Source organism: Triturus cristatus, unplaced genomic scaffold, assembly GCF_964204655.1.
Source record: "Triturus cristatus unplaced genomic scaffold, aTriCri1.1 SCAFFOLD_168, whole genome shotgun sequence".
In the NCBI taxonomy this organism is placed as follows: Eukaryota; Metazoa; Chordata; class Amphibia; order Caudata; family Salamandridae; genus Triturus; species Triturus cristatus.
In genome coordinates, this window is record NW_028187305.1 from 581 (window position 1) to 144,759 (window position 144,179).

At 47.3% G+C, this 144,179-nt stretch overlaps 1 protein-coding gene across 1 annotated transcript; it reads right to left on the reverse strand.

Moving 5' to 3' along the window:
* Positions 1 to 18,385: 18,385 nt before the first annotated feature.
* On the reverse strand, positions 18,386 to 97,221 carry LOC146771975 (E3 ubiquitin-protein ligase TRIM39-like). The gene is made up of 7 exons (XM_085640243.1): positions 96,600 to 97,221; positions 85,876 to 85,971; positions 77,521 to 77,751; positions 60,090 to 60,112; positions 55,789 to 55,979; positions 48,468 to 48,494; positions 18,386 to 19,982 (listed from the first exon to the last, which is right to left on the reverse strand). Exons 1-7 carry the CDS (start codon positions 97,011 to 97,013, stop codon positions 19,468 to 19,470), a joined length of 1,497 nt encoding a protein of 498 aa, XP_085496369.1. The 5' UTR covers positions 97,014 to 97,221; the 3' UTR covers positions 18,386 to 19,467.
* Positions 97,222 to 144,179: the final 46,958 nt, after the last annotated feature.

Sequence of the window (144,179 nt, forward strand, 5' to 3'; positions counted from 1 at the left end):
CCTTCAAGCCTGGGCTCTAGTAGTTGTCAGGCAGATCTCTGTTCCCACCCGCCTTCTTGTAATGGGTTTGGCGTTATTCCACATTTAGTGGTGGCTGCATCCAGGTAATGCAAACTATTAGGCCGCACTCAACAGTTTTCCCTTTGACACTTGAGGAATTATTCAAAAGCGTCCATGGTGCCGTAGCACCGTTAGCAGCAAGTCCTCCGGGGCCACAAAGGCCCAGTTCCAGTCTTACCCGCTCTGGCAGTGTGGCAATGTTCATTGGTGAAGCGAGTGCCCTCTCCTCTGGCTCTCATGAGTCCGGATGGTGTAGGGTAAGAACGTGCTGCTCCCGATGTACGCAGCAGCACCCAGCGGCCCAGTCTCTCACTGTCAAGCAGCGCTGCCACTTCTTTCAAGTGATCAGAGCTTCTCCGACTCTGCAGACACAAAGCTAAGCTGCTCTTCCCCCTAGCGGAGGGGGCCGGGGGGGCTGGTGTGGTCCTCTGGCTCCCAACCGTAGCTCCAAAGAGGGTATTATGTCCTCGGCAGTGTCTTGATGATCCTCGGGGAATCTGTCAGGTTAGATCTAATCATGTGGGCCAGACCCACTGATCACAGCAGTATTGCTTAGGCCTGAACCCTTGGCCGAAGTGATACCGGCAGCCCCATGTTGATCATGATCCAGGCGCAGACTCTCCTTATGCAATCGCCCTCACTACATTGGCCCCTCCTGGCATAAGGAGTTGCTGATTTCGGCAGTCACAAGTCCGGCACTCCTGGCCCAAAATCAGTTCACCTGTGACAACTACTGGAATACGATGTCTCCGCAGCGGAGTGACCGGGTGCACCGTGCTTCCGATACAGCTCAGAACAAGGCACCCCTTTCTTGGCATTCTGGCGTTGCACAGGCGATATTGCATACGGCCACTGCCTGATCGGTGCACAGCCTCACACCTCACCCAGGGAATGCACGTGCAGGGCTCCCCCCTGGACCTCGCTCCCTCCAACGCTCTCCTCACCCTCACAGGGCACACTAGTCTTGGCAAGCAGGCAGGCTCTGGTGCTGCAGGGGAGGTAATCTCAGTGTCTTGGGTGATGACCCCTCACCTAGCATGGACCCAGCAGGCCTTTGCACCGAGGCAGAAGTCTTGTAGAGCTTCCCCTCCTCACACAGCCTGTCTGGCTGCTTGGCAGAAGACCAGTATTTGAGGACTCAAACCTCCCCTTCTTATAGTCCTTTTCCAGACACCAAATGTGATTTAGAGTCTGAGTCTTTGAAGGTCTATGTTGGGGTTCTGCTTCTTTTAAAGTGGACACCTCTCTTTTTCTTTCCTCATGACATATGTCTGTCACAGCAGGCGAGACTTTGAAGCGGATTGTCCCATAAAACCACTCATGGTAGTGACCAGACTTCACACCTGGATGTCACCCACAGTGAGGTTAATCCCAGACCCCAGCCCTCCTCTTTATGACTCCCTTTTCAGCCCTAACTCTCTTCCTGTGATGTGTCCAGGCCCCTTCCTTCTGATCTCTCACAGAATCAAAGAGCATCTTTTGAAGTGTGAAGGGAGTCGCTTCCTTTTCCTTCCAGTGTGTGTCCCACCCATCTCACAGGAATGCAGCAATACACAATCAGTCTGGGGGATCACTCTCCCAAACACACACACACACGCTGACAGCACACCCACTCGCCATCTGCGCGCTGCACAGCACTTCATGTATTGTACTTCACTCAAGCACACATGCAACCAGGGCAAGCTTTCATAGCGCACACACTCCGCAGCATTACATCTTTCATGTCATGTCATGTATTCCCCATGGTATTAAAAGTCACAGGAGAAACCCGTAACCCCAGTTGAGACCTAGAGGGGTACAGTATCACACACAAGCATTTTCAATGCAATAAGTCTCGCATTTGTAAAAGTTAGAGCTGTTGGCGTTTAAAATGACAATGTTTTTTACTTTTTTTTTTGCAGTGGAGTAATTTGCAAAGCAGCATTGCCATTGGTATTTTTAACGTCAACATCTCTACCTTTAACAAATGAGAAAGTGTTATAAGCTGAATACATATTATGAACTAAGACAACAGCCAGACTGATTGGAATGCAGAGCTGCAAAGTAATACTAGCATTCCCTAGGGCATATGTTTATTCTAGAGATCAGTAGTGCAGGTAAACTTTAGCACATGTTCCAAAAATGTATAGGGTGGTGAATATTTGTCCTGTTCCATTTCCTGCCATAATAATTAATTGAGACTATTTTCTTCAACATTTTGTTTTATCTGATACCATACTTTTATGTATGTGCGGAGAGTCTGCCCATCGTTTCGTTCAGTAGCCCGAACTCTAAGCGCATTTGTGCTGGTGAGGCAGTCTTCGGGAGCTGAAGAACCTTTTTGTAGATACTCGTCATTAGTTTGTCTAGGGTTTCCGAATCCTTCCCATGCATAGCAGCCCTGGCGTATGATAGTGTTGGCAGTGCCTTAGCAGAAATACTCATCAATAACGGTCTTAATGATGCTCCCGCCAGTGTATTTGCAAGTGCTTTAAGGGCAAATGTTAGAGCCCCTGCTCGCTGCGTCATATATTTTTTTCTGATTTTGAAATGATAATTTATCGTCTACATAAAATCCAAAATATTTGTAGCATGATACATTCTCTAACAGATTACCTTTAAGTCTAATGTTGTGATTCAAGGCTGTTTGGCTTGTAAAAAGCATTGATTTAGTTTTGTAAATATTGAGTTCCAGTTTCTTTACTGACAGAAATTCAGAGAGTTCATTTAGTAGTCTTGTCAAGCCTACCTTTGTCAAGCTCAAAAGAACTATATCATCTGCGTAGGCAAGATGCAACAATTGTAGTTTGCCCAACTTCGGTGAATGCAAATTAATTCCATCAAGCTTTCTCGATAGGTCTGAGATAAATAAATGAAATAGGTGCAGGGCCAGCACGCACCCCTGTTTCAGTCCTGTGTTGGTATGCACTTTTTTGGATATTCTAGCTCCATTTCCAAGCTTCACCCCTCAATATTCTCTCAGGTAAATTCCAAGATTTTAATTTAGACCATATAAGTTTCCGGTCTATGCTGTCAAAGGCAGCATTTAAGTCTATGTAACACAGGTGAAGATCCTGTTTTCTGCTTTTGCATTTTTCAGCAATCAGTGTAATTGACAGGATATTCGAGGTAGTTCCGATGCCCTTTCTAAATCCTGTTTGATGTTTTGGTATTAAGTTACATTCTCTTGACCAGTCAGCTAGATCTTTAAGGATTAGTGAGGCAAAATATATATATTTTTTTTTTAAGTCTTTCCTTTTTTTATTTACCAATCTAAGTACTGTCCACCATCTTCCATCTGTCAATAAAAAACACAAAAAAGAAAATGTTGCCTGTATAGGCGCTCCTACAGAATGATGTGACCAGCAATAGTGGCTGCGCCATGCCATCGCACCTCTTTTTTTTTTTTTTTTTGCCATTGTTACACAGCATTGGCAAGCAGCCCAAAAGGCGATACATATTAGCTTTCTTCCATCTGTCAATAAAAAACACAAAAAAGAAAATGTTGCCTGTATAGGCGCTTCTACAGAATGATGTGACCAGCAATAGTGGCTGCGCCATGCCATCACGCCTTTTTTTAAAAAATTTTTTTATTTTTTGCCATTGTTGCACAGCATTGGCAAGCAGCCCAAAAGGCGATACATATTAGCTTTGCCAAGGTTTGTTCTTCATGCTAATTTAATTGTGTAGATGGCTTGGTAGTCCATTAGATTACCTCATTATTATTTTTTTATATATCTTTTTATTGACTTTCACAACAATCATCCTTGTAAGTAAAAGGGGAGACATTAACATTTCTCGTATGCAGCATCTGTCATATACAATTACAACAATTCTGCAGCGTGTCACAACCGTATCCCTGAGCATCTGAGAAAGTTCGTAAATTGCACTGCAAGAGTTCTTGAAAATTGTGGAATAGGTCCATTTCTGTAAAGCAATATGTAAATTTGCAACTCACTCGCCTTCACCAGAAAACAGTCATTATATATATTATTCGGTTTACAAAATCAGTCCTCTCAATTTATAACTATTCTACCATATCAAACTTACCCACCCTCTTTCTCCCCGTAAACCCGGCTAAAACTTCCCAATAGCAATATATTCACTTGCCCAGGACATGGTCCTGCATGTACGTATCCTCCACAGGTATTCCTGCGTGCACCCTGCACCCCTGTATAATTAAGAAGCCCACTACTGTTATGGACCTGTGCGATCTCTAGCCATGGACTGGGGCTCGGGCAGATGTTAGCATGGTCCCTCAATAAGATAATATGTCAATCGCGGCGTATTCCTCCAACATTGCATTCCAATCCGTAGATAACGGTGTTTTACGTAAGCCCCTGTATTCTACTCTTTGTAGTTCAGCCCCCTCCGCTCTACCCCACCTGACCATTTCCGCAGTGAGGCAAAATACTTGGCTTCAACGTCCTGTAAGGCAATTAGCCTATAATTTTTAGGATTGTATCTGTCACCTCCTTTGTAAATAGGGGTAATGATTGATCCCTGCCACCTTTCTGGAACTTGATTAATTTCTACGTCAGTATAAAGTTTCTCTAAGCCCGAGCTCCAGTACTCCGAATCATGTCTAAAAGTGGCTTGCGGAATGCCATTCGGGCCAGGAGCTCCATCACTTTTGCCTTTCTTTATTATATTTGTTATTTCTTCTGTTGTGTAAGTCGATTGCTTTGTCTGTCACATCTGATCATTCTCAATGGTCCGCGTTGCTATCACCAATTGACAAGCGTCCACGTCTTGGAGCTGTTTTTCTTTAAATTTATCCCTGAGGAAATTAACCCATTCCTGCTCTTGTATGTACAATGTTAAGGCGTTTCGAAGTCTCGACAGGTTGTTTATTGTCTGCCAGAATTTATTCGAATTTGAATGTCTCACATTGTAAATTAGTTTGGACCAGAAACTCTCTGCTTTCACTTTTTTAAATTCCCATATTCTCTTTTTGAATAGTTTTTTCAGTTGTTGAAATGTTTTCCAGCATGTCCCCTTGGATTTGTCTAAACGCAAATTCTTTTGTGCTTTTCTTAGTTCTCTCTTTAGCATTTGTAAATCATTTGGTAGATTTTTTTATATGATCATATCTTTTAACCCTTATTTCTGGGGCTTTCATTATTTTTGCTAATTTATTTAGAAATTGCAACCAAGCTTGTATTCTGTTCTTGGGTGCTGTTGTTTGATCTGCCATGAGACCCTTTATAGTTAAAAACAAATCTGTTTTGGTTGTGTTTGTGCATTTCAGACGTTTTAAATTAATTGAGGTAATTTCGCCCTCTAGGGAAATAGTAAATTGAAATCTTGGTATGTTTAGATTAAAGATGACGTACTGCATTGTGTGATCACTCAAGGTGGTGTACTCTATGTAGAAGCAAGCTAATGTTGGCAACAATGGAAAATCTAGTGATATGTTTTTTCCGGTGGGCGATCTTCGTCCGTTCTTCCATTAAGCACCCACATACCTTGAACTCAAGATCTGTTACTAATTGCTGACCAATACAGTCCACATGACAAATCCCAGCATGATGTTGCTGTGGAACACACAAAAACGAGTTATCTGCTGTTAAAATATCATCTTCATCCCGCATACATATCAGATTGGAATTTAAATCTCCTGTCACTATTAGGTTCCAAGTAGGCTCACTACACCGCAGTCTTGATATTGTTTTAATTAGAAGGGAGTTTTTCTCCTTTTTTATTTGAGCCGTCAGTTGTGTGTAGTAATTAATTAGTAGCATCGTTTTACCTCTACTTGTGTATTGATCGGAGAATTTTACAAGTTGTATACTGGGATACGGTGATTTCAGCTGTTCCGTTGTTATTTTTATGGCTGTGGATACAAATACTATCAATCCTCCTTCTGCCCGACCATAATGCTTAAATTCTTCTGCAGCTACTGTGTGGTTGGTATAACCGGCTATTGAAATCTCTTCCTGCGACCAAGTTTCTTACAGGGCTATTATATCGCAATCTCCCCACTCCTTAAGTGGAAGGCCTTCATCGAGTAATCGCCTGCCTCCAGCTATGTTCCAAGATAGCATGTGTATTGCATTTGTTTCAGAGGTGGTAACCATAGCTCTCTTATGTCCGACACCCCTTTTGTTGTTTAGTATACTGGGTAGCCAGTTCCATTGATCTTGGTTTTGTTCAGTCTCCCCATGTGCTCCTTTTACTGATCCATCTGGGGTCTGGGCTGTATCACCCCTACCCTTTGCATTATGTAAAATTGAGTAAACCTGTGCGGGAACTTCCTTTTGATTTGTTATCCTTTATGTGTCCTTCTTTTCAGTTTCTTTCAGCGGGAATGGATAACGAGGTCTTACCGGTGCTATTAATTGAATACCCCAGGCGTAAAATTGATCAGAGCTACTTAGTATTAGCTTTGCTAACTCCGGCGTCTGCCATGTAGTTAATGTTTGTTCTTTTGTTGTATTATCTCCTGGGAGAAATTGGACTGCTACCAGATCTGACGGTTATATGTGTTTGAGTTCCCGAATTTCTGCCATGAGTTTCATGATAGTGCCACTATTTAAGATGTCACAATTTCCCTGCGTTTCATATTCTGGGGTCCATATTAGCTGGTGAGTTACCTGGGCACTAGTTGTCATTCCCCTTCTTATGTCTTTGTCCTCCATACTCTTAGTCTGAGATTTGACTTGGTTGGGAATACAGATGCTCAGTTGACCGTAAGAGGGACATTGCTGCTTGGTTTCTATAGGATTTTGAGGTGATGCTGTGGTACCTTGAACTGCCATTTCTTTTACTGGAAGACGAGGTAAAGAAGTTGTGTTTACTTTCTCAGCATATGGAATTGCCTCAGTAGCAGATTTCCAGTCATTAGTATGAGTAGGTTCCCTGGTTACCACTAACTCCGTTCTTAGTTCTTGAGTGCTTGACAAGGTATCTATCTTCATTGCGACTCGTCGTTTTGGAGTGTTTAAAATATCCTCTGAGTTGTCCCTTTCTTCTCCTGCTTCCTCCTTATTTTCATTTTTATGTTGCTGTGTAGATGAGAACAGGTCATGTTTTCCAGGCTTATTGCTATTTACTACAGTGTTTAATTCTTCATATGCTCTATCCCTTTCTTCTTGCTTTACTATGGCGACTACATGTTTACCCTTTGACTCCGTTTTCTTGGGGTACTTGGGTGATGCTAGCGAGCACTCCTCGATTTCCTTTATAATTGTATTGTTAATGTAATTTCTGAGGACTTCCTCTTTTTCCTTTTTTATACCTTTGAGTTCTTCACTGGGAGTGTTTTCATTGCTTAAGGCACTGTCCTGTGTTGATTCAGGACAATATTCTCCTTAGGGCTCACCTGCTGCTGCTTTAGCAAAGATGGAATATACTCTTGCCTTGCTGCTGTTTAGGTTCATTCGTTCTCTTTCTTGCTTTCCTTTCCTTCTTCTTTTGCCTTCTAGATTGAGGCCTCATCTTTTCAGGTTGCTCAGTTATGACGCCTTGATTAGTTCTCAACACAGTATCCGTCTCAGCAGGTGAAATTTGAAATTCTTTCTTTTGCTCTTGATTTACCTTTAAAGGGGCCTGTGCATGATTCTGATTTATAATTTCCTCTGATTTCAGTGTATTTGCGGTCTCCAAGTTAACAGCCGGCAAAACCAAGCGCTTATTCAAGCAAAGTATCTGTTCCATTATTGTTGGTAAAAAACCTAGTTTGTCTATTATTGGTCCACATGTGCAAGTTGATTCCCGTGGTGAGTAAATTGGTTGTACTCTGTTTATTAAATGTGCTATATCTTCAAGCTTTGTATTTATTCCAGCTATATATGATGCGATGATATTTATGAGGTCTATCTGTATATCCAATTTATCCGACTGCATTATCAGCGTTGCTGTCGACATTTGCAGTGCTTGCAGTACTGATGGAATTACTTCTGTTTGCCCATTTTTATTGCTTTCGATGTTATTTGTCCCTTTTTCTGCAATTCTCCAGATTTATTTGTTGGGTTTGAATGAACTTTGGCTCCGAGATCAGATGTTTTGCCATTTCCTCACGCTTGGTTTGGACTGAGCGTCTGTTTTTTCTCTTCATCCCTTCCTTGGGCCTCCGCATGTGCCACATGTGTGTCTTCCACAGGTTTGCTCACCCGTGAGGCGACCAACTCCTCATTCTCGTTTCCATCCTCGTTTCCTTCCACCTTCATCTCCTGTCTAACTTCCACCTGTTTACTCGCCCTTGAGTCGTCCAATCAGTTAGCGATAGGCCATGACTTGACCAAAGGTGTGCTAGGTCATCTATGTTTGATTGCGAGTCATATCGGGTAACTTCTTGTCCTTGCTCAGCAGTGTGTAAGAAATAGTTGCTCGATCTAATCGGGTCGTCTGGCTTATGCGTTGTAGCCGAACTATGTGGCGTGCTTCCCCGTGGATATTACTTGAGGCAGGTAGTAAATTGCGATGTTGATGTTCCAGACTGATACTGATGTCGCTTCCTTTAACATGTACTGTTGCTGTTTTTAAAATAGCACTATATGATGGAAATACCCAGACTAGACTTTTCTTATCTTGGGTCTCTAGGTTCTCTGTTTGCTCGGGTCCCGTGTTTCAATGGAGTTTAGATTTGAGTTTGATGTTAATCTCTTTATTTAAAAAAAATAATAAATTGTTGCATATTTATATAGCGCGAACTCGACCCAAAGGTATTGGAGCACTTTACACGAGCACCGTATTTACATTACACATTCAGGCACGGGGAGATTAAGTGATTTGCCCAGAATCACAGGATGTGGACGCGACCTCGAGGCTCGAACCCTGGTTTCCAGCACCAAGGTCGGCAGTCTAGCCGACGGACCACATCCTCTCCCCTTTAGAGTAGGTTCTTCAGGTAGGTCCCCCCCCTTGATGTATCCATTGTGCTATTTTTTGGGGTGCCAACGGGGTCATCAGACCTGACGTTTCTCCAAGTGTAGCACAGAGAGATGAACCAGGGTCCTTTAAGAAGTGAAATCTTGAATTTTGCTTTGTTGTTCTGTTTAATATTGATTTTTCAAACATAGACGCAATAGGTGAGATTAACAAGCTCTTCAATGTGGAACTCCCACTATTTACTGTTGCTGGTTTGTCGCCTTTTTTCCCTTTGGCGAGTCTTTTTTGCGTGACCGCTTTCTCTCCCAATGCCTTCCTCAACCTGCCTGATCGCATTGCTGTAATTTAGATAGTGTGTATTGAGCTGGGCACTCCGGAGAGCCTGCAAGCCGCTTCTTAGGTCACTTCTGCACACGTACAGTGCACTCGATCCACTACCAACGGTGGCTGAGGGCCCGATTCACAGAACTAACTTAAGACAAAATCCCAAACTTAGTACCATTTTGGTATTCACAGAAGGCACTTACTCATTTCGGTATTCACAGAAGTTAGGGCTCCTAAATTTAGGACTCTTAAATGCCTTCTGTGAATACCGAAAGTCTTAACGTTAGGATTTTTCTCAGTTTAGGAGTTGTAAAGTCAGGACTCCTAACTTCTGTGAATACTGAAATGAGTAAGTGCCTTCTGTGGATACCAAAATGGTAGTAAGTTTGGGATTTTGTCTTAAGTTAGCTCTGTGAATCGGGCCTTGAGTTCTTTGTCCACTGTTTTTGCTGTTACTGTTGGATGTCACCCTCCAGGAGACACTCCAGACATATGCCACTTCCTTCCTGGTGGAAGTGTACTTCAGGCGGAACCAGGCTGCTCTCTGCTTTTGTTCTTGCTTACTCTACTCCATCTGCTCGGTCACAATCACTATTGCGGTAGAGGCGCAATACAACAACAACAGCAACGTACTGTCAGAAGGCTGTCATGGGGCTACCCTGGGGCCGAGCTACTTTCTGCTCCCCAGCCTCTGCTCCTACCCCCTGCGTCACTGCCAATCACTCAGTCACTCCACAGCGCACTTCACAGCGCCGGGAGGCTCTCCTGGGGATTTCACACCCTGCAGAACCCGGGGCTATAGTCCGCGCTCCCAGGCCCCCACCACACACCTCCACCTCCGTTAGACCTTTTTTTACAGACCTGGGAAATGCTGGGTAATGCTGCTGGGTACTGCGGGAGCCGCGGTACTGAGCCGAGTTTCAGGTAGTACCAGGTAGTGCTCTCGCACAGGCGGGGCCGGCAGTCTTTCCGGCGAGCGAGCAGCGGCGGCAACGCAACACTGTCCCGCCTAGTCCAGCTCCAGCTCGGCACCGCTCCGTGGCGGCTCTCACTCAGGCCTCACTCGGCCCCACAGCTGTGCCCGCTCTCCTCTCGTCGAGCCCGCAATTGCAGGTGGGTGGGTACGAGCTAGGGTGACCACCTGTCCGTAAATTTCACAGACAGTCCGTAATTTCGGCCGTCTGTCCGTTGTCTGTGAAGGATTCTTTAACGGACGCTATTTGTCCATAATTTTAACTGGGCACCGGTCGCACCACCCTAAAGCCGGCACAGCTTCCACCCATCTCCCTGCTTGACTCCGATGCAGTACCAAAGCTCAGATCCCCAGCAGCATTGGAAAGGCACAGCGGGATGGCCACCCTCACACCTTCCGCCCTTCATGAGCTGTTAAGAGGTGTTTGAAGGTGACTGAGAGGGAGGGGCTGCAGCTTCAAGAGCAGGGGCATCTATTCAGATGCAAAGAGCCCTGAATGCGCCATGTATCTGCAATTAAGCGGGACTTCACACATTCCCTTTCTGCTCCGGGGCCCCAAACACCCTAGAACCGGCCCTGATTACACCAGGCAGCACGTGGTTCTCTTCACAGAGCTTAATTACTGTCACTAAATTGTAAGCAAACCTCGGTTCTTCAAACATGCAGTCTATAATGTAATAAAATAAAGAAACGGCACAATCGCACCCACTCTGATTAACAAAGTATGGAGGACAATCAGTTAAATCAGTTTTCTTGGAGTATCTCCTTTAAGTACTGTACATCACAGTGGGGGATGACAAAACTAACATTTTGGAAAGAGAGCCTGTTGTCTCGTGGTCTTGTCCAGGAGGGGGTGAGGAGCCCTACCCCACCCTGGAAGAGACCAAGATGACCTAGAATACTGCATGCCCACCCCTGTGCCCACCCTGGTGGATCCTGTTCTCCCTCCTGTGAAGACTCCTGCCCAACCCCCCCAGTGATGGCTCCTGTCCCCCCCATGCGGTGGCTCCTGCTCCCCCTGTGATGGCTCCTGTCCCCCCCCCTGTGGTGGATCCTGTCTCCGCCCTGGGTGGCTTCTGTCCCAGTCCTGGAATGGCTCCCGCAGTGAGGGTGAAGTTCTTGATGGGCCTCTTCTCAAAAAGGCTCAGCTCAAAATGAATATGAAAAGGTGGGCGAGTGAGTAAGTGAAGGGATGGCTGGATGAATTAGTGAAAGGGTGAATGGATGAATGAACGATTGAATAGATGGATAATGAGAGAGGATGGATGGATTGATGAGTGAGTGGAAAGATGGATGAAAGAAAACATAAATAGCTGGATGTATGGATGGAAGGGTAGCTGGATGGGTAAAAGGGTGGATGGATGAGTGAAAGGATGGATGAGTGAAAAGGTGGATGATGAGTGAGTGGGTGGGTGGATGGATGAGTGAAATGATGGATGGATTGAAGAATTGATAAGTGCAAGGGTGAATGGATGGACGGATGAGTAAAAGGGTGGATGTAAGGATGGATGAGTGAGTGAAAGGGAGGGTAGATCGACAAAAGGATGAATAGATGAGTGAAGGAGTGAAAGGATAGATGGATGAGAGAAAGGATGGATGAGTGATAGGGTCAATGGATGGATTCATGAGTGGATGAGTAGATGGATGCGTGGGTGGATGGAACGAAGGATGGCTAAGTGAAAGGATGGCTGGATGGGTGAAAGGGTAAATGGCTGGATGGATGAGTGAATGGATGGATGGGTGGAAGAGTGGATGGATGAGTGTACAGATGGATAGGGTGAAAGGATGGATGGATGAGTGAAAGGAGGGATGAAGGGATGGATGAGTGAAATGATAGATGGAAGGATACATGATGGATAGGTTTGCAAATGGTTGAATATGTTTGGATATGGCTGGGCCTACTTATAGTACTTATATACTATTGCGCGGCCTCCTCTGATGTGTCTGTAAAACTTACCTATTGTCCTGAAGTTTTGTCCTGAATTTTGACCTCCTGTCCTGAATTTGTGTTCTCAATTTTGACCCTTAGTCCTGAATTTTTGCACTCACCGTCCTGAATTTGCACCTTAGTACGAGCATGGCTGGTGTGTGCACGCCGAACCGACCCCCGCTCGCTTGGGTGCCTGCGGGTCTCGGTTCTCGGTTTCCCGGTTCTTGATTCAGGGTTCAAGAGCTTAGTGGCTTTCTGGCTGGATAGTGGCTCAAACTCGCTGCGTTCCGCTCTCCACTTCGTCTCTCCGCTCTCCACTTCTCGTTGTAAAATTTGTATTCTTTAGTTAGGTTTGTTGTGTCTGAAATGGAAGCATGAACAGTCTACGAACCCAAGCAAATGTCCGAATTCCGTCGTCCGTTCTAAGATTCACGGTTATAGGACTAGTTTAGCTGGTTACTTGCTCTCCGAAAGGTCGCATTCTGGAGCTGTCGCTCGTCCCCTAATGCCTCTCTGTGTCCATCAGTTGCCTTTTACGTTGGGCCTACCATATGGTGGTCTTTTTTCATAATAATATTATGGCAGCGCCGTTACTAAAGCAGATGTTGGCTCCTGTCTGAGCTACAGTGAAAGCGTCTCATTTGACTGCAGCTTTGAACAAGAAAAAAACTGCATTCGTGGTCGAGAGTAAGTGATGCTGCGAATTTTAATAATTATATAGTAGAGTCACTTTATGAGATCGCTCTATTTTTCGTTTTCATTTAGATAATTTTTTATTGATTTTGAGTATATCAAAGAGTTGGAACCTATTAAAATAATCAAACAGAAGCGTTTATCTGGTTTAATGAGTACATCTTGAAGTTAACAAAAAAAAAACGAAAATAGTTTTAACTATTGTATTTTAAAAGAAAAATATTTGGTGTTTTTAATGAGCTGTTAAAGTTTTACTAACTTATTTTTGCGTCAACAAAATTCTCTTTGCCTGCTAGGCTACCAGGGAATCCTTCAATGTCGTTCGGCATCTTTACTCCCTGGAATTCAATCAGAATGTCTTTTCTGTGAATGTGGCGTTTCTCGTTAACATTTACACAATTGAGAAGATGGTGTCATCCAGAGACTATTCATAGCAATTTATCTGCACTTCTAGTATAGCTTCTGTTTACATCCCTTACTAAGTATTCCTCAAATTGGTCAGTTTCTTGTTTGTCTGGTTCTCCTCTAGACCCCCATGCGGCGGACATTTTAAAACGGTCGGTAAATGTCGTAACTCCCACTGTGAGTACAAACATCACTACATTCAGGAGTTGCTTCAATAATGTGGAAAAGGGCCACAGTGAAGACTCTGTTTTACTTTTTTTATTGCCATTTTGCAAGGTACAACATCAGCAGTGGATTTTTCATCTTGTCATACAACAACAAAAACATCACGTGACAACAAGCTACATTGGGAGATACAATTCGTAGACAGAGCAGACGAATATTGTATTACGACAGCATGCACATGGTGACCATATGTCGTACAGTTACACATCGGGATTAGATGACGTATCGCCTTCTTTAGATCTTAAATATAACAGTAGCGGTTCCCAGATATCCTTGGACTTGGAAGTGACGGGCATCTCTTCTGCATACAGTGTTAAAGTGTCACGGCAGTACGTCATATCTGTTAGCCGTTGTGCAGGGGTGGGGCTAGCCTTGCTCTCCCAGTTCATGGTGACTTGACGTTTAGCCAGTAGTTGTGCTATTCTCACTAATTTATGACCCTCTGTTTTATAAAGAATTTTAATACAGATTCTCAGTAGCATAACAACTATCTGCTAGGCCTGGGTGGTGAACTCCGCTCCGTTCGCGGAGTTTGTGGCGTTTTCTGTACTTCGTGCTCCGCGGAGCTCATGAAGTGCAGAAAACTCCGCTCCGCGTAGTGCAGCGAGGATTTTCCCCACTCTCACTTGCGAATGGTAAGTTGGCGAGCGTGAGCTACCGCTCGGGTAGAATTTGCTCCAGAACAGCAGGAAGATCAGCGCGATCCAGGGGAGGCCCCCAAGCACCAGGGGGCCCCCTCTGCACAGCACTTCGAAGAGCTGCTGATAGAGCAGTTAATAATAATAATAATAATATTGATATTTGTAGATCGCGAACAGCTACCTCACGAGGAGGTGTCCCGGCGCTATAGACCGCTGGGGAACCCGTCCTGGCTATCCCTGTGAGATGGTCCCTTTCTGGGTATCTCCAAGGTGAAACCAGGCATCCCCGGCGTCCGTGGGGGGCCGTTGTAGAGATGAGGCAAGCTTAATGCCCAGAGTTGCCGAGTGTGTTCCTGGTTAGAGTAGGTACCGAGGCGCGAATTATTGAATCCGTTTTGACCCTGGTCCACGACCCTGCCGCGTCGGGAATTGAACCCTGGTCCCTGGCCGATTCTCTGCTTACGGGTCTGCCGCCTCTAACCAGTGAGCCACACCTCTCTACTAGTTAATGTGGAGATGGGTCACGTGACTCGCCAGCTGTGACTCACAGCTGTCAATGCTCCGGATTTTGCCGCAAGCCTGGTGGGACTGAAAAGAAATACATTATCAGCAAAAAGAATAGTATTTACTGCTTTAAAAATCTTAAAATGCCGTAGGAGCTTAGACCAGCAGGCGCAACGTCACCTGTCAAGGAAAATTTGTGCCTTTTATTTCGGGCTCAGATAATGAGTCTGTACGTGAGGTCGGTTCTGCTCTGCCTACAGTAGGCATCTGTAGCCCCGACGGCGAGAGTCGGAGAGGTGAGTGGAGCTGGCACGGGGGTGTGGAGTGAGTGAACCAGGTGTACCTGGAATTAGGAAGGAGAAGCTAAGAGCACAGGGGGGGCAGAGGTAGAGATGCAAATCAATGGCGAGAACTGGGGAGTTCGGAGCGACACGCTGTGGCCAGGTAAAGAGGGGGGAGCGTCGGGGGTTTGGTGGACAGTGCCAGCCTATATTTTTCTGTGCTCCCTCCCACCCGCCACTAATTGGCACAGGCTTTGTTCTTGCTTTTCGTTTGTTTGCCACATTACGGTATTTAATTGGGGTCGGTTCCTGGACTGTTCTCTGTGTATTGATTAAGGGGCCAGGCTGGAAGGGGACTGGTCACCGAGAGTGGAGGAGGGTCAGTGCAATCACTCATGAGTCCCTTTGGGCCCAGTAAGCAATAGAAGCTGACAGGAGAGTCAGAGGAGGGGCTGCGAGGTATGTCCATCCTGACCCTTGCTTGGCTGTCAGCCTACAATGAAGTCATCATCCTGGAGGTGCGCGTGCCACGCAAGTCATCATCCTGGAGGTGCGCGTGCCACGCAAGTCATCATCCTGGAGGTGCGCGTGCCACGCAAGTCATCATCCTGGAGGAGCGTGTGCCACGCAAGTCATCATCCTGGAGGTGCGCGTGCCACGCAAGTCATCATCCTGGAGGTGCGCGTGCCACGCAAGTCATCATCCTGGAGGAGCGTGTGCCACGCAAGTCATCATCCTGGAGGTGCGCGTGCCACGCAAGTCATCATCCTGGAGGTGCGCGTGCCACGCAAGTCATCATCCTGGAGGTGCGCGTGCCACGCAAGTCATCATCCTGGAGGTGCGCGTGCCACGCAAGTCATCATCCTGGAGGTGCGCGTGCCACGCAAGTCTTCATCCTGGAGGTGCGCGTGCCACGCAGTCACCATCCTGGAGGTGCACGTGCCACGCAAGTCTTCATCCTGGAGGTGCGCGTGCCACGCAAGTCATCATCCTGGAGGTGCGCGTGCCACGCAGTCAGGGAACAGCTTTTGTTAGTTTCCCTGGAGGATGTCAAGTGGGTGCGGCTCTTAATGCACCTGCCGCCTGGCCCAGGTTTGCCCCACACCACCTGCCCCAGCCTGCCAGTCCCAGAGCCGCCTCTCTATATAGCATGTGCCATCATGCTTGCTTCCGGCTGGCACAATGCTGTCCATTTTGGGGCCTGAGCCCACTAGAGTAACATTTTTTGGGGGGGTATTCTTCCAGCAATGGGCAGAGTGAAGATGCAGGGGCTCTAGGAAGGGGTGCAAGAACAACAAAGCTTCGTTAACAAGTAAATGGTCTTTTAAAGACCTGTGAGGTACTCGGGTGCGGCTGTGTGTGTGCCCGGGAAGCTCTCGGCCCGGGCTGACACACACGATGGGGGGGTCTGAAGCCCTTTGAGCCCAGTGGGCGTTGCGCGCCTGACTGCTGCCAAAGAATCAGAGGACAGGCCTTCATTACTGTGCGACTGGTAAGCAAATGTCCTCTGCGGCTCTTCAAGTAAGTCATGAACACATACAAAGGAGAAGGGGCCAATCAATTAACAGGGAGCAGCCTAACAAACCCCGGCACAGACTGAGAGCCACCATGAGAATATTTGCAGCAATGTAAAAATATGATACAACCTCTTCAAGAGTAAATAAAGGGCATTTCTTAAACTTGCTGAGAGCGCAACGGGTTCCCCTTAAAATGATCACATGATATCACTGCATTGAGAGGAATGTATTAAAACTAATGATTTCAAACTTACGCCTGGAAACGTACCTGCCCGATCCTAGACAGCAATGCCATTAGTGAACACTAAGCAGCGAGCAAAATGTCTTGTGTGCCCTGGATCATAATATGTAGAGGAACATCATAGCATATTAAATCCCACACAGAAGGTTTTTGTACAGAACACATCTTAAATTCTCTTGTTTGAAGGTGTTCTCACATGCGACAATGTAGGAAAGACGGCATGAGGATAAAAAAATCTTTGCCTAGGATCAAACAATTTGTCAAGCGGGGAAGCTGGGATTGGTCCCATTTTTTATAGTTTCACATTGTACATTTTAAATTAGTTACTAGATGGGAATATCTGTTGCTCCTATTTTACATTAAAGGTTTTTGCTTTGACTTTGATACTTATTTCCTGAAAGCAGAACAGTTTTACCTTAAAATGTCAGATTATATCACTGCATTATGAGGCATTTATTAAAACGGATTACACTTCAATTTAAAAGCATTCCCGTCCCCCTCCAACACAACAATGCCATTTGTGAAGTCTAAGAGGCAAGTCAGTTGTCCTTTGTGCCCCATATTATTACAGGGGGGCTACATTAGGGCTTCTTAAATCAAACACATGAGGTTTGTGTACTGTGCATATCTGAAATTCACGTATTTGAAGGTGTTCTCATATGTGGGTATTAGGACAAAATATTGGAAACAAATATCATGGCAAAAATTCCATGTCAAAAATATCGAGGACAAGAATATTGTGTTGGTTATTTTTTATGGGTAAGTAAAGTTTTACTATATATAACTCCACATATATGTACCTTGACAATATCTTCAAGGTATGTAGATCTGGAGTTAAAAATAGTAAATTATACTTACCTGTTGGCACTTACCTACTAAATATTCTTGTCACGGATATGTTTGACACAATATTCTTTCCACACAATATTTGTGCTTTCAATATTCTGTCACTAATCCCATATGCAATAATGAAGAAAAGGCACCATGGGGAAATAAAACATTTGCCTTGGATAACACAGTTCGGTCAAGCAGGGAGCTGGGATTCATCCCAGGTTTCATAGTTTCACATTTGGAGTTTAGAAGCCAGATGGAAATCTATTTCTGTCATCTGTCTGTTTTACATTAGTGGTTAATGCTTTAATTTTAATTCTTAAATCCGGAAATCAGAAGAGTTTCCCCTTAAAATATCAGATTATATCACTGATTTGAGAGAAATGTATTGAAACTGATAGTTTTTAAGCTTCAGCATAAAAACATTCCTAAACCTTCTGCCACTCTCCGCTATGCCACTCTACGCTACGCCACTCCATTCCACTCTATGCCATTCCACTCTATGCCATTCCGCTCTATGCCACTCCACTCCATGCCACTCCACTCTACGCCACTCCACTCTATGCCACTCCACTCCATGCCACTCCACGCCACTCCACTCCACGCCACTCCACTCCACTCTACGCCACTCCAGCATCCACTGGATTACCTTCAGGTAGACTGATGAAAGAAGCTTGGAAGTACATCTCATTGTGCATGCTCTGAGTGACTGCGAGACATCAGTGTGCAGCATTGCACATGCTCATATTTTTAGCGTGGCCCTGGCTTCCTGCTGCCAACAAACAAGCCTTGGCCCTGATGTGTGGCTTCTGCTGTCTGTCAGAAGACAGTGACGACTGAGTACTGCCTCAGGAGCAAACAGGCAGAGGGCAGACATTGATGGTCAGTAAACAAACGGGAAGTTACTCAGCACGGAGTGCTAGAAATAAAGAAAAAATGAATTCGATTTGGAGGGGTGTTGGAACATTTTATGATAAAAATGTGGTATTACAGGTGACATGCACACGTGTGCTAGCAAATATCGTTCTTTATTGGTTATTGCAGCAGAATTCTTCTGAATCTCCAGGAAACGGGTCCGGATTGGAGGACAAGAGGGCGCTCTGCAGATGAAGATGCAGATAGAGACGAACACTGACCACCTGTGCTATAAACCCAACAACTTTACGAGTCATCAAGAGCGGGTTTTGGAGGCTGATTCCGTTGAAATAAATGGAGGATGGGGAATGACTTCATGGTGGGGGGTCATAGTCAAGCATTTTTGAGAATGAAGACAGATTTAAAGAGGATGATATCTTCTAAATCAGAGTGAATTCAGAAGTGTGTTAGAGGAAAAGAATTGTAGCTCAATGGGCAAAGGAATGGTGAATATAATTAAAGAGTGCTGACAGGAGTCCCTATGGAGAAAATGAGATGCTGGTATGGCTTAGTGGCGTAAAAATGGCCCGCGGAGTGCGGGCCCCCCTTCATCACTGTGCACGGGCCCCTAGCCAGAGAGCTCCTGACTGGGTCTGGAGAATAGGGGGCCCCCCTCCATGTACTTTGCAGGGGGGGGCCTCAAGTTTCGTTACGCCACTGGGACGCCTGGTCCCCCTACTGTAGGGGGTGAAGTTCACATTGAGGGGGGCGGGTCAGGCAGGTCCTGTTACACTTTACTGCAATATGTGTCAGGCCGAGGTCCAGGGGCGCCGTCTTCACACATCTGGAGAGGAGGCCACACTCGCGGCACAGCAGCTTCAACAACAAATTACTAAAATACCCCCTGCGGCGTGACCACTCCTCACCTCCCGAAATAAAGGAAGAGCGGTGGAAGAAACTGCCAGGGGCCGCTGGATAACGAGGAATGTGCTTTATTAACAAGACTTTTACCTGGTGACAGTAAAGAATCATTTACTTCACATAATGTCTTTCACATCTGATATGAAATGGCATCATACACGGCTGCTGTAACCAGCGTCAGTGACGTCACATGTCATCCCCGCACCGCTCTCACCGGCGCTGCTGACACTCTCTTCACTCCCCCCCCCCCCCCCCTCACAGCAGGATCCGCAACCCTCCCTGGTTGAGACCTGGACTGAAGAAGGGCCGCAGGGTGGGGGGGAAGGAGGCCCCGGAGAAGGTGAAGAGCAGAGACCGGTCATCCACATTATACACCGAGAGCCGGCCCGCCTCATAGTCCAGGAAGAGACCCACAGCCCTGGGGGGCACACGGGGGGTCAGGAGGGTGGGAGGGGAGGGGAAAGCTTTGTATTCACCATCTCTGAGCCACACTGTCCAGAATCCATCCTCAGGCGTTAGTGTGATCCCCCCCTTCCTGCTCGCAGCCTCGTCACACACCCCCAGGTCCCAGGCCGTCTTGCCCCCCACCTCCACCTCCCAGTAATGCCTCCCGGAGCTCAGCCTCTCCCTCCCCAGGACAATGATGCATTCATCGAATCTCTGTTCCGTGTGGGGCCGACCCTGGTCTCTGTCTCCCGTCCTCACGCTTCTTCCGTCCTCGGACAGGACGAGCCAGGGATGAGCGGAGTCCGGATCCAGGGTCACCGCAGCTGCAAGAGACAAACAGAGGTCAGAGGTCATCAACCACTCATAGTAGTAACAATAACTCACCCAACCACGGAGGACCCACAGGCAGGTACTCACAACCAGTGCTAAGTGCCAGGATTGTCATCAGGGGCCACTGCAGCTGGCGCCACACACTGCCCCTGGCCGTCACTGATAGGAACAACACAACTACAGCCATCACACGCCTACAAACACCACTACAACCATCACACGCCTACAAGCACCATTACAACCATCACACGCCTACAAACACCACTACAACCATCACACCCCTACAAACACAACTACAGCCATCACACGCCTACAAACACCACTACAACCATCACACGCCTACAAGCACCATTACAACCATCACACGCCTACAAACACCACTACAACCATCACACGCCTACAAACACCACTACAACCATCCCACCCTACAAGTGTGACAAACCGGATTATACCAGGACTAAGAGTGGCTAGGTCGGCGGGTGATAGTCATTTTTAATGTATATTGAATGAATAATTGATTGCTGTTGTAGTCATCTCGAAATTAGCCAGACCGCATGTGCAAACTGTCACAAGCGCCGGTGCCGAGCACCAGAAACCACACGCTCAAATTAAGCACTCTACCAATAAATCAGGCCTTGCACTATCCGACTGGCCTCTACCAGAAATAAACAGCTCTAATACTGAAGAAAGAAAAGACACAAGCCAGCTCTGGAGAGGAGTCCGAATGGCAGGGTCTGTGGCTCTGCATTGCCGGGCTCTGAAGCACCCAGTGCCTGGTTCTAGACTGCCGGGCTCTGAAGCAGCCAGTGCCCCATTCTAGACTGCCAGGCTCTGAAGCAGCCAGTGCCCCGTTCTAGACTGCCGGGCTCTGAAGCAGCCAGTGCCCCGTTCTAGACTGCCAGGCTCTGAAGCATCCAATGCCTGGTTCTAGACTGCCGGGCTCTGAAGCACCCAGTGCCTGGTTCTAGACTGCCGGGCTCTGAAGCACCCAGTGCCTGGTTCTAGACTGCCGGGCTCTGAAGCACCCAGTGCCTGGTTCTAGACTGCCGGGCCCTGAAGCAGCCAGTGCCTGGTTCTAGACTGCCAGGCTCTGAAGCATCCAATGCCTGGTTCTAAACTGCCGGGCTCTGAAGCAGCCAGTGCCCCGTTCTAGACTGCCAGGCTCTGAAGCATCCAATGCCTGGTTCTAGACTGCCGGGCTCTGAAGCACCAAGTGCCTGGTTCTAGACTGCCGGGCTCTGAAGCACCCAGTGCCTGGTTCTAGACTGCCGGGCTGGTTCTAGACTGCCGGGCTCTAAAGCACCCAGTGCCTGGTTCTAGACTGCCGGGCTCTGAAGCACCCAGTGCCTGGTTCTAGACTGCCGGGCTCTGAAGCACCTAGTGCCTGGTTCTAGACTGCCGGGCTGGTTCTAGACTGCCGGGCTCTGAAGCACCCAGTGCCTGGTTCTAGACTGCCGGGCTCTGAAGCACCCAGTGCCTGGTTCTAGACTGCCGGGCTCTGAAGCACCCAGTGCCTGGTTCTAGACTGCCGGGCTCTGAAGCACCCAGTGCCTGGTTCTAGACTGCCGGGCCCTGAAGCAGCCAGTGCCTGGTTCTAGACTGCCAGGCTCTGAAGCATCCAATGCCTGGTTCTAAACTGCCGGGCTCTGAAGCAGCCAGTGCCCCGTTCTAGACTGCCAGGCTCTGAAGCATCCAATGCCTGGTTCTAGACTGCCGGGCTCTGAAGCACCCAGTGCCTGGTTCTAGACTGCCGGGCTCTGAAGCACCCAGTGCCTGGTTCTAGACTGCCGGGCTGGTTCTAGACTGCCGGGCTCTAAAGCACCCAGTGCCTGGTTCTAGACTGCCGGTTCTAGGCTCTAGCGTGGAGGGCAGTGCAGAGTGTGGAGGGCAGTGCAGAGTGTGGAGGGCAGTGCAGAGGCTGGTAGCAGGGGCAGAGCTGATGCCGAGCCCGGCCTATGCTGACCAGCACCACTGCTTCATGCCTGTCAATGCACAAGAGCCGGGGCTGGTAGCAGGGGCAGAGCTGATGCCGAGCCCGGACTGTGCTGAACAGCACCACTGCTCAATGACCGTCAATGCACAGGAGCCAGGGCTGGTAGCAGGGGCAGAGCTAATGCCGAGCCCGGCCTATGCTGACCAGCACCACTGCTCAATGACCGTCAATGCACAGGAGCCAGGGCTGGTAGCAGGGGCAGAGCTGATGCCGAGCCTGGCCTATGCTGACCAGCACCACTGCTCAATGACCGTCAATGCACAGGAGCCAGGGCTGGTAGCAGGGGCAGAGCTAATGCCGAGCCCGGCCTATGCTGACCAGCACCACTGCTCAATGACCGTCAATGCACAGGAGCCTGGGCTGGGAGCAGGGGCAGAGCTGACGCCGAGCCCGGCCTATGCTGACCAGCACCACTGCTTCATGACCGTCAATGCACAGGAGCCAGGGCTGGTGGCAGGAGTAGAGCTGATGCCGAGCCCGGCCTATGCTGACCAGCACCACTGCTCAATGACCGTCAATGCACAGGAGCCTGGGCTGGTAGCAGGTGCAGAGCTGATGCAGAGCCCGGCCTGTGCTGACCAGCACTACCGCTTATTGACCGTCAATGCACAGGAGCCAGGGCTGGTAGCAGGAGCAGAGCTGATGCCGAGCCCGGCCTATGCTGACCAGCACCACTGCTCAATGACCGTCAATGCACAGGAGCCAGGGCTGGTAGCAGGGGCAGAGCGGATGCCGAGCCTGGCCTGTTCTGACCAGCACCACTGCTCAATGACTGTCAATGCACAGGAGCCGGGGCTGGTAGCAGGGACAGAGCTGATGCAGAGCCCGGCCTATGCTGACCAGCACCACTGCTCAATGACCGTCAATGCACAGGAGCCAGGGCTGGTAGCAGGGGCAGAGCTGATGCAGAGCCTGGCCTATGCTGAACAGCACCACTGCTCAATGACCATCAATGCACAGGAGCCAGGGCTGGTAGCAGGGGCAGAGCTGATGCAGAGCCCGGCCTATGCTGACCAGCACCACTGCTCAATGACCGTCAATGCACAGGAGCCAGGGCTGGTGGCGGTGGCAGAGCTGATGCAGAGCCCGGCCTATGCTGAACAGCACCACTGCTTCATGACCTTCAATGCACAGGAGCCAGGACTGGTAGCAGGGGCAGACCTGATGCCGAGCCCGGCCTATGCTGAACAGCATCACTGCTCAATGACTGTCAATGCACAGGAGCCAGGGCTGGTGGCAGGAGTAGAGCTGATGCCGAGCCCGGCCTATGCTGAACAGCACCACTGCTCAATGACTGTCAATGCACAGGAGCCAGGGCTGGTGGCGGTGGCAGAGCTGATGCCGAGCCCGGCCTATGCTGAACAGCACCACTAGTCAATGACCGTCAATGCACAGGAGCCAGGGCTGGTGGCAGGGGCAGAGCTGACGCCGAGCCTGGCCTATGCTGAACAGAACCACCGCTTCATGACAGTCAATGCACAGGAGCCAGGGCTGGGAGCAGGGGCAGACCTGATGCCGAGCCCGGCCTATGCTGAACAGCACCACTGCTTAATGACTGTCAATGCACAGGAGCCAGGGCTGGTAGCAGGGGCAGAGCGGATGCCGAGCCTGGCCTGTTCTGACCAGCACCACTGCTCAATGACTGTCAATGCACAGGAGCCAGGGCTGGGAGCAGGGGCAGAGCTGATGCCGAGCCCGGCCTCTGCTGAACAGCACCACTGCTCAATGACCGTCAATGCACAGGAGCCGGGGCTGGTAGCAGGGGCAGAGCTGATGCCGAGCCCGGCCTCTGCTGAACAGCACCACTGCTCAATGACCGTCAATGCACAGGAGCCGGGGCTGGTAGCAGGGGCAGAGCTGATGCAGAGCCTGGCCAATGCTGAACAGCACCACTGCTCAATGCCCGTCAATGCACAGGAGCCAGGGCTGGTAGCAGGGACAGAGCTGATGCAGAGCCCGGCCTATGCTGAACAGCACCACTGCTTCATGACCTTCAATGCACAGGAGCCAGGGCTGGTAGCAGGGGCAGACCTGATGCCGAGCCCGGCCTATGCTGAACAGCATCACTGCTCCTATGCTGAACAGCATCACTGCTCAATGACTGTCAATGCACAGGAGCCAGGGCTGGTGGCAGGAGTAGAGCTGATGCCGAGCCCGGCCTATGCTGAACAGCACCACTGCTCAATGACTGTCAATGCACAGGAGCCAGGGCTGGTGGCGGTGGCAGAGCTGATGCCGAGCCCGGCCTATGCTGAACAGCACCACTGGTCAATGACCGTCAATGCACAGGAGCCAGGGCTGGTAGCAGGGCCAGAGCTGATGCCGAGCCCGGCCTATGCTGAACAGCATCACTGCTCAATGACTGTCAATGCACAGGAGCCAGGGCTGGGAGCAGGGGCAGAGCGGATGCAGAGCCCGGCCTATGCTGACCAGCACCACTGCTCAATGACCGTCAATGCACAGGAGCCAGGGCTGGTAGCAGGGGCAGAGCCGATGCCGAGCACGGCCTATGCTGACCAGCACCACTGCTCAATGACCGTCAATGCACAGGAGCCAGGGCTGGTAGCAGGGGCAGAGCTGATGCCGAGCCCGGCCTTGCTGACCAGCACCACTGCTTAATGACCGTCAATGCACAGGAGCCCGGGCTGGTGGCAGGAGTAGAGCTGATGCCGAGCCCGGCCTATGCTGACCAGCACCACTGCTTCATGACAGTCAATGCACAGGAGCCAGGGCTGGGAGCAGGGGCAGAGCTGATGCCGAGCCCGGCCTATGCTGGACAGCACCACTGCTTCATGACAGTCAATGCACAGGAGCCAGGGCTGGGAGCAGGGGCAGAGCTGATGTCGAGCCCGGCCTATTCTGACCAGCACCACTGCTCAATGTCTGTCAATGCACAGGAGCCAGGGCTGGTAGCAGGGGCAGAGCTAATGCCGAGCCCGGCCTATGCTGACCAGCACCACTGCTCAATGACCGTCAATGCACAGGAGCCAGGGCTGGTAGCAGGGGCAGAGCTAATGCAGAGCCCGGCCTATGCTGACCAGCACCACTGCTCAATGACCGTCAATGCACAGGAGCCAGGGCTGGTAGCAGGGGCAGAGCTGATGCCGAGCCCGGCCTATGCTGACCAGCACCACTGCTCAATGACCGTCAATGCACAGGAGCCAGGGCTGGTAGCAGGGGCAGAGCTAATGCAGAGCCCGGCCTATGCTGACCAGCACCACTGCTCAATGACCGTCAATGCACAGGAGCCAGGGCTGGTAGCAGGGGCAGAGCTGATGCAGAGCCTGGCCTATGCTGAACAGCACCACTGCTCAATGACTGTCAATGCACAGGAGCCAGGGCTGGCAGCAGAGACTCCTGTGTGCTGACATCAGCAGACACATACCAACTCATTCAGCCTTCCCACGCGCTGTGATAAATGTACAGTATAAGGTTACTGTGCTTTTATGTAGATTGCAATTCATACTGAGGTTTTGTTTTTATTTTTAGTATAATAAAAGTGTAAACCCCACTCCCTGATTCTTGCTAAAGACTATGGCATGAAATGTGTTTTCATTTTTGTAGCACCTACCAGTGTGAGCTTGGTAAAGACTAGACCTAGTTCAGTGGGTTAATGCACCTGCTCTGCAATGTCTCAAATGGAAGGAAACACCAATAAATAGAAAAAACATAACGTAGGTTCAATAGAAACGGTAAGAATCTCAAAGGCTCGATATTACCGCCCAGTGCTAAATCAGCAGGTAAAAGCCACTAATAGACATCAACAAAACGAGGCTTGACGTACACTCGCACAGTACACAATTTCACACATTGTTTGTGTGCTGTGTTGCAGCTTTACCTTGTAATCTGTGTGGGACAAATGTGTCATACAAGCGCTTTTATCTCTAAACTCACTGAGTACAAACTGTAATGCTGCAGAAATAGGGTCCCTGCACACATTTCACTGAGGTCTAATAAGAGGCAATGTGTATGATAAAAGATAAAAGGCATCACAAGTATTTTGAATTTGACTGAGCTGTTATAGACATAGTTTTAGCAGAAACAAAATGTCTTGGCTAGCACTACAGCTACAAAAATGGTCAGAAGTTGGCTGTCAAACTCTTGACTTTGCTTGTGCTTTTTTGCAATGTTTTTGTAACTCGAGAAAGAATCGAGAGGCTTGCAAAGGTAGAGAGAGTTGTTAGATAGACTGGCAGGCAGAGAAAGATAGAGACAAGACAGACAAATAGACCGTTGCATAGAAAGAGAGCTCAAGAGAGAGGGAAGCAGACATATGGAGAGTTGCCAGAATAGATTGGTCAGTAGACAGACAGACATAGTTGCAAAGATAGATGGACGGATAGCTAGATGTATACGTAGATAGACTGAAAGATACATAGACAGACAGGTAGGTACACAGACAAGTAGATAGGTAGGTAGACAGACAGGTAGTGCTCCAAACCCCACAAGCGCTGTAGGCCCCGAGCAGTGTAAAAGACCCCAGCATCAGTACAGATCCCAGCAGCACTACAGATCCCAGCAGCACCTCAGATGCCAGCAATGCTACAGAACCCAGAAGTGCTACAGACCCTAGCAGCACTACAGATCCAAGCAGCACTACAGATCCCAGCAGCACTACAGATTCCAGCAGCACCTCAGATGCCAGCAGCACTACAGATGCCAGCAGCACTACAGATGCCAGCAGCACTACAGATCCCAGCAGCACTACAGATCCCAGCAGCACTACAGATGCCAGCAGCACTACAGATCCCAGCAGCACTACAGATTCCAGCAGCACCTCAGATCCCAGCAGCACTACAGATGCCAGCAGCACTACAGATCCCAGCAGCACTACAGATCCCAGCAGCACTACAGATCCCAGCAGCACCTCAGATGCCAGCAATGCTACAGACCCCAGCAGCACTACAGATGCCAGCAGCACTGGTGCTGACCCCAGCCGTGGTGCAGAGTTCAGCAGCGCTGTAGACCCCAGCAGGCAGTGTCGGGTCCAGGGCAGTGGAACAGGTGCCGCAGCACCACACACCAAGCTCAAGTGGGCGCTCTTTGCATGACAGGCAGCAGCGAGATAAGAGTAGCTGCAGAGATCTTTCTGTGCATAGCATTTTTTCAGAGGATAATTACGTCATGCTGGTTAATGCACTTGATGGAGACCATTTGTCTAGTCATACTTTTGACTCGTGATAAGGTAGCATGTAGGGCGAATGTTCCTGCTGCAAAGCTCAACGTGTAACATGCAGACCACAGATTACTGTTTTATATAGATAACTCTTTGAGTTATTGCTCTTGTCACAGAGATCCTTTTGTTAGTTGGAGTTCATCAGTTAGAATCCTTCTGCTATAGCACAGTGAGCTGCTTACAAATTGAAAGGCACAGGTTTAGATCCTTATTGTTATTTCCCTCAATGTCTAAAAGGGTTTCTTTGAGTAATAATACAATTTAATAAATATGACACCCCCACTTATTGTGTTACATATTAAATAATTAGTTTACGGGCAGATTTACTATCACTTTCCCACCCGGTTTGCATTAAAACAGGGATGCACACCTGGTGCAAAGTGCTGTTTTGGGTCTTACCTTCCAGTGCAAATCCTGAATAGTGTTGGACAGTAGCCCAAAAGCAACACAAATTAGCACTATGTGCTATTTTACGTTAAGGATGTGTCCCATGGGGGGGTTGATGGACGCTAATCCACATCTACTAACTTTCGTAGAAAGGGATTTGCAGGAGTGCAGACTCCAGCAAGAAGGGCACGGACTGCAGCAGCAGCACAGATACCAGCAGTACTGCAGACCCCATCAACGGTACAGACCACAGCAGCAGCACAGATACCCGCAGTGGTGCAGACCCCAACAGTGGTGCAGATCCCAGTACAAAAAGAACTATTGATGGACCGAAAGCAGAACAAATAAAAACATTCCAGGAGGGAGGACCTGGCTTGGCAGTTCGGGCTGGCCTGTTCCCATGAGGCACAGCGTCAAGACTGATTTGCATATGGCTGGGTTCAAACTGGAATGGCATGCTGAGCAAAAAAACGATGGATTTAGGCCCAGATTTCTGTACTGGGGTGAATGTATGACATTGTTCTGCATTCTGTCCATCAACTGCTGTTTCTGCATTTGTCACCCCGAGTGGGACGGGGAGTGGGACGGGTATGCTCAGAAGGGAGTCCCGTGCTCTCCATGCCACTGGAATCAAGCTATCCTGGCTGAAGAGGGGTGAAAGCCTGAAACCGGTCCTAGGATGCTCGATTCCGGTCCAGGGAAGACCTGGCTTGGCAGTTCGGGCTGGACTGTTCCCATGAGGCACAGGGTCAAGACGTATTTGCATATGGCTGGGTTCAAACTGGAATGGCATGGTGAGCAAAAAAACGATGGATTTAGGCCCAGATCTCTGTACTGGGGTGAATGTATGACATTGTTCTGCATTCCGTCCATCAACTTTTGTTTTTGCAGATCCCAGCAGTACGGCAGACTCCAGGGAGAAGCGCACAGACTGCAGCAGCAGCACAGATACCCGCAGTGGTGCAGACCCCAGCAGTGGTGCAGATCCTAGAAGCAGTGAAGCCCCCAGAAGCGGTGCTGGAGTGGGGTTTTCTTTTAAAAATGTTGTATACCCCCTCCATTCTATAGATTTATACTAAAATGAATAATTGATTAATAATAATTATATTAACGGTTTGCTGTGGAAGATTGACCAACATTATTAATAAGAAATACACGTGGGATTTGCTTTGGCATGGCCTAATTAATACGTAAACTAATTTTCGTACGCATATTAATGATAGACAATTAGAATATTGCATGTTATATGTTGCTTTCGTGATGCAATTGTGAATTGTGCTTTAAATTGTGAGTATAATCCGCAATGAGTGTTGCTTACTGCTAGATAAATACACACACATAAGGGGTTGAGTGAGGGAAAACCATTTTAATAGTCATTTCCATGTATTAATTACATTTTGTGTTTCTTTTGCTTAAGTTGGCCATTTGGGCCTGCCACAAGAAAAGCTGCTTTCCGTAATGGACGAGACATGAGCGGCTTCGCATGGTCCTGGGTGAAGAGCGCATGCGCCACCGGCAAGCTACTGTGGCCTTTATGTGACCTCATGCAGACTGTACCCACCAAGGCTGCACCTGGAAGGGTGCCAACCTTGAGACAAAGGACTTCCTTAAACTAAGAACTGTCAAATTTGATGACACTATGGACACAAAAACCTTATGGGAACCAGGAAGGATGATCCTGGTTCAACCAATCAGAGATGTTTTAAAATTGTATTAGCAACATTGTGTTATCAATTTTATTATAAAAGAAGTAGAATAGAGAGGGTAAAAAACTACATCTTGACGATCGTTCCCAATTTCCTGACGTTATGCTGACGGAGAGGACGGTGACACTGCAGGACAGCTGTTAGCCAAAGACTCTGTCGGACTGATCAGATGCCCAAATCCTTTCCGAACTGATAGATCGCTTTATGGGCATAGAGACCAAAGATCTGAATTTGACTTAGAGGACGACAATTAGCCAGAATAGGTAAATATGCTAACCGAGATATTGAATGCTTTATGACTTTTCATGCTTTATTTTAGATAAAATACTATTATTCATTATAAGAATTGTGTCGGGTTATTATTTAAGGAATGTAATGATGGATAATGTTTTAGAGAATTAGGTGTCACTTCACCCAGCAACTCAGCTGATCCATGGCCTATCCATGGGAGGAACATATAGAGTGATGTTTAGATCCTGGTGAGGTAGGGAAAGATAAGTGAATTTATTGCTCATTAGGATTTACGTGCATTTCCTCTCCTTACAGCGTATGAAATAGAATCACCTCTTTAGAGACATAGATTAATAGCGAATGAATGTTGGTGTTATGGGCCCCACCATTGAATGAAGTGAATGAATGTGTTTGTGAAAATCTATGGTCTAGGATGTAGAGAGGGATTTAGCATTCCACGCTACAACAGTTTTTCTGGTAGCAGAATGATGGTTAGCTATTGTTTTGGGTTTAGTGACGATTGCTTGTAAATAGCTTATTGATTATTGATTGGTATTGATTTATGTATTAACACTCTATGTTGAAGTACGTCGAGTTTTATGTTGTTTGCACGGCTTCTGGGATGTAGGAAGTCGGGAATTGGTAACAGTTCCGTAGCAGAGCAGAGGTAAGCGCTGCTCTCGGGAAAGACGGAATTGTGGTTGCCCGTAGGTACACGGGAAAAACGTGTGACAATTGAAGTTGCAGAGCGCATTGTCTGGGTTCGATTCGGCAGCATCGTCGTGTGTTGCCATTAGTGAAATTCTCTGTGTGAGAAAAGTGTGAATGATAGCAAAGGGTTACCTGTGAAATTTTGGTCTTAAGTACCAGGAAACCAAATGCCATACCGATAACGCTTACTACTGAAAAGGTAGCAGGTATATTCTGAGCTTGCTAGAAGGACAAAGTAGAGGGAAGCGCTGCTTTGTTAACGAATGGTATATTCTGTAGTAGGGCAGAGGTAAGCGCTGCTCTCGAGAAAGACAGAAGTCTGTATGAATGATCTACATTTTCCTGTATGACAGTGTATGTCTGGAAAAGGCATTTTAATTAATGGTGAAACTCTAGTGTTATTAAATTCTAGAGAAGCGGTTAGTTGATGCTTGTTAGAAGGGTAAGGTAGAGGGATGTGCTACTTTATCAACGGAAGTAATAATTCCGTAGTAGGGCAGAGGTAAGCGCTGCTCTCAGGAAAGACGGAATTCTCGTGAGAAAGGCCTATTGCTATTCTTTGGTTAGCGAAGTGGACAATGGAGATGTTTTTGTGTTGTTATTAACAGAATTGTAAAATTGATACAACAACTTACTGCGCGGATTTTCTAAAGGAGGGGTCAGCAGGAACAGGAGCAGAGCTGCCGCAGCGGCTGCGGACGTCAGAACGACCACGCTGGGATTGGACAGTAGATCGGAGGCATAGACACTCCCTATTGGTGCGTTAGTGTAAAGCCGCGCTAGGATTGGAGAAATATAGGGTGACGTAAACGCTCCTATTGGTGCGTTAGTGTGAGTCGCGCTGAGATTGAAGGATTGTGACAGTGACGTAGATGCCCCCGATTGGTGCGTTAGTGTGGTGACGCACTGTGAGTGGATAGGATAGCGGTACCATTGTAAGAGGACTAAACGGTACACGGAAAGCGAGAAAATGTATTACCAACCACCAGAAAAGAAAAAGACGTGGTTTGGAAAAGTTAAGAAGTGGTTCAAGAAAGATAAACAAGTTAAGACTAGGGAAGGACAGTTACTTCCACCGCCGAAAACCCCCGCATCTCTAATGATTGCGAAATATGGGTATCATACCTGTATTTTGTTAGATAATTGGGTAAAATATACCAAGGACGATGGAGTCTTGGCATTTCCAGAACATGGTTCCTTTAATTTGGCAGTTTTAAGAAATCTCCGTGACAAAATGATGGACTTTGAACCAAGACCGAGACCGACACAGTTTGAGGCATTGACGGAATGGGAAGACGAAATGCATGAACGAGAGAGACAGAGAAATGGTAAGGGTTATAGGTACCTATTCGGTAGACCATACGGACATGGGATGCATGATGATCGAATGAAAAGATGGCGAAATGCAAGCAAGACAGAAGGTGTGTTTCCTGTAAGAATGGCAGGAGAGAATGAAGGAAGAAAAAGTACAGAGAAAAGGCATAATGTGGAATAGAGTGGGTATGAGGCGAATGAATCGGAAGATGATGTTCTAAATGATGTGTTCTATAAAAATCCACCACCGTACCGACCAGAACCAGAAGCACTGACACCAAGTGCCCCAATGAGAGAAACACTGAGAACAATTAAAACAGAAACTATGTCACCAGAATTAGGGAAAAATAACTCTGCAAGAGAGGTAGAAAGACAGACAGAAAGTAGAATAAATAGTGAAAATTCAACAGAATTGGCCAAAACTACACTAGAATTAACTGAGAAAATAAGAGAATTGACCAAAAATCTAGAAGCAGTAACGGTCCCAGTAACAATAGGTCCGGTAATGCCCATATTCGAGAAACAAAAAGATAGCGAACATTGTTCGACAGTACCGTACAGCAACCATAATGTGATCGGGAACCCAGAACGGACTCAAAATGAGAATCCGCGGGGACCGACAATAAATATGTTTGAACCAAGTGTTACAAATAATCCATTTGTGAATCAAATTTATGCCGAAAAGAGTAGAATGACAATGGAAACTTTGTTAGAACCACAAAAGGCTCCAGAACAAAATAATGTAGAAAGCCCAGTAGGACCCTCTGTAGAAGAATTAAGCGAATGGCTCAGAGGGTTACAGAAAAAAGATCAAGAATCCCAGTCAATAGATGTGGCCAAATTACGAATGATATTAGAAGAATTGATAGTCGGAACTATCCCTACTGAAAAATTGAAAAACTCAGGATGAGGAAATATTATTTCTATGCAAAAGTGCGACATGGAGAGCCAAAAACTTGCATGAAAAACTAGGGGAAATTGCCAATGAAATGGGAATAGATTTGGACAAGGTAAAAGCCCTACAAAAACCTTATCGAGTTGATTTCACTGAGAAAGATATAGAAAACCTGAATACCACAGGACGGATAGGTCAGATCAAGGATATAATCGGTTTGTTAAGAAAATGGGGAGATGTGGATAAATGGAGAAGTAAGTGGTATAAAAGACGTGATGATGCCTCAGAAAAGACAGCTTCAGCATTTCCTGTGAGGGAGAAAGGAAGGGTAGTGACAGAATACCCCATGAGGGAGATTCCAGGAGGAGGATATGTACATGTTCCATGGACAAGACAGGACATTTTGTATTTCACAAATGATTTCCCTCGACTACGCGAAAAGCCCGTCGAGTGGTACCGGCAGGTAGACAGATTTGTAAAATTGTCAAAGGTATTATGGATAGATCTGAATAGTCTATTTGACATAATTGTACCAGCCGATTTATGGACAGAGTGTAAACTCATGATAAATTGGCCAACTCAGGAATATCCTAGGGACCCAAAGACAGGAGCTCCCGATCCAGAAGTAATGAAAAAATATGAACAGGTTAGGGCATTTCTGAAAAATAAGGTACCCCCTAAAGAGACCGATAGGGTAAAAATTGACAGAACCCATCAGGAAAGCAAGGAGTTAGTACATGCATACTATGAGAGGCTAATTCAGGCTTTTAAGCAGTTTAGTGAGGATGAGAACCTGAGTGATAAAGATTTGAGTCATTTCGTATACCGATTTGTATATAGTTTACGCCCAGAAATTGGTGATATGATAAAGCAACATACGGTTGATTGGCAAAACAAGAAAATAGATGAAGTATTGAGACATGCTAAGTACTTCAGTGATGAAATTGAGGCAAACCAGCGAAAACTGAAAGAAAAGGCTATGTGGGCACAGGTAAAAGTAGCTGAACGACAGGAAGCTCAGTTGATAGAACAAGCAAACAATCCAGGAGCAAAACCAAGATTTGGTCCAGGAAAAGGGAAAGGTAATATAGAAGAAGCTAATATGAAGTTCCCATGCCATAATTGCGGTAGGTTAGGGCATTGGAAATCCGAGTGTAAAAACCCTCCAAGTATTAATAATGAAAATCAATCATTGAATCCACAGGTGCAGAAAGAGGTGAGTGGTCAACTGCAGCAACAGCAGCAGGTGGTTACCTCACAGAATCAGGTGCCAAAACCACCTTTTCCGCAGAAAAGAAACACACAGAAGTATAGTAATGAATCGGGATTCTACAATGAAGAACAGGTAAATTATCCATCACGCGCTCGCGCTGTTTCGCAGTATTGGCTGCAGCACGATGAGAGTGATTCAGAAGCAGGATATTGACGGTGCCGAAGGGAGTACTTGGCGCAACTCTAGAAGTAGACCAGACAGGACCTTTTGTAGATGGGAAGGTTAATGATGAGAATATTACTTTCTTAGTGGATACTGGTGCTACTCGATCAACTGTTAGATCAGTTGATGTTAAGAATCTTCCTCTTTCGGATGAAACAATCCAAGTAGTTGGTGTATCTAATCAGCAGATAAAAACATACCTTACAGAACTAGTAAAGGTTAGTATAGGGAAATTTTCAGAAATGCACCGCTTTGTCGTGTGCGACACTAGTCCAGTAAATCTATTGGGAAGAGATTTGTTGTGCAAAATGAACTGCACTATATTTTGTACTCCCGATGGAATAGCCTTTGAAACGCCAGATGAAGATGTATTATACAAAATGACCCTAGCTAACAGAGAATGTGAGGTTAGTGGAACATATGCAGTATTCAATCCAGATGAACTGCCTAAAGAATTAAAGCAGTCAGTAAAAGCCGAAGTTTGGGATTTCACTGGAGAAGATGTAGGGTTGATGAGAAATGTAGACCCTGTAAAAATAACTGTAAAAGAAGGAGTAAGTTATCCAAATATTCCTCAGTATAGATTGACACCTGAAATAATTGAAGGAGTAACTCCAATAATTGAGAAAATGATCAAGCAAGGAATTCTGAGAGAAATAATAAGTAGCCCATGTAATTCACCTATAATGGGACTGAAAAAGCCTACTGAGAAATTCAGAATTGTGCAGGATTTGAGAAAAGTGAACAAAATTGTTGTGCCGTGTTGTCCCATTGTGCCAAATCCATCAGTGATTTTGTATCAGATTCCCCATGATACGGAATGGTATACAGTGATTGATCTATGCCATGCATTCTTTTCTATACCCTTACATCATGACAGTCAGCAAATTTTTGCATTTCGGTTGGGAGATCGTATTTTGGCATGGTGCCGAATCCCACAGGGGTATACAGAAAGCCCCTCAATTGTTGAAAAAGTCATTGGAAAGTTTGCAAATGCCCGAAAGTTCAGTACTAGTGCAGTATATCTATGACCTCCTTGTGGCGTCGAAAACACGTGAAGCTTGTGAGGTAGACACCATAGCATTACTGAATCATTTGGCAGATGGAGGATTGAAAGTATCCCCAGCCAAACTACAGTTTTGTAAGAAAGAAGTGCAGTATTTGGGACACAACATTGAGAAAGGATTAAGGGAAATCACAATAGACAGAATTAGAATCATAAAAGGAATGAGAGCCCCCATGACCCAAAGAGAGGTGAGAATGTTTCTGGGAATGGTAGGGTACTGCCGCCAGTGGATCAGCAACTTTTCGCTGATTGCAAAACCTCTGGTAAGGCTAACAAGAAGTGATGTAAAAGATCCTCTTGAATTGAACAAGGAAGAATTGGCAGCATTCAAACGATTGAAAGATGGATTGTGTGAAGCCCCAGCATTGGGTATGGCTGATTATGAAAAAGAGTTTGAGTTATATTGCAGTGAAAGAAATGGATGTGCACTTTCTGTGTTGATTCAGAAACATGGAAGATTGGGGAGACCGATTGCATATTATTCATCAATGCTTGATCCAGCAGCTGTAGGCTTTACCTGGCTGTCTGAAAGCAGTGGCTGCAACATGTCGAAGTTTGGAGCAGAGTGAACGAATTGTGATGGGATGTCCTTTGAAAGTGTTTGTACCTCATGATGTGGCGATCCTTTTAACAAGGAGTCGTACTCAGTATATGACACATAGTCGGCTGACTAAGTATGAAAAGGTTATTCTAAGTGCAACCAATGTGAGCCTTGCAAGATGTGTGAATGTAAATCCTGCAACGCTTTTGCCTGATGTAGAACATGTGGAAGTTCGAGATGAAGTGGATCATGACTGTTTGGATGTACTTGACTACAGCACGAAACCACGACCAGACATAAAAGATGTACCTTTGCCAGAGAGTGATTTTGTGATGTTTGTTGATGGGTCCTGTTTGAGAACAGAAGAAGGGGTTCTAAGTGCAGCATATGCAGTATGCACGGTTGAAGAAGTGTTAGAAGCATCTTACTTGAAAGGGGTAAGATCTGCCCAAGTAGCAGAATTAGTGGCCCTGACTCGAGCATGTAAGATTGGGAAAGGTGTGAGAGTGACTGTGATTACAGACAGCCAATATGGCTTCGGAGTGGTCCATGATTTTTGCCAACTGTGGCTACAAAGAGGTTTCCTGACCTCAAGTGGAACTCCTATAAAGAATGCTGAAGTGGTTGGAAAGTTACTTGAGGCGATACAGCTGCCTAGGCAATTGGCTGTGGTGAAATGTGCGGCCCATGGTCAAGGTGGTGATTATGTTACAACTGGAAATAATTTTGCAAATGACATGGCACAGTATTGTGCACGCAATCAGAATTCGGTCAATCGGGCAAAGGAAAGGGAAATGACTACTTGTTCCTTAATGTTTACTAACGCTGTAAGAACATGGGAAGAGGTGAGGCAATTGCAGGAAGAAGCAGGAGATGAGGAAACGAGGCAGTAGGTAAAAGCAGGATGTGCACCAAGAGAAAAAGACCATGTGTGGGTCTGTCGAGATGGAAGACCAGTCATGCCAGATAGCATGATGTCTACCATGGCACGGATGTATCATGGCCAGGGACATATTGGGAGAGATGCCATGATCAGGTCGTTTAAACAGACCTGGTACAATCCAAAATTTAGACTTATAGCAGAAAGTCTATGTCAGAGATGTCTAATATGTCAGCAATACAATCCTGGAAGAAAGACAGTGGTGAGTCTAGGGACCATAGGCCGAGAAGGAGGGCCTTTTACCAGTATGCAGGTTGATTTCATGGAGATGCCTCCTTGTAACAGATTGAGGTATGTTATGGTCATAGTCTGCCTATTCTCCAGGTGGGTGGAAGCATACCCAACAAGAAGAAATGATGGGATGACAGTGGCAAAGCTTCTTTTGAGAGAGTTCATTCTCAGGTTCAGGTTTCCAGTAACCCTTGAATCAGATAGAGGAGGACATTTCCATAATGAGATCGTAAAATTGATTAGTGAAGCATTAAATGTACAACAGAAACTACATTGTGCCTATCGACCAGAGACTTCTGGTGTGGTTGAACAGATGAATGGTACGATCAAAAACAGAATTGGGAAAATGTGTTTAGCCACAGGAATGAAATGGCCTGATGTCTTGCCTCTAGTATTAATGACCATCCGAGCGACACCAGACAGAACTACAGGGTTGAGTCCTCATGAAATAATCATGGGGCGTGCAATGCGGCATGTGTTTATCCCAGTCAACAACCTGATGACAATTACTGATGACATGGTGTTGGAATACAGTAAAGGCCTGGCTGACGCAGTTCATTCTGTGTTTCATCAGGTTGGAGCGGATGCCACCACTCTTGAAAGGAAGCCAGCCCATGATCTGAGCCCAGAGGACTGGGTACGGATAAAGGTTCACAGAAGAAGAAACTGTTTGGTTCCAAGCTGGGGAAAACCAAGACAAGTAATTCTGACCACGACAACAGCTGTAAAGTGCGCTGGACTGAAAAATTGGATCCATGCCAGTCATACTCTGAGGATTCCTAATCCAGTAGACAGCACTGAAAAAGAATACTATGATGAATCAGAGTCAAGTACTGAATCAGATAACGAAGAACTGAAAACACAAGAAAACTCTGAAAGGGGGGAAACAGAGCCAAGTCAAACTTTGGTCCCCAGAAGTAGCCCTCTGAGAAGAAGGTTGCAAATTTCTGAAACCAGTTCAGAATCTGAAAACGAAGAAGGGACAAGAATCCCTAGAAAGGAGCATAAAAAGAAGAAAGGAAAGGATAAAGAGGAAGAAGTAAAAGAGATTCGAGAAAAGGAAGTTCCAGATGAAAGACTGATAGAAATTCCACCTGAAACAAAAGATCTAGACGAAGAAGGGACAGGTACAGAGAGAGAGGGACAGATTGTGGAAGACCCCCGAGGAGGTGTAGGGAACTGCAACATCCAGCTAGGTGAAGGGACAAGTAGTCAGCAGGAAGATTGTGTGTCGGAGACCCGAGGAGGGACAGAAGTAGGGAAAACAAAACAAGTGGTGGAAAAAGAGACTGTTGAAAAGAAAAAGCAAGTTGAGACAGTCTGAAGAAAGCGAGAACGAGATACCTGAAGGTCGAGTTCTGAGAAAGAGAGCTTGGAGAAATGAAAAGAATGAAAAGAATGACAAAGGAAGTAAACTAAAAAGAACTGCTAAAGACGAAGTCTGGCCAAATAAAATAAAGAGACTTAGATATCGGCTGACTCGAGTAAAGTCACCAAGAGCTGAACAGGTGAATGAAGTCACGAGTCAAGAGAAATCCAAAGGAAAAGAAACAGTCATAATTAAAGAGACTGGAAGAACAAGAAAACCTAACCAGAAGTACAAGTCACCGGAATGGACGTACGTGACCCTGCCTGAAGAAAAAAAAGAGGCAGATAGTCAAGGAAATCCAGAGGAGGCTATACTGAAAGTGGTTGAAGAAGAAGAGTCAGAAATCCTGAGAGTTCTCTTGTCCGATATTGGAGAAGAAGAAGCGGAAATTCAGGAAATTCTGTATCCAGATTACGAAGGGGAAGCAAAGGATGATGAAATGCCAAACTGAATAAATCCAGGAAGCTGTTGATGAAGATATAATTAAGTTACAAGAAATCAAGTAGTATAGAATAGAGGCTCAGAGCCTTGAACTAGAAAATTAGTCGTGAAGTAGAAGAGGCTAAGTCAAAAGACACGGTCCATTTTAGTAAAGATGGCTAACATAGAAAGTAGTAAAGGTAGATGTACTTTCATGAAAAGTGGTGTAAAACATGTTGCTGTTGTACAGGATTACTAATGCTTCTGTGGAGCATACTTGCTCTTGTGATCTCATTTAAAGTTACTATAGATACATTAGAAGGACATGGTGAAAATAAAACTAACATAGGTAAAATTGCAAAGGTAGTACCAACTGTAGAAGCTAACGTTCATTTACATAAAGATAGGTCCATAAATGATTTCGCTAATAATGTGTTTTCAAAATTATTGTATGAATATGTAAAAACAATGGATGTAAGGGACTGCTACGTCTGCATGCAGTTACCTGCCTCGGTTGCAGAGGGAGTGACTTATCATCACCTACCGGCAACTTACGAAATAACATGTAGTGTAATAGCTAGTTTGTTCTATCAAACAGGGAAATTAGAATATTATTTTTCAGATGTAGATAACATTTTTGCGCTAGTACCTGCTAATAGTAAATTAAACAAGGTGAAACCTGCTAAAGTATTAGGTGAATTTTTCTTAGAGACTAGTGAACTAACATTAGAAGAAGTATTTAAAAATAATTTGACTTGCAGTTTGCCGAAAGAAGAGAAGACATTTCTAGATATGGTTGAAGAAAGAAGACATAAAATGCATAGAAAGGCATCGGAAGGAAGGGTTGAGAAAACAGCTTGGGATATGGAAATGGAAAAACATCTGATGAAAGGAGAGTCTACTCCAACTATAGCTTTGGATAGGCCCCAGAAAGGAAAATTTTGTATAAGAAGGAATCAAACTGTATATGATAATTATTTCTTAGGTAATAGTGAGTGCCATGATACATACCAAATCATGGGTGGATGGGGATTCAAAGGTGGAAGAGATCCAGTTTTCCCTGGACTATATTTTATCTGTGGGAACAAGGCATATTATCGTTTGCCAGACCATTGGTATGGCACATGTTATGTTGGCTTGGTATTTCCAAATTTCCAAAAATCTTTCACATGGACAGAGGAGAAGATGGTGTACATAGAAAAAGAGAATCTGGGACGGAAATTGTAGGTGACATTTTTGGAGCATTGATACCAGCAGTGAGAATATCTCTGAATGCAAATAAAATTTGAAAATTGTCTACAGTAGTGGATCGCTTGTCAACAAGCACCGCTGGAGGATTTTTATTGGTTAATACTGAAATGGTTGCCATGCGTGCTATGGTGATGCAAAATCGACTTGCCCTATATATACTATTGGCAAAAGAGGGTGGAGTCTGTGGAATGCAGTGATTTTGTATCAGATTCCCCACGATGCGGAATGGTATACAGTGATTGATCTATGCCATGCATTCTTTTCTATTCCCTTGCATCATGACAGTCAGCAAATGTTTGCATTTCGTTTTGGAGACCATATCTTGGCATGGTGCCGAATTCCACAAGGGTACACAGAAAGCCCCTCAATATTCAATCAGTTATTGAAGAAATCACTGGAAAGTGTAGAGATGCCCGAGAACTCAGTGTTAGTCCAGTACATCGATGACCTCCTTGTGGCATCGAAAACACGTGAAGCTTGTGAGGTAGACACTATAGTCTTACTGAATCATTTGGCAGATGGAGGATTGAAGGTATCCCCAGCCAAACTGCAGTTTTGCAAGAAAGAAGTGCAGTATTTGGTACACAACATTGAGAAAGGACTAAGGAGAATAACAATAGACAGAATCAGAATAATAAAAGGAATGAGAGCCCCCATGACCCAGAGAGAGGTGAGAATGTTTCTGGGAATGGTAGGGTACTGCCGTCAGTGGATCAGTAATTTTTCCCTGATTGCAAAACCCTTGGTACGACTGACCCGAAGTGATGTAAAAGATCCCCTTGAATTAAACAAGGAAGAATTGGCAGCATTTAAACAACTGAGCGATGGCCTATGTGAAGCACCTGCCTTAGGTATGCCAGACTATGAAAAAGAATTTGAATTGTACCGTAGTGAGAGGAATGGATGTGCTCTCTCAGTGTTAACACAGAAACATGGAAAATTGAGAAGACCAATTGCATACTTTTCATCAATGCTTGACCCAGTGGCTGTAGCTTTACCTGGGTGTCTGAAAGCAGTGGCTGCAACATGTCGAAGTTTGGAGCAGAGTGAAGGAATTGTGATGGGATATCCTTTGAAAGTGTTTGTACCTCATGATGTGGCGATACTCTTGACAAGAAGTCGTACACAGTATATGACAAATAGTCGGCTGACTAAGTATGAAAAGGTCATATTAGGTGCAACTAATGTGAGTCTTGCAAGATATGTGAATGTAAATCCTGCAACATTATTACCTGATGCTGAAAATGTGGAAGTCAGAGATGAAGTAGATCATGATTGTTTGGATGTACTTGATTTCTGCACAAAGCCGCGACCAGACATAAAAGATGTACCTTTGCCAGAAAGTGATTTTGTGATGTTCGTCAATGGGTCATGTTTGAGAACAGGAGAAGGAGTACTGAGTGCAGCATATGCAGTATGTACAGTTGCAGCAGTTCTGGAAGCATCATACTTGAAAGGTGTCAGATCAGCTCAAGTGGCAGAATTGGTGGCCCTGACTCGAGCATGTAAGATTGGGAAAAGTGTAAGAGTGACTGTGATAACTGACAGCCAGTATGGCTTAGGAGTTGTCCATGATTTTGGCCAACTATGGCTACAAAGAGGTTTCCTGACCTCAAGTGGAACTCCTATTAAGAATTCTGAAGTGGTTGGGAAATTGCTTGAGGCGATACAGCTGCCTAGATAATTGGCTGTTATGAAATGTGCTGCCCATAGTCAGGGTGATGATTACATCACTACCGGAAACCACTATGCCAACGACATGGCGTAGTATTGTGCGCGTAATCAGAATTCTGTCAATCGGGGTAGGGAAAGAGAATTGTTTTCTTGCTCCTTGATGTTTACTAACGTTGTAGGAACATGGGAAGAGGTGAGGCAATTGCAAGAAGAAGCAGATGAGGAAATGAGGCAGTGGGTAAAAGCAGGATGTGCACCAAGAGAAAAGGACCATGTGTGGGTTTATCGAGATGGAAGACCAGTCATGCCAGATAGCATGATGTCTACCATGGCACGGATGTATCATGGCCAGGGACATCTAGGGAGAGACGCCATGATAAGGTCTTTTAAACAGACCTGGTACAACCCAAAATTTAGACTTGTAGCAGAAAGTCTATGTCAAAGATGCCTAATATGTCAGCAATACAATCCTGGGAGAAAGACAGTGGTGAGTCTAGGAACAATAGGCCGAGAAGGAGGGCCTTTCACGAGAATGCAGGTGGATTTTATTGAGATGCCTCCTTGTAACAGATTGAGGTATGTGTTGGTCATAGTCTGTCTATTCTCCAGGTGGGTGAAAGCATTTCCAAGAAGGAGAAATGATGGAATGACAGTGGCAAAATTGCTTCTGAGAGAATTCATCCCCATGTTCGGGTTTCTAGTGACCCTTGAATCAGACAGAGGGGGGCATTTCCATAATGAAATTGTAAAATTGATTAGTGAAGCATTGAATGTACAACAGAAACTGCATTGTGCCTACCGACCAGAGGCTTCTGGTGTGGTCGAACAAATGAATGGTACAATCAAAAACAGAATTGGGAAAATGTGTTTAGCCACAGGAATGAAATGGCCTGATGTCTTGCCTCTAGTATTGATGACCATATGTGCAACCCCAGATAGAACTACAGGGTTAAGTCCTCATGAAATAATCATGGGACGTGCAATGAGGCATGTGTTCATTCCAGTCAACAAGCTGATGACTATAACTGATGACATGGTGTTGGAGTACTGTAAAGGCCTGGCTGACGCAATTCATTCTGTGTTTCATCAGGTTGGAGCGGATGCCACCACCCTTGAAAGGAAGCCAGCCCATGATCTGAGCCCAGGAGATTGGGTAAGGATTAAAGTTCACAGAAGAAGAAACTGTTTGGTTCCCAGGTGGGGAAAACCAAGACAAGTCATTCTGACCACGACAACAGCTGTGAAGTGTGCCGGACTGAAAAACTGGATCCATGCCAGCCATACTTTGAGAATACCAAATTCAGTTGACAGCAAGGAAAAAGAGTATTATGACGAATCAGAGTCAAATACTGAATCAGACAACGAAGAGCCAAGAACACAAGAAAATCCTGTAAGGGGGAGAAGGAACCATAACAAATATTGGTCCCCAGAAGTATCTCTCTGAGAAGAAGATTGCAGATTTCGGATGATAGCTCGGATTCTGAAAACGAACAAGGAAAACTAGGTCCCAGGAAATAAAACAGGGGAAGGAAAGAAAAGGAGCTTGAGGAAGCAGTAAAAGAAATTCGAGAACAAGAAGTCTCAGATGAAAAATCGAGAGAAATTCCACCTGAAGTAATAGATCAAAGTGAACAAGGGACAGGTACAGAGAGAGAGGGACAGGTTGCGGAAGACCCCCAAGGAGGTGTAGGGAACTGCAACATCCAGCTAGGTGAAGGGACAAATAGTCAGCAGGAGGATTGCGTGTTGGAGACCCGAGGAGGGACAGAAGTAGGGAAACCAAAACAAGTGGTGGAAAAAGAGACTGTTGAAGAGAAAAAGCAGGTTGAGGCAGAATCCGAAGAAAGTGAGAACGAGATACCAGAAGGCCGAGTTCTGAGAAAGAGAGCTTGGAGAAATGAAAAGAATGATAAAGGAAGCAAACTAAAAAGAACTGCTAAAGACGAAGTCTGGCCAAATAAGATAAAGAGACTGAGATATCGGCTGACTCGAGTAAAATCACCAAGAGCTGAGCAGGTGAACGAAGTCACGAGTCAAGAAAAATCCAAAAAAGAAGAAACAGCTGTAACTAAAGAGACTGGAAGAACAAGAAAACCTAACCAGAAATATAAGTCACCAGAATGGACGTACGTGGCCCTGCCTGAAGAAGAGCAAGAGGCAGACAGTCAAGGAAATCCAGAGGAGGCTATACTGAAAGTGGTTGAAGAAGAAGAGTCAGAAATCCTGAGAGTTATCTTGTCCGATATTGGAGAAGAAGAAACGGAAGTTCAGGAAATTCTGTATCCGGATTACGAAGGAGAAGCATAGGATGATGAGATGCCAAACTGAAAAATTTAAAGAAGATGTTGATGGAGATATAATAAAGCTACAAGAAAATCAAATAGAATAGAGACTTAGAGCCTTGTGTTAGAAAATTAGTCGTGAAGTAGAAGAGGCTAAGTCAAAAGACACGGTCCATTTTAGTAAAGATGGCTAACATAGAAAGTAGTAAAGGTAGATGCACTTTCAAGAAAAGATGGTGTAAAATATGTTGCTGTTGTACAGGATTATTAATGCTTTTATGCAGTATATTAGCGCTAGTGATCTCATTTAAAGTTACAACTGATGCAATAGGAGGACATGGTGAAAACAAAACTAACATAGGTAAAATTTTAAAGGTAGTACCAACTGTAGAAACAAACATTCATTTGAATAAAGATAAGTCTATTAACAATTTTTCTAATAATGTGTTTTCAAAATTATTGTATGAATATGTAAAAACAATGGATGTAAGGGACTGCTACGTCTGCATGCAGTTACCTGCTTCAGTTGCAGAGGGAGTGACTTATCATCACCTTCCGGCAACTTATGGAATAACATGTAGTGTAATAGCTAGCTTGTTTTATCAGACAGGAAAATTAGAATAATATTTTTCAGATATAGATAACATTTTTGCATTAGTACCTGCTAATAATAAGTTGAATAAGGTAAAACCTGCCAAGGTGTTAGGTGAATCTTTCTTAGAGACTAGTGAACTAACATTAGAAGCTGTATTTAAAAATAATTTGACCTGTAGTTTGCAGAAAGTAGAGAAGACAGTTTTAGATATGGTTGAAGAAAGAAGACATAAAATGCATAGAAAGGCTTCTGAAGGAAGAGTTGAGAAAACAGCTTGGGATATAGAAATGGAAAAATATCTGATGAAGGGAGAGTCAGCTCCGACAATAGCTGTAGATAGGCCTCAGAAAGGAAAATTTTGCATAAGAAGGAATCAGACTGCATATGACAATTATTTTCTAGGTAATAGTGAGTGCCATGATACATACTGAATCATGGGTGGATGGGGATTTAAAGGTGGAAAAGATCCAGTATTCCCTGGATTATATTTTAATTGTGGGAACAAGGCATATTATCGTTTGCCAGACCATTGGTATGGCACATGTTATGTAGGTCTGGTATTTCCAAAAATCTTTCACATGGATAGAGGAAGATGGTGTACATACTTTAAGCAATCACATAATACGTAGAAAGAGAGAATCTTGGGCAGAAATTGTATGTGACAGCAACTCAGCTGATCCATGGCCTATCCATGGGAGGAACATATAGCATACCGCCCACAACAGGCCCCTCGCAGAAGCTGGAACAAGACCACCAACGACCAGCTCTCCGCCTCCCTCAGCCAGAACGCCCCCGCCAGTTCAACGGACCCCAACATAGCCGCCAATAACCTCACACAGTGGATCACCAACTGCGCAGACGCCCTCGCACCACTGAAGAACCCTCCCAGCAGACACGGCAGCAAGAAAGCATCTTGGTTTACCGACAAACTCAACACCTCCAAGAAGAACTGCCGCTCCCTGGAAGCTACCTGGCGCACCAACCAGACCACAGACAACATGACTGCCCTCAAGCACGCTACCCGCAAACACCACCAACTGATCCGTGCCACGAAGAAGACAGCCTACAAGGATCGTCTGGACAACAACACCCACAACAGCAAGGAACTCTTCAGCATCGTCAAAGAGCTCTCCAACCCCGACGCCGGAAACAACGATATCACTCCATCACAAGACCTCTGCGACTCACTCGCCGCCTTCTTCCACGACAAGATCGCCAACATGCACAGCAGCTTCGGCCCACCAACCACAAACCCCACCACCGAATCGACGCCCCCCACCACCACCCTCCGCACCTGGACCCCGGTCAGCACCGAAGACACCACCCGCACAATGAACACTATCCACTCCGGATCCCCCACCGACCCCTGCCCACACCACATTTTCAACAAGGCCGACTACATCATCGCACCCCACCTCCGCGACATCATCAACGCCTCCTTCGACACCGCCACCTTCCCGGAGTGCTGGAAACACGCCGAGATCAGCGCCCTGCTGAAGAAACCAACAGCAGACCCCACCGACCTCAAGAACTTCCGCCCCATCTCGCTCCTCCCGTTTCCTGCCAAAGTCATCGAGAAGACCGTCAACAAACAGCTAGCCGACTTCCTCGAGACAAACGGATCCCTCGACCACTCGCAGTCCGGCTTACGAGCCAACCATAGTACGGAGACGGCCCGCATCGCCGCCACAGACGACATCAGATCCCTTCTGGACAACGGGGAAACAGCGGCCCTCATCCTCCTGGACCTCTCCGCAGCGTTCGACACTGTCTGCCACCGCACCCTAGTGCAACGCCTGGACAGCACCGGAATCCAGGACAAGGCCCTGAAGTGGATCATCTCGTTTCTCGCCGGAAGAACCCAAAGAGCCCGCCTCCCCCCGTTCCGGTCAGCGGCCACCAAAGTCATCTGCGGCGTTCCACAGGGATCATCGCTCAGCCCCACCCTCTTCAACGTCTACATGCGCCCCCTCGCAGCCACCGCACGCCAACACAACCTCAAGATCATCACATACGCCGACGACACCCAGCTGATCCTCTCCCTCACCAACGACCCGGACACCACCATAGCCAGCCTACACGAAGGGATGAAAGACGTCGCCGAATGGATGAAGAACAGCCGCCTGAAACTGAACTCAGACAAAACGGAGGTCCTCATCCTGGGATCATCACCCTCCGCCTGGGACGACTCCTGGTGGCCCCCTGCCCTGGGCACCACCCCCAAGCCAACGGACCACACACGCAACCTAGGCTTCATCCTGGACTCCTGCCTCTCGATGACCAGACAAGTCAACGCCGTCTCGTCTTCATGTTTCATGCTCCGAAAGATCTTTCGATGGATCCCCACAGAGACCAGGAAGACGGTCACTCAGGCACTCGTCACCAGCCGGCTGGACTACGGGAACACCCTCTACGCCGGTATCACCGCCAAACTCCAGAGGAAACTCCAACGAATCCAGAACGCTTCAGCACGACTCTTCCTGGACATCCCCCGCCACAACCACACCTGAGAGACCTGCACTGGCTCCCCGTCAGCAAGAGGATCACGTTCAGACTCCTCACCCACGCACACAAGGCCCTCCACGACCTGGGACCCGAGCTCCTCAACACCCGCCTGACCTTCCACACACCCACCCGCCAACTCCGCTCCGCCAGACTCGCTCTCGCCGCCGTTCCACGCATCCGCAGAGCCACCGCCGGAGGAAGATCCTTCTCCCACCTGGCAGCCAAGACATGGAACTCCCTCCCCATCCACCTCCGGACTACCCAGGACCACCTCGCCTTCAGGTAGCAACTCAAGACCTGGCTGTTCGAGCAGTAACGTCCCCCCTCCCCCAGCGCCTTGAGACCCTACGGGTGAGTAGTGCGCTATACAAATGACATTGATTGATTGATTGAGAGTGATGTTTAGATCCTGGTGAGGTAGGGAAAGAGAAGTGAATTTATTGCTCATTAGGATTTACGTGTATTTCCTCTCATTACAGCGTATGAAATAGAATCACCTCTTTAGAGACATAGATTAATAGCGAATGAATGTTGGTGTTATGGGCCCCACCATTGAATGAAGTGAATGAATGTGTTTGTGAAAATCTATGGTCTAGGATGTAGAGAGGGATTTAGCATTCCACGCTGCAACAGCGGCACAGACCCAAGCAGCACTACAGATCCCAATACCAGCCGTGCTGCAGATCCCAGAAGCGCTGAAGGTCCTAGCAGTGCACAGACCACAGCAGCACTACTGATCCCAGCAGCAGAGTAGATCCCACCAGCAGTGCAGATTCCAGCAGCAGTGCAGACGCCAGGAGTGGCACAGACCACAGCAGAATACAGACGCAACAGAGGTGCAATCCAAGCAGAGGTGCAGGTCCTAGAAGCAATGAAAACCCAGCAATGGCACAGACCACAGCAGAGTTACAGGCCCGTGCAGCAGAGTTACGGGCCCCTGCAGCAGAGTTACGGGCCCCTGCAGCGGAGTTACGGGCCCCTGCAGCAGAGTTACGGGCCCCTGCAGCAGAGTTACGGGCCCCTGCAGCAGAGTTACGGGCCCCTGCAGCAGAGTTACGGGCCCCTGCAGCAGAGTTACGGGCCCCTGCAGCAGAGTTACGGGCCCCTGCAGCAGAGTTACGGGCCCCTGCAGCAGAGTTACGGGCCCCTGCAGCAGAGGTACGGGCCCCTGCAGCAGAGGTACGGGGCCCTGCAGCAGAGGTATGGGCCCCTGCAGCAGAGGTACGGGCCCCTGCAGCAGAGGTACGGGCCCCTGCAGCAGAGGTACGGGTCCCTGCAGCAGAGTTACAGGCCCCTGCAGCAGAGTTACAGGCCCCTGCAGCAGAGTTACAGGCCCCTGCAGCAGAGTTACAGGCCCCTGCAGCAGAGTTACAGGCCCCTGCAGCAGAGTTACGGGCCCCTGCAGCAGAGTTACGGGCCCCTGCAGCAGAGTTACGGGCCCCTGCAGCAGAGTTACAGGCCCCTGCAGCAGAGTTACAGGCCCCTGCAGCAGTGCTCATTGTCTGTTCTCTCCCAGAGAGCTGCGGTGTGCTCAGATGAGCTCTACTGGCAAAGCATGAATATTACCGAAAGAAGAGTCCATCTAACCAACAGCAGAGACCCTACGACATGCTGCACATTGTTAATAATTGATTGATATCAAATGAATGCACAGAGAGACTCTCAGATGCAACTCCTTGAAAACACTCACATAACACAGACAAATGAAAGAGAATTAAGAAGTGAGGAAACCAAAAGAAGGACAATCTGTAGTTACCTGCAAAGCGGCGGGCCCATCTCCACTCTAGAAGACAAACACAGGAAATTAAAACCGTGATAAACACATATGGAAAATACACATATTTGGATCTAGAAACAGGGTTTACTATACAAAAATATATTTTATGTGTTAATGTTCTGAAATCTAATTCACTAAAAAAGGCAATTACCCTTACCAATGCTTCAATCCCAAACTCCAACTGCTCCCCATCCCTTGGTCAAATCCCAATCCTAACTAATCAATAAACATACACTAGTCTAACTCTATTCCTGTCAGGCTTTTGCTCCATGTAAATAAATCTCTGACAAGTCTGAAAGTAAGATCCCCATCAGCCAGAGACTTGTTTAACTTTAGCAGGGTTCTTCGGTGTCCTGGGCAGTGACGCTGCTTCAGTTCTGCTCCTTGGCACCCTGGCTGGCAGCCGTGCCGTATGGAGCAGCCCTTAAATTCCCCGTTTTGTCCTTGCGCATTTCTGCGGCACCATATGGGCTTATCTTGGTCCTAGTTTACGTAAAGTTTTGAGGACAACACAAACATCAATTGAATGCCATTCGAGATGCTGTGCATCATATGCAAGTGTCTGGAAGGCAGAACACCTACATCCCGTAAGGATAAGGTACATTCTTCCCAGTCCTCCATCACTTACCACTCAGCTGAAATAACGAGCATATTTATTACAAAGAATCATGCAGCGCAGCACGTCACCTTGCTGGGCTGCGTGACAGGGAAAGGGCAGGAATGCCCAGCATTTAACATTATACAGCGCATTCTCGTCTTCTCCCTGTACTGGTGCACAATGTGCTCCCTAGCGCCAACGCAGGTGCACGAGTGCACCATGGTGCAAGGGTGTCTGTATGGCAAGCAGGATTGTTTTTGTGCAGGAAGGGACATTGACTCTAGGCATTTTCCTTTTTCTATGTGTGCGGCATAATGCAGCACACAGAGGAAGTAAGGAGGAGAAATAAAGATATTTTGCCTCATTACGCCTCACCTGGTGAGGCATAGAAATTAGGCACATTACCAGGTCTACCAGTAATGACAAATCTGGGAATGCGCCAAAATATAGGTAGATGCGTGGAAACACCGGCACTCCACCCATAGAACGCCTCCCTTAGGCAGAGTAACACTACGCAGTGATTTGCGCTGTGTTACTCTACATTTATAAAGCCACACAGTGAGCAAACCAGGGGTCGCAGCCGACCCTCTACGACTTCAATGACACTACTATCCCTCTCCTCCCAAGAAGACGGACCTGGCAATACCAAGTGTGATGGACATTTCTGAAGTCTGCCATCCCCATATCATCACAGTGTGCGGTGGGGTCAGTGAGGCTTCGGAGTCATCCCCATATCATCACAGTGTACGGTGGGGTCAGTGAGGCTTCGGATTCATCCCCATATCATCACAGTTTGCGGTGGGCTCAGTGAGGCTTCGGATTCATCCCCATATCATCACAGTGTGCGGTGGGCTCAGGGAGGCTTCGGATTCATCCCCATATCATCACAGTGTGCGGTGGGGTCAGGGAGGCTTCGGATTCATCCCCATATCATCAGTGTGCGGTGGGGTCAGTGAGGCTTCAGATTCATCCCCATATCATCACAGTGTGCGGTGGGGTCAGTGAGGCTTCGGATTCATCCCCATATCATCATAGTGTGCGGTGGGGTCAGTGAGGCTTCGGATTCATCCCCATATCATCACAGTGTGCGGTGGGGTCAGTGAGGCTTCGGATTCATCCCCATATCATCACAGTGGGCGTTGGGGTCAGTGGGGCTTCGGATTCATCCCCATATCATCACAGTGTGCGGTGGGGTCAGTGAGGCTTCGGATTCATCCCCATATCATCACAGTGTGCGTTGGGGTCAGTGGGGCTTCGGATTCATCCCCATATCATCACAGTGTGCGGTGGGGTCAGTGAGGCTTCGGATTTATCTCCATATCATCACAGTGTGCGGTGGGGTCAGTGAGGCTTCGGATTCATACCCATATCATCACAGTGTGCGGTGGGGTCAGTGAGGCTTCGGATTCATCCCCATATCATCACAGTGTGCGTTGGGGTCAGTGAGGCTTCGAATTCATCCCCATATCATCACAGTGTGCGGTGGGGTCAGTGAGGCTTCGGATTCATCCCCATATCATCACAGTGTGCGTTGGGGTCAGTGAGGCTTCGAATTCATACCCATATCATCACAGTGTGCGTTGGGGTCAGTGAGGCTTCGAATTCATCCCCATATCATCACAGTGTGCGGCGGGGTCAGTGAGGCTTCGGATTCATCCCCATATCATCACAGTGTGCGGTGGGCTCAGTGAGGCTTCGGATTCATCCCGATATCATCACAGTGGGCGTTGGGGTCAGTGAGGCTTCGAATTCATCCCCATATCATCACAGTGTGCGGCGGGGTGAGTGAGGTTTCGGATTCATCCCCATATCATCACAGTGGGCGTTGGGGTCAGTGGGGCTTCGGATTCATCCCCATATCATCACAGTGTGCGGTGGGGTCAGTGAGGCTTCGGATTCATCCCCATATCATCACAGTGTGCGTTGGGGTCAGTGGGGCTTCGGATTCATCCCCATATCATCACAGTGTGCGGTGGGGTCAGTGAGGCTTCGTATTTATCTCCATATCATCACAGTGTGCGGCGGGGTCAGTGAGGCTTCGGATTCATCCCCATATCATCACCGTGTGCGGTGGGGTCAGTGAGGCTTCGGATTTATCCCCATATCATCACAGTGTGCGTTGGGGTCAGTGAGGCTTCGAATTTATCCCCATATCATCACAGTGTGCGGTGGGGTCAGTGAGGCTTCGGATTCATCCCCATATCATCACAGTGTGCGTTGGGGTCAGTGAGGCTTCAAATTCATCCCCATATCATCACAGTGTGCGGTGGGGTCAGTGAGGCTTCGGATTTATCTCCATATCATCACAGTGTGCGGGGTGGGGTCAGTGAGGCTTCGGATTCATCCCCATATCATCACAGTGTGCGGTGGGGTCAGTGAGGCTTCGGAATCATCGCCATATCATCACAGTGTGCGGTGGGGTCAGTGAGGCTTCAGATTCATCCCCATATCATCACAGTGTGCGGTGGGGTCAGTGAGGCTTCGGATTCATCCCCATATCATCACAGTGTGCGGTGGGCTCAGTGAGGCTTCGGATTCATCCCGATATCATCACAGTGGGCGTTGGGGTCAGTGAGGCTTCGAATTCATCCCCATATCATCACAGTGTGCGGCGGGGTGAGTGAGGCTTCGGATTCATCCCCATATCATCACAGTGTGCGTTGGGGTCAGTGAGGCTTCGGATTCATCCCCATATCATCACAGTGTGCGTTGGGGTCAGTGAGGCTTCGGATTCATCCCCATATCATCACAGTGTGCGGTGGGGTCAGTGAGGCTTCGGATTCATCCCCATATCATCACAGTGTGCGGTGGGGTCAGTGAGGCTTCGGATTCATCCCACTTTGTGCTGAGATGGAAACGTTATTAGAGTCTGAGCTGAGTGACAAAGCCACACGCAGGGCTTCTCTCTGTAACGCCCGAGGATACATCTAGGTGCTGCATTGCTGCTTGCTCCCCTGCACCACCCACTGATGTGAAGGGCTGCATAATATAAGCCCAATCTGAGCTGAGTGACATAAAGCCACACGCAGGGCTTCTCTCTGCAACGCCTGAGGATACATCTAGGTGCTGCATAGCTGCTTCCTCCCCTGCACCACCCACTGATGTGAAGGGCTGCCCAATATAAGCCCAATCTGAGCTGAGTGACATAGCCACAAGCAGGGCTTCTCTCTGCAATGCCCGAGGATACATCTAGGTGCTGCATTGCTGCTTCCTCCCTGCACCACCCACTGATGTGAATGGCTGCATAATAGAAGCCCAATCTGAGCTGAGTGACAAAGCCACACGAAGCGCTTCTCTCTGAAACGCCCGAGGATACATCTAGGTGCTGCATTGCTGCTTCCTTCCCTGCACCACCCACTGATGTGAAGGGCTGCATAATATAAGCCCAATCTGAGCAGAGTGACAAAGCCATACGCAGGGCTTCCCTCTGCAACGCCTGAGGATACATCTAGGTGCTGCATTGCTGCTTCCTCCCTTGCACCACCCACTGATGTGAAGGGCTGCGCAATATAAGTCCAATCTGAGCGGAGTGACATAAAGCCACACGCAGGGCTTCTCTCTGCAACGCCCGAGGATACATCTAGGTGCTGCATTACTGCTTGCTCCCCTGCACCACCCACTGATGTGAAGGGCTGCCCAATATAAGCCCAACGTCATTGCATCACTCCTGTACCTCAAGAGGGTGCCTGGCTGCTCAACCTATACTACCACCGAGGCTCAGGCAGAAAGGCATTCATCATTACATTTCATATGCTGACTGTCAGAGTCACATACACAAAACAAGCATTGGTAAATGCATTAGATTTTGCCTATATGATTAATAATAAGCTGTTTTCTGTCGTACGTTTTAGCTTGCTGAGTAGTTGTACAATATAAGTTACAAAAAGTCTGTTAAAGTGTTATGACTTCTTTATGTACAAAAGGCAATATATTGGACTGGTACTAGAGGTATAGTGCGGGTAAGTAATAGCGATATTAAGAAACATTAAATGAAAGAGGGAAATAATAGACTTAATTGATGAAATAGCAGTATTATATGTTTAGAGTAGTTCTGATAACATTTGGGCTCTGTGCCACTGCACCTGCTGCACCTTCAACTCATAGTCCTAGTGCCTTCAAGTCTGCATTTGTGACTGCCTGTTTAGTAGTAAAATATAGCAATATTGGGTGTTTAGAGGAGTTATGACAACCTTTGGCACCTGCTGAAGCATTCAAATCTTGATTCTACTGCCTGTAAGGTAACTGCACTTGTGACTGCCTATTTAGCATTTAATTATTGTAATATTTGGTGTTTTGAGGGGTTCCTAGAGACTTTGGGCCCCGGCGTCACTGCACCTGCAGCACCATTGAAATTATGGCCCTAGAGCCTGCAAGATAACTGCACTTGTAACTGCTTAGTGCAGTAGTGCTTAGTGCTTAGTCGGGTCCTTAGAACTTTTGGCCCCAGTGCCACTGCACCTGCTGCACCATCCAAATCAAGGTCCTTTTAACTGCAAGGAATCTGCAATTGTGACTGCCTGTATGTAGCAAAATATGGCAATATTAGGTGTTCTGACAACCTTTGGACCTGGTGCCACTGAAGCTGCTGCACTATTCAAATAATGACCTTGTCTTCTGCAAGATAACTGCATTTGTGACTGCCTGTTTAGTGCTAAAATATAGTAATAATCTGTGTTTAGTGGCCTGCGTGGAGTTTTTGGTCCCGGTGACTCTACACGTGCTACACAATTGAAATCATGAACCTAGTGCTTGCTAGATAACTGCCTCTTTAGGTGGGATATAGAGCAATATTAGGTGTTTAGATGAGTTCTGACAATTTTTGGGCCCCGTGGCCCTGCACCTGCTGCACCATTCAAATAATGACCTTGTCGCCTGCAAGATATCTGCACTTGTGACTGCCTGTTTAGTATTAAAATATAACCATAATCAGTGTTTAGTGGGGTGCCTAGAGCTTCTGATCCAAGTGCCACTGCACTTGCTGCACTATTGAAATCATGGCCCTAGTGCCTGCTGTATAACTGCACTTGTGATTGCTTGTTTAGAAGTAAAAATTAGCAATATTTGGTGTTTAGTGGTGTTATGACAACTTTTGGCTCCGGTGTCACTGCACCTGGTCCACCATTCAGAACAAGACCCTTTTAACTGCAATTGTGACTGCCTGTATAGTAGTAAAATCAATCCGATAATGCCTACTAAGTGCAAAGAAAGGTACTGATGCATGAATAGGAAATGCCACAAATGTTCAAAACTTAATAAAAAAGCAAGCATTCCCGCATACTGTTACAAGCTGTCTGCCTTTTCCTTGGAAGAGATCTTATCCTATGGTTTTAACAGTCCCTGAAGTCTGGACAGTGGATGAGGCTTAAACCGTGTGAATAGCTATAGTAGAAGGTAAGTATAATAAATGAGTGCAGCCAGGAGAAGATAAGTATCTGTAAATAGTACGTGCTGTGCAGCCTTAATGTAAGAAAAATATGTTTCATACACTAAAGCAGATTTGGATGAGTACTTTGGCCTTGGCAACTGATAAGAGAAGCCCCTTTTAAGATATATTAAATACAATATAACTCACACAAAACCTAAACACCGATAATGGGGTTGCAAATTATGTGAGGAAGAAACCCCTACTATGGTATTGGGTCAATTATGCATCCTTTGTATGACTAATATTAATTTTTATTATAGATTCCCGTCAATCAACTATGTTTTGCCGTAAGATGACAGCAGAGAGAGTTAAGTCAGTCACTGAACTATCTGTGCTCAAAAGGCCACAAGTCAAATCACAGCACGCCCACTCTGCCGCTTTTCCTTACCATGCTGGTTCTCCGAAGTCCAGACCAGTGGATAGATGAATAAACCGGTATTTTACAAATATTTAAAAATGCCTGCATGTTTTATAAAGTCATCTTTAATTACTGCATTAATTTTATCATTAGCATTTAAGGTCTTTCATAGGCTGGCATTTAAGTGCCCATGGGGCATATGTATCAAGCCCTTTTCCAATTCGCAAACGGGCCGATTCTCAGAATCGGCCCGTTTGCGAACGGGAAAAAGCATTTTGGGATGTTTCATCCCAAAAGTCCCTCGCAAACTAGGGAATCGCAAAATTAGAGATTCTCTATTTTGCTAATGCATTTAAGGAATCGCAAATTGTGATTCCTTAAATGCAATATAGGAAGCACCTAAGTTGTGAGATTTTGACATAAGAAATTAAGTTAGTGGTAAATTGCGATTTCTTTGAAAAATGCACTTTTTTGAATTTTTCAAATTGCCATGTGGCGCACATACATGCCCGTAAGGCATGTATGTGCGCCGTAGGTGCACACATGCACATTTCCGGGGTGCAACAGGGTGTCCTTTTGGAATGCAATTCCCATTCTTTCATTTGGGCCTCTTGGCCCATAGCAATGAATGGTAAGCCATTCCCCAATTGCGACTCACAATTTGCGAGTCGCAATTAAGGAATGCGAAGGAATCGCAAAATATTTGCAAATTTTTATTTACAACTCAATTTGCGATTCTCAAATAGCGATTCTCTAAAAATCGCTATTTGAGAATCGCAAAACCATTCTTTGATACATATACCCCCATCTAACAACACATTTGCCAACCAAATATATGGGCGAGGTGACAAATAGAGACATTCAAAGTTTACTGGACATTTTTATAGTTCACACTAATGACAAGTTTGTGGTTTCTCACCCAATGATTCAATTATCTTCATCTGTAGGTCCACCTCTTCCTCCTCCTCCTGCTCTTCCTCTTCCTCCTCCTCCTCCTCCTCTTCCTCCTCCTCTTCCTCTGCCTCCTCCTCTTCCTCCTCCTCGCCAGAGTCCTCTTTCTTCTCCGTTAAGGTATCACCATCAGTTTGCTGAGCTTTCATATTTTTAAACCTTCGAAACAGACCAATAGAGATGCTATGAAATTCCCATCTGCTCAGAGGGTAAGGGTAGGACAGAATTTATGCATTGAGCCAGTAAAAATATAAAGAAATAATAAAATTAAAAAAGAGGTAGTGAGTAGGGAGTATTTTATTATAAAATGAAGAATGGAACACCAAGCCACAAACAAAAAATGTATATAGTAGAAAATTAAAAGGCCATAAAAGGACAAATACAGGACATAACACATACACTTCACAGCAGATACAAATGCACAGCATAAAAGTCACAAAATAAAGCAGCAATAAAATATGAGAAGGTTGAGCATACAAAGTGCAATGAATAGGCAGAAGCAGGAAACAGTCAAGGTGCATAGTGATAATGCAGGGAAATTTCAAAGGGAATCAATTGCTCGAATTAGACTTCTATAATGAACGCACATCACACCGCACCTCCGGCTCCTATAATAAGTGACAGAAAAAAAATAAAAACTATCCTAACTAAATCAACCAAAATACACTTAAAATGTACATAGAAAGTGGATTAAATGAGTACAACAATTAACAATTTAATTAAGTGCATTTTAAAATGTGATCGTGCTGCATCAAGATTCCCAAAAGGGGTTCTAGATCCGAGTTGAAGAAAGTCTAGAGCATATACATCAAGACGCAAGCAAGTATCTACTAATAATAAACACCAGAATCCCAGAGGAATCAGAGGTGATGATCCTCTTGGCAGTCCGGAATCTGTCTAGGCCCAGACTGAGACACAAAGGATGAATCCATTTGTGTCTAGGGCCGGCATAGCAAGGACAGAAAAAGAGGAAATGGTCAATGTCCTCAGATTTCTACTCGCACAGGTTGCACTCAGCCAAGGAAGGACAGCCTAGAGGCCATTTATTGGGAAAGGCTTTTAGAGGTAGGATGCCCAAATGTAATTTAATATAAAGAATTTTAGCAAGGGGAAAGTCAATCTCGTCAAGGAAAGCCTCAAATTTTGGAAATGGTTTATGGGAATTGGGAAGAAATAGATCCCAGATTAGTAGAGTAGTGCCACTGGGCCATTGTAAAATCCCAGCCAGTTTTAACTAAAAATACGTTTGAATTTGAATTAATAGACTCATGGGAGGTGTAAATTGAATGGGACCAATCTCCACAAACTATTCATTAAGGTGCAAGAACCCCTTCATCTTATTCCCTGTTTCGAGATTCAGGACTTCTAGAAGATCCCTTCTATATACATTCAATTTGCAATGGGACCAGAGCCTGACCCAGTGTAGAAGCAGTTTAAAGGCAGCAAGATGTTCAATACTTTTATGGGTAGTATGCAAGATGTTCAGTACTTTTATGGGTAGTATGCAGGATGTTCAATACTTTTATGGAGAGTATCAATAATTATGCGTATGGACGGTGCAGACTGGGTAGTTTGAGCAGTAATTTAACTTCATCTCCTTGACCTTTAACGAGTTAAGGTTGGTAGGTCCCCATAATTCAGCTCCACAGAGAGCTGCTGATTGAGCTTTGGTCCTATAAACTTTCAAGGCAGGAGAAAGTGTCTGAAATTTGGAGGATATATGCATTTTCAAGATGCCAGCAGAAGTATGAGGGATGATCAAACTACTTTGAGGATCTGGGGGGACCACAAGAGGAAGTTAGTGATTCCAACCCCAAGATAGATGAACGTTTGTACCGTCTGTAGTGCAGTAGTGCCTAAAGCGAATTTATACTTGAGATTCTTATGGGATCTGAAAACTATTAATTTAGTCTTTTGCAAGTTAATTTCAAGCCCCCCAGATAGGTAGAAATCCTCAAATTTAGATAGGAGATTTTGTAAGCTGGACGTGGTCCTAGAAAGGAGAACAGTATCATCTGGGAAGAGGAGCGCAGAGATCTTGAGTCCGCTCAACGTCGGGCTGTCAATTTTCCAGGTGTTAAGATGGTCAACAGCCCCGTAAATGACGAGAAAATAAGGGAGGCACTAGCATGCACCCCTGTCAAACGCTCCTACGTACAAGGATGGTCAATAAAGATGTATGTATGTATGTTTATGGTATTTCTACAGCCCGATCAAAGCCAATAGGCAGGGGAGCGATGTACTTGGTCAAAGACCAGAATATAGTCAATGAGGAATAGGAGCATAGATAGGTTGTCCCAGATACTGGGTGCATATATGGAAACTGCTTTCTGCATTGTTGTTTTTTTTACACTTCTTAATCTGTAGTCTGATGGTGTCCTGCTGTGGTTGTGCCGAGAACCACCATATATAATTACCTCCTCTGCAAGATAAGTGGGGTGTTGGTCGTGATGGTGGGATAAATAAGGATGATATGATCTTTGATTGCAAAGAAATGGAGAAGAAGTTCAACTAGGCCAATGGAATAAACTGAGGGATCTCCCAAAGTGAGGTGTTTGACTGGGAACCTATACTGTCAAACGAAGACATGAGATGTAGCCAGAGAACTAGGCCCCACCCCCACACCCACGCTAGAAACCCAGGCATCATCTTGGACACCAGACCCATCACCTCGGCAGGCTTTCACATACTCCGCATACTCTAAAAAAGCATCACATGGCCCCCATCTGACAGCAGAAAAACTGTCACCCAGGCTATTCTAACAAGCAGACAGGACTACGGCAATGCCCTCTACAATAGCATCTCCGCAAACCTGCTGCACAAGCTGCAAACCATACAAAACGCTGCTGCCAGACTAGTACTCAACCTTACTCGCCTCATGCACATCACATCTCACCTCCGACAAATTAACTGGCTCCCAGTCTTGAAATGCCGCATGTTCAAGATGCTCACCCATGCCTACAAGGCACTGCACAACCTGGGTCCAACCACCAACTACACTTCCACCAACCAACCAGGAACCTCCACTCGGCATCACTCGTCCTCACACACACACACACCCATATCCATAGATGTAAGACAGAAGGCAGGTCGTTCTCTTGCTTGGCAGCCTAATTCTGAAATGACTTCGACCAGCATATTAGGATAGCTACGTCTCTTACAGAGTTTTACAAGAAACTGGAAACCTGGCTCTTTAACTGAACCATCTTGCACAGCCGGCAACCACATGGGTGACAAAGTCAAGCTCTACCAATCCACGTTACATTGCAAAGATAAGAATGGGCCATAGAATGTATACGATGAGGAAAATCAAAGTGTCACTTGACTGTACAACACTAACTAGGTTTCTGAGTTATATAATAATATTATGTAAATGTGACTAAATTATATACCAATGCGCTGAAAGTGAAACATTTGAGAAAAAGTATGTTAGAAAACTAATATTACTGTAAATAACTTGTCATTATATAGCACATCATATTACGCTTCCACTGTTTCTAGGTGCTGTAAAAATTAGAATTATAAACTATTTCAATGTCATTTAATTGCTCAGTGCCAGAAGGAGGAAAGCCCGAGTCTGCGCATCTTTAGAATCCTGCATGGTTCAGCAGCAATCATTCAACCCAGTAAGCCATACAATGAATACTAGCACACTGCTTTATAACATAAAATACGCAAATTAAGATAAAAAACTTTATCCATGAAGGGGATCTTACTGTAGATAAGAGAAAAACAGAAGAAACAGTTAAATAAAAAACAAAGGCAAAAGAAAGACTAGAAACGAAGAAAAAGAGGGGAGTATAATGGAAGGGCAAAATAAACAAAAGTAAAAATAAAAAAAGACAATATACACAATAAGCAGAAAAGTAAGATATAGGCCACTTTAAGAGAATGGAAATTAGTGCGTGAAATTAAAGGAAAAAGAAAACCATGAAAAAATAAAGGAACATTATGAAATGAAAAGTAAACGAATTAAGGGGAAATAAAAGGAAAAAAAAAAAGAATATGAATAAGAATATGGCAAAGACCATAAAAAAACTATACAGCAGGGCAAAATTATAAAAAACAAAGAAAATATAAAGAAAAAATATGATCCTGCATCTCCCCGTAGAATCGCATGTTTCTATGCTCCTCACACCCAACTAGAGCAATTCAAAAATGAGGTCACACAAGGGGCAAAAACATGAAGAAGACTGCAGTGTGATAAAATAAATTTTAATGACTCTTTAATTTTTTTATATGGTCAGCCGTCAAAGAAGGAAATCGTACCTGCTCAAAACGGTCTTCGCATCCTGGGGAGTGAAACACAAACAGATTAACATGTGACAATAGAGTTTATGTTCACAGTAAAATTAAAATTTTTAAAAAGTTTCACAAGTTGACTAATTACAAATAACTATATACAAATATGAACAAATATGTTAATAATGAAGATACATTTCTATTACGGACCTTCACAGACTAAGTATCAAGTACAGATTTACTTTAACCCATGAATGCATTCAGTTAAATCGAGCTCTGACAAAAGTCATAAATGGTCCTTTCCTGAAGAAAGGACTAGACCACATCCGTAAAGATCAGATGATTGTATGGGGAAGAGTAATTTCTAAATGATGTGTAATCAGTTTCTCAGCTTCTGCTGGACCTTTGGACTAAATATGGAGCAGAACATCTGTGAGATCCTGGTACCAGCAGAAAGGATCACTCAAGGCAGGTTGTAGGTAGGAGTTGTAGTTTATTCCTTAGTAAGAAGATCCCATCCAGGTCCGAGCCACTGGATCCACCAACAGTCCCTCAGCTCATTCAAATCATCTTGAGGAAATCAATGCCACTGGTGGAGGGCAGTATAGAGGAGGACTACCAGCAATGGGAAAACTGGATTGGGCAGTCGCTGGAGTCTTGTGCTCCTCTAAAAAAAAGAGGTCTAACCAAAACACAGAGCCTAGGAACACCCCATGGTACAATAATCTCCTGCTTACACTGAAGAAGCAATGCAAGAGACTAGAAAGGGACTGGAGAAAGGAGTACGATCCAGTACTAAAAGATAAATATAAAACAGCCATCCGATCCTACCACAAAGAGCTAAAAACTGTGCAAGCAGATTTCCTTAAGGAAAAAAAAATCACCCACTCTATGAACTCCCCTAAATAAACTCTTTAGAATAGTTAAACCCCTGACATCACCCCGGGATGCTAATGGATCCAAAAAGCCCACCAAAGATCGATGCAATGAAATAGTCTCCTTCTTTCACAAGAAAGTATTAGATATCTATAGTCTCTTCCAGAAGCCCCCTCAGCCGATGCAGGAGGAAGTATACATAGCCTGTGAACCGGCATCAGCCCCAAGTCTCTCACAATTCCCTCCACTAGAGGATGAGGCTATCCTCAAACTAATCAAGTCTACGAAATCAGGCTCCCCGCTTGACTCAGCACCCCTGCACGCCCTGCTCAAGGTGACTGAGATAATACTTCCTATACTAAGGAGTATCCTCAATAAATCTCTCGAGTCTGGCTCGGTCCCTCAATCGTGGAAGCATGCTGTGATAAGACCTATCCTCAGAAAGCCCCATCTGGATCCTGAAACTTTCAGCAATTTGAGACCTATCTCGCTTCTTCCCCTTCTTAGCGAAATGTTGGAAAAGCATGTAAACCATATTTTAGTTAACTTCCTTGAAGAGAATACATTACTCCATCCAACACAGATGGGTTTCCGTGCCCTCCATGGCACGGAGACAGCTCTTCTGGCAGTCACTGAGGAATTAAAAGCCTTATTAGATAACAGAGGAGCTGCAGCCATCGTCCTTCTGGATCTCAGTACGGCCTTTGATATCGTCAATCATGCCATACTGAAAGATAGATTGAGGGAGATCGGTATCAGGGACAAAGCTTTGGATTGGCTCGGCTCTTACCTGGACGACCGATCCCTCCAAGTTATGGAAAAGGACTGTCTCTCAGACCCCCAGCCCATACAATTCGGAGTGCCACAGGGCTCTTTCCTTAGTTCCACCTGATTTAATATTTATGTAAGACAACTAGCCTCTATAACGCAGGAGTTCGGCATTTCATGTGTGTCGTATGCCGACGACACACAGCTGATCGGCTCTATGCCAAGCACTCCCAACCAAGACAATCTTCAATTGGGTCCATGTTTGACCAAATGATATCACTGGATGTGAAACAATTACCCGAAATTGAACGGAGAAAAGACCAAACTCATGATTCTGGGAAAAATGCCCATCCCCAGGCCTCTGAATAACTGGCCTTCATGCTTGGGAAATCCACCTACTCCCAGACCAGTCGTAAAAAACCTAGTGATCTGGTTGGATAGTTCCCTTGCAATGAATCAACAGGCTATTAAACTGGCTGGCCCTTGTTTCGGGTTTCTTAGAATGCTCAGAAAGATACTGGATCTTATCCCAGACCAGCTCAGGAAAACAGTCCTACAGGCCCTCGTAGTCTCTCGACTGGACTATGGGAATTCTCTTTACCAAGGATCTCCTAAGTATGTGATTAAAAGGCTGCAGATGGTGCAGAAAGCAGCCGCGTGGCTCCTGCTTAATCTTCCTAGGCACACCCCGGTAAGAGAGTCCTACACAGCTCCGCTGGCTACCAATCAATGCTAGGGTAAAGTTGAAATCCCTATTCATTGCCCACAAGGTCTTGAATAATAAATGTCCGGACAAACTCAAAACCCTGATAACCGCGCAAGAGCCCACTAGACTACTGAGGTCGTCCCACCTGCACCTTCTACGTTCCACCAGAATAAAAAAATCTAGGTGGGAGGTAGATCCTTCGCCCATCTGATTCCTAAATTGTGGAACGATCTTCCCCTTGAACTGAGAGTATTGCAAAATGAACTGGCCTTCAGAAAGAAGCTGAAGACTTGGCTGTTTCCCCTCTCTCATTAAGTGGACTACACTCCCACCACAGCACTTTTGGTCAGAGCGGGAAGCCTTCGGGTAACCAGGCGCTCTATAAATCCCAAAATCAAAACATCAAATCAAACATTCCAACCCCTCATGTAACTAGGATACATTCCCTGGTTACCATGGCACTGCAGAACAGCAAGCTACAGATGCCACACACCACCCCTCTTTACCCCCCAAAAACCAGTGTATACAAAAGAAAGAAGGATAGATTCAAGAGTGAAGAGAGAATAGAAAAGGAGAGAAGAGAGAAAAACAAACAAAACCAACAAAACCCAAAAGACTTTGCACTTACAATCTATTGTACAAAGCCCTCCGCACTAACCATTATGGTTGTCGTTACCTTTTACAGAGGAATCAGAGACACACATAGGCCCATTTTATGGAACAACTCTTCCCAGGTTCCAAATGCGGTGATCTTGAGTTTTAATTGCATTCTTAAACACTTTGATTACTCAAATGGGTTTGGAAAACTTAGAACTGAATCCAGGCTGTTTTATGACCACCATATCTCCAACAACAACCACAGTATCCTCGTGGCCTTTCCAGAATTAAAATAGGATTTCCTTGCTACGATTTTTCCAACCTCTTTTTCACGCCACTCAGTGCGTACTTTCTTAGTTGCAGACCCTTCCAAGTCACTTACCCATAATGGCTCCACCAGAGTACAAGGAGATCTGCCTCTAAACAAAACAAAAGGAGATTTCCCATTTATAATGCGAGAAGTCAACCTATAAATCTCCACCTTCTTCATGACTTCATTCTTCTAATTGAGTCCACTACCTTTGGCCAAAGCAATGACCTCTTTCAAAACTCTGTTAAACCTTTCCATCATGCCATTGGTTTCAGGATGATAGAGGGAACACTTCTTGTGCTTGATACCATGATTCTTTAAGAAAGTTTCCATTCTTTTTTTTTTTTTTATTGACTTGAGTTTTATATAGCGCTGGCTGGACCCGGAGGTATCAGAGCGCTTTACATGAGGAGAGTTAAATAGGTTACAAATTACACATTGTTACAGAAGGTACAACAGTTACGAGTTACATTCTTAGGTTAATGGCGAGTAGAGGGGTAAGGGGGTAATGAAAAGGGTGAGGGGAGGGAGAATTAAGAGGAGCATAGGCATAAGGATAGACAAAGCAGGCAGGTGGAGAGGAATTCAGGGGTGAGAGGAAGGGAAAAGGGGAGGTAGCCAAAGAATGAAGGAGGGAAGCCGAGGTGGAGGGGGTAGGGGACACAGCGTGGAGACGGGGAAGTAACTGAGTGACGTCCGGCTGGGTGGGACAGGGATCATTCTCAGTCCTCAGTTTTGTGTGATTCCCATTTCTACGGTGGACTCTCTCAGCGGGGTCGCTGAGACTCCTGGGCATAAGATGCTGGATCCTTCCTCAATAAGGTGAGAGGAGTCCTTTGGTCACAGGTACTCTCTGATGAATGAAGGAGGGAAGAGGTGGGGGAGGGGGTAGGAAACCCAGCAGGAACACAGTGTCAGACGTCCGGAAGGGTAGGAGACGGCTCCGAGTGGTAAGTGGATCAGTCCCAGACTCCCACTATGTGCGACACCTTTGTCACTGTGGACTCTCTCAGAGGGGTCTCTGAGACTCCAGGGCAACGATGCTGGATCCATCCCCAACAAGGGGAGTAGGAGTGCTTTGGACAAGGGCATACTTATGGGGGCCATTTAAGGCCACAGGGGTGTAGGAGAAAAACAAACAAGGTTATGTAGGGCTGGACAGGGAGTCATCCGCAGGATCACGTAGAGAGAGGGCGGGGGAGGGAAAGGAGACACAGCGGAGAGACGAGGAAGAACAATGTCCAATGTCTGGCTGGGTAGGTGACGGCTAAAGGGGTGAAACCAAAGTCAATCGCCTCTGTAGCTGCCAATACAGCTCCACCAGGCAACGGCCATGTTGCTCGGGCATCCCGGTCAGTATAACATATAAGGTTTCTGCCAGAGGGCATCGTCAAAGATTCCATCAGCCATACCAGGCTCAGGTGGTATTCGGGAACGCCGCCCGCCTCAACCGCCAGCTATCCGGTACTCATCTCTCGCCAGCTGGATGAAGGTCATTCGGCGGGAGGAGCATGCAGACTCCTTCCCCCATTACAGTGGTATGGCAAAAACTCTGCAGGCCAGTCTACCAAGAAACTGGCATTGTAGATGAAAGGGACTCTCAGCCTAGAGCAACAGAGAAGTGAAAACACCGGGTATCAATACCACAGCATCACCAGATGGCCACAGCCCTGATTGAAAGCGCCAAGAACAGACAGGCATCCCTCTCATAAAGATCGCCGTGGATGAGAAATCAGTCATTCGGTGAAGACCCTGATGTAAGCGCCGAAACCTCGCTCTGGGTGCCATTTTAGGGTCAGGCAATGCCCTTGCCTGACCCACCTTCAAGTAACTCTGCCAAATTGTCCTCCCAGGGAGAGACCCCGCTTGTGAATAACCCCGGGATCACCTCAGCTGGCCAGTAAAATGGGCCCCAGAGCTTCGCTCACCTCCCGGTCGCGCTGACTGCGTCGGGGAGATCACACGTTGCAGCTTCGATCTCCGCACGTCTTCGTCCCTGGCATCATAGGGGGAATTCATCATGAGCATGGGAGACTATACCCCGGCTATCTAACAGCCTCTGTGGAGATAGGGGAACTGCTTCCTTAGTCGCTGCATACAAAGCAGTCTCCACGGCTCAGTTCTGGTTGTAGGAATCCCACTGGATTAGACGTCCGCAGCGCCATCTTGTCCCCCCTGCAGTCCAGGCGGCAGATACTTCGTCAGTGCTTGATCGGAGGACGTGATCGGAGGAAGCAAAAACAGGTCTCCAGGTGAGCCGCCCGCTTTTTCGGTTGCAGAAACTTGGTTAAGGGTGGGAAAACAGTGCGGTAGAACGCCGTAAAGGTGGCTAGAAAGAAAATGTGCAACGGAGCATTAGCTCCGCGCGGCCATGATGGGAGATGGCTCCTCCTCCCTCCCTCCCTACCTTCCTTCCTTCCTTCCTTCCTTCCTTCCTTCCTTCCTTCCTTCCTTCCTTCCTTCCTTCCTTCCTTCCTTCCTTCCTTCCTTCCTTCCTTCCTTCCTTCCTTCCTTCCTTCCTTCCTTCCTTCCTTCCATTATGAAACCAATTGAACACCATTGTCAGTTAAGATGGTGTTTGGGTAACCTTCCCTAGCCATAAGGTTCTCTAAAACTCAATCACGATTTTAGTTTCAATCCCACTCGTGAAGCAAACTTCAGGCCATCTCGAAAACATGTCTATGACAAACAGCTGTTGCCCTTCAGAATGAATGGGGCCAAGAATATCCGAGGGTATTTCCTTCCACGGTCCACGAGGTAATTCTCTGACCACCATGGGCTGTACTCTCACAACTTTCGACTTCCCGCACAATGCACATGCCAAACAATCTCTTACCAGACTTTCTACTTGCATGTCCATCCCAGGACACCAATAAGAGGAGCAAAGCCTCTCCTTTGTTTTGAACATCTCTAAATGAGAAATATGCGCCAAATCAATCAATTTACTGCGGAGCTTAAGAGGGGGTATGTTGGACCCGGCCTCGTGGCGTGGTCCCGAACCCTCCTACCCGACCCGACGGGGGCAGCCCCCACCCTTCGGGGTCCCTCCGGTTTGTACTTTGCTGCCCGCACCAGCCTCCGCGACACGGCTCGCCCCGGCCTCGGCCCCAGCGAAGCCCCGACATCGAGGCACCAAGATCCGGCCAGGGGGTACCAAGTGGCCACTCCACCGATCCCGGAGGAGGGGAGTTTCGATGGGACCCCCAACCGTCCACCAACGCCTGGTTTCGATCGCCCTCCGGCCTTCCTGGGCGCTGGCGCCTCTCCCGCTGGCCTCTCCTATTTCGGCCCCTCCGCCCCCCAGGCGCAAGGGTCCGGACATCAAAGGGTTCCAGACCTATATCTGGGGCAGCCCCAAACCAGGACGGCAGTTGTATCCTGGAGTCAAGAGCCCTGCTGATCGGATCGCGGCTGACCCTACGGAGAGAGACTCATTACCTAAGACTTGGAACTCGGAGCCCTGCTGACTGCGTTGCGGTTCCCCTCTTGCTGAGAAGAAGACCCTCACGGAACATCGGAGCCCTGCTGACCTCGTCGCGGCTCGACCTCGCAGAAGCAAACCATCGGAGCCCTGCTGACCTCGTCGCGGCTCGACCTCGCCGAAGTAACCATCGGAGCCTGCTGACCTCGTCGCGGCTCGACCTCATCGAGGCAATCCCCCAAACCCTGCGGACGACGTCCCGGCTCCCGGAACCCCCCAGCTCGAGGATTGAGAGCTAGGCGCAGGGTGTTCCCGTACCAGGCTGGTACTGAGACTGTCCCGCTACCCCATCCCTACAAGACTTTGAGACTCTTTTGGATCCCTCAATCCGCCTGTAAATATTACCACAGAAATCTGCCTTGATTACCGATAAAGGCGTAGGAGAAGTAATACCCTGGTTGTGTCCCTTTGTGGTGGTGGGGTTGCTTGGCTGATACGATCATAGGAGAAGGACCTCGCCCAGGAGGCTTCTCAGCGGCGCTCGGCTACTCGCCTACGGAACGGTGGCCCTCGGGGTGGTCAGTCCGACACCGTCCGGTTCCCGGAGGGTGCCCTTCTAACATTTGGTGGCAGCGGTGTGATCCGAGCCCGACGCAGATCGTACAGCGAGTAACTCACCCACTACCTACCTAGACACAGGGTAACCATGAACGACCAACAGACCACCCCAACCGCGGAGTTCCAACAAGAACGGTTGGAGGAATATACCCATAAGGAACTAAAACAGTTTTGTAAAGACAAAGGCATCGCGACCACCGGATTAAACACGAAAGAGGACATGCAAAAAGCCCTAAAGACCTGGGTAGAGTCCGAAGCGGCCTCCCCCCAAACCGAAGAAAATCCGGTGCCAAACGTACACCGGCAACCAACCACAGCCCCGGCAGAGGGAAGAACAACCAGCATAGAGACCGGCCTCTCCCCGGAAGAGATGCGAGAACGGGAGAGGGTCAGGACCCACGAGCTGGAGCTCGCCCGACTCCGCCTGGACGGCGAACTCCTACTAGCCGAAAAGAAATTGGCCCTAGAGCAACTGCGGCTGCAAGAAGAAATAGAGAAAAAGCGGCACCGAGAACTGGAAGAGAGGAGGCTAACCCTCGAGCATGAGCGGGGCCTTAAAGAACTTGAAATCAAGTCCAGAAATGGAGAGACCGGCACCTCCGGAAACCGAGACACCCCTCCGCCGGCCGAGGCGAAAGGACATATCCCCAAGGATGTCGTCAAAGAGTACTACAAGAACGACGACATCCAACAATGGTTCAAGGCCTGCGAGGTAGCCATGACCGCCCATCGGGTACCCCGGAAGGATTGGGGTGCCGGGCTATGGGGACGGTTCCTCAGCGAAGGCAGAGACACCCTGCTACAGCTCCCAGACGCAGTAATGACCTCTTATGACCATATGAAGGAGGCCCTGCTCACCCGCTATGGGCTCACCCCAGAAATGTACCGCCAACGCTTCCGGGACTGCAAGAAGCTCCCCGGTACCACCTGGGTGGAGTACGTAGACTTTTTTAGCAGAGCCCTGGAAGGTTGGATCAAGGGCAGCAAGGTCACCTCCTACGAACAACTGTTCGACCTCATTGTATGGGAGCACCTCTCCAACAACTGCTTCATCGAGCTGAGACAGCACCTCCTCGACAGCAAGCTGACCGAGCCGCGGAAACTCACCGCCGAGGCCGATCGATGGGTGAACACCCTGGTCCCTCGGAACTCGATGGGGGAGTACCAACGGAACACCACGGGGCCCCCCCGCCAGCGGGGCGGAGGAGGGGGAGCGAACAGGAACAGAGACTTTCTAGCGGGGCCACCCCGGAGTCCTCCCCGGGGACCGCCCTCAAACCGCACGTCCCCGTCCCTCGCCCGAAGAGGGGCCCCCCCAGCCCGACCAGGGCCTCGACCGACGGTAACGTGCTACAACTGCCAACAGCCAGGGCACTATGCCAGTGACCCTACCTGCCCCGTGAACCGACGGGCGGGGACCACCGGGCCACCCCCCCCGCCAGTTGGCGGCCGCTGCCTTGGGGGAAGGGGGAGAAGAGGAAGAGAACTATGACGCCGGACCAACCGAGTGGGAACCCGCCGCCATGACATTGGTATGCCTGGGCAGCGGGGAGATGGTACCCCGGGCTCCCATCCCGAGCAACACCCAGAAGTACCAGCAGTGGGTCACCATTAATGGACGCCGGGCCGAAGCCCTCCGAGACACCGGAGCCGCGTAACAGCCGTCCGCTGCCACTTGGTGACCCCCGAACAGATCTTGCCTAATGTACTGTGCCCCGTCCGGTCGGCAGACAACACCGAGAGCTTGTGCCAGATGGCCCGGATCCCCTTCGAGTGGGGGGGGGGGGGGGGGGGAGTGTCGGGCATGCTGAAGGTAACCGTCCGCGACAACGCCCCCGTGGACTGCCTCCTCGGGAACGACCTGGAAAGTTCCCCCTGGGCCCACGTCGAGCGCCGAGAGCATCTGGGGATGCTGGGACTACCCGAATGGGTCTGCGCAACCACCCGGTCCACGACCGCCAGAGCCATCCGACCGAGCGTAGAGGCTCCCCCCGAAGAGCCGGAGTGGCCCGAACCACCACCTCCCTCCGTTGAAGAAGAAGCCGGCCCCGAGGCTGGGCAGCCAGAACTCGCCCCGGACGAGGTCGCTGCGCTCGGCGACCTCCCCGAACTCGCCCAATGGCGCCAAGAAGGTGGCCCCACAAGGGAGCAGTTCCGCCAAGAACAGAAGACCTGCCTCTCCCTCGAAGGGACCCGACAGCAAGCCGCCGCCCAGGCCGCCGGAGACCAGACGGGGACCCACTGGGTCTATTGGGACAATGGCCTCCTCTACAGCGAACAGAAGACCGCAGAATTGGGGGCCTGCCACGTGCTGGTGGTCCCCCTCAGATTCCGGGACTTCCTCCTCAATCTGGCGCATGATGTGCTCCTCGCCGGGCACCTGGGGCAGGACAAAACATACAGCCGCCTGGTGACTCACTTCTACTGGCCCCGAATGCGGAAGGACGTGGACAACCATTGCCGGACCTGCCGGACCTGCCAAGCCAGCGGGAAGAGCGGGGGAAGGGTCAAAGCCCCTCTCCAGCCCTTTCCCATAGTCAACACCCCCTTCGAGCGAGTGGGGATCGAGATCGTGGGGCCCCTGGACCCCCGAACCTCACAAGGACATCGCTTCATCCTCGTCCTGGTCGACCATGCCACCCGATACCCCGAGGCCATCCCTCTCCGAACAGTGACGGCCCCCGTGGTGGGCCGGGCCTTGATGGGAATCTTCTCCTGAGTAGGTTTCCCCCGGGAGGTGGTGAGCGACCGAGGCACCAACTTTATCTCGAAGTATATGCGGTCCCTGTGGCAACAGTGCGGGGTCACCTACAAATTCACCACCCCGTACCACCCCCAGGGGAACGGATAAGTCGAACGATTTAACCGGACATTGAAAGGAATGATCAAGGGCCTGGAGGAGCCCCTGAGACGCAAGTGGGACGTCCTGCTGCTCTGCCTCCTGTTTGCCTATCGGGAGGTCCCGCAAAAGTCTCTGGGGTTCAGCCCCTTCGAACTCTTGTACGGACACCCTGTCCGGGGCCCTCTCAGCCTGGTCAAAGAAGGCTGGGAGACCCCCATCCAAGATGCCCCCCCCGACGTCTACCGGTACCTCCTGACCCTGCGAAACCAAACCCGGAAATTCAGGGAATTGGCCGAAGACAACCTCGACGCCAGCTAGGAGGAAATGAAACGCTGGTACGATCAGAACGCCTCCTCCATAGAGTTCGAGCCAGGCCAGCAGGTCTGGGTCATGTCGCCCGTCGACCCCTGTGCCCTCCAGGACAAGTGGACCGGGCCCTTCAAGGTGGTCGAGAAGAAGAGCCCCGTCACCTACCTGGTTGACCTGGAATCCCCCAGGAACCCCCTCCGGGTCCTCCACGCCAACAGGCTCAAACCCCACTTTGCCCGAACAGAACTTAGCCTGTTGATGGCTACGGACGATGGGGCCGAGGACGACTCCGAGCCCTTACCCGACCTCCTGAAAACCTCCGAAAAGGACGGCTCCGTAGAGGGAGTCATCCTCTCCGCCACCCTGACCCCTGATCTGCGCCGAGAGTGTCAAGGACTGCTGCATCGCTTCGCTGCTCTCTTCTTCCTCACTCCCGGAGTCACACGATGGTGCGTCCACGATGTCGACACCGGGGACAGCCCCCCCGTGCGACACCGAGCCTACCAGGTCCCCGAGCGAGTGCGGGCCTGCATCCACGCCGAGGTGGCCCTGGGGGTCATCGTACCCTCAGACAGTCCTTGGGCCAGCCCTGTGGTCCTGGTGCCGAAAGCTGCCGCCCCCGGCACCACCCCGGAGCTCCGGTTTTGCGTGGACTTAATGCCGTCACCAAAACCGATGCCCATCCCCTTCCTCGGGCAGATGAACTGATCGACCGCCTAGGAGCAGCACTCTACCTTAGCACCTTCGACCTCACCGCCGGATACTGGCAGATCGGGCTCACCCCCGGCGCCCGAGAGCGTTCCGCTTTCTCCACCCCCGATGACCATTACCACTTCCGCGTGATGCCCTTCGGCATGAAGAATGCCCCGGCGACCTTCCAGAGGCTGGTAAATAAGGTACTGGCCGGCCTAGAAACGTTCAGCGCTGCCTACCTGGACGATATTGCGGTGTTCAGCAGCCACTGGGCCGAGCACCTGAGGCACCTCGGGGAGGTCCTGACCGCCCTCCAAAGGGCCGGACTTACCGTAAAAGCCAGCAAGTGTCAGATAGGCCAAGGATCAGTAACCTATCTGGGACATCAAGTGGGGAGCGGCCATGTGGCTCCCCTCCAGCCAAAAATCGACGCCATCGTGGCCTTGGAGCCCCCAACCACCCAAACCGCTGTGAGGGCCTTCCTGGGACTCACGGGTTATTACAGGCGGTTCATTCAGAACTATGGAAGCATTGTGGGCCCCCTCACGGAGCTCACATCAAAGAAGCAGCCCAAGAGGGTGCACTGGACGCCCCGCTGTCAGGCGGCTTTCGAGACCCTCAAGACAGCGATGTGTACCGCTCCCGTGCTACAAGCCCCCGACTACAGCAAGGAGTTTGTGGTGCAGACGGATGCCTCGGAGTACGGAATCGGGGCTGTCTTGTCCCAAGTGAACTCTGAGGGGGTTGACCAGCCGGTGGCCTTCATCAGCCGGCGCCTGCTGCCCCGGGAGCAGAGATGGAGCACCATTGAACGGGAGGCCTTCGCCGTGGTGTGGGCCCTCAAGAAGCTCCGGCCCTACCTCTTTGGCACCCACTTTCGGGTCCAAACCGACCACCGGCCCTTGCGGTGGTTAATGCAGATGAGAGGCGAGAATCCGAACTTGTTGCGATGGTCCATCTCTCTCCAGGGGATGAACTTCACTGTAGACCATCGGCCCGGTTACGACCACGCCAACGCCGACGGCCTGTCCCGCTTCTTCCGCCTCGGCGAGGAAAACCCCCAAGACGATGGGTGACTCTCCCCGCCTTCAGCTGGGGGGGGGGGGGGGGGGGGGGACGCCTGTTGGACCCGGCCTCGTGGCGTGGTCCCGAACCCTCCTACCCGTCCCGACGGAGGCAGCCCCCACCCTTCGGGGTCCCTCCGGATTGTACTTTGCTGCCCGCACCAGCCTCCGCGACACGGCTCGCCCCGGCCTCGGCCCCAGCGAAGCCCCGACATCGAGGCACCAAGATCCGGCCAGGGGGTACCAAGTGGCCACTCCACCGATCCCGGAGGAGGGGAGTTTCGATGGGACCCCCAACCGTCCCCCAACGCCTGGTTTCGATCGCCCTCCGGCCTTCCTGGGCGCTGGCGCCTCTCCCGCTGGGTGTCTGGCCTCTCCCATCCCGGCCCCTCCGCCCCCCAGGCGCAAGGGTCTGGACATCAAAGGGTTCCAGACCTATATCGGGGCAGCCCCAAACCAGGACGGCAGTTGTATCCTGGAGTCAAGAGCCCTGCTGATCGGATCGCGGCTGACCCTACGGAGAGAGACTCATTACCTAAGACTTGGAACTCGGAGCCCTGCTGACTGCGTCGCGGTTCCCCTCTTGCTGAGAAGAAGACCCTCACGGAACATCGGAGCCCTGCTGACCTCATCGCAGCTCGACCTCGCAGAAGCAAACCATCGGAGCCTGCTGACCTCGTCGCGGCTCGACCTCATCGAGGCAATCCCCCGAGCCCTGCGGACGACGTCCCGGCTCCCGAAACCCCCCAGCTCGAGGATTGAGAGCTAGGCGCAGGGTGTTCCCGTACCAGGCTGGTACTGAGACTGTCCCGCTACCCCATACCTACAAGACTTTGAGACTCTTTTGGATCCCTCGATCCGCCTGTAAATATTACCACAGAAATCTGCCTTGATTACCGATAAAGACGTATGAGAAGTAATACCCTGGTGGTGTCCCTTTGTGGTGGTGGGGTTGCTTGGCTGATACGATCATAGGAGAAGGACCTCGCCCAGGAGGCTTCTCAGCGGCGCTCGGCTACTCACCTACGGAACGGTGGCCCTCGGGGTGGTCAGTCCGACACCATCCGGTTCCCGGAGGGCGCCCTTCTAACAGGGTACCAATCTTGTCCCACAAACAAAAAGATCACTACACACCCCCAACTCATCTTTCACACCCCAAAATTTCACAGCTTCCTCAGAGGCCTGCTTTTTGGAATGTCACCCTTTATAGACCAGAAGCAAAACTTCAGAAAGCACCAGATCAATCAATCAGGGGTTTATATAGTGCGCTACTCACCCGTGAGGGTCTCAAGGTGCGCGGGGGAGAGGGGAAGCTCCGGATCAGTCGAAGAGCCAGGTCTCGAGGTCCTTCCTGAAGGTGTGCAGGGTTGTAGAGCGCCTGATGTTCACGGGGAGCTTGTTACAGGACTTGGCTGTGATGTAGGAGAAGGCTCTACTGCCAGTTTTACTTCTGCGGATGTGGGGGACTTCTGCAAGGGCGAGGTCGGCAGAGCGGAGGTTCCTCTTGGGTACGTGTAAGGATAGTCTCTTGTTGAGGTATTTGGGTCCGATGTTGTTGAGGGATTTGTAGGCATGGGTGAGGAGTTTGAAGGGGACTCTCTTCTCGACAGGGAGCCAGTGGAGGTCTCGTAGGTATTGGGTCATGTGTTCACGGTGTGGAGTCCCGAGGACGAGTCTGGCGGTGGCATTTTGGATGGCCTGTAGTCTGTGTAGGAGAGATCTGTTGATTCCGGCGTATAGGGCATTGCCATAGTCTGCTGGTTATGAGCGCGTGGTTGACGGTCTTTCTGCAGTCGGGGGGATCCATTTGAAGGTCTTGCGGAGGATGCACAGGCAGTTGAAGCTGGTGGAAGCGACGGCGTTGACCTGGCGGTTCATGGAGAGGGAAGAGTTGAGGATGATGCCGAGGTTGTGTGCGTGGTCTGTAGGAGTGGGAGGGTTCCCGAGGGCGGGGGGCCACCAGGACTTGTCCCAGGCGGAGTTGCAGGGTCCAAGGATGAGAACCTTGGTTTTCTCTGAGTTGAGCTTAAGGCAGCCGTCGTTCATCCAGGTTGCCACGTTGTTCATTCCCTCCTGAAAGCAGAGTCTGGTGTCTTCGGGATTCTTCGTTATTGAGAGGATAAGCTTGGTGTCGTCTGTGTAGGATACGATGCTGAGCCCATGCTGTGTGACGATGGCGGCGAGGGGGGCCATGTAGATGTTGAAGAGCGTGGGGCTTAGTGATGAGCCTTGGGGCACTCCGCAGTTGATGTTGGTGGTTTTGGAGAGATGGGGAGGGAGTCTGATACTCTAGGTTCTGAAGTTTGAAGTTTATTGGTTTATAAAGCGCTGAATCACCCCAAGGGGGTATCTCTGTGCCGGGACGGTAGTCTAAACAGCCAGAACAGAGAGCTAGAAAAGGTGGGTTTTAAGAAGTTTCCTGAACTGAGAAAAGTTCGAACAGTTGCGCAGCTGAAGAGGTAGCTCATTCCAAAAAGCGGGGGCAAGATGAGTGAAAGCTTTGCCACCACTGTGCGCTTTTTTTATTCTGGGGGTGCATAGTAGGAGTTTAGAACCTGAGGGAACGTGAGGGGGTGTCCTTGATTAGCTTATTAGAAAGTTAAGAAGGGCCTAAGCCGTTTAGGGCCTTGAAGACAGTGCAGCCTATCTTGAATTTCACCCGTTTTCTCACGGGGAGCCAGTTGAGTTTTTTGAGAAGAAATATAGAAGAAGTTCTAGGTGGGGCGCCTGCTACAAGGCGAGCAGCCGTGTTCCGCGCTACTTGTAACTTGTTAAGAGAAGCTTCATTGGCCGATAGAAGCAAAGCGTTCCAATAGTCCAGTCTACTTAGTATCAGGGCGTGCATCAGCGTTTTTTTAGTGGGTGGGTAGCAGGGGAAAGATCCTTCTATGTAGACCTAGAATATAGTAGCAGGTGCCAGCAGTGGTGTTGGCATGAGCGTCTAGAGTGAGGTTCTGATCGATTCTGATACCTAGGTTCTTGACCACTTCCTTAGGCGACGGGCTTTACCCAACTCCTCGGGCCACCAGCTGGGCGACCAGCATATGGCAGCTCCTCCAAACTGCCAGAGAGAAAGGATCAGATCCAGTCAAGGGCGGCTCCTTGTATCCCAGTGTCTCGGTGCAGTGGTTGCTGCGGAATCCGGACTGGGAGGCGTCAAGATGGAGTTCTATTCGATGAAGGTGGTCAGCTGAGTGTTCACAAGTCTCTCAGTGACTTTGGCTGCGGAAGGAAGGAGAGAGATGGGCCGGTAGTTTTTAAGGTCTGTTGGGTCGGCCGTGGGCTTCTTGAGGAGGAGTTTAACCTCCGCCCACTTCCAGTTGTCTGGGAAGATGCCGGACGTGAAGGAGGCGTTGATGGTCCGTCTAAGTTCTGGTGCAATGGCTACAAGTCACAGTGTCCATATCCTGTATCTCTGTTTTATCTCTTATCCCAGTCCTCTTTCACTGGGTTTACTTCAGCCAGATACAATGAAAATGGATCCCTTACAAAATCTTGGGAGGTTAAGCGAGGGGTGAGACAGGGATGTATTTTTGTCCCTCTCTTATTTACCTTATACATTAACAATCTGCGGGCTGCCCTGTCAACTGCTGGCAAAGACATCCCTAGAGCAGGCTCTAAACCCATCCCTGCTCTCTTATATGCAGATGATGCAGTTTTACTTGCTAGGACACCAATGGGGCTGCACCGACTTGTAAATACTTTTATTGATTTTATGGTTTCACTTGACCTCTATATTAACTTTTCTAAGTCACATATAATGTCAACTGGTAACACAAAGCGTGACAAGAGTACGCTTATTTGTAAAGGTGGAGAACTGACAAATGTTGCTACATTTCCTTATTTGGGTATTTTGTTTGATGAAAAGGGGTCATGGGTGGCTCAGCGAATACTCAAGAAAAACACCCCGTCTAGAGCAGCAGGAGCGACTATGGACTTTGTCAGGAGACTGGGGAGTAAACCGTTACGAGCACCATTGAAGGTCTATAACGAGAAATGTGTCCCGATGGCAATGTATGGCAGCGAGGTATGGGGCTATAAGGAGGCCGGCGATCTGCAAGGGGCTCAAAATAAATATCTGCGGAAAACTTTAGCTGTACCCCCCAGCACCCCTTCTTCTATGGTGCACGAGGAACTAGGGCAGGGTTACATTTCTGACTGTATAGCAGTGGCCCCCTTAATATAGTTGGTAAAAATATGGTCTAGCCCCACTCCTTCTTTGAATCAATTCATTTTTGAAGATTGTATGAGGCGAGATAGAGCTGGTAACGTTCCCTGGCTAGGTTACATCTCTCAGCAGCTAGCGAAAATAGGGCGCCCTCCGCTCTTTACACATCCCAGACAAATGCACCCTGGAGAGCTGATAGATATTAAAAGACAAGTTATAAACAGGAGGGTGGGGGAAAAGGGAAAATAGTGAACTTAATAAATCCATGATAAGACAACATACAATATTAAGTCGTGGGACCCTAGAACAACCCTTTTGGTCTTATATTAAAAACTTTCACCGTCGTTTTCAGATTTAGGTTGAATGACATCCACTGCGGTCTCGCGGTCCCCGAGGGTTTGTCTAAGCCAGGGGCCCCAAAAGCCCTGCTCTTGTGAGGACTTCTCGGAACAAGATCTTTTACATTTTATGTTTTATTGTGGTTTTTATAACGACCCCCGGATAAAATATATCCTACAACTTTTTAAAACATTGTCATTTTGCACAAGTGAGACCAGCTCTGATGCATCTGCAAACGTTGCCTTCAGCTTTGATATGTTGTGGGGTTGCGAGTTGATTAGCAGGAGCCTTACGGCTAAGGAAAACTTTTGATCATGCACTGAACCGGGATTAGAAATGTCATGTTCTAGCGGGCATTGATTTTAATTATGTGTTAGGACTGTGTAAAATGTACTTTATCTAGGTCTATGACGGTGCAGCAGTCCTATCTTGATAAATCAAACATATATTAGGGCTTAGAAACCTATACATGGCAATTGTATATGAAATAATGGACCTGCCCTTTTATTATGTAGTGCATAATTTTTATCCTGTAAATGTGCTTTTATAGTCAAAAATGGCCAAATAAAGTTTTATTTGACTTGACACTGGGTTTACTTCTAACCAACATATTACTTTGTGTATGTTTTGTAGTGGGTTCAGAGGGGTGTGGCAGCATGCATCGCTCCCACTAGATCCGGCTTACAATTTTGGTACTTTCTTGCACTAATGAAGATCATGTTCTCTAGATTTATAACCTTTTCTTACCTTCAATACCTCCACATCTTGCTCCTGACACTTTAATTCAATCTTGGTAATCCGGCTTCTTAGGACAATTTGCTGTTCTTCTAATTTTGTTACTGTCTCCTTGATGCTCTGCAGACATTTCTTCTTTTCTTCCTCCAGGCTGCTGAGGTGACGACATTTTTCCTGCTCCAAAAACTGCTGGAGCTTCTCAAACTCATTAGTGATTTGCTCTCTCTGGCTCTTGAACTTGGCCTAAAACATAAAAAGAAATCATATGTTTACAATGCTACCACCTCAGAAAGATGCACTCGGCTTATCAAGTGACTCTGGGGCTGACATAGGTTTTCTTGTCATTCACTGGGTGATTGAGGGCCATCATATATATCATAGGAGAGACAGGGGTGTCCGGTAGGACAGCAGAAGGCATAGAAGTAGTTTGTTCCTGACATGGACATTCCCTGTACTACTATTTGATGTCTTTGTGGAGCAGAGGCAGAGCTGTGTTGTCTGAGAGAGAATGGAAGGACTGTATGTCAAGCTTTAATAGCAAGCTTTATGGGTAAGTTGTAATTGTGCCACAGCACTGACCCTTTGTCTTGAGTTGCCCTGTGGTAACACAGGGATCAGATGCTGATCCTAGGGTGCGGTACGTTGTCTATTTGGTGAAGAGGGTGAGATCATGGGAGATGCTGCAGCTTTGTAGCCAATAAAGGACCTTTAGCTTCAGCATCTGTTGATTGGAATACGGAAGACAGATGTGGTGCTAGGGCTGGAGACAGCAGATGTCTTTGCAGAGAAGAATACTCCTTGTGTAACCTCAATGGCATGCTGTGGGAGAACCAAGAGCAATGGAGGAGAGACTTAACGGGACACTGCTTGGAAGTGGAGGAGGTGATAATATTTGCAGTGACTGTAGTTTATGAAGGAGAGGTCTTATTCGATTGAAATCCCATGATTTGGCATTGAGCTAGAGCTGGGTCTGAAAGTCTGGAGAGAGATTTCCTACCCACAGAATGTATGAAGCAAAGGCGGTCTGGTCCATCCAACAAGAGTACGAATAATGGAAAAGGAAAGAGTCCTTTTAGGGAGAGGGACATTTGGCGTTCATCAACATACATGATGCTCAGCAGTACTGCTCTTGATACACACTTTACACTACATGTTAAATGCAATACAAACTGACTCGAGAATGCAATCGGTTTCCTACAAACCTCACAGCCTATGTATTTGCACAAAGCCACGCCTGGCAAAACCTCAGATCAACTTCTTGGGCTACAAAATGAATCCCCTAAACATCCATCCACAAATCTATGTGACAGACAAACCTGAGCACTTGATACTTGAGGCAGGAATGAAGAAGTCGAATAGGCCCTGCACCGTAAAAGAGAGTGTGTACTATTTGTTCATGCTCGGCTTACAATAAAGGCCTTCAGGTTCCATATCAAGGAGCTTAAATCACAGCAGGGAGGAGTCTCTTTATCATTTAGGTTAAGCACCTCACTCCTTCCTCGGCACCATCTAGAATCTTGCTCCTGCATGGAGCAGCCCAGGCAGTGCCATGCCTACTCTATCCTCTACCACTCCCTGCTGCATTCAAAATGTCAGTAGAAGACACAAGAGAACTGTTGTGTTTTATGCAGCTACTGCTTGCCGCAGTCCTTTTCCTGTACTGCTGGAATACAAAGTCTTCATGGGTAAAACTCCGAGACCTCGGTCAGTCTAACTTTTACGCAGTTAGGGTGGGCTACAATACATCTGGTAGGGCTGGGCAGTGATCACGGGTCACTCAAGGTCTTATAGTTTGGTAAATTTAATGTGTGCGAGGGCCTAATGGATCAACTATAATATCTACCCAGAGAACAGCAGGTCAAGGTGCTGTGCCCCAGACGTGTAAACTTATCTAGACTGTGTGAAGTTTCTCAGAAGCCTGAAGACGTAAGGCCTTAAGCGGCAAATGCCACTTGCAATTCTCTGATCCGATACCACCTCTGGAGAATGTAAAGAGGTGAATCCAGCAATTGTGAAGCCCCTCTGAGGCGTCCCTCGGTGGTACACCATGAAGAAATTACGGCTTCCCAGAATTTAGAAGCATTAACATTTTAATTAGAAACGTTTTACAAATCAATAGCCATTTACCTGTCAATGAGAGGGGCCTGTTTATTATATTTTTGAGTAAACTAGACTGCCATCCCTTGTGTCCTGCACAACCGGACTGAATTGCCAGTGTGGTTCCTTGAGTTGCAAGAGTTGTTTCTACTTGGCTACTGCAAAAGGGACAAACACACTGGTGCCAAGTGTGACAATATAAATCGGAATTCCCAAAAATACTCTTCACAGCTTGTTGTCCAAATGTAACTTCTTTAGACTTTTGATTCATTCAAGTAACCGTGAAATTGAAAGCATTCCAACTGTATCGATTTGTATAAAAATGACAGTGGACTCTCACAAATAATTACTCCCAATGCATTTCGGGCTGTTGCCCTTCTTCGGGGCTTATATTACTCTGTAGATAAAGCTTCAAGCATGTATTTTAAGCTTGCTGAGGTAACATGCTCGGTGTCACATCCAGTGTCCCCAAGTTGTTATCGGTGATTGAACAAATCTATAAACTGGTGCTGACTGAACAGTAAATTTATTATTCGTGTCCGCTACGAGGTGAAACTATGAGGTTATCACATGCAATGTCTCCGTTAGTTCATCGACCTGTGTGACCATTATTATGTGGACATTATCTGTACGTGCACTGTGAGTAAGATGCATTCAATTATAGAGCAGTCCAGAGTATGTAAGTATCGGTAGAACATAGCAAACACAAGGAGATGATGGACGGAGCACTGAAACTTTTCAGACACTCAACTCCAGTTTCAGATCTGGGTTGAATCCATCATCATTCTTTAGCTCCCTTCGCCACGCCAGTTCAGACCAAACCATATGCAAATCAGTCTTGACCCTGTTCCTCCTGCAAGCCTTTTTTTTAAAGCCCCCCCCAGGTGGACCATATCCCGGGGGCATGAAGGAGGGGCGCTCTTGGGCCCCCCTTGGACCACTACCTCCCCTGGGTTGTAAACAGCCCTTTAAATTAAAAAAATATTTTAAAAAGAAGCGCTGAGGGAAGGGGTCCCTGGGGCCGAAATAATATAAAAAATAAACAAAACGGGCTGGCTGTTATGTGAACAAGTTGTCCTTTGTCTTTGTTAAGGACAACTTGTTATTGTCCCTTGCTCCCGCTTTGGAGTACAATTGTATTCTTGTGCTCTCGCTCAGGAGCCCACATCTATTCTTTTGAAGAATGGCTCCGGTTCCGTGTCCATGGCCTGGGTGTTCTGCTCAAACTGTTTCTGTTGGAGCAGTGACACCAGGGACATCGGAAGAGCGGTCGTGGGCTCATTACACTTACGCTTACTTAATGAAATAAACAAGTAACGTTCTACTCACTTGTGGCTGGAGATCTTATTTATTCTACCGCAACACAGGCCCTTGTGGATGAGGTCCCCGGGGCCCAATATGGTCCAGGGAAAGGGTGCCACATGGCCCCTCTTCCTAAAAAATTGAACTAGAAAAGGAAAAAAAAGCCCGCCTCCTTTCTCCACCACTCGGCAAACGCTACTCCTGGTGCGCTCATGGTTGGGGGTGAAGTCCCCTTTGCTGCTGAGGGTCCTTAGGGGCAAACCAGACCTCCAGTTACCTCCAGTAAGCCCAACACAGTGGGATTGCTGAGCGGTGGTTGAAGGCCACGCCCCCTTTAGCCACGACTCCGCAAACGCACCTCTCGGAGGAGGAACAATCTGTTTCTTAAACAAATTTGATCTTCACATGTGAGCTCTGAAGAGACCTGGCCAAAGCCCTCAAGTTCATTATCCAGGCTTTTGAAAGGTGACCGCCCTTCCTTTATGAATTTCAACACTTTGTGCAACTCCACAGGAAGTTGCAATACTCCATTCTTCCTCGGTAATATATTGCTTTTATTCAGGAATTGCATCAATCACAGCCACCACACAGTCAAACAAATCCTGATCAGTGAAAGGTACGCCAGAAAGGTAATCTGCCCTAAAGTTTTCTCCATCAATATATTTAACGTACATATCATATTCCTGTAGCAAACATACCAGACTTGCAGAAGCCTTGCCCAAGGCATTTCCATTCAAAATATAAACCAAAGGCTTACGATTCATAAACACATCAATTGTCCTACCCCAAATGTACTTTTTAAATATCTGCTCCGCCCACAAACAAGCCGAGGCTTCACGTTTGATAGGATTGCAGTTGACTTCTGCATCGTGGAGTGTTCTATACACAAAGGCAACTATCATTTCTCGGCCATTCACAGTTTGCTTAAACACTGCACCTATTCCCTTCATACTCACATGCGTTGTAATAAAGGATCTTCCCGTGGGTGCATATGGACTAGGTGTGGGTGCATTCACCACCATTTGCTTAATGTTTTCAAAAGCTTGGCTAGCTTGACCTGATCTAATTTTGCACCTTTCTGCAGAAGTGACTGCAATGGTTGCACAGTTAAAGCATACCCTGGGGCAAATCCAGCACAGTATTCACATTATCCCAGAAATGATTGTAAAGAATCTTTATCACCAGGTGGTGTGCTTTCCGTATAGCTTCTAGATTGCAAAACCTTGGTTTAATACCTTCTTTTGAAATGGTATGTCCCAAATAATCCACCTGTTGAACCAGTCATTTACATTTTTCAGGTTTGACTGTCATCCTTCATTCCTCCAAGATACCCAACACCTTTTCAAGCATTACCATGTGCTCCTCCAGAGTTTCTGCGAAAACAAGAATGTCATCTTGGAAAGTTCGCACCCCTTCCAGATCACCAAATGAAACATCCATCACACATTGGAATAGGCTGGCGGCTAATACTAAGCAAAACGGTCAACGCAAATACTTATAAGCACCAGTGTCACAAACATAGTCAGTTCTTGTGACTTCCTGCTCAAGGGAATATGATGGTATGCTGAATGCAGGTCTATAGTGGAAAAATACTTAGCATTACCAACATTAGCTAAGATCTCCTCAATACTTGGCAGAACGTGACATTCCACCAAGGAGTTCCGATTTAAAGATCTCAGATCCTCACGCATAATTCTCCTGTCCACTTGCATGTCAAGACTACTGGGGATACCCATTCTGAGGAGTCAGTAGGTTTGATCACTCCTTCAGCGTATATTTTATATAAAAGAATCTAAATCCGTTTTCACACTTAACAGTACTGGTCTAACCTTATGTATATTTGGCACAGCTTTCTCTTTCACCCTAATCTTGTGCTCAAACCCTTTGATTGTACTAATTTCATACGTAAATACATCAGGATATTTAGACATCTCTCTTTGCACAACATCTTCATCAGTACTCACCACCAAAATGGGAATGTCTCCCAATACAATGGCATTCTCATGACCTGAAATGATACTTAACCATGCTAAATCTTTCCATCCCACAATGTAACAACCTCTCACAGCCACATACATCTTTGCCCAAATTGTTGTGCCCAAACGTCCAAAGTTGTTTCAAAATACCCCAGCATATCAATATCCTAATCTCCAAACTCTTTGGGGTTAACATCAGTAGATTAAAGCCATGACTTAGACCAAAACTGTAGTTTCAGACAAAATGGTAACTGGTGCCCCAGACTCTGCCATAAATAACAGTAAACTTTCTTCAACAGGTGCTTGACATAATGGTGCCTTAATGTTCTTACTTCTGCTAGAATCTTTCACAGTATCTAATGTCAAAAGAACATTGTCAAATTTTCCTGCACGCACCTGCGAATACGCACCCACATATTCTTCTTGCAAGGTCACATTACCATTTTCATGTTGGTAGGTATATTTAAAGTGGCTCTACACACCGATTGGAAATGTCCAATCTTCCTCCAATTATTGCATTTCTTACCAACAGCAGGACAAAACATACTGTTACCAATAGGACTCCTAGAACCACACCTATAACTACAGTTTTTGGATTACCTATGTTTCCCAGTCTTAAGATTCCTGCACAAATAGAATGTTTTGTAGAAATGCAACTGACGGGAGATAAACCACCTCGATTAGGCAAAGCTTACATCAAACAATATACCTTTCTATGCTTCTGCTGTGTCAATAACTTCTAACAGAGTAGGATTGCTTCATGTCACAGATGTTCCTGTGTTTTCTTATAATAACAGTTAAACACAAACTGTTCTCTTACATAGGTATCTTTGTTGGTTTCAAATTCACAGGTAGAGGCTAAGACTTGTAAAGCAACAAAACCTCCTCCCCCGATTCTTCACTAGACTGTTTCCATTTAAAGAAATTATGCCTCTCCAACAGTACACTGGACTCCTCCGAATATATACTTTTGCATCACTTTTAACATGGGATAAGTGGCGAAAAATGGCGCCAGGGGCTTGTAAATCTGCCCCATTATTTCTTCATTCTCTACTTTGCCTCAATGTAAACATTCCAAATACAATTTTCCTCCTTGGGAGCAGCTACTATCAGAAAATCATCAAAGGCTTTTTGGCCCACAATGCCCAAATGATTAAACAACAAGGCTAATTTCCTTGCAGGCTCATAACCCCTTGCATCAATTGCCGTTGAGTAAAAGTTTTAAAAATACGTGGCCACTCCTTTCAATTAATATCTGGCTTGCCAGCCCTCTGAAGAGATAGCGCTGGCCCCTTGGTTGGATGCCATGGCCATAAATCTCAGAAAAGATTTATTCACAATTTAGACACAAGTAATAAATCCCACCTGAATGTGCCCACCAAAATCAGTTTGCTGTAATATAAACCAAAGAACTTCAAAACCTTGATTACATTTTTTTCACAAGTGCATTGATCACTGCTCCTTTTTCCACCAGTACGATGATCGCTACTCCCTCCCCCTCGAGAAAGTAGTTTGCCAGCAGGCGAGCTTGTTCCAAAATGCTTTGCCCAAATCAAAATGGCTACCATGTTTAACGTCAGATGCGCTGATGGCAGCCGGATCCAAAATTTCAGGCGCACGTTGGCTCCAACTAACAATGCCTGCTGGGATCGCTCACTTTGTGCCACACCACCATTCCCTTGTGACGCACTTGGAAAGTTAGCCTCCTGGTTGTTCGCGGAGTAGAATTCACATGTAGGGCTCTCACAGGGGAGTGGAATACAGTACCCACAAAGCACTCACCGGACCAGTGTGCCTTCCTGAAAACACTGTCCGATGGCCACAGTTTCCAAAAATTTACTTCACTGCTTTTGCCTCTGTCGCCCTCAAAGATTCTCACTCCTCCACGAAAACCTGCATTTAAATTCACCCCACTCCTGGTAACTAAATATGCATCAGGTTTCTCCATTTAGTAGGTCAAGGTAAATAAACTCCAGATAAAACTCCAACTCATAAAAGTGGGAAGGTTTAATCTTCAATAAAAGGACCCATGAGCAGAGACATCAACAGAGACCACGGAATTCACTGCACCTGACATTCCAAGGACACACACTCTGGAACCGCACCCCATTCCAAGAAAAGAACCCCTCTTAAAACATGCAAGACACAAGCAAGCATTGGTAAATGAACAAAGCAGAGCAACAGAGTATATTACCATCATAAATCTCAAAACATGATAGATTTGTCATATTTGACAATTTTATTGCCTCGACCCTCAATTCTAACATACGTTGATTTTATTTATTATAGAGTAATATACCTAAGAAGAGGATAATAGAGCGCCATGTTTAACTTTATTTACATTCGTAACTCCACATCTAGTTTTTTTGCAGATATATGTAGACATGGAGTTAAGGATACTAAATTTATACTTACTTACACCTACATAATTTCATGCTATTGTATTAATCAATATACTCGATATATGTTGGTATGACAGGTGATCACTAGTAGTAATCTTGCAAGGTGCGGCCACTACGATGATTGCCTTTGATGTGGTCACTACTGTAACAAGGGCCAAAGCCATTTGCATCTTGGGAATATATCCACTGATCAGAAGTAGCTCTCGTTATAGCAAAGGATGGAGACCTCTGCCTTAGCCGGGAGTAATGCACTTTAATAATATCCTTGTTACCATCACCCCTTGGACTGTGGTCCCCTCTCCAGAGAAGACATCTAAGGACAAATCAGGATAACAGTTGCTCACCTTTACGCAACATCCACAAAAAACCTCATGAAAACCCCGGGTCTTAAAGTGACTTTATGCCTTTACATGTGTGCACGCTGCAGGTGATAGTTTCAAAGTACAGTCATGAAAACCCAAATCTAGGTATGGCAGACCCCCCCCCTCCCCCCCGACACATATTCTTTGGTCTTGCTGTTAACTTGTATAGCAAGACAATATTCAGAGTGCTTGCTCCATCTACTGGTATTTCAATTGGTTTTCTCTTACCTCCTGTTGTGTCACTTTCGTCTCTTCTTTGCGATGCAGTTCTAGCGTATCCTCCAGCTCTTTCTTCACACAGTCTAGATAACTTTGAAACTTGTCCTAAAAGAAGAAAGTCTATATTTTCAAAACCATAAACATATTACGCAACTATCCTTCATAGGTTGTCAGGTGTAGGAAGTGGGTGCGGGCTGCCCAGGGTGTCATCACTTAGGGGGGTGACAAAATGGCAAAAATATGTGTTTTAAAATAAAAAGCTCTCTCCCCACCCATTCTATAGCTCAGTCAACAAACGCAACGAAACGGGGCTGAACTCTAGACTGTGTAGTGGAGAGCCTATGGATAAGGAATGTGGGGGGTGCAATGGGGGGCGGGTGTGACAAGAGATCTTCCACACTGGGTACCACCTGACCTTGCTACGCCACTGCATAGGTTTACATACATTATATTTGTCTTTTAATAAAAAGTGTATGTTAGTGCCAAAAGGTACACGAAGATGCCTTTTGCACGTTATCAGAGCAACACATCTAAAGGTATGCCAGAAGGGTACACTACCTGGGCAGTAACTTCTATGGCATGTTATTTTGGCAGCACATCTGACATTTTATCTGGGTAGTAATCCTGTAAGCCATACTCTCTGGCAAACACTTCTCAGAACACGCTCTCCTGGGCAAGGAGCTAATGATATTCATCAGGTAACATCCCACAGCATGATGGGCATTTTATAGGGCACATGACTGATCATGACATGTTGGAAAAGGAATTTTGAGGATTCGTTTTCTACAGAAGTTATGATGATTGAGGTGTTACCATAGATCGTCTGCTGGACTTGACCTGTAAATACTGAGTGTAGGATTGCCCTCCCTCCAGGAGTCCGGCATTTGCTCGCTTTCCAAGACGCGATTATACATCAGCATCAATTTTGTCGTCCAGAATGTAGGGTTTGTTTTAAAAGAACTTGAGGAGGCCCATTGGGTCTTGGATCTCCCTCTGCACAGCTTTTTAGTCTTATTTTTGTCAATTGTCTTTCTTTAGAAGCCATCAAGACGTTGTTATTCTGCTCTGTGCAGAAAATACTTCTCGTCGTTGACCTCTCTCCTAAGAAGGGCTACCTTTTCTGGAGGATGACACCGTCTGTCTTCTCTGCCAGCAAGAACATTGGTACTGTGCTACTCTGCAATGTATTGCGACCGGAGGTAAGTTACCCCTGTAAAGATGTCAGAGTTGTTTGCAGTGAAACTTCCTCTTTCTATAGGGTTGATCGTTTTCCAAAATTCCTTCAAACATTTACTGTGGCTTGCGTATACAGCTCAAGCTGAATGGATCATAGCATTCCTTTTTTTTACTGCCCAAACCTCTTTTTTGTTTTTTTGTCTTAACTTCTTGCGTTTCACCACTTGTGTTAGATCACATGGATTTTTCTGTATCACTCTTAATTCTCAGTTGATCTTTTTTTCTCTATTTGAGGGCCTGCATGATTCATTGAATTTCATTGTTTGTTGAACTAGTAAATGGCGCTTTGTTGGAAGTGGTATTCGCATACAGCAGAAGGTGTTTCTTGTTGAATTTCTCCCAATCTTGTCTAGGATTACCAGCAGAGGTGTGTCCTTTCTCTAAGAGTGTGCACTGCACCTGGATATCCTTTATCAGCAGACCATTCCATTTCAATCTCTTACACAATTGCTGTGTGTGAAGGAGGAACTAGATTCTTTGCTTGAGGAGGGAGAATAGTCCTAGTGGATACCAGTCACCTTGAGAAAATGGTCAATATCCGAGCAGCAATCAATTTTGAAAAATGAAATGTGTTATGAGAATACTCACATCTAGTAAATTATGGAATTACTCGTAATGGAGATGCCTCTGTCTCTATCTGTCTCTGCCTCTATCTGTCCATGTCTCTGCCTCTCTGTCTCTGCCTCTCTGTCTCTGCCTCTATGTGTCTCTGCCTCTGTCAGTCTGTCCCTCTGTCCATCTCTGTCTCTATCTCTATCTGTCTCTGTCTGTTTCTGTCTCTGTGCCTCGGGCAGTGCACACATACTGCGTCTCCATGTCATTGTCAGCAGCCCAGAGACAGCTCCGCCCCCACTCCCCCCTCTCCCTGTGTAATGTAAAATCCAACTCGTTTTCTCTCTGAATTTGCTGCTTCGCGGGGTTTGTGTCCCACCACTGGGCCTGGGGTCACATCTGTTACTGGCTTTAATTCTGACTCTCACCCCTGAGCTGTCAGATCAAAGCCCCCCTTTGGCACCAGTCACCCGTCCGTGTAGGTATGCATGCATCAATTATATATAGTGCCAACCTGGTGGCGAGCATTTGTGCGCTGTGCTGCGAGAGTGGAGACCAGGCCTGAGCTCCCAGACCTTGGCTCAACCGTCTGACTACAGGCTGGCGGGAAACATCACATCACAGGCTCTTAACGCACAACTCACCCGGCTCTCACACCCTGCTGCCCTCCGTCACCTCACCCGGCTCTCACTCCCTGCTGCCCACCGTCACTTTACCCGGCTCTCACTGCCTGCTGCCCTCCGTCACCTCACCCGGCTCTCACTCCCTGCTGCCCTCCGTCACTTTACCCGGCTCTCACTGCCTGCTGCCCTCCGTCACCTCACCCGGCTTTCACACCCTGCTGTCCTCTGTCACCTCACCCTGCGTGTGTGGCAGCCCGGGCTGAGACAGCTTCCTGGGCACACACACAGCCACACCTGAGTACTTCACGGGTCTTTAAAAGACCATTTACTTGTTAATGAGGCTTTGTTGTATTTCACCTCTTCTTAGCGCCCCTGCAGCTCCACTCTGACTATCGTTGGAATAGCCTGGCCCCCATAGAGCAGAGTCTGTGTTTGCTGGCACTCTTTAAAACAAGCATTTGCAATGTAATAGGTCTCGCAATTGCGAAATTTTAACCTATTGGCATTGTAAATGACAATGCCTTTTATTTATGTGTTTAAAACACACCTAAAAGGCCATTTCATTTACAATTCCAATAGGTCAAAGTTTCTAAAATGCAAGACCTATTGCATTGCAAATTGCAGGATGGTGGGGCGAGCAACAAGGATGGCCAGAGTGTTGTAAAAGTAATATGGTGGTGGGGTCAGCGTTCAGCTGGATGGAAAGCAATATACAGGGCAGTGGGGGGAGGAGAAGGTACGGACAACGGAGAGAGAGTGTGGGTCAGAGGAAGTAACACGGAGGACAAGGTGGAGAGCAGCAGCAAAGAGCGAGAGAGCAATGTATAGGCAGAGGGAGAAGCACGTTTTCCTCAAAGCGGGTTAATTAAAACCCAGTATCAGTAAAAAAAAAAATGTAAAATAGAGATAACATGGTTTCAGTATTGTGGGGTATGTTGTTAACTGTGTGTTTTAAATGCGGTCGTTTGTTTTATGATTATATACTAAAGACTGTAATAAAAAATTACACATGGGTTGCTTTATAAATGAAAAGTAGTTTGATGTCCCCTAGTTTGAATCCGTATTTGAAATTCGGGTTGACCAGTTGCATTTTAGATGGTATCTTAATCTACGGAATCTAGTTTAGTTCTGTGCCGTTTTAGTGGCCATTTCAATTGGAAACATGCTGTCTTCAAATGACAGCACACTACCACCCCATGCTTTAGTAATATATGTGTGATAATGTGCTCCAAAAGGCGCCACCAGCTACATACCACACCCTTACCACTCCCCTGCTGAAAGGGTGTGGCTCATTTGCTACACTTGTTCTTTGTGTGAAGCTTGGCCTTTTCACAATCCCTGGGACTTTAGTGATGAAACATTGATGGGAGCACCCCCACTCTGGAAACTGTTCCAGCACCACTGAGGGGGGAAGTACTGTGGGAGTAAGGTCGGCGATGAACTCCGCTCCGCCAGCAAAGTTTGCAGAGTTTTAGTAACTCCGCACTCCGTCTGGAGTGCAACGTTTTCCAAAACTCCACCTACGCAGTGGAGCGGAGTTCACCGGTGCAGTAGTGGTAGACTTACCTTCATCCCAGATAAGTGTCCTCTGTCCTGCTCCTGGGCCTGGCTCCACTTCCGCTGCTCCGGGAGTATTACAGTTCTTCCTACAATCCTTCCGGAGCAGTGTAATTCTCTGGGAGCAGCGGAAGTGGAGCCAGGCCCAGAAGCAGGTGCATGACAGAGGACACCGATCGGGGAGGAGGGTAAGTCTTCTTTAGTTCCTTACTTGGACTATGCGGGATGGGGGGTGAGGGGCTGGGGCTTTACCTGGAGGGGGAGGGGGGGGGGGGGGGGGGGGGTAAATCTGCCAGGTCACGGAACTCCACGGAATTTCTCTGAGTTTTCTAGAAGCTCTGTGAAACTCCGCAGAGTTCAACTTTGCAAGCTCCGCCCAACCTTATGTGAGTGGCGGATCTACACCTTCCCCAGACGTATTGTATACACAAGGTGTGCTCCTCTGCAGCCTCTGGAATGGGGAGCACTGAGTATCCTTCCTCAGCCTCTGGCTCAGACTAGAAGCACACACTCCTTATACTCTTGTGCTCCACCAGGGAGCGCTGCGTATCCTTCCCCAGCCTCTGGCTCAGACTAGAAGCACACACTCCTTATACTCTTGGGCTCCAGTGGGGAGCGCTGCGTATCCTTCACCAGCCTCTGGCTCAGACTAGAAGCACACACTCCTTATACTCTTGGGCTCCAGTGGGGAGCGCTGCGTATCCTTCCCCAGCCTCTGGCTCAGACTAGAAGCACACACTCCTTATACTCTTGTGCTCCAATGGTGAGCGCTGCGTATCCTTCCCCAGCCTCTGGCTCAGACTAGAAGCACACACTCCTTATACTCTTGTGCTCCAGTGGGGAGCACTGCGTATCCTTCCCCAGCCTCTGGCTCAGACTAGAAGCACACACTCCTTATACTCTTGGGCTCCAGTGGGGAGCACAGTTAGGGTTGACACCTTTCTCAGAAAAAAAAACCGGCCATTTGTTCACGTTTTAATATTCTGCAAAGGCCCACACACACACCTTTATAGAAAATAGTCTGTGTTCAGGGCCTTTCTGCCTTTGTTTACTTTTATCATCAGTCAGGGATCATTACAGCAGCTGTGTGACATTTTAAAAGCGCTGTCTTCTTATGTTTACTGGTTAAAGTGTGTACTGATACGGGTAAAACAAAAACACACACAGAAGTTATTTTCTCAAGTTTTGTACCGGCTGGGATAATAAACTATTGGTCATGCCAGTTGGCAACCGGAACTACAGTATGAGGCTGGACTACCCCATCTCTAGACCTAATGTATACTTACCTTGTGCTCCTGGGCAGACTCTCGAATGGAGAGTAGCACGTAGCTTGTCCCGGCCTCTGACCAGGCGCACAACGCCCATAGGGCTCAAAGGGCTTCAGCCACCCCCACCCCTCTTCGTGGGTGTCAGCCCGGGCTGAGACAGCTTCACGGGCACACACAGACAGTTTTTATGTCTCGGCCTGGCGAAAGCAGCGCATGCGCTGCGCTGCCATGCAGAGGTCTTTTAGAATGATACGATTCCAGCGTGCACGCAGTGAGACAAACGAGACAGAAGATGTGCACGCGGGGATTGGATGCTTTACTGGCGGTGTGATACACTGGGGACTTCGCAGTTCCCGCGTGCACATCTTCTGTCCGTCCCATGACAGGCCGTCCTTGTTCTAAAATGTTATGCATAAATCACCCCATTGGCGTGCACATATAATAATGTACTGTTGCATTTGCTAGATGGTGCATCGTAAGTGCTCTTGCAAGATCGTGAATAGCCACTTAAGTGGCATATCCGTGCTCTGGTTGGTAGATGTGAGTGTGATGATTTGTCTGATGCAGGTTTCCGATGCATAAAAAAGACCGGGTACACACGAGTAATCCACAGTGTACTAAAAGGCTTGTGCGAGCTTCCTCGGATATCCGTGTAGGAGCGAGCCTTGCACAATCGCAGCGTGTCCGACAGCATTATAAGAATAATAATCCACATTTGAAAAGCGCGAACAATCACCCGTAAGGGTCTCTAGGCGCTGAGGGCCGTCAGGAAGATTAAGCAAGCTATTGCCCAGAGTCACATGGTGCTGGGCTAATCTGCCATGGGCGCCGGGGATCGAACCGTGATCCCCAGATTCCAGAGTCAGTCGCCCTGGCCGCGGCGCCACACCTCTTCCCTCTTTCATGCAAAAGACACTTTGTAAATTCCAGTTCATTGTTACTTCCTGAGCGTACGCAGTGCACTCTAGGCGTGACCCTTTTTGACAAGCGTAGAATGGCAACCTATTCAACTCCTGCCACCCTCAAGGCCACAGCGGTGTTTGCAGTTAAATACCTCACACTTCCTGCCTGTCAAAGCAAAAATCCATTTAAAGCTACTGTAATTCTTAGTTTAAAAAATGCAACAGTTTTTCCTCGCGTGACTAAACGCAGCATCAGTAGTACTGTATCCTATACTATTGTTAATGTTTTTCGACGAGCACACATCAGTACGTGGATTTACGCAGATGTGGCCACGAGCTCAGCACGCATAGTTTAAGGAATAACGGGGGCATGTCCATTATAAAACAAGCGCAACTATCTTCCTCTTCCTGTTGCGTTAAGTCCCTCAGGTTGTGCCCAAGGGGTCCCACAGAACAAAAAAGCTCCTTCTGGGCCTGGTGCCTGCTCACCCTTGAAGGTGCAGGAAGCAGAGATCCGTTGTTTTTCATGCAGGTTACAAAAGCAGACTTTAACTTATACAACTTTCCCCTCAATGACCATAAGGCATTCTAAAGGCAATGACGTTACAATTGACAAGGTTGGCTTGATCCACAGGATTTAGTTGGTGGTGTGTGCATTATTAAATTAAAAACCAGCATTGACAATGCCAATAAATGTGACGCTTGCATTCGAGTCCTGACAAAAGCAACTCAAAAATGCCGCTGCAGGGCAAAACCCCCCAAAATATTATTGTGTTTGTACAATGCAAGGAAAAAATATGAAATAAGTGTGTGATGACAGAGTGTACTTTTCAAATGTAAAATAGTCCGTCATGAATTCTAGTGGCCTTAGAAGAATACACCCAAAAAACTGATAGAAAGCAGCTGAAACGAAACTAGTCCGAGATGGATTAAAGTTGCAAATAACAGAGCCGCGGCCAAAGAGTTAAGGGTTCCAAAGCCAGAGTCATCAATGGCTGAAGGAGCCTGAACCAGGGACAATAAAGTAGGAGTGGAATGTATATGTGTTCGCCATCAGTGGCTGAAGGAGCCTGAAGCAGGGACAATAAAGTATGAGTGGAATGTATATGTGTTCACCATCGATGGCTGAAGGAGCCTGAACCAGGGACAATAAAGTATGAGTGGAATGATATGTGTTCACCATCAATGGCTGAAGGAGCCTGAACCAGGGACAATAAAGTATGAGTGGAATGTATATGTGTTCACCATCGATGGCTGAAGGAGCCTGAACCAGGGACAGTAAAGTATGAGTGGAATGTATATGTGTTCACCATCGATGGCTGAAGGAGCCTGAACCAGGGACAATAAAGTATGAGTGGAATGTATATGTGTTCACCATCAATGGCTGAAGGAGCCTGAACCAGGGACAATAAAGTATGAGTGGAATGATATGTGTTCACCATCAGTGGTTCAAGCACCAGAGGAGCAAAATCGGACAAAATCCCAAGTATGAGTCTTCCTGGTTTGGGTCTCACTCTCCAGCATGGTTCTCCTCCCACAGAGGGGCTGCGTTTCATCCCAAATGCTAGCTAGCGCTGAAAAAGGGGCGTGCGGTTTCCTCACGAGGTAACTTTAAAACTGTACGCATACTGGTAACTTTTTTTAACTTGAAACAATATAAAAGCTGCCGATAATTCCAGATTTTGATGCTAACCAGCGGGCATATAACTTCACAAACTAGAGACATAACCACAGTGTTCACAAGAATCAAAGGAATTTAAACGGAAAAAAAACTTTGCCAACTAAAATGCATTTCCCCATTTACAACTCAACTCCCATGTGCATGTCTAGTTTTGTGATTTATATAAGCCCTTGAGACATATGTCAGCCATTCAGCTTTCTAGAAAAGGAGCTCAGAATCCGGAACATGGACGGCTAGGAGATACTTATAGTGTTGCCTTGAACATGGACGGCTAGGAGATACTTATAGTGATGCCTTGAACATGGACGGCTAGGAGATACTTATAGTGATGCCTTGAACATGGACGGCTAGGAGATACTTATAGTGATGCCTTGAACATGGACGGCTAGGAGATACTTATAGTGATGCCTTGATTTAAGAATCTCGACAATCTGGGAAGAGACGGACCAGACTCTAGGACTGTATGCCACTCCCCAGCAGTCACAGGACCCCACCTCGAAAGAACAGGGAGGCTGCTGTCCAGTGGCGGTCACCATTCTACAGCCCTTTCCCCCATAAGGCCGCTACAAAGAAAGGAGCGATCTTTGTCCAGGACTCTGGAGTTGTATCAAAGATGGGACTTCACCGGTTTCCCTGTTGTCAGACTCCAGCTCAGCCTGGCAAGGTATGGAGCTCGTGTGGCGACACTGGCACGCAGACGCAAGGCTGGCAGGGGTCCATGTGTACATCATGTTGAGTCAAATCTAGGGGGATGTAGGGGGCCTGGCAAGGAATGGAGCTTGTGTGGCGACACTGGCACGCAGTCGCAAGGCTGGTAGGGGTCCATGTGTACATCATGTTGAGTCAAACCTAGGGGGGTGTAGGGGGCCTGGCAAGGTATGGAGCTTGTGTGGCGACACTGGCACGCAGACGCAAGGCTGGCAGGGGTCCATGTGTACATCATGTTGAGTCAAATCTAGGGGGGTGTAGGGGGCCTGGCAAGGTATGGAGCTCGTGTGGCGACACTGGCACGCAGACGCAAGGCTGGCAGGGGTCCATGTGTACATCATGTTGAGTCAAATCTAGGGGGGTGTAGGGGGCCTGGCAAGGTATGGAGCTCGTGTGGCGACACTGGCACGCAGACGCAAGGCTGGCAGGGGTCCATGTGTACATCATGTTGAGTCAAATTTAGGGGGGTGTAGGGGGCCAGGCAAGGTATGGAGCTCGTGTGGCGACACGGGCACGCAGACGCAAGGCTGGCAGGGGTCCATGTGTACATCATGTTGAGTCAAATCTAGGGGGGTGTAGGGGGCCTGGCAAGGTATGGAGCTCGTGTGGCGACACTGGCACGCAGACGCAAGGCTGGCAGGGGTCCATGTGTACATCATGTTGAGTCAAATCTAGGGGGGTGTAGGGGGCCTGGCAAGGTATGGAGCTTGTGTGGCGACACTGGCACGCAGACGCAAGGCTGGCAGGGGTCCATGTGTACATCATGTGGAGTCAAATCTAGGGGGGTGTAGGGGGCCTGGCAAGGTATGGAGCTCGTGTGGCGACACTGGCACGCAGACACAAGGCTGGCAGGGGTCCATGTGTACATCATGTTGAGTCAAATCTAGGGGGGTGTAGGGGGCCTGGCAAGGTATGGAGCTCTTGTGGCGACCCTGGCACGCAGACGCAAGGCTGGTAGGGGTCCATGTGTACATCATGCTGAGTCAAATCTAGGGGAGTGTAGGGGGCCTGGCAAGGTATGGAGCTCGTGTGGCGACACGGGCACGCAGACGCAAGGCTGGCAGGGGTCCATGTGTACATCATGTTGAGTCAAATCTAGGGGGGTGTAGGGGGCCTGGCAAGGTATGGAGCTCGTGTGGCGACACTCTGGCACGCAGACACAAGGCTGTTATGGGTCCATGTGTGCATCATGTTGAGTCAAATCTAGCAGGGTGTAGGGGGCCTGGCAAGGTATGGAGCTTGTGTGGCGACACTGGCACGCAGACGCAAGGCTGGCAGGGGTCCATGTGTACATCATGTTGAGTCAAATCTAGGGGCGTGTAGGGGGCCTGGCAAGGTATGGAGCTCGTGTGGTGACACTGGCACGCAGACGCAAGGCTGGCAGGGGTCCATGTGTACATCATGTTGAGTCAAATCTAGGGGGGTGTAGGGGTTCTAGGAGCTCTGGGGGGTGAGACAGAGGTGTTTGCCATCTTAATAAAAAGTTACACGGTGGTGCTGGAGTGTTTTCCTGGCGACGTCACTGCTGCAGGGTCTCCTCGCCTGTACATTATTGTGGCAGCAGTCATTATGCGCAGTATCTGGCGTGAGGTCACTTTAAGGCACAGGGCAATTCTTTGCCATCCTCTGGACTTCTTGGAGTGGACGAGAAAGTCAAGTGAATAAATACAAATGAGAAATAAAGGCAAGCCAAGATTAAGCAAGCAGGTTTGCACCTCCAAATGTTGCCTGGGAACAGCAGAGTTTCTGCCCCAGGACAGGAAACAACGTGTGCACATTCCTACACTGTAGCCTTCTCAAACAAGCATTGAAAATGCAATAGATCTCGCCTTTGATTAATAAAGCCATTTGCTTTGCTAATGGTATTGTATAGCAAAGCAAATGGCTTTAACTTAATCAAAGGTGAGACCTATTGCATTTTTAATGCTTGTTGAGCTGGCAGCCGCACCCGAGTACTTCACAGATCTTTAAACGACCATTCACTTGATAACGAGGGTTTGTTGTTTATTCACCCCTTCTTAGAGCCCCTGCATCTCCACTCTGCCTATTGCTGGAAGAATTAGCCCCCCCCCCCGCCCCCCGAAATGTGGCTCTAGTTACGCCTCTGTCCCACCTCTAAAGCACACATACTTCGTACTCTTCGGCTGCCTCTGGGAGTGCCATGTGTACTGGGGCCACCCCTGCCCCAGCTCTGTAGCACACATACCTTGTACTCCTGGGCAGCTTCTCGGATGGGGAGCACCCTGTGCTGCTTGTGATCACGTGACATGCTGCAGACCACACAGATGGGCTCCTGGTCATCTTCACAGAACAGTTTCAGTTTCTCTTCGTGTTCTCGGCACAGATTCGCCTCCTGGGGGGTGGCACTCGGTACCTGAAGCTGTTTGCAGATTTCCACCATGTTCGCCAGGTGCCTGTTGGGCCGGAGGGATTTGTTCTGAGATATTTCCCTGCACTGAGGACAGGGGAAGTCTGTCTGCAGCCCCTCCCAGCATCGAGTGATACAGGACAGACAGAAGGTATGTCCACACTCCACAGACACGGGGTCTGTGAAATATTCCAGGCAGATGGAGCAGGTGGCCTCCTCCTTAAGGCTCCGGTGATGAGCTGCCGTAGCCATGTCGTCCGTCCCGAATAGGTACACGAGAAGTTAAGTTTCGTTTCTCCCCGTTTTGTGAAGGGGAGTGTCTGTCTCTCCTTTCTTATACACCCTCCAACTTTCATTGGCTCCTGCACATATACAGACCTGCCCGTACCTGTGAGGCTGATCTGGGAGTGTCTGCAGCAGAGCAGGGAGTGTCAGTGGCTGAGCTGAGATCGAGTGCAGCAGAGCAGGTGTTGTGTAATATCTGGTATCCCCTCGAGATCTGGTATCCCCTGCTCTTCGGAATTCTCCGGACGTCCTGCCTATTGGGCAGCTCGGACGAGCCCCCAGCAGCCCCGCCCACCCCAGGAGAGAGGAACCTCGGCTCCAGCAGGCAGAAGGAGCTACTCGCCGAGCAGAGCTGCAGATAGAAACGCACGCTTTGCAGTTAGATTATTCTTAAACAGCCATTGAATCCCTTACGTCTTGGAGACAGGAGAGAAAATAATTCATGGTTCTGAAATTAGCTCATATTACAATTCTTTTCTGGGCCATTTCCAACTGCTGGCTAAACAATTACGTTCGCAGATGCAGAGTTCTTTTAGGAAGCACGATTAAAAAGTGATTTACAGTAAAATCTTTATTGAAATGTTATTCGAGTTTATGTGCGCTAATATGTATTGTGTGTCTGAGAAACATCATGTATGCCTTTGTGCCACTTTCATCGTGAGCTGTGGAGGGCACACATGTTTGTATATACTTACTTTAGTTCAAGCACATAGCTGGCAAGGTTTCAGATTGCTATGTGTGACATTTTCATAATTTTAGTGTAATTATGAGTGACAATTCAATGACTATGAGGGGCACTTTCTCGCGCGCAAAATCAATCAATGAAAACATGTAAATATCAGAAATTACTCCCATTTGAGCAGCGAGAACCTCTACGGGCCCCTGACAGACATTAAATTATGACGCCCAGTGAGAATACCCGACTATCACAATTTCAGGGATAGTAGTATAGTGATGCGCACAAAAATGCATAGGTTAAGTAACAGTCACAAATAAGAACTTACATACAACAAAAAGGAATTATAAACTTGTATAGTATGAGAAACAGTACCAGAGTTATAAGCATAGTCGTACACAATATTCACAGTTGTATAAAAGGTCAATTTGTATGCCAGCTTTAGTTTGGAATGTTGAGCGGAAGCTATTATGCAAAGGATCAATGGCCTGTCACCCTAAATGCATTACAATTAAACACTTCTACTCATTCACTGTGCCTGTGTTCACTTACATTCTTATTCAAACTCGCAGTTTTTGTGCCCTTTAAATAATTTTTACCTAATTCATGAAAAATTCTATTCCGACGCTAGTTCAAGAAGTCCACTTTTTGCTCAGATTGAGTTTCCATCGCTTTGTAAGCCACTAGCAGCACGTCACAGAATCCGGGAGAGCTGCATATCAGGTCCAATTCGCGTCTCAAAACGATCCACGGCTACGAGACGGACCAATTCTCCACGTGTACGAGACGGAGCAACGAGCAGCAAGTACGAGCTGAACCAACAATGAATCCCATCGCGCAGGTCATCCCAGTACTGTACATCAATGACTGGATCAGGAACAGACGCGCAAAACGCAGACGGTCAGTCAGACACCCCCACAAATTAACATCACGAACACGCGAAATGCTACACACACATAGGGGGTGAAATCCCTTCCACCAGCAACAGCAAAACAACAGGGGTAGCATGGTCCCCACTAGCAGCAGTCACCACACCTAGGGGGTGCCCATCCCCACTCCCCTCCCACTCATAGGGGGCTGTATGTCCTGCACCACTCCCCTCCCCACTCATAGGGGGCTGTATGTCCTGCACCACTCCCCTCCCCACTCATAGAGGGCTGTATGTCCTGCACCACTACCCACAACTCATAGGGGAATTATGCCCTGCACCACTCCCTTTCCCACTCATAGGGGGCTGTATGTCCTGCACCACTCCCCTCCCCACTCATAGGGGGTTGTATGTCCTGCACTACTCTCCTCCCCACTCATAGGGGGCTGTATGTCCTGCACCACTACCCACAACTCATAGGGGGATTATGCCCTGCACCACTTCCCTCCGCACTCATAGGGGGCTGTATGTCCTGTACCACTACCCACAACTCATAAGGGGATTATGCCCTGCACCACTCCCCTCCCCACTAATAGGGGTCTGTATGTCCTGCACCACTTCCCACGCATAGGGGGCTGTATGTCCTGCACCACTCCCCTCCCCGCTCATAGGCGGCTGTATGTCCTGCACCACTCCCCACCCCACTCATAGGGGGCTGTATGTCCTGCACCACTACCCAAAACTCATAGGGGGCTGTATGTCCTGCACCACTCCCCTCCCCACTCATAGGGGGCTGTATGTCCTGCACTACTACCCACAACTCATAGGGGGATTATGTCCTGCACCACTCCCCTCCCCACTCATAGGGGGCTGTATGTCCTGGGCCACTCCCCTCCCCACTCATAGGGGGCTGTATGTCCTGCACTACTACCCACAACTCATAGGGGGATTATGTCCTGCACCACTCCCCTCCCCACTCATAGGGGGCTGTATGTCCTGGGCCACTCCCCTCCCCACTCATAAGGGGGCTGTATGTCCTGCACCACTACCCACAACTCATAGGGAGATTATGTCCTGCACCACTCCACTCCCCACTCATAGGGGGCTGTATGTCCTGCACCACTGCTCACAACTCATAGGGGGATTATGCCCTGCACCACTCCCCTCCCCACTCATAGGGGGCTGTATGTCCTGCACTACTACCCACAACTCATAGGGGGATTATGTCCTGCACCACTCCCCTCCCCACTCATAGGGGGCTGTATGTCCTGGGCCACTCCCCTCCCCACTCATAAGGGGGCTGTATGTCCTGCACCACTACCCACAACTCATAGGGAGATTATGTCCTGCACCACTCCACTCCCCACTCATAGGGGGCTGTATGTCCTGCACCACTGCTCACAACTCATAGGGGGATTATGCCCGGTACCACTCCCCTCCCCACTCATAGGGGGCTGTATGTCCTGCACCACTTCCCTCCCCACTCATAGGGGGCTGTATGTCCTGCACCACTCCCCTCCCCACTCATAGGTTGACCAAGCAAACCATCCCCTTAACATCTTGGCAAGATCATATGTTTGTGTGTGCAAAATGGCCACAAGCCAGATCCAGACAGTGAACATACAATGTGACTCACATCACATGCCTGCCCAAAAGTCACAAAAAGTGAGTGTGGGGTCCAGAAAACCAGCATTGTCAGATCAATGTGGTAATGGGGTACAAATCCCCCATCACTAAAGTGACCAAAAGGTGAGTGTGGACATAACAAGAGCGGCATAACCAGACCAGCACTTGTGACTACTGCAACCAACGTAGTGGCAATGTGGTGGTTGTGTCACTTACAAACATAGATATGAGAGGCAAAGAATGCTGTGTATAACAAGAACTTTCATGTGCAGACATGCATTGGCCATGACCCCTGACAATACCAACAGTGTACAATTAGACTGTGTGAAAAGTGAGCATCATGATGCATACACACATATCTCTACAAACTGACACACAAACTGCGGAATCCTGTGGAGACTGTCAATGTTAGGTGACAAAGTCACATACCATGGCAGCAATGGAACATACCAAACATCATCAATGTGCAGGATGATGAGCTACAAGAACCATTGGACACTAGGGACAAACCTCCAAACAACATCCCCCCAATGGAACGCTAAAGCCACACCAATGCAGAGGCGCAGATGCACAAACACAGACAGGCAGCCACACACTGCATATCATACACAACACATGTGTGTGTCACAGTGTCCCCAGGCTAGTGCACAACACATGACAGTGAGCTGAACTACAATGACACACATGTGTACACAGTGCCATACAAAAGTAAATCTTTGACTGGGCACACCTTTGGGGGGCAAGCAGGCATTGTCAGGTGAGCGGGATCACAAAGGATTCATGTGACACAAGGTGGGTGGAACAGCAACCAACACAGCATGAGACAGACCCAACACAGCACTACCCTTTAGTACCCTAATTTGTGGTGACATTAGCCTGTAGGCCAATCCCACTGTTATGATAAAGCAAGTTTTTCCCCATACTGTGTAGAACAGTCAGATGTGCGTCCTGCGTCATGTATCCGGGATCACAAACTCACATCACACCTCCATAAACACAAATCACAGGCCATGGCTTGCAAACAATGGGCAAAAAGTAGTCATGGGCCTAGACATGATTGACTAGACATGAAACAACTCCCATTGTGCATCAGCTAGGCACACAGGGACTAGTGATATTGCTCGTGCACACATGACAATCCCGGGGGGGGATCCAAGGTACCCACAAATCCTCACACATGGGCTGACAACAACACCTGTGAAGGTCTGCCACACTGCACAGCATGCAGCACATCGACATTACGTGAAAACTACACAATTAATTCGGAACCCTGCCACACACCTACACCAATGTTGAACCAAAGGAGAGCCACAACGCACAAAGGTCGACACCTTACAACATAGCAGCAATGACCCTGATGATAGGGAGTAGTCTCACACACACACACACAAGTGAGCTTGTCAATGACAGATATCACAAAGGAAAAACAACATGATGTTGGTAACACATAAGTGCCAATGGTAATCCAGAATGTGTCCCACGTGCGTTGGACAACATCCCTGGAATTTACTACTGAAACAGCCAGGGATGCCAGCCTTATGAGCAGTAGTTTGTCATGCACCTACATCCCACAAGAGGCAGGGCAAAGAAGTTAGATGAACACAGGCCAAGTCTGCAAGTCCACAAAACAGGTACATCTGTCTGGAACACAGGCTGCATCCAAAAACGTGAAGTGAACACATACAGACATGCTCACACAACACACACCATGTGCCCAGGCAATGTCATGGAATGACACAATGCCATGAGGGTACTGCACTCCTGGGGAAGGTCAGCTGTGCCAAATGTAGTCTGTGCAGGCTTCTGTCACGCCAGCACAACACTTGCACAGTGATCCAACTATTACAACTCAAGAAAAGCTATGTCACAGAAGCTTGTGTATGGGAGTCATCCCTCAGTCATCTGCACATATGCAATACACATGTACACCAAGTTGGACTGATGACACAGATGACTTGTGTAACATAAATGCACAAACATGCCTGTCCAGTGGAGATTGTCCAAGTCTGGGAATCTTTCCATGTGCCCAAATGTAAGCACAACCTATGTGCTACAGTGTCTGCTAAAGATGCGAAGTTGCAACCCCAAAGAGAAAATCTGGCCTACAACATGTAGCCAACATCACACCCTGAAATTGCAGCTGAGGATGTCATGGATACATATCTGAAAAGTACACAGATTTCAGGGACCACATGGAGTACATCCCATCAAAAAATATTCTGTTATACCTTTAAAACACCTGTACAGGACCAAGTCCATGACACTCATCATCAACATCATGTACATTTGATGCAACAACACTGGATAACAACAATTGACTTTATTGGGAACATAACTCTTTGAAACCGTTTAGCCACAATGTCAAGAGGCCAATGGCCAGTCCATTTCTGGAGTCCTCACAGGGTGAGATGTGACAAGTCGTCAACCATTGCTTGCCTGCACTGCTACGGGCAGGGGACATCTTCCCTTGGAAGGGCATACACAAAGGCAGGCCAGGCACCGCAGTAACAGGATCAGGGGACAGCAGAATGAGGCAGGGGAAGGTTGGTGGGTGCAGGAGTGTCACTGGCAACTGCAGCAGAGGTGTCTGACACAGTTGGCACCGTCACCACGGCAGGGCCCAAGTCCAATGGGGTGTGTGCTGACACGAATGCAGGGCCCAAGTCAGATGGGGTTGTTACTGGCAGCACTGCAGTGGGGAGGTCAGATGGTTGGGACAGGGCCTCCACTGCAGTGCAAAACTCCAAGGGAGTGTCATGGGGCTCAGGTGAGGTTGGCAGGACAGAGGGGGGGACACGGTCCCCACATCAGTGGCAGGAACAGGCTGAGCATGTGAGGTGGGGGTGGAAGTGCATGTGGTAGGAGGGGATGGCCTAAGCATTTTGGGGATGCGGTATCGGTGTGTGGGGGAACCAGGGGCAGGGTGTGGTGGGGGACCTGTGGAGTGGTGGCCTGGGGGCTGCAGGATGTAGACTGTGACTTTGAGCTGCGGGATTGGGGGGGTCTTGCTCTTCCTGCACTGGGGGAACTTGCGGATGGGGGCCTCAGTGTCCGGGCTCCTGGGGGTGGGTGTCTGTGTGGCAGGGGAACTCACCCTTGTGCGTGGTGACTTCCTCTTCCCCTTGTGCAGCTGAGCAGATGGATCGGTGGGGAAGAGGCCAAGGTCACAGAGGAAGAGCTGCTTGGAAGGGGGGGGGGGTGCAGGTGAGGCAGAGGAAGTGCTTTTGGAGGGAGAAGCATCTGAGGTCTGTAGAGTGCTCGTGGATGCCTGTTTGTGCGTCTGTGACCCATCCCCTGTGTGTGTGTCATCAGTCCCTGGAGTGTGCGTGCCTGCGGATTTTGATTTTGACTTGCATGATTGTGTGCTGCCTGGGTCTGTTGTGGTGCGTGCCGGTGCTGGTGTGTGTGTGCATTGGACAGGTAGGGTAGTGGGGGCTGTGGGTGTGGCAGAGGTAGGAGGGGTGAGGGACTGTTGGAGGAGGGATACTGCTGCTGTCTGTGTGGAGGCCATGGACTGAATGGTCCGATGTAGGGCAGACATGTTGGATGAGATGCCCTCCATGAAGGACACCAGTTGAGTCCACAGACTGGTGTGGGAATGGAGAACACTCAGCATCGCAGTCTGCCCTACATGGAGCTGCTTCAGTAAGTCCACAGACTCCACACTCAGGGCAGCAGGGGAGACAGGGGCAGGGGGTGCGGTGCCTGGACCAAAGGAGACATGTTACCTCACACGGGGGCCTCCACGGACATCTGGGAGGGTGGAGATGGTGGTGGTGGGGACAGACTCACTAGGTGTTGTCTGGGGTCTGCTGACACCCGCCTCCACATGGGAATCCTCACTGGAGATGCTGTGTTCCTCAGCAGAGGTGTTTGTAGCTGAGGTCTCCTCTGTGTGGCTCCCCTCACCCTCAGTGCCACTGGGTCCCTCAAAATCCTCTGAAGCTGACCCAGTCTGGCTCTGAGGTTCCTCTTGGTCAACAGACTGTCTCCTCCAGTAGCCGTAGATGTATCCGCAGTCAATCGGGATAAACAGATCCACATCAGTCACCTGTTTCACCTGACACATCACAGTCAGTACAGCACATCACAAAGTACGCCTTGGCATCAAGTGCCAGATATTGCGAAAAGTGGAGACATTTTAGGGAAATGACACCTGTCAGTCAACCATGCCCCTCATATCCTGCCCCTCCATGGACCCATCTGTCTGGGGCATGTTGTATGCCACTTCTCATATTTGTGCACAAGCACCACATGGACATATCTCAGAACTGCAGGACTCATGATTTTAATCTGCCAGGACTAACACATGCCATCTCCTGCCACTGACTCAGTATATGTGTCATGCAAAGGGATGGCCAAATTCATTGTCACTAAAATGGATATGCTTCACTCACAAAACACCATGATGTGCACATGTTTTGATGGTCAAGGCCACAATAGAGTGCATGCTGTACAACTGATATCACTGTGGGATACACATCAGCAAGTGGGATACCATGCTACGGCCCAGTATGGCTAAGCAGCCAGCACTGGCTTCTGTCTCAGGGGCAGTGCATCCAAATTTAAACACACTGCACTGTGTCACAACCATTAACATGTATGAGAATTTAAGCCCTGCAGATGTCAAGTGCACAGGTACACCCAATGCTAGCCACATCTTCAGGCATCTGATGATCACACGTAATAAAAATGCAACAGATGACTGACTGCAAGCACAAATCTGTAAGCATGATGACATCACAGTATGATGAGAATGAATTGAGACTGCCTGCACTGTGATGTACAATACAACATTATGCACCGTCAAGAGATTCCACACCTATGCATGAACCCATTGTGATGATCCATTGGCCACACCCCAGCTAGCTGCACAAACCAAAATGACCAACACCACAGGAGTCTAAGAGGCTAGGCCACCTCACAATGACACCGATGCAGACACCATATAGCACACTTCACAATGCACTAATGTTAGGCTGACACACAGGAGTAGAAGAACAGAGTGTACTTCATGTCCGGAGTAGGCATACTTGTCCAGGAACATGTGCAACATGGGATTACCCTGGACACCAGGCATGTGTCCATGCATGTGTGAAACACATGATGTACATTTTTCTGATGCCCATAAATTGTCGTTGCTGCTACATGGCTGTGTGTCAAATACCCCTGGCACATATGGTGTGCCAAAACATCAACTGGAACACATATCAATTGCCCACACAGAGTACATGTCTTTTTTTCTGGCAATGTGCAGACACATGGAAATCTTGTGCCTCACTCATGAAGACCAAACAATGCACCGGTCGCAGATGCTGTTCACAACGTTAAATTTGTACAACAGCAGGAACACACAACCCAAGTTACACAAGTCAAAGACTGAAAGGGGCACACCTGTGTATCAGATGAGAATGGGACATGACCTATTTTTGCCACACGACTCCTGTACAATCAGACAGGAGATCTGTGGAAGTGAAACCAGGATGTGGGAGTGCAAAGAGCAGGTGAGACATTGGACACAGAGAATGCATGCACTTACCCCCTCCTTGCTGCTGTGTGGCCTTTAACTGCCCATCCAGGTCCGGGAAGACCACCGCCAGAATCTTGAGCATGTGGGGGGTCAGTGTCCATCGTCCGACCCTTCTGCAAGGAGGCGACAGCTTCAGCTGGACTCTGGAAATCCTCCGGGTCCAGCCACGAAGGTCCTGCCACCTCTTCTGGCAGGAGCGGATGCGGCGTCTGTGGGCCCCCACAGAACGAACAGCCCGGGCAATGGTCAGCCAGATCTCCTAACTCTGGTGGGCATCAACCTGTGAGGATGACAAGGAAAGAAAAAGTCCTTTACCACACATGCCACATGTTTGTGCATCACACAGTTGGATATACATGTCTCTCTCGCAAGGGTATATGATGGACACAGGTAGTGCAGATATGGTGATTTACAGTTGTCCTGAAGTTCCAACAGGGAAACATTGCCTGAGTATTACAACCGTGTGAAAAGGCACTTTTCATGCACAGCACCTGTCCACTACAGGAACCTACACACCCTGGGGGTATAAACACAATTTCATTGGTGACAGTCAGACAACATACACAATGAATAATGGATGTGGAGTGCACACTCACCTGCTTCCCTGGTGTCCCATACAACTTGCTGTACTGTGGAAGGAGGCTGTCCAGCAGGGCCTTGTTCTCCTCCTCTGTGAAGGCTGGGGCCCTCTCCACAGTACGTGCCATTCTTGGAGCCAGAGGATGCAGAGCCAGCAGCAGTGGTAGCAGAGATGTCAATCTTGATCATGTACTGCTGTCAAGTGAGCTCCCAGGTGAACAGACAGACTTATATCTGTGCTGCAGAGGCAGATTCAGTCCCATGTGTCAAAAGCGATAGGTCCAACACGTTTGCATCCTATGAATCTGGCCAATCCATCGCATTGCACGCCTCGTACACGCCATCCGCATCATTTGAAATATTCAAAAGCATTGCAATGACGAGTCTGAAACATTGTTGCAGGCAGCCAACAGATTTTCAAGAAACCGATTTGTACCAGGCTCAAATCCGCATCTGTTCCTATTGAGACATTGTGCAAGGCGTGCGTGCAAGTCGTGCGTGCGGCTCCGTCCACCCTTGTCAGTCCCCATTGAAGACATTGTGCAAGGTGTGCGTGCGGCTCCGTCCACCCGCGTCAGTCCCCATTGAAGACATTGTGCAACGCGTGCGTGCAAGGCGTGCATGTGGCTCCATCCCTAGGTGTCCAACGCGTCTTTCGCATTGGTCACCCGCGTCAGTCCCCATAGAAGTAACTGTTTAAGGCGTGCAGCACACCATAGCTTGCCATTGACCCATGGGCACAACAACAATAAAGTCTGTGACACAGTAACTCAAAGTGCATGTCAGGCTGTATTACCTGTGTGAGTATGTGGATAAACATGTGATTTTGTATGTTTAACTTAGTGGCACCCACTCCCAGGCAGGGCAGGTTGTCATGGGGACAGATACAATTGTTGGCTGGACACATAACCACTGTGTTTGACAACAGTACATTTCAGTGCATGAGGCATGTACACAGTTCCCGGTGTACATTGTGTATGTCATGTGACACACACCCTGACTCTTCAGTGGAATGGTAGGTGCCTCACAGGGTGACACAGTGCCACATATGTGATGTTCATCCACAGTATGTGTGCATTTTCATGCAGAGATGATTTAATGTGCTCAATGTCAAACGTTCACAACATCCCTGTCTATTGTCAATGTGAGTTGATGTTGCGTCTGTGTGTCACAAACATCCATGTGTAAGCTGGCATGAAATCAGGGGGCACTACATGTGTGTGTCATGTGTGCTTTGTGTTGTGCATATGGGAAGCCACATCATGATGGTGTCCATGTTGCGAAACAAGGTCCCTGTGTCTGTCTGTCAGGATCCTGTGATGTGGGGTAGACATCTGTCCTCACTAGTCTCTGTGGTGTGTGTCTGGTATGTGACACTCGTACTGATGTACTGTGACGGAGTCCATTGATTGCTCACAGCACAACAGGGACCTTGTTGTGTGGCCCTGCAGTGCTGAGATGTCAGATGATGGGCATGTATCTGATATGTGTGTCCATACCCAGAGCACACACATCATGTTCTTGTGTCCTGTAATGTGGTCTCATGTGCTATTTGTCATGTACATTGGCACATAGACAGGGGGAATGACAAACTGTCTTTGCTCTCCGTTGTACTGCAGGAGACCAAATGTCCACAGACCGTTCCCGGACGTGGAAACCATGGGTTAACGTGACTGCATGCGACGGTACCACTTCACCAGGCCACTGATCGAAGAATTGGCGGAGCAGTTGGCCCCACATCTGCAACCTGGCTGGACATACCCTACAGCGCTGACCCCCAAGGTGAAGGTGATGGCAGCCCTACACTTTTTTGCCACCAGTACTTTCCAGCACACTGTTGCTACTGCTGGTGGGATGTCACAGACTATGTTCAGCCGTGTGCTTCGGGATGTGTTGGAGGCAATGTTGCATTTCCTCGACCAGTACATCCATTTCCCCAAAGCACAACAACTAGCTGACATCAAGGGGGACTTCTATGCTCTGGGCAGGATGCCACGTGTCATTGGCTCTATCGATGGGACACATGTGGTTTGGTACCACCGCAGGCACATGAGCAGACGTACCAGAAGAGGAAGCATTTCCACTTTATAAATGCTCTTGTCGTTTGTTTGGCGGACATGACCATTTCCCATGTGTGTGCAAGGTTCCCGGGCTCAGCGCACGACGCCTACATGATGAGGAGTAGTCGCATCCCAACGATGATGGCACAGATACAGTACCAGCGTTCCTGGCTTGTCGGTGTGTACTGACTGCTTATCATTGTGTGTGTTTGCTAAAGTAGATTCGCACCCTATTTTCACACTCAACTAATGTGCAATTGTCTCTCTGAAGGTGACTTCGGATACCCCAACATGCCGTGGTTTCTGACACCCCTCAGGAACCCTGTGACACCAGCGGAGATGCGCTACAATGAGGCACATGGTCGGACCAGGAGAGTGATTGAGCGGACATTTGGCCTCCTGAAAAGCAGATTCCGCTGCCTGGACAAGACAGGAGGGGCCCTCCCATATGCACCTGCGAAGGTGTGCAGGATCATCATTGCGTGCTGCATGCTACATAACCTGGCAGTGCGCAAGCGGTTGCCTCTCATCCAGGATGACGATGACCAACCTCCGCCAGCCGTGGAGGATCCTGGCCTGGGGCATGATGCCAGTGATGATGAGGGTGATGGTGATGTTCGAAGCCAGCTGATCCAGAAATTCTTCTCATGAATGTCAGAATATAGGTATGTGTTGTTAAAGTAATGTGTCGGCATGACCTATGTTGGCGGTGCACTGGTGCCGATTGAGTGTGGCTGTATGCTACTTGTCAGGATGCTTGCTGTGATGTGTCCATTCTGGTAGTCTGTACTCCCAAACAGTGTTTACCTGATTGTTAGGATGTGTCTGGGTAGTTAGTGTTTTGTTTTGGGCATGTATATTGTTGTTGTCTCCTGTAAATCTGTGTTTTTGATTGTGTTTTCTGTCTGTCCTTCACAGGGTACTTTGGATGCTGTGTGGTGCGGTCTGAACCCCAAGACACAGATCCTTGTTCCAGAGTGCAAGTCCCAACCAATGATGTGCTACACACCCCTGGACTTTCATCGTTCACCACATGTTTCATTTTCTGATCACTGTCACGTTAGGTTAACGTGCATCAGTTGTGGAATTCTCACAATGTGAATATTTAATAAACCTGCCCTTCACTTTGTGATGTGCTCCATGTGTGTCCACACATCTAACAGTAATTCGGATCCTGTACCTGTGGGCTGCTTGCCAATGATCCCGGATGGGTGTTGTGTGTGTGCATTCCACTGTGTTTCCTGTTGACATCAGTGTTGACGAGGAGTTAGGGGCCCTGGTGAGATTCTGTTGTGTTGTCCTAGTGGTGTGTCTCCCTCATATGTGCCACATTCACATGACTCACATAACTGTGTTCACATTGCTGTATTAGTTTGCATGCACAGTGATCCTTAGCTGCTCATCATCGCCATGGCACAAAGCAAGTAGGAATCACGACAGAGGCAAGTATTGTGTGATTGTGAATTTATTTACAAACATGTGTAAGGATGGTGAACGGAATTTGCAGTGTTGTCCCTTGCTTCCGGGGGGCCCTGTGTACCTGTTCCGGTTGTTGTTCTGGGGCCTGGGCCTGTCCGTGTCGGCATGGGGACTCTGTCTGGTGTCCGATGTGGCAGGAGTGGTTGAGGGGGGTGCTGATGTTACTGCTGCTGGGGCTGCACGATAACTCACGCCAGAGGTGCCAGGTCGGTCAAGGTCGTCGTCCGAAGAGGACGGAGAGTGATCCACGCCGGGGAGCTCAGGGTCCGGCAGAGCCTGGGACTGGGACTGTTCCTCAGGACCTGCTGTGTCCCCAGCATCCCCTGTGTTTGAAGGAGACACACAATGTATGTTATGTTTTTACAGACCTCAATGTTTCACACACATGACATATGACAATCAACATCATTATGAGAGTCTGTACATTGCATTTTCCTAAGTTGTGACAGAGGTTGATATTGTTGGAGCACTTTGTAATGGCAACCTGGAGCATTTTGATGTGCACCTCAAGCTTCGTGCATGACCAGCTCATGTATTGACCAATTGTCTGTAGATGCAGATTGCCACTCAGGTTCCATTACATACCTGACACTGCTGTATTATCACTGTCCACATTTGTGCTTTAACAATGACATACGTACAATTACACTTGGGGTATGTGGCGAGCTTGGGGCATGTATTGTGTGATTCTTCTCTTTCCTCTGTGTGTCACATTGGTGTGTCTGTGCAACATGGTTGCAGTATGGTATGCCTGAGATCCAATGTGAGACACTAATTTGTTGTCTGTGTTCCTAGTTCACATCTCTTTTCATACAAGTCATGGGGCTAGCATAGCTAATGAAGTTGGTGCTGAGTTTTGTATGTGCTAACGCCTTCTATCTTGTCAAATTCCTCCACAGTGAGAGGGATTGGGCACAGAAGCTCTCTTGCTTTTCAATGCTCATTAAAGTGATGGGCAGAGGTGTGTGTGTTACAGTTCAGCTGCTGTGAGTCGCATGCCTCCTCAGATGCAGTCCAGGTTAGTCATTGTGTTTGGGGTCTCCATGACAGTGAATAATGTGTTGCATGAACATTGCGTACAATGCAGACCGATGTGGGATTGAAATGCAGCTCACAACTGCACATTCTTTGAATGACACCATGCTACAGTGTCAGCTATGTATGTGTTCATTCTAGCCACTGTCAGGTGTCCACTGTCAATGATGTATAGGTGACATTGTGTGTGCTTGTTGCTATGTACTATGTCTACATCTCCCCAATTGTCATCTACAAGACACATTTTCACAGCCAGGTCAGGGGACTCCACAGGGACACTGCATCTCCAGAGAGTGGAAGGATACCTACAGTTCCAATGGGTGTGAGTGTAGATGTGTTTGAGCTGGCCAGTGCATAGGTGTGACTTGCAGACAATTCATACATCATGACCATGTGTCATTCATCTTGCCAAGACATTTACTTTTGAAGTGACTGGTCCCAAGGGTGCACTTTGTTCTGGCTGAGAAGGTGTGCTTGGAGGCGACATTGATGGTATTGCAGGACCTCCTTCACCCACAGAGGCCAGCGAATCCCCCATGTGTCCTGCTTCCATTGCAGGGAGTCACAATTTATGTTCAGGATGTCTGGTCTTAGTGTCCTGTTGTCAGTTAGAGGTCAAGGCCCAGCATGGTCTTGTGCTCCCCACAGCAGGGCCTAGTGTCAGCCATCTTGGTAGTACTTTTGCACTCCCTGTGAGGTGAGCATGGTTCAGTGTGAGCCTGCAGGGACATGTGGGTGGGGGACTGGTGGCTGTGACTGCAACTCCCATCATGCGTTTGGCTCCACCCACCTTCCCACAATACCTGAGCTTCCTTCCTGTGGATCTTTTTCCCTATGTGGTGGTGGGCCTGTGCTGACAGTTTGGCAGGCAGTGGTGTCCTGGTGTTTGTTTGCACTCAGGTCCTGAAAAGCCCATGTCTTTCACACAGCAGATCCCAGTGTGGTCAATATTTTTGGGATATTCAAAGGGATTCTGAGGGATTGCATTAGACCAGGTGGTTTGGGTGTAGTTTGTGTTAAGGGCTGTGTGTTTGTGTATGTGCAAGTGCCTGCTGGTAGTTGTAGTCAGAGCTGGCAGTCCTCCTCCCCCACTCCAGACCTCCCACCATGCATCATGCTTCCATTGCAGGGAGTAGTGGTCACCTTTCACGATGTCTGGCATTGGTGTCCTGTTGTCAGTTAGAGGCCAAGGCCCAGCAGGGCCTTGTGCTCCCCACAGCAGGGCCTAGTGTCAGCCATCTTGGCAGTACTTTTGCACTCCTTGTGAGGTGAGCATGGTTCAGTGTGAGCTTGCAGGGACATGTGGGTGGGGGACTGGTGGCTGTGACTGCAACTCCCATCATGCTTTCTGCTACATGCACATTCCCAGCAGCCCAACCTTCCTTCATTTTGACTCAGCTTTCCTGTGAGGTGGTGTGACAGTGGTGGCAAAATGGATGACAGTGTTTGTTGGTTATTTATGGTCATGCCTTGCAGTATTGGTCATTAGGTTTGTACATGTTAGGACGTAGTTCCATCTTACTGTGGGATGGCAGATATTGTATTTGTATAACTGATATACACCACACAGGATACTTGCCTTTCCGTTGCTATGGCTTTGCTGGCGGTAATTTTTTTCACAGTCCCCTTGACAGTGCTATATGTGTGTTGCCACACAATTATGAGTGTATTGGATGTGTACTCACCAGGCTCTGGTATTCCTGTTAATCCATGCATGCTTTCCGGTGGTAGGATGGCCCGCACCTTCTCCTCCCAGGAGCTGAAGTGCATTGGTTTGGCAGGAGGGCCACCGCCAGTCTGCCTGCTCAGGGTGTGTTCCCTGTCGATGAGCTTCTTGTCCCTCCTGCGCACATCATAATACCTGTTCTGTATATTATCCTTTGTGCGCAAACAAGGTGCTTGTGCGTTGACCTTGTCAACAATCCTCTTCCACATCTTGGTTTTCTGTGACATGGAGGTCTGTTGGACCAATGTGCCAAACAACTGTGGCTCTACCCTGAGTATTTCATCAACCATGACTTCCAACTCACTATCTGTGAACTTTGGATTCTTCTTGGGGGCATGGTGCTGGGTGGTTGTGGGGATTGATTGGGGGTGTATGTGAGTGTGGTAGGTGTGAGTTTGTCAGTGAATATGTGATTTAGTTTTTAAGTGGTGCAAATGGTGTAGTTGTTGTGTGCGTTGTGGTGTGTCTCTGCAATGTGGTGGTGGTGTCTGCTGTCCTATGCCTGTAGTTTGCAAAGGATCATGGTAGGGATTTCTTGCCATTATACAGGTGGAGTTGTGGGTGTGTCTTGGTTCCTTTTTTATTTTTTATTTATTGGCTTTGTCATTTGTTTTTTGGGGCTTTTTGTTGTGACTTTTCCTTTGCTTTTGTTGTGCATGATGGAGACGTTCGTTTGACTGTGTCGGACGCTGCCAGAGGCTCGCGCGGGGTAACCCGAGTCTGTCACACTGACATTCTGCTGTTTTTGATGTTGTCGTATGCGTTGGACGCAGAGGGGTCTGTAGTTTGCTAGTCACTATTTGCTGTGCGTCTCGGTTTTCATGATCGTGCTCCGTGCGAGTCGGTCTCAATTCATACGTTTTGCATCATACTGCGCGGCTCGTGCATCATGGGTACGTTTCGGTCTTGTCAATTCTTTGTGCGTGTCGGTCGGTAGGATTCCCGATCATTTTACGGGCGAATCACTGATTTTTCGTACGTTTCCGTTGTTCGGCTCGTGTTCCGTGCGAGTGGGTTGTAATTCACATGCGTTGCATCGTACTGCGCGTGTCGTACGGCGCCGGTCCGTGTCGGTCGGTCTCTGTTCCCGGTCCGTGTCAGTCGGTACGTTTTACAGATGGAATCAGAATCGGCCCCTCTGTCTTAAGTCTCTATGGGAAAGCCTTGCTCCTGTCACATCTTAAGTGCCCCTCCACATGTGGGCCATAGAAGAGGTCCACAGGGCAGCAAAGCCCAGCTATTTACAAGATGCGAGAGGAATTAGTGAGAAAACCCTTTCATGCTGCACAAAGCTTTCTCATATTTCAGAATGGTGGGAGCAGGTGTGAACCTGGACTTCCTTGGGCATGTGCAGAGCCAAGGAGTTGGGTGCTTCATATGAAACTAGATATTCAAAGGTAGTGATGCCTGTTGCAATCCAATATGGTGGGCTAATGCACCTGCAAAAGAAACCTGTGTATAATAAACAAAAAATGAATTAGAATCAAGTTTTAACTACCAAACCTTGTATCGAGGTGTCTGCACTATGAGAAGGTATTGTCTAAGTCAATTAGTCTGGCTTACAACTGAAAGTACCTCTATGCTTTCATCCATTCAGTCACTCATCCGCACTCACATGAAAGTAGTCACTCTTTATCATACAGTCAAGCATCTGGCCTCACCTTACCAACCTACGAAAACCTCATGATCGGACAGTGCTCCACAGCTCATTCATCAAAAGCCCAGAACACTGACAAATGAGGAAGGTGCTTGATGTGTGTGAGGCCTCACTTTGGTAACGACCGGACCCTTTTTATGAGAAACCTAGTAAAGGGCCTTCAATTCAGAAACCACCTTAGAACCTGCCTTTTCAGAGATGCATTTAATGTTCACACTTTAAAACATAGTTAATATAAAAACCAGGCAAAAATGTCCTCCAAGACCTTTTTCTAGGATGACCATTTACATGTCTCCTATGTGTACCATATCCAGGTGGTTCAATTCCTTTTCATCACCATATAATTCTATTCCTTTCACCTTCTTTACTTCCACAGTGCTCTAAAGTAGTCATAGGGCAACACCTAAGAGCTTTGTAAAACTATGAAATGCATAAACACATCTGCACTTTAGTTGCGCTTCCATAACTAAATAAAATGATATATGTCCTATTTGTCTTGCTTGCAGAGGGGCTCAGACTCAGTAATTCAGTACTTTGCTTGACTGGCCAACAAGAGTGGAACCTGCTTTGTCCATACGCAATTCCTTGCTGTCAGACTGGTTGGATAGAGTTGGAACTGCACTACCCACAGTCATCCATTCATGGTGGTCATGTGATGACTGCTGGTGTCGCTTACATAGGCGGGAAAGTACAGGTATTCCTGCTGACCCTCCTCAAGCACTATAACATGTGACACCAATGTGTGCTCCCTCAGCCTTCCCAGAAGGCACAAGTGACTTACCTTCATTGACACTTGTCATCGTCCCTAACGAGTGCCACCATCCATCATAACATTCACGCAGCAAATCAAGGCTGAGCCCAAGTGCATGTCTGTACCGCACCTGGCGATTGAGATGACTGGTCTGTTGGTGTTGAGTGGATAGGATGCAAGCTGGCACACAGGCCCCTAATGATTGACAGCACAGCAGAGCAGTACAAAACTAAAATCATCATTTTAAATTGGTCCTAATTTTACTACTGAACTAGAAGGCTGCATGGGCTGGGCCTCATGCACAGTGACAGTGCTCGTACAGGAAGAATAGAGGCGTCCCAATGACCACCAGCCTCACCCTCGTCCATGGTGAACTATGACCCCTGTTGAGGGTATAACACTGGGGTGTCATCAGCACAAGAGATAGTCATGGCACACCTGCAGCAAGTGGCGCACCTGTTCAAGGCAGATTACATCAATCCTAGTGGAGATGCAGCTGCCCCATCTAAATCACGCGAAATTAACCTCGGGAAGAATGGTGCCAGCATATTGTTTTTTCTTTCCAAATGTGTCTTTAGACATGTCTAGCTTCCGCTACTGCTGCACTGTTCTGATAAATAGCATCCTTTGTTAGCATGTTCATTTCCAATGAGTGTTTATGTTAACCCATTTGCAGTGAGTAGCTTGTATTTGCCTTTGAAAGGCTATCTCTGTCCTCTCACCTACTTGGCTGTTGATGCCCTGCAAGAAAAAAGTCAGTCAGGATGTAATTTTTTTTTCCGCATTTCACAAGCCTGCCAAGTAGCACTATGACATTTGATACTATCAGCCATTCCTGGCTTTTAAGACCACAGCATTGCGGGCCATGTAGTTTTCCATTTTACACTTTCATTAAGGGCTCATAATCCTAGCATTCAAAGTGCTGCTGACTAAAATGCCAGAATTGGCCTGGCGTTTTATACATCCCCATGAGACACTTGTCAGCTATGTTTAAAATTCAAATCAAAGCAATTTACATCAGTGGTTCTTAACCTGTGGTCCCAGGACCCCTGGGGGTCAGCGAGGCAAACTCAGGGGTCCATGATTGTGTTACAAAATGAGATAATATTAAAAGAAATACATTCAACATCATAAAGTGTATACAAAAAAGGAAGCAAAATTGAAAATGTAAAAGTTTATATTGATTGTGAATTAAACAAAATATTTCAATATTTGAGCATTCGTTTGGTATATGTTTGTTTTTGTATTTTTGTGCATTGTTTTGAGATTCAAATTATGAAAATTGCTTAGGCTCGGGGGACCCCATCTTCCAATAATTACTCAGTTCGGGCCACCACATTCCAGTAATGACTCAGTGGGAGTCCACAGAAGTCAAAAGGTTATGACGGCCTTATCTAGATAACTTAAAATCTGTTTGTTTCACACATAAAACCAAAAGTAAATTCTGCCCATGTATTTTGTGAGGGTTTACTCACACCATGCATTAAAACAAGCATAGGCAATATAAATAGTTTTGTCCTTTGTGTAGTGGAAAGTATAATACTAAGCTTCATAACGCAATACCTCATGCACAGCAGCAGCTCAACCTTTCCTAAATCTGGATGAAAACGACATGATATCCCTTTATGGGGGGGAGGGGGTTCAGTGTTTTTATGCTACTTTATAATTTCGCCAAATCGTTGTAGTGACCATTTTTTGTAATGTATGCAGGTTTTTTTTATGCCAGTGAACTGTCATGTTTTGTGTATCCGCAGCTTTGCAGGGCAGTTCTGCTTTGTGTGTCTATGTGGCGTACAATCCTATTGTGTAGTGCAGAGTAGGTGTTCTAGAGTCAGCTGTGGATGGACAGTGTAATAGCAGCCTTGCTGATTGTGTTCCAGTTTCACAGGGAGATCTGTGCATGTGTACATGTGTTGGGGGTTAAGCATACTTTATCGGTCGAGCAGATGCATGTTTTGCATGGTTGCACAGTGAAACTTATGCTGGAGATCCGCTTATTGCATGTCCTGTCCCTGTTCCCTTCATTCATTACATCTGTTTGCTTCCTCGCCCCACCCTGGCCCCTCTACTGCTTGCCCCTCCACCCACTTGCTTTTGTCTGGTTTTCTTTTGTAAATATTTTTATTGCACATTTTCTATCAATATAAACACCCTATACCCACCCCCCATTCCCTGCCCCATACACTCAGAGTTAATCACTATATACAAAGAGTATAAAAAAAAACATACATATAACCAAAAATACAATCTTTTCTATTTTACCACAACATAGAGTTGGAGCTGACCAACCGGGCGGCAGATTTACCCCTAACAAAGTCAGCTGTCCCAGTGGAGGAATAAAAAGCCCGTAGACTGTTGATACCTAATTGCGACCATCTTTGTATACACTAAACCCCAAAAATTAAGGGAAGATTTTCATTAGTCAGCAACGGTTTGTAAAAGTTCATTCTTCCTATTTTCAGCAGTTTGCATACCCCGGCCCAGACTTTATAGGCACCCAAAATGCACTTGAATCTAACTTTTTTGTAATAGCTCAACTCTAGCTGTCTCCAGAAGCAACCCCAGGCTTCATTGCCAATCAATAACTCATATGTTGAAGATATAGCCTCTTGAGGCTTATTAATGTGCTGTTGTCCAAGTAATGTAGAGCTATATTGCAACATAAAGGCCAATAATACAATTTGAGGTTTGGTAATGCCCCCCCTCCTTTTTCTTTTGGAAGTGAAAGGTATTTCAATGCCCTTGTTGGTTTGGAGTAGGCCCATAAAAACCTTGAGAACACTGCCTCAAGCGTCTTCAACCAATGGTTCGAGAATTCTTAATTGATTGACCTAAACAAATAAAGAATTTTAGGGAAAAAAAATCATTTTTATTAAATTACACGTCCCCACAATTGTAAGATGGAAATTGTCTAATCTGCCTAGATATTTTTTCATCTTTCTTATGAGAGGGTCCAGATTTAGTCCACCTCCGAGTTGATGCTAACACCCATATAGACAGCTTTTTTATCATTCTTTTATCCACCATCGTTATCTTATCATTTATCACCATGTGGGTCTCATCCATATTCAACGAGTATCCGCAAACCTCCCCAAAGAGTGCTGCCTCCCTTTCAATTGTTTTAAGGGCCATTTCACGTTTAGGGGTCACCACGGCTATATCGTCTGCATACGCTAAGATTTTCTTCTCATACCCTTGTACTACCACTGGTGTAATTGCTGAATTTAGCTTGAATTTACGTTTCAGAGGGACTATATACAGTGCAAACAGCTAGGGGGAGCAGGGACACCATTGCCGTATCCCTTGTGTGATCTCTATATTTTCAGGCAAATCACCTGAGACAAAAATATTAGCTCCTGGTTTGTAATATAGAGTCTTAACCACTTGTAAAATGTCCAATGCCCATAATCTGCATTATCTGCCAGAGCAAGTGCCAGAAGACCCTATCAAAGGCTTTCTCTGCATCCAATAAGACCAGAGCCATAGGGTCCCATGACACTTGTACTGCATCGAGCAGTGTGACCACTCTTCTGATCTGATCTGTCATGTCCCGCCCGCTATAAAGCCATGTTGTCGGCTGGACACTATCTGTGGCATAATCTGTGCCAACCGTGCAGCTAAAATCTTAGGACAAACCTTTGCATCCCCGTTCATTAAAGTTATTGGTCGATATGAACTAAGAACTGTGGATGGTTTATTCTTTTTTAAGAAAACAACCATATTTGCTGTAGACCACGATCCTAGAGGGGGAGTTCCTCTATAGATCTGATTTAATAAATCAGTCAGATGTACTTTCAATTGGGGGGGCAAACGTTTTATAAAATTCCACTGGGATCGAATCAGGCCCTGCGGCCTTACCTGTAGCCATACCAGCTAATGCCGTATAAATCTCCTCCCAACATATGTCCCCTTCCAGGGACTCTTTATCTTCCGGGGACAATATCCTTAGCGGCACTCCTCTCAAAGTATCGGCTATCTGATCTGAGCTGGCTATTGATAATATGCCCTAAATGCCTCCCTGATCTTCCTGGGCTCAGAAACTGCCCCGAAAGTGGGATCACATATTCCTCTCACTTCATTTGCTGAGATTTCTGTCTAGCTCTTGCAGCCAGATGATGCCCGGCTTGCTCGCTACATTCATACACTTCCTCCCTCCGGGCTGCCATTTTTTCTGCAGCTCTATCTGCAAAAATCTGATTAAGTGCTGATCTAGCTAAGGTGACCCCTAGGTGAGCCTCCCCTATCTCCCCTCCCTGCTTGACTATTCCAACCAGGTCCTCCTCAGCAGTGGATAACATATCTTGTTTACGCTGAATGAGTTGTTTTTCTTCCTTCTCTCTATCCAACGAGAACCCCAGCATCCCCCCACGTAAACACATCTTCAGTGTGTCCCAAACTACCCCTATTGGTTTCCCTTTAAAAATATTGGGATCAATTTCTCATATGGCTGCGATAATCCACATTTGTTAATAAGGCCCGCTCAAAACTCCACTTTGTTTTAGTTTCAGTCTCCCCGACCCTGAATTTCCAGCATTAAAGGATTATGATCTGACAAAAAACACGGGTATCATTCAATTCTACAGCTCGTCAACAATGTATTTGAGATAAAAAAAATTGTCTAGCCCCGCAAGCGCACCATGTGGGCCCGAAGAATAAGTGAACCCATGCTCTAGAGGTCTCTTCCTACTTCAGACATCAATAAGCCCATGATCTTCACAGATGCTTTCTATGGCACGAGAAACTTTTGTTTTCTGACCCACATACTTTTTAGATTTGCCACTATCCCAACCACTGGGCAGATTGATATTCAGATCCCCACATACCTTTATTGGCAGAGGCTGATGAGTTGATTCATTCGATAAGTCGTTAATAATATGTGGGATGTCCAAAATACTCCCATACACAGAACATAATGACAGTACGCCTCCGTTTTTAATATGACATCCAACAATCACCAATTGACCTTGTCAGCTGGAACTTGCGTGAACTGTATTTTATTACCTTTGGCCAAAATCGCCAGCCCCCCTATTCGAACACTTTGAGAGATCCCCACAATCAACCTATAGCCAAGAGTATTTAGGACATCTCTACGTGAGCCTTCAATGTGGGTCTCTTGCAAGTAAACCACATCTGCTTTCAATGTTTGCTGACAAACTGCCACTCTCGCTCTTTTTTGGCATCATTCAACCCACACATACACACTTTTCCTTGTCCACCCACTACATGCCTTTCATAGCCCGACTATAGCTCTTATACATGGATACAATTAACAAAAATGGCTCTGTCCTAATTTCCAACTTTTACACCTCTGAGCGTATGAACCCCCTATCCTCCCCTCACCCCACCCCAACCCATCACCCAAAACCCCCTTTCCCTTCAAGCCCCCACACCTCCTCCCTCCGCCCCCCCACACATGTGAGCAATCAAGCCTAGCCTGTGTGAGGGTATCTGTATAACTGCTCTCTCCACCCCCCACCTTATCCATCTGCTACAACCTCTCCATATTTTGTCCTGCTTCAAAGCATCATAAGCTTGATGGTCCCATCCCATTGTAAATCATTGGGGAATCTCTCTCCTCAACAGCTGCATCTAACTACTCGGCTCCCTCCCTCCATTTCTCTGTTGAGGCCTTTCAGATCTCCCCCGACAGTTCAATCAGGTAAGGCTACGAACACTACCCTTAAAAACTATTTTCACTTTCACAGGGTACTGTAAATATACCTCCGCTCCCAATTTCTGGAATTGTGTGAATAATTTCCTCACACGCCACCTCCTCTCCACTGTGGCATAGGTGAAGTCAGGTCTTGCACAAAAGGAAACCCCTTCAAACTCCTTTTTTGCATTTGGCTGTGCTTGCGCATATATACATTCCCTCAGAAAAAATGTGCCTGAAAATACAAGCATTGGCTGAGGTTGCTCTTGATTGCCTGCATGATGAATTTTAAGAGTTAAGGGAACACGATCGGCCCTTTGAATTTCATTTTCCCAGTCCCACCCTATCAAATCTGGGAAGGCCCCCTCCAAAAGTTTTATTCTATACCCTCTTGCATCCCCCCTTCATGGCCTTCAGGTATTCCTAGGAGTCTGAGGTTATTTCTTCTTTGCCTGTTCTCCTTCTCTTCCAATTTCCGCATCATGTCAGTTATCTGGGATCTTGAGATATCTTTGTCTTCTTTAATTCTGCTGCCTCTCATTCGAGAAACTCTGTACGGGCCTCAGCCATTGTCATTCTCTCCGATATGTCTGTGCATGTTTTATTGATCCCCCTTACTGCACCCTGCAATTTTTTAGAGGCTTGCTATGCCCAATGATTGTCACTTGTCACTTCCTCCTGCATCTGTTTTATAGAAAATAAAATATCAGAGGGTGAAGGTTCTCCAGTGTTCTGTACTTCTGAATCAGCTGCGCCGCTGGGACCCTCTATTATTCCGTTATCTGGTTTCTCATTTTCCTGAGGCAGCAACTGTGTGTCTGGATAATCAAATCTTAGGTTGGGTGAGTTCCCCCGACTCAATCCATCTTGTCTAGAGCTCTCTTTTCTCACATTTCCTTTTCTTTCCCCTCTCTTCTGCAGTGAGGCTTTTTTTTTTCTCTCTCCCCACCCTCGGACCTACTTTTTCTCCCTACAGCCACCACTGATTCCTCCAATGGGCTGTTGCTGCTTAGGTCCAAAAAGGTAGTAGTGGAGGACTTGTTTCCTGGTGGTGATGATTCCGAGTCATCCATCAACGAGAAGAATTTTCCACCCAAAAGCTTGGGGGAGCATAAAGTTATTGGGCCCGTTAAACTGCCTTGGATTATCTGGGTAGGACTCGCCTTACTGGAGGACACAACAACCGCTGACATCTCAACCCCACTTTTTTTTCCGCTCTATATGACCCCGCCGGGGTGCCAACTTTAATGGATCCGACTGCAGTGCTGATGAGGGCACCAGGATTACTGTCTCTTCATCCACCTCGCTCTGCATCGTAATTGGAAATTCCTCTGATTACATCACAGGGGTGTCCAAATCCAACTGGACCGCTGGGATAACTGCCTTTTTCATTTCTTTGTTCCTTGTAGCAGAAAACATATCAACAAGTGATGGCTGGCCATCTCCAGCTTCCATGGGGTTAATACCACGAGACAGCTGTTGTGCCTGTTTGTTGCCAACATCTGGGTTTCCTTATCCTTTAGCTGTCTGATCGTCACTTTTTCTCACCATCCTTCCTTCCATTGCTGTGTCTCGGCTGCTTGGTACTTGAGCTGAAGTTGGTGCACCTGTCCTGGCCCATCCGGTTGAACAATTACCATAACTTATTACCATAACTAATATTGGTCTCCGAGTCTTAGCTCTTTGTCTCTTCTGTCATAGTGCCGGGACACTCTGTCAAGTAGCTGTGTGCTCTATAAATCTATGATTAACATTAACATTAACAGAGCCGCCGTGACGGTTGACGATGGAGGTTTAGTTTTCGTGGACTTTGCCCCTCTGTCTGCCATCTTTGCCAGCCACTCCTCTTTTAGGGTTACCGTAATGGCCTGTGTTTGTAGCACATTAGCCAGTTGCTTCGACATCATAAGGTTCACAGCCAAATTATAATCCACGGCAAATTTGAGGAGACCGCGTCTAAAGCATCCATAACGTGAGTCACCAGAGCTCCTCTCACATTTCACCACCATCGGCTCACCCTCCCGCCGGACTTCCTCGCGCTGTTCAGGTACTGGAATGGACCACCGAGCTATCGAAATGGGGTAGGGCGATACGCAGTGAGGTAGGTTACACAAGCACCATCTTGCTCTCTCCCACTTGCTTTCGTCTCTGTCATCTCTTTCTCTTCTCACTCAGTTCCTGCATTGCTTGATCTTTTCTGCCTCAGTTCCATCCCTGTGTCCCATTCTCCCCTCAATTCAGTTGTCTGCCTCTCTTTTCTGTGGTCCTCGTTCATTTCCATTTTGCAAGGATTAAAGACCCCCTATGACTCCAGAGGCTATAAATATGCAGCATTCATGGGAGTGTTGCCCACTTTTCCTGTTCCCACTTAGCTCCCTGTTTCTTTGCATGGGTGTCATGGGCTCCTCTCCCTGGGTAGGGGGTTGAACCAGGATCAGACCGGAGGGAGGAACAGGAGAATCAACTCAGATGCCATCTCACCCCCTACCCTCCAGGACGTTCCCTGTAGAAGCCCCCAACAAATGGGTCTTCCTATCAGCCTCGTAAACAACAAGCCTCTGGCCCACATCTGCACAGCCATGGGTTCAGCCTCCATTTGTCTTTCATATTGTGTTACGTGAGCTCCACCAGGCAGTGTAGGAGTGCTTTGCATGGACGCCAGTTGCATTGCATAGGAACACACCGATTTTGTAGGCACGAGAAGATGGAGTGGTTTGCCCGTAGTCAAGGGATGTTGGGTCGACGCGGAGACTCGAGCCTTGTTTCCCGGCTCTGGATTCAGCATCTCTGTCCGTTGCCTCACACCCTCTCTTAGCATGAATGAAAGAAGGCATTACAAGGCATACTGATATTGTTTTACAGTTTTATATTGCGCGAACTCAGGTTAGAGGGCACTAGGGCACTTTAAATGAGCATCACACTTTTTTTCTGCAATATCTAGGGCTCTTAATGTTGAAATGATGTATACACTTGCAATCACATGTTTAAACTGTTTGCCCTGGATATAGAACACTATGTATAATGTTACTCTCTACAGCTGACATTCTCTAACTACTTGAACACAGAAAGCCTTCTCCTACTATACTCCTAAACACTGCTTGAAAAAATGTCATTCATTTACTCTTGCTTGATTCCTCTCCTTTCTTTCTTCAGAATGCCCCTCTGCTTGGCTTCCATGCTCTGCATATCTTCTATTTCTGAGAATAGTAGTTTTATTAAACAATAGTCTCCTCTGTCTCTTGCCTGTCTGCCTCAATCCTTTTTATTGTCATTCTGCATTTGGCTGATACCTCATTTCATAGATCACAACCTTTCCTCTTTAAATCCCTATCCCTGTGATCTAACACTAACTAATATCTGCCAGCCTATCTATCCCACCCAACAGTTCACCGGAAACTACACAACTAATCAAAATAAACAACAATAACCACTGGACTAACCACTAATCGTTCCGGCGTAGTGTGCTATTTGATGTAAAGCGCTTTGACGCCTCATAGTAGGCACTATATAATTACAATTACAATTAAATGACAGCCATGGAGGATTTCTCATTCACTTTATTGCAAAGAGCATTACAGCCTTTGTTTGGCACTTGTAATACGGCAGAGTGGATACCTGTCACGTTTTGTTAATGTTTCACATCTGAGAAACTCTAAATAAGATTCTGTGTGTCTCAGCTAAGAGAATGCCTGCTATTAATTTAGCATATTATTAGTATACTCCTAATTGCAGGATTGTATTATGTTTATAATTTTCAGTAGTAAGGCATCATTAGAAATCATCCACTGTGCACATGTGAGCAGGGCACAATTTATAAAGGAATCAAAACATGATGCGTTGGGGGTTTCAGAGGAAAAGTTGAGAAATTAGGTTTCTGTTGAACTCAGATGGCGAAAAGAAGTGAGACATGCATTAGCAGTAGGATGGTAAATAAAAAGAATCAGGTAGGAAAGGAGACAAACGGTGAATAGATTTCCAGAAGGAAGAGCAATAGGCAGTGCTTAATTTGTAAAAGAATAAGTCCCAGGGCCCAATGTTTTGCATTGTTTTCTAAGACACGCCGGTGGGATTATGCCCGAGACATGTAGATCGACTTAGAATCTCCGACTGTATTAATTCTAGAAGACTCGTAAGCTCAATTGATTATCTGATACACCCTGAAGAAGCCCCAGGCCGGACGGCCATGTAAGGGGGCGAAACACGAGTTGGCTGTTTTTTCACTCGTTATTTAACCTATATAGAATTCCTAAATCACCTTTATATAAAGAATTTTCACCTTGAACTCAGCCTACTGGAAATTTTTCCTGAATCAGAACAAACACAAAAACTTGTCCAGACATCCTTTTCTGTAACCAAAGTTTTGCTCAGATGCCCGCGGCTGTCATTATTAAATGGCGGTGTGTTAAATTCAACATTGCATTGCCTTGCTTCCACCTCATTCCCTGCCTTTTTATTTCACTCTTGCAGGTGCTTGTTTATCCCTGCTTTGTCGCTGTGTCACTGTCTGCCTTTCTCTTCTTCCTTCCCTTCTTTTGGGGGTTTTCTCTCCCCTGCTCTGGATCAAAACCTGTTGAGGAAAAATAAATGCTCGTCCCTAAAAATAAGTGCATCCAAGCAGCGGGGAGACTCCATGTGTCGACTGAACAGTAAGGACAGATAATCTCATAAACAGAAAGGAAAAATGAATGGAAGAGAAAAGAGTACTGATGGACTTTGAAATAGGCATAGATTATATATATTGTACCACTGACATTACACAACAGAATCAAGAGTTCATGGTTAGCAGTGCAGAGTATCACACAGGATGTAGGATGCAGAAGCCAAGGCAGGACCTTGGAGGGCGCAGTTCGAGCGTGAAGCGTAACACCGACAAAACGGAGGTTCTTTTTTTCAGCAAGAAATCCCCCCCCCCCTGCTATCCTTTGGTGGCCTACCATCTTGAATCCTCCTCCCACCCCCGTTCAGGCAGCTCGTAACCTTGGCTTCACTTTTGACAATTCTTTGTCTGGAAGTGTACAAGTCAACAAAGTGGTAGGAGCCTGTTTCTCTAAATTACGTATGATCAGGAAAATCTTCCCCTTCCTCCCTCAATCTTCACGCAAAACTGTGGTCCAGGCTCTTATCACCACCCATCTAGACTATGCTAACAGTCTATATGCAGGTGCCCCTCTATACCTTATCGACCGCCTGCAAATAGTTCAAAACGTGGCAGCCCGGCTCATTGGTAATATCCCTGCCCGTACTTCAGTCAGAGCCTATCGAGAAGACCTTCACTGGCTTCCCATTTCACGTCGCATCGATTTTAAAATCCTGACCCTGACATTTCGGGCTATTCATGGAATTGGCCCGCTTTATCTGAGAAAGCGTCTCAAAATCTCTGTTTCAGTTAGGCATCTAAGATCCAACAACCTTCGTCTTCTGATGGTACCAAGATTCAAGCTTTCTCGGAGTGGCGGCAGATCTTTCACCGTCACTGCCGCAAAGCTCTGGAACAGCCTCCCCCTTGATCTCAGGTTTTGCGAATCTGAGCAAGCTTTTCGACGCAAACTTAAGACCTGGTTATTCACTAAGCGTTAGGGCCTGGCATTGTCAGACTCTCACATTCTCCTAGTCCCTCTGTGGGATATGACTCTGGTTACTCTTTATGGGGACAATTATGTAATCTTAGCGCCGGGACACCTCCGCCGGAGGTAGCTGTGCGCTTTACAAGCTTCATAAATAAATAAATAAAAGCTTTTGTGGTTTACAGCCTCTGAGGTGAGGCTGAGGAGAACGGTGCCACGAGAAGCAAGTGGAGCGCAAGAGACATCTGAAGCTCACAGGTGGTCAACCCGGGGCTCCCAGTCCACACAGGCCTCTGGAGCTGTGGCCCCCAGACTGCGGCCCGGCTGACACCAGTCCCTCGCAGCTCTTGACTGCCACATCACTGGGGGAGTACACAAGTTTCCACAGTATTTGAGGGTTGATAATGCCAGTGATCAATATACCTGCCAAACAGACACCCCTTCAACCCAGCAGCACTTAGCATTCTGGGGCAGTTGTCCCCCCGCGTTACCACCAAACATTACGCACCATGCCAGCTGGTGGGGTGCTGATCGCTCCTTGCAGCACGGAGGAGCGATATAAGACAGAGACACATACTGTGCTGCAGCCAGCTCCCAGGAAGGGGAGGTTAGTGCCAGAACTACCAGGACCTCCCGCATAGTTCGCAGGCCTGCATCTGCCTTGAAGGTCAGCAGAGCAGGCATTGGAGATACTGAGCCTGCATGACAACAGGGCTGCGAGTGGAGAAGGTGGCGAATCCCACATCGAGGGCGATGCAAGTCAATGTCCAGAGAAGCTCCAAGGAAGAAGGAAACTAGGATGGAAGAGATTGCTGAGCTCTGATGTGGAGGGTGGAATAAGAGCTAAGGTAAGGCCATAGTGCTGTGGCACACAACTGGTAGGTGCGGAGGTGGCCGGCTTTAGGTCAGTGCAGCTTGTGCCTTCCTTTTTAGAATCCCATACCAGCTCCGCCTTTACCATTTTTACTGCAACATTGCCACTATCCCCTCCCCCTTGATCTCAGCCAGTAAGCTCAGTTTTGGTTGCAATCCCTGCTGGGAGACACAGGGCATCCCTACTAGGCAGCCACAGGATGAGAATTGTCTACAAGTGCTCAAAACAGCCAACTGAGAACCATTGTAGTAAGATCCGATACTTTTAAGACACCATAAAGAATCTAACAAGGACACAAGCCTCAACTCATATTGGGTAGTGGTGTGCTCGTACCTCTCCCAGTAGGCAGTGAGTGATAAAGGGTTATGTGTAGCCACAGGAGGAAGGAGACATTGGCTCTGGCTTTTACTGTGAGACGACTGAGATTGGGCGCAGCATAAATCAACAGGAGGTGGGGCCTCCTGATGCTCATTGGAATAACTTGGGGAAAAAGATCCCAGCATGTGATCAGGTAAATCCGGGGCTCCAGTGGTGACCCTAAAGAGGAAAAGGAAGGCGCCAAAGCAGCCAATATAGCCACTGACACTAACACCTATATTGGTATCTCCACACTAAATTGCAACATGCTTCCCTAGGGAGGCCAATGAGGGGCTGCTACAGCCAAAGATTACGTTTAAGTTTACCTTCTTGAAAGACGCTGGGGGAGTCAAGCAATTTGAACATCAAAGGGTTTACTGTTTCCCTAAGCACCACAGTACTGGCACAAAACCCTCTTAGAGGACCAGCTATCCCCCGGCAGGCGGTGGTTTCCACAACTAGCAATGGCACCATGATACTTCAAGAAATCCATAGATCCCCTTTTAAGCAGAATAATTTAGAGAACCAGGGTATGATGCCGGTAGCTCGAGCCAGCCTGAGAGTCAAAATCAACCCTTTATGCCTAGAGCTCTTAGAACACTCTGAGCAGACAGAGGAAACAGTGATGAAAAATTATATCCCCCTGACAGCAGAACATTTCTTGCAGCCAACACTCGGTCAACCACTGGGGAGCGGGACGACCTGCTACAGTTAATAAACCAACTTGAAGGAGGAAGAAAGGAAATGTCAAACACTCATGACTGACTCACCGCCAGGGCTAGGAATGGGATCCCATAGCAACTGTTCAACTCGACTGGGTCGTGCTGTGGCTGCGACTATCCCCCCCACTGTGCTGAGCCCTCAGGAAACAGCTGACAATTTGGCTGGTACTGACAATGAGGACTCATTAGCAGCTGTGAATGATACTTTATATCTCTACTCGAAGGAATGGGAGAGGATGCTTGTCTCATAGGGCATTGAGGCACCAACAAACTCCAACCCAAACCCAAAAGGAAGCAAGAACTCACAAGGGGCCTTATGGTCAACCATGTTAAGGATTCTGCAGGGCTCAGAAGAGGTACTCAGTTTTCAAGCAAACAAGCAAATGGACATACAAATTAGCCTACTGAACACTCTAGCAATGTATGTGTCAGGCATTGATGAGAAAATTGCGAACCGAAAATTGCAAACCAAAAGAAAGCACAGGCTGACATGCAGGGAATAGGAAAGAGGTGCGGGTGCTCCCCTGTCTTAGACAAGCTGTCAACACTTCCGGTGAATATGTCGAGTCTACTGGTTGACCTCAAAGACCTGAATAAAGACAGGCCCCAAATGAGCATAGGACCCCTGAACACTAAGGCAAACCACTCAGAGGCACCACTTCCAGTAGAGCCAGAGGGGCTGAAGTGTGGCCACCTTTCCTGCTGCAACAATGAATGCCGGGCACTGCTGGATCCAACACTGGGATGGCACCTTCGCCAATGGCAGGCTCACCAGATTTTGACAGGACCCAATAAAACATGGACGAACCACCAAAACAGCAGGGCGCAAGGAAGAGAAAGGGTTGCAACAAAAAGCTCCCACGGTCTAGCAGGCTGGCAGCCACCCAGTCTTCAATACAAGACTCAGGCCACACTCCACCCCCAGGGATGCAGATCTCTATGAGAAACTGACAACTCAGGGCAGGGAGGATGTTCCAACATTAATGACCACTTTTAAACAAACCAGCCCTGCGAACAGATAGAGGTAACATTGTCAAGCTCATTCGGACAATGGATGAGATGGGGGAGGCCGCCTCACATAATATAGTATCAATTGAATGTATTGACCCAGGCGCTGGTCAGTGAAATGAATCAACTAAGGTAGTGTGGGGATCTATTGAGATTGCTGAGAAGATCCTGAGTGCAGCCAATATATTCCAGGGCGGGGGGATTACCATTACACCATTCAAGGGAACAGGATATAAGTTTGCCTTAACATCGACCTGACCGAGAACTGTCTACTCTGTCCTGAGAGGCGCAAGAAGCGAATTGAATGGGCTGAACGGCCCTGTGGTGGGTATGCCACAGAACCAGACGTGGCACAGAGTGGGGTTGGCTGTCTGGTGCCTTGAACAGAACCGGAATTTTACAATGACAAGACACTGCTCTTACTACTGGTATTGACAAAGCACTTAGGATCTGCTCTTGGAATATTAATATGCTTGAAGGACTAGACACCTACCAATACCTGCACACCTTCCATGTAATTCTCCTCCAAGAAACCTGGGCTCATCTAGAGGGCTTTACAAGCTTTTATACTCCTGCAGTCAAAGCACACAAACATGGCTGCAGTAAGGGTGGTCTGGCAATAGGAGTCTGAGCTTCAAGCAATATTGAAAACCTAGAGCAAGAAACTGATGAAGCTGGCCTACAAATCGTAGTAATGACGGTCACGACTACAAACAGCCAGCCAAAGAAAATTATAATGGTAAACGTCTACATTCACCCCAACGCCGCAACCAAGGCTGTGCTAACAGAGAAGCTGACTAAGACAAACCAGACTCTAAGGCTAAATGAACAAGAGTGAAATGATAGTTACAGGCCACTTCAACATGTGGCTAATGAGCAAGCTACCGAAAAATGAGGTCACAGCCCAAGAAGCCCTTTGGATGATGCCAACTCAGGTGGCCCCCAGTGGCAAAAAGAAGATAGGAGAAGTCAAAGCCTACAAGAAAACCTAGATCATTTAGGCCTTAGAGCATTAAACGGTCGGTACAACCCCGGCAAACCACCTGAGCCTTCGTTTCTGTCCAGATCTGGTGCATCACTCATTGACTACACATTTATAAGTTTCTCACTACTGCAAGCTGTTAGTGCTTATGAGTATGGCAAGTAATTGGAAAATGACCTCCGGTCCCAAGAAATAATTCTATACTTAGGCTTAGAAGCACTCGTACCCGCAAAGGATAATGGAACTCCAGGTTACATGATCAACCTCAAACGCATAAAATGCACATTCGCCTCTGGTGAAAACCCACTGATCAGCTGGGAAAGATTCACTATAAAACTCACAAATCTGACTGCAAAACCAGTCAAGTTATTCTTAATAAACAGGCAACATCAAGAGATTAAGGTCAACTCCCTGGAGAGGGGAGGAGGGAGTGTAACCCCGATTCTGGATAGCCAAAAAGGAAGCCAACCACCTCTGCCAACCCCTCAAAAGGTCACCTATGGACCCTGTCATTCTGAAAGATCTCGGAGCTTCAAGGAAACAATTAAAAAGAGCAAAATGGCAGCTTCAAAGGGCATCTCAGGATTCATTCTGGACTAAGCTGCTGCATGACATAAGAGAAAACAACTCCACCTCCTTTTGGCAAACATTAAACGAATCAACCGGCCCCTCCTAAGAGTGGCAGCATCCAACAACTCTGAGACAATCTGGTATCATTTCTTGAGCTATCACTATAATCAAGGGGCACTGGAGGAACAACAAAGGTGCAAATTAGATGACCTTGACCCAGCAAGCACATCTCAAACCTCACAAAGGGAGAGGGCCCCAGAATTAGCCAGGTGCCCAATCCGCCCTTGCGATGTGCAGAGGCAAATTGCAAGGGGACGTAGGTAAGGGGCACTGGGCTCGAATGGCATTCCACCAGCCATTTACAGGGAGGACCCACTGTTCTGGACAGCTCAACTTGCCCCATTTAGGTCCATAGTATTCCTTCCTCATGGAGAGGTTCAAATCTTGCCCCAAAATACAAGGGGATGTAAGGGCAACCCCAGAAATTACTGTTTAATAGCCTTAATTGATAATAATGTAAAATACTATGCAGGTGACCTATTGGAGGAATTTTAACATTGGGCTGAGGCATACTTACTTGTTCCTGTAAATCAAACCGGCTTTACTTAACAAACAAGGAACAAAACAAACATCATGGTGCTTTCGTTGCTGATTGATTCTACAAAAATTAATACAAACCCTGTCCACCTTTGTTTAATTGATTTTAAATATGCTTTTGATACAGTGGATCGGGGTAGGCTCTGGAGGAAATTGGCAAACCTAAAAATGCCAAATGGTTTGTTAAGATCCCTGGAAATACTGCACACAGACACCTGGGTCATGATCAAGGTAGGGGATGGCTCCCATTTATCAAGGAAAATAAAAACCACGCCAGGGTTGAAACAGTGATGTGTTTTGGCCTCAACCTTGTTTAACCTGTTCCTTGCAGACCTCATTCCCTCACTAAATGAAGTGAACTCACCAAAGTGGTGGGCTTCCAGTTATCAAACCTACTGTATGCAGATCATTTAGTCCTTGCAAACAGAGCCAAGCTCGACCTAAAGCGCTTGTTGAATGAAACCCTCGCCTACGGTGAATAACAGAAAAAAAACAAAAATGTTACCAGTGCAAAGAAAAATGAAACAGAAGCATACCTGGCGTCTGGGGAATGAAATAATTGAATCATTAAAAAGCTTCAAGTACCTTGGAGTTTATTTCAATGGGAATGGAAGCTATAGCGACCGACTGGAGGAAATCAGGAAGAAGGGCAAAGCGTTGGCATATTTTTTTAGGTCTCTTTGCAACAAGCTTAAAGACCCCACACTTACCGCAATCTGACAGGTAGCGCAAGCTAAGATCCTTCCCACCTTGACATATGGGAGGGAGGCTCTTGGCTCTCAGGGCCAGGATAGTGCAAATCTGGACAGAATGATTCTCAAAATATAAGGGTGAATTTTCCAACTATCTCCGAACACATCGCCTGCTCAAATAAGGCTGGAATTTGGTTTTCCCAAAGAGTCAAGGGCTCGGAAGGTGGCCTGTGTGTCCTGTTGCCACAAGTTTAGGAAGGCTTCAGAGGGCTTTCTGGGCGGCCACCTCTGGCAAGAACTGGAACTCAGGCCGAGCTCCCCACACATGTCTATGTAAACCAGGCATTGAGTTCACAAAGCTTAACAAATGTTTGTGGCTTATCTCTAGTCCACCGGGAGCTTAGAAAACTAACCAAATCTATAGCACAGTTGGCATCAGTGTTTGAGGATAAAGATAAACTGTCTAAACATAGTTATGGGTGGATGACACTTCAAGACTACACCACGTTTAAATCACAGGGCTACCTTGATGAAACCTATTGCAATTGGGCCAAGGTGCATTTCCTGAAGTACAGGCTGGGTTTATAACCATTATTAAAGCACTCCTCCCATGGAGAAGAAGGCCAGGGCAAGCCAGTTGCCAGTTATGCCTGCAAAAACTGGAGAACATCGTCCACGTCTTACGCTTGTGCCACACCAGTATGGGGGATCTACGTGAGCGTTTGTGCAGGAAGTGGAGAAACCTGTCATAAGGTCATACAGGGAGACAGTGCTAGCCTGCTTTGACCCTACAGATATCAGTCTGAACTGTGCCATGATCAAATTCCTTCAGAGATTTGAATAGAGGGCTGCGACTAAGGCGCAAGTAGCCAGTGGAGATGCAAGAGCTACTTGAGAAGTCACCACTTGGGCTTTAACTCTCCTAAACGCTTGCGATTGCCTGTAGCTAGGATCAAACCAAAGGTACAATACTCGAAGGTGGGAACAATCACACTTCAACTTTGAACTGCACCACCTCGACCCCCTTGACAACTGCTCTATCGGTTTACTTACGCCTTTTTTCCAGCAATTAACTTTTGTCTTAATTTTTAGAAAAAGGGTTTTTATGAACTGATATCTTGCACTTTAATGTTTTATTGCTTACTAATGCCCGCACCAGTACAGATCTTCTATTTTACTTTTCAAAGTAACATTAAATGCTTTCAAAATTGATTTTTATTGAGCTTACTGCTATCAAATTAGTCGTTTTATGTGTGTTGTATAGGTGTTTTATCATGCATTTTGATGCAAAGATTTTAATTAATCATGAATGAAAGATTTACTTACTTAAAATAAATCATGAGCTTTTCTTTAACTTCCAAAAAGGCTTCAAAATCCACAGCTTGCTGTTTGGTCACAAACAGGAAAAGATGGTTATGTGCAGAAGGATGGGTGTTAATAGGACATGAGAGTTATAGGTGACATGTCAGTTTTAGGAGAGGTGGGCAAAGCCGAGAGAAATTGGGTGTAAAGGACAGGGGTGACATGAACCAGAGACAAGGGTAGTGAAAAGAGGGAAGGGCTGCAGGAGCAGGGCTTAATATACAACTTATTAAGTTCTCTGAAAAAGGAGAAGCAGCTCCAGAAGTGAATCAAAGGGCAGACAGCAGCGTAGCTTTGGTGCGAAACATGGGTCTGTGGAATTAGCCCATCCTCTATGAGGAATTTGGGGCTAGTCCTGCTCATACCCACGGTGACCAAATGGCTACTCTGTGACATGTGCCAGCCCTCATTCAGTTAGATTAGCCGAGACACAAAGAGAAGCAGAAAGATTAAGGCCTCAATTATGACAGGGCTGCACAAAATGGGTGCACTGAGGTGGTATGCAATTTGTGCATGGTACGAGTAAGGCACCTTGAATTGTAGAATGTCATGTGAAAAGCTCATGCTATTCCATACTGGGGTGAACAAACATGGCATGTGCTTTATCTGGTCCCACAATTTGCAGCAGGTTTCACCTTGCATAAAACACGATAGCAAACCGCCACAATTTGTGAACACATTTTAATTGTCAGCTCACTCTTAATATAGTCCTGAGAGAGATACAGAAGGGAAAACACATTTGATATTTAGCAATTAGTCACCCCATATTAACTAATTTCTTATTGGTGCATCAATATGTATCAAACAAATCAGTGAGTCACACAGTTTCAAGTAGTAGAGAAATGTATTTTATATGTATGTATGTATGTGGTATTTATGATGCACCAAAAGGTAGTGGATCTCTCAACACAGGTCAAGGCAAAGACAAAGGGGCAGATTTACAAGTCCCTTGCGCCACTTTTGCGTCACTTTTCCCATGTTAAAAGTGACGCAAAAGTGGTGCAAGGGGCTTGTAAATCTGCCCCAAAGTCTGCATGTGATGAAGAGGGCCGCAAAGTTTTTTTTTTTATACCACTGTAATTTTTGCGACGTTCACAATTGCTACAATTCATAAGCTTTGCAAAGTTTCTGCCCAGCTAAACTTCCTCATTCACCAAATGCATTAATAAAATGTGGTTCAGATGGAACAATGTTGCAGACCTTTTCCCTGCAGTTTACCTTGGTCACTTTTTTTATTAGCACAGGGACAAATGCATGTAGAGGTTTTGTCCACATTTGCTTTTTTTGAATAGTTTGCTCTCTTCTGTCTCAATACTTGGGTCTCTTCTCCCCCGTTTTCATCCTCTCTGTGCCACTTTTCACACTTCTCTACCTTTCAATTATTAACTGTACCATCCTGACTCTTGCTTTCGTGTTCTTATAGAGGGTGCAGATCTAATTAAGATATCCTGGCCCGACGCCGATTTCCTCCAGAGTCGCCAGAAGGAAATCCCAACCCAGTATGTCAAACTCCTTATCTAAGTCAAGCGTCACCACCAACTGTTCCCCCGTCTCACTCAAGTTACGTTTCATCAGATTAAGTAGTCATCGTATGTTGAGAAAAGAATTGCATTCTGGAGTAAACCCACATTGATCTACGTGCACTAGGGTGTTAGCAACAGGGAGCAGCCAATGAGCCAGGGCCTTCCCTAATATCTTATAGTCTACGTTTAATAGGGAGAATGGCCAATATGAGGGGACTTCGGGGGGGATCCCAGCCTGGTTTTGACGAATATATGATGTTACTTAGCATATCGTTACTCCGCAGGTATTTACTTCGAAGTTTTTACTTCGCAAATACCTTTACTACGCATGATTTTAGTGTGCATGCTTTTACTTCGCAAATATATACAAATATACAAAATCTTGCGGAATGATGTATACATTTGAAAAGCTACTGTCGTCTGCTATCAAATAAATATTCACCTCAGCTGGTCAATGGCTGAATGGCAGCCCATGAAATGTAGGGGATACGAGATATTACAGAAATGCGTGAGCTATAATATTTGGTATCCCCATAGTAACCGATGTTAGAAAGCAAAATGAAGGGTGCTATTTGGCATAGAAATACTGTGCTCACCCATCCAACAGAAGACCATGTCAAATTGAATCCTGGTAAGTTTTAACCCGAGAAACACAGGGGATACCAAATATTATAGATGGCATAGCCCATTATATATGGTATCCCGTAAAGGAACCGGATGTAAAATGTTTTGGAATGATGTATAAACTGTGAAAAGCTGCGTTAGTCTGGTATCAAATAAATGTCCACCTCAACTGGTCAATGGCTGAATGGTAGGCCAAAAAATGTAGGAGATACAAGATATTACAGCAACGCCTGAGCAATAATATTTGGTATCCTCATAGTAACCAATGTTGAAAAGAAAAAGGAAGGGTGCTATTTGACATAGAAATACTGTGCTCACCCATCCAACATAATACCATGTCAAATTAAATCCTGTTAAGTTCTAACCAGAGAAACACCAGGGATACCAAATATTATAGATGGCATAGCCCATTATATATTGTATCCCCTAAAGGAATCGGATGTAAAATGTTGTGGAATGATGTATAAACTGTGAAAGCTGCTGTAGTCTGCTATCAAATAAATGTCCACCTCAACTGGTCAATGGCTGAATGGTAGCCTATGAAATCTACGGGATACGAGATATTACAGCAATGCCTGAGCCATAATATTTGGTATCCCCTTAGTAAGTGATGTTGGAAGGCAAAAGGAAGGGTGGTCTTTGGTATAGGAATACTGTGCTCCCCCATCCAACATAAGGCAAAGTCAGAGTGAATCGTGGTAGCTTCTAAACCGAGAAACACTAGGGATACCAAATATTATAGGCCGTATAGGCTATTAAATTTGGTATCCCCTAAGGGTACGGATGCAAAATCTTGTGGAATGATGTACAAAATGTGAAAAGATACTGTAGTCTGCTATTAAATAAAAGGCAAATTCAATTGGTCAATGGCTGAAGGGTAACCCATGAAACATAGGGGATACGAGATATTATGGCAATGCGTGAGCCATAATATTTGATATCCCCTTAATAAATGATGTTGGAAAGCAAAAGGAAGGGTGATATTTGCTATAGAAATACTGTGCTCTCCCCGCCAACATAAGGCGATGTCAAACTGAATCCTGGTAACATCTAACCCGAGAAACACTGGGGACACCAAATATTATAGGCCGTATAGGCTATTATATTTGGTATCCCCTAAGGGTACCGGATGCAAAATCTTGTGGAATGATGTATAAAATGTGAAAAGATACTGTAGTTGCTATCAAATAAAAGGCAAACTCAATTGGTCAATGGCTAAAGGGTAACCCATGAAACATAGGGATACGAGATGTTATGGCAATACGTGAGCCATAATATTTGGTATCCCCTTAGTAAATGAAGGGTGCTATTTGCTATAGAAATACTGTGCTCCCGCATCCAACGTAAGGCAAATTCAAATTGAATCCTGGTAACTCCTAACCTGAGAAACGCTGGGGAAACCAAATATTATAGGCCCTATAGGCTATTATATTTGGTGACCTTCCGGAAGGTCGCTCCCCCCGCTGCAGCTCCGCCTGCACCCCCGCTGTAGTGTCCTGATCGTCGCCGAAGTCGAAGCCCTCCACCACCCGCAGGCTTCCACCTGCGCCTCATCCCTGGCGGCCGGTGGTGGCCTTGGTTTGTATCCGCTCTACTCTGCCTATCCTCCTCTGTGCCCCCCTGCCCGCCACTCACCGCTCTGTTCTGTGCCCCCTTGACTGTGTGCCCCATTTCACTCTGCTGTTGCCCCCTTTTATTGTGTGCCCCGTTTTGACTCTGCTATTGCCCCCATTTATTGTGTGCCCCGTTTCACTCTGCTGTTGCCCACGTTTATTGTGTGCGCGTTTTGACTCTGCTGTTGCCCCCTTTTACTGTGTGCCCCGTCTTGACTCTGCTGATGCCCCCTTTTTATTCTGTGCCCTGTTTTTCGCTGCTGTCGCCCCCCTGATTCTGTCCCCTTCCCGAGTCCGCCCCGCTCATCTTCCCTACCCCCGCCGCTGCTTCCCCTGCGGCCCCGCCCCCTCCGCGCCCATTCGCTGCCCCTGTTAAACACACCTCCTGCCTTCCAGCTGCTCCTCCCTCCCCTCCTCCCCACATATGGCGGCCGCTGGGCGGCCGTGCGCAGTGGGCGCGCCTAAGGCAAGCCCGTCTGCGCCTGTCTGCTCCTGGACTGCGCCCAGCGCCAGAACCCCTGGCCCCCGCAGCAGCCACGAGGACCGCTGCCTCTACTACGACGCCAACACCCTCGTCGCTCTCAACCTAGGAAGGACCCACACCTGTTGCAAAGCCGCCCCGAGGCGCACCCACGGCCCCTTCAACTGCCGGAACTGCAGCTTCTTCTGCCTCGAAAGCGCCAAGACGCCTACCACGACGGAACCCAACCAGCTTAGATGCATCCTGATCAACACCCACTCCGCACACAAACACACCTTCGAACTCTGGGACATACTCGACACCACATCACCGGACGTCGCCTTCCTGACCGAGACCTGGATGAATGAAACCTCCTCGCCAGACATCGCCATAGCCATCCCAGACGGGTACAAGATCACCCACAGAGACCGCACCAACAGGGCCGGAGGAGGAATCGCCATCGTCCACAAAAACACCATCAGGGTCTCAACAAACACCAACGACACCCTCAGCACCGCCGAACACATGCACTTCCAGATTCACACGGACCCCAAGACCACCCTGAGAGGCACCCTCGTCTACAGACCGCCAGGACCCCGGCCACAATTTTGCGACTCCATCACCAACCTCATCAGCACGCACGCACTGACCTCCACCGACTACATCCTCCTCGGAGACCTGAACTATCACCTGGAAAACAACAATGACAGCAACTCCTCCACCCTGATCGCCAACCTCGCCAACCTCGGACTGAAACAACTTGTCACGACGCCGACCCACATCGCCGGCCACACGCTAGATGCCATCTTCTCCTCAAGCCCCTACGTCACCTTCAGCCATGCCTCCGAACTCATCTGGACAGACCACCACTGCATCCACTTCTCCTTCCGAAAACCCCTCACACACCACCGCACACTACAGACCCCCTGCCGCTGCTGGGGCAAAGTCACCCAAGAGCAACTACAGACAAGCCTCGCACTCAACCCTCCGACGAACCTCACCAACCCCGATGAGGGTGCACTCACCTTCGAACGCTGGATGAACGACTGCGCCAACACCGTCGCCCCGCTGAAAAATCGCACCAGCAGAGACACCAGCAGAAGAGTCAGCTGGTTCACCCCGGAACTCCTCGACTCAAAACGCACCTGCCGGAAACTGGAAAACATATGGCACAGCAACAAGACGCCAGACAGCCGCACCGCCCACAAAGACGCCATCCGTAACCACCACCACCTCATCAGGACCGCAAAAAGAACCTCCTTCACAGACCGCCTTGACAACAACGCACACAACTGCAAGGAGCTCTTCACCATCGTGAAGGAACTCTCCAACCCCAGCTCCAACGCCAACGACATCCCACCATCGCAATCCCTGTGCGACTCCCTCGCGACCTTCTTTCACCGGAAAATCACCGACATCCATAACAGCTTCAGACCCCGTACGACCACTGCCGACCGCGCCGAACCGAACCCACCGCACCCCACCGCCCATGACACCCTGACAACTTGGGCCAACGTGAGCATCGAGGACACAATTAAGACCATGGGAACAATCCACTCCGGATCCCCGTCCGACCCTCTACCACACCACATCTTCAACAAAGCCAGCAATTCCATCCCACCCCACCTGCACAAAATCATCAACCTCTCCTTCGAGACCACCACCTTCCCTGAGAACTGGAAGCATGCAGAGATCAACGCCCTACTGAAGAAACCCAAGGCGGACCCGAGCGACCTCAAGAACTTCCGACCCATCTCCCTGCTTCCGTTCCCAGCAAAGGTCATCGAGAAGATAGTTAACACCCAGCTCACCCGTCACCTCGAAGACAACAACATCCTGGACCCATCTCAGTTGGGATTCCGCAGCAACCACAGCACTGAGACTGCCCTCATCGCCGCCACAGACGACATCAGGATCCTGCTAGACAACGGCGAGACGGCAGCCCTCATCCTCCTGGACCTCTCCGCCGCCTTTGACACCGTCTGCCACCACACACTACGCACGTGCCTCGACAACGCAGGGATCCGAGACAAGGCCCTGGACTGGACCACCTCCTTCCTCTCCGTCAGAACTCAGAGAGTCCGCCGTTCCGATCCGATGCCTCCGAGATCATCTGCGGTGTCAATCAAGGATCCTCCCTCAGCCCGATGCTGTTCAACGTCTACATGGCACCACTAGCACGCATCGCCCGACAGCACGACCTCAACATAATCTCCTATGCCGACGACACTCAACTGATCCACTCCCTCACCAAGGACCCCCTCACTGCCAAATCCAACCTCCACCAGGGAATGAAGGCCGTCGCAGACTGGATAGAGGACAGCCGCCTCAAACTGAACACAGACAAGACGGAAATCCTCATCCTCGGGTCCAACCCCTCTGCATGGGACGACTCCTGGTGGCCCACGTCACTGGGGTCCCCCCCGGCCCCCACCGACCACACACACAACCTGGGAATCATCCTCGACTCGAAAATCTGCATTACCAAACAAGTCAATGCAGTCTCCTCCACCTGTTTCAGTCTCCTCCACCTGTTTCAACACCCTCCGCATGCTCCGCAAGATCTACAGATGGATCCCGACAAACACGAGGAAAACAGTCACCCAGGCCCTTGTCAGCAGCAGACTCGACTATGGAAACGCCCTCTACGCCGGAGCCTCGTCCAAACTCATCAACAGACTACAGAGAATCCAGAACGCCTCTGCACACCTGATCCTCGACGTCCCACGCCGCGACCACATCACCCCCCACCTGAGGAACCTACACTGGTTCCCCGCCGACAAAAGAATCTCCTTCAAGCTTCTTATCCACGCACACAAGGCACTCCACAAAACCGGCCCAGCCTATCTCAACAGTCGACTCTCCTTCTACGTACCCAACAGGAAACTCCGCTCCGCTGACCATGCTCTGGCCACGGCCCCACACATCCGGAGAACTACTTCCGGAGGCAGATCCTTCTCCCATCGCGCCGCCAGGACCTGGAACACCCTCCTCCTCCACCTGCGACAAACCGAAGACCTGCTGACCTTCAGGAGACAACTCAAGACATGGCTCTTCAACCAATAGCAGTATCACCCCCACCCCTTCCAGCACCTTGAAACCCTCCCGGGTATGTAGTGCACTTTACAAATTATGTGATTGATTGATTGATTGAGTGTCTCCTAAGTGTACCGGATGCAGAATCTTGTGGAATGAAGTACAAAATGTGAAAAGGTACTGTAGACTGCTATCAAATAGAAGGCAAACTCAATTGGTCAATGGTTAAACGGTAACCCATGAAACATACGGGATACGAGATGTTATGGCAATGCGCGAGCCATAATATTTGGTATCCCCTTAGTAAATGATGTTGGAAAGCAAAAGGAAGGGTGCTATTTGGTATAGAAATACCTTGCTCCTGCATCCAACATAAGTCAAAGTCAAATTGAATCCTGATAACTTCTAACCCGAGAAACACTGGGGATACTAAATATTATAGGCCATATAGGCTATTATAGTTGCTATCCCCTAAGGGTACGGATGCAAAATCTTGTGGAATGATGTACAAAAATGTGAAAAGATACTGTAGTCTGCTATCAAACAAAAGGCAATTTCAGCTAGTCAATGGCTAAAGGCTAACCCATGAAACATAGGGGATACGACATATTACAGCAAAGCGTGAGCCATAATATTTGGTATCCCTATTGTAAATGATGTTGGAAAGCAAAAGGAAGGGTACCATTTGGTATAGAAATACTGTGCTCCTCCATCCAACATAAGGCGATGTCAAATTTAATCCTGGTAACTTCTAACCCGAGAAACGCTGGGGATTCCAAATATTATAGGCTGTATAGGCTATTATAAGTGGTATCCCCTAAGGGTATCGGAGGCAAAATCTTGTGGAATGATGTACAAAATGTGAAAAGATACTGTAGCTGCTATCAAATAAAAGGCAAACTCAATTGGTCAATGGCTAAAGGGTAACCCATGAAACATAGGGGATACGAGATGTTATGGCAATGCGTGAGCCATAATATTTGGTATCCTCTTAGTAAATGATGTTGGAAAACAAAAAGAAGGGTGCTATTTGCTATAGAAATACTGTGCTCCCGCATCCAACATAAGGCAAATTCAAATTGAATCCTGGTAACTCCTAGCCTGAGAAACGCTGGGGATACCACATATTATAGGCCCTATAGGCTATTATATTTGGTGTCTCCTAAGTGTACTGGATGCAGAATCCTGTGGAATGAAAAATGTGAAAAGATACTGTAGACTGCTATCAAATAAAAGGCAAACTCAATTGGTCAATGGCTAAAGGGTAACCTATGAAACATAGGGGATACGAGATGTTATGGCAATGCGTGAGCCATAATATTTGGTATCCTCTTAGTAAATGATGTTGGAAAACAAAAAGAAGGATGCTATTTGCTATAGAAATACTGTGCTCCCGCATCCAACATAAGGCAAATTCTAATTGAATCCTGGTAACTCCTAGCCTGAGAAACGCTGGGGATACCACATATTATAGGCCCTATAGGCTATTATATTTGGTGTCTCCTAAGTGTACTGGATGCAGAATCTTGTGGAATGAAAAATGTGAAAAGATACTGTAGACTGCTATCAAATAAAAGGCAAACTCAATTGGTCAATGGCTAAAGGGTAACCTATGAAACATAGGGGATACGAGATGTTATGGCAATGCGTGAGCCATAATATTTGGTATCCCCTTAGTAAATGATGTTGGAAAACAAAAAGAAGGGTGCTATTTGCTATAGAAATACTGTGCTCCCGCATCCAAAATAAGGCAAATTCAAATTGAATACTGTTAACTTCTAACTCGAGAAACACTGGGGATACCAAATATTATAGGCCGTATAGGATATTATAGTTGGTATCCCCTAAGGGTACAGATGCAAAATCTTGTGGACTGATGTATAAAATGTGAAAAGATACTGTAGTCTGCTATCAAACAAAAGGCAATGTCATCTTTTCAATGGCTCAAGGGTAACCCATGAAACATAGGGGATACGAGATATGATAGCAATGCGTGAGCCATAATATTTGGTATCCCCATAGTGTATGATGTTTGAAAGCAAAAGGAAGGGTGCTATTTGGTATAGAAATACCTTGCTCCTGCATCCAACATGAGGCAAAGTCAAATTGAATCCTGATAACTTCTAACCCGAGAAACACTGGGGATACTAAATATTATAGGCCGTATAGGCTATTAAAGTTGCTACACCTAAGGGTACGGATGCAAAATCTTGTGGAATGATGTACAAAAATGTGAAAAGATACTGTAGTCTGCTATCAAACAAAAGGCAATTTCAACTAGTCAATAGCTAAAGGGTAACCCATGTAACATAGGGGATACGAGATATTACAGCAAAGCGTGAGCCATAATATTTGGTATCCCTATTGTAAATTATGTTGGAAAGCAAAAGGAAGGGTGCTATTTGGTATGGAAATACTGTGCTCCTCCATCCAACATAAGGTGATGTCAAATTGAATCCTGGTAACTTCTAACCCGAGAAACGCTGGGGATATCAAATATTATAGGCCGTAAAGGCTACTATAATTGGTATCCCCTAAGGGTACCGGTGGCAAAATCTTGTGGAATGATGTACAAAATGTGAAAAGATACTGGAGTCTGCTATCAAATTAAAGGCTAATTCAATTGGTCAATGGTTAAAGGGTGACCCATGAGACATAGGGGATACGAGATATTACAGCAATGCGTGAGCCATAATGTTTGGTATCCCCTTAATAAATTATGTTGGAAAGCAAAAGAAAGGGTGATATTTGGTATAGAAATACTGTGCTCTCCCCACCAACATAAGGCGATGTCAAACTGAATCCTGGTAACTTCTAACCCGAGAAACACTGGGGATACCAAATATTATAGGCCGTATAGGCTATTATATTTGGTATCCCCTAAGGGTACCGGATGCAAAATCTTGTGGAATGATGTACAAAATGTGAAAATATACTGTAGCTGCTATCAAACAAAAGGCAATTTCAACTTTTCAATGGCTCAAGGGTAACCCAGGAAACATACGGGATACAAGATATTACATCAATGAGTGAGCCATAATATGTGGTATCCCCATATTAAATGATGTTGGAAAGCAAAAGGAAGGGTGCTATTTGATATAGAAATACTGTGCTCCCGCATCCAACGTAAGGCAAATTCAAATTGAATACTTTTAACTTCTAACCCGAGAAACACTGGGGATACCAAATATTATAGGCCGTATAGGATATTATAGTTGGTATCCCCTAAGGGTACGGATGCAAAATCTTGTGGAATGATGTACAAAAATGTGAAAAGATACTGTAGTCTGCTATCAAACAAAAGGCAATTGCAACTAGTCAATGGCTAAAGGGTAACCCATGAAACATAGGGGATACGAGATATTACAGTAAAGCGTGAGCCATAATATTTGGTATCCCTATTGTAAATTATGTTGGAAAGCAAAAGGAAGGGTGCTATTTGGTATGGAAATACTGTGCTCCTCCATCCAACATAAGGCGATGTCAAATTGAATCCTTGTAACTTCTAA

What these genes read in the sequence shown, in the direction of transcription:
- LOC146771975 (XM_085640243.1), bottom strand. Translation starts at nt 97,013, where the DNA reads ATGGCTACGGCAGCTCATCACCGGAGCCTTAAGGAGGAGGCCACCTGC. An exon ending in AAGCTGCCCAGGAGTACAAG is followed by an intron (nt 85,972 to 96,599) that starts GTATGTGTGCTA and finishes TTCTTCTTTTAG; the next exon opens with GACAAGTTTCAAAGTTATCT. An exon ending in AAGATGTGGAGGTATTGAAG is followed by an intron (nt 60,113 to 77,520) that starts GTAAGAAAAGGT and finishes TTCACTCCCCAG; the next exon opens with GATGCGAAGACCGTTTTGAG.